General features: G+C 34.8%; 4 protein-coding genes and 2 long non-coding RNA genes across 8 annotated transcripts; 2 read left to right on the plus strand and 4 right to left on the minus strand.

The window, feature by feature from the left end:
- The first annotated feature begins 2,996 nt into the window (after nucleotides 1-2,996).
- tmx4 (thioredoxin-related transmembrane protein 4) lies at nucleotides 2,997-10,059 on the plus strand. The gene is made up of 8 exons (XM_058750470.1): nucleotides 2,997-3,363; nucleotides 3,794-3,909; nucleotides 5,140-5,185; nucleotides 5,332-5,460; nucleotides 5,603-5,648; nucleotides 6,678-6,779; nucleotides 7,236-7,299; nucleotides 8,075-10,059. The coding sequence occupies exons 1-8, from the start codon at nucleotides 3,164-3,166 to the stop codon at nucleotides 8,314-8,316; spliced, it is 945 nt and encodes a 314-aa protein (XP_058606453.1). The 5' UTR covers nucleotides 2,997-3,163; the 3' UTR covers nucleotides 8,317-10,059.
- LOC131523802 (uncharacterized) lies at nucleotides 4,229-11,670 on the minus strand. Of its 2 annotated transcripts, XR_009266852.1 has the most exons (7): nucleotides 11,423-11,670; nucleotides 8,149-8,302; nucleotides 7,076-7,144; nucleotides 6,693-6,776; nucleotides 5,374-5,480; nucleotides 5,036-5,141; nucleotides 4,229-4,955 (listed from the first exon to the last, which is right to left on the minus strand). It is a non-coding gene; the product is annotated as an uncharacterized LOC131523802 (long non-coding RNA). The 2 variants fall into 2 exon arrangements; XR_009266851.1 differs by lacking the exon at nucleotides 7,076-7,144 and having other exon boundaries at nucleotides 4,233-4,955.
- Nucleotides 11,671-13,563: 1,893 nt separating this feature from the next.
- Nucleotides 13,564-28,993, plus strand: hao1 (hydroxyacid oxidase (glycolate oxidase) 1). 2 transcript variants are annotated; one of them, XR_009266796.1, is made up of 9 exons: nucleotides 13,564-13,766; nucleotides 16,423-16,574; nucleotides 17,824-18,079; nucleotides 19,935-20,110; nucleotides 22,832-22,923; nucleotides 24,165-24,323; nucleotides 24,406-24,475; nucleotides 26,695-26,885; nucleotides 28,071-28,993. XR_009266796.1 is itself a non-coding variant. In XM_058749959.1 (8 exons), the coding sequence occupies exons 1-8, from the start codon at nucleotides 13,630-13,632 to the stop codon at nucleotides 26,760-26,762; spliced, it is 1,110 nt and encodes a 369-aa protein (XP_058605942.1). In that variant the 5' UTR covers nucleotides 13,564-13,629; the 3' UTR covers nucleotides 26,763-26,893. The 2 variants fall into 2 exon arrangements, 1 of the variants encoding a protein (XP_058605942.1); XM_058749959.1 differs by lacking the exon at nucleotides 28,071-28,993 and having other exon boundaries at nucleotides 26,695-26,893.
- Nucleotides 26,948-55,675, minus strand: LOC131523510 (uncharacterized). The gene is made up of 3 exons (XR_009266797.1): nucleotides 55,652-55,675; nucleotides 44,225-44,330; nucleotides 26,948-27,050 (listed from the first exon to the last, which is right to left on the minus strand). It is a non-coding gene; the product is annotated as an uncharacterized LOC131523510 (long non-coding RNA).
- Nucleotides 55,676-85,552: 29,877 nt separating this feature from the next.
- bmp2a (bone morphogenetic protein 2a) lies at nucleotides 85,553-88,464 on the minus strand. Its single transcript, XM_058749733.1, has 2 exons — nucleotides 87,326-88,464; nucleotides 85,553-86,524 (listed from the first exon to the last, which is right to left on the minus strand). Exons 1-2 carry the CDS (start codon nucleotides 87,654-87,656, stop codon nucleotides 85,689-85,691), a joined length of 1,167 nt encoding a protein of 388 aa, XP_058605716.1. The 5' UTR covers nucleotides 87,657-88,464; the 3' UTR covers nucleotides 85,553-85,688.
- Nucleotides 88,465-89,489: 1,025 nt separating this feature from the next.
- On the minus strand, nucleotides 89,490-91,952 carry gdf3 (growth differentiation factor 3). The gene is made up of 2 exons (XM_058749735.1): nucleotides 91,457-91,952; nucleotides 89,490-90,495 (listed from the first exon to the last, which is right to left on the minus strand). The coding sequence occupies exons 1-2, from the start codon at nucleotides 91,734-91,736 to the stop codon at nucleotides 89,657-89,659; spliced, it is 1,119 nt and encodes a 372-aa protein (XP_058605718.1). The 5' UTR covers nucleotides 91,737-91,952; the 3' UTR covers nucleotides 89,490-89,656.
- Nucleotides 91,953-107,859: the final 15,907 nt, after the last annotated feature.

The following is a 107,859-nucleotide window of genomic DNA, read 5'->3' on the forward strand; positions in this document are numbered from 1 at the left end:
AATTCATTCTGCTACTGTCATCATACATTAAGTCATCAGTAAAGTGGAGAGGGTCTGTTCCAGAAGCAGCCATGACACCACCTCCAGCATGCTTTACAGATGAGGCTGTATGCTTGGGATCATTGCAGTTCCCTTTTTTTCTCCACATTTTTGCTTTCCCATCACTTCGATAAAGGTTCATCTTTGTCTCACTCTTCTGGCTCACCTTTGTGCTTTTTTGCAAACTCTAATCTTGCCTTTCTATTTTTGAAGTTGTTGGTGATTTTACGGACACGTGTTTTAGGGTTCATTTTCACAGCTTTTATGATTTGTCTGTCATCAGCTACTGTTTTCTCATCCGATCAGGTAGTTTTGGCTGCTGGTGTCGCTGGTGGTTTCCAAACTCTTGATTTCTCCATGCCCTTTGTTTTTGCTAGAGCTCTAATTGACTTCCTCTTTTCTTTTAGCATCCAAATTGCTTGCTTTTCTCTCAAAGTCAGCTCTCTCGTCTTCATCCTGGTTTGTGTGTGTCATCATTGAATGCAAGATTCAGAATGCAGAAGTAATGGATATAACTGATACGACACATTCCCTGCTTTTAATATCTGAAGAATCAATGCAACAGGACACAGCTGATCACTTAGGAAGACCTGTGAGGCAACTGTCCCAATACTTATGCTCACATCAGATAGAGGGATGAAACTCTAAAAGTGCTGAACTTCTTAGCTAAAACATGTATGTGTTGAAAAGGCTAATAATAAAATGTGAGATTCTGTAGTTTTGTCTCATATTCATCATTTAATCATATTTGTAAATGTCTTGACTCCACAGCCAACAGAGCAATTTTGTCTTTACTGTTCCAATACTTTTGGAGGGCACTGTATAAATCAGTTTAAAAACACAATAATATTATGCTACAGGAAATGATAAGAATATACATTTTATAAATAAAGAAAAAAGGCTATTTAGAGCCTATTTTTACTAACATTATTATTATTATTTTTTTTTTTTTTTACATTATGACAATTTTTCATGACAATCAAGTGCCCTTTCTCTTTTAGTAACCTATTGTAATAAAAAAAGTGATTTCAATTGCACATGACTTAAATTACAAATTAAAGTTTAAATGCATAGTAATATTATGCTACATAAGGAAATTAAATTAAAAAAGTACTTTATGAATGCATACATAAATAATGAAAAAGGCCCAATTTAAAGCCTAATTATTACCATTCATGGTTGTTGTTGTTTTCTTGTTTTTTTTTGTTTTTTTTCATTGTGATTTTAAATAAATAAATAAAGCATTTATACATCATAGTAGTTTTTTATTTATTTATTTTATTTTTTTTTTTTCTGGAAAAAATGACTTGTGCCCTGACAATATCTTTCTCATTACTTTGAACGAAATTTAGAGCAACAACATAATTATTTGTTATTGACAACATTTATTTTTTTAATGTGATCATCACAATACAGCTCAAATCCAAAATATAATGCATGCTTGAAGCAAACAGGCATCAAAACATGAAAATCTACAGAGGGAAAGCTGAAGCTGTGTAACCGGCACAGAAGGAAGTACACTGAATGAACTGAACAAAATACACCCTGATATAATCTGCTTCCAGTATTGACCAGTTCAGGCAGAGGGTGATGATTAAAACACTCATGCACTAATATTGACTGACAAAGACAGGCACGTCTCATGTGGGGGTCTTTCTTTCCTCTTCCACATCTGGAAATCTGAATGCAGTCTTGCATCTCATATATTAACTTCTCCTCATCTTTCATACAAACTAATCTATAAGCTTATTTATCTCAAGCAAAACAATAGAGCATGCAGGATTTCAGTTTCTAGAAAATGAATTTATTTATGTTCAATTAATGAATCTTTCGATGAAGTGATGATAATTAGGCCTATACTATACTAATTTTGGCAGATACCAACATGATCAATATTTATATTAATATAAGCCACATTCATGCATCTTTTTTCAGTTCCACTTCTGGGAAAGCTATAAGAAAAAAAACAGCAATTATTAGTTTCATCTTTATTATTATTATTATTATGTGCTGCAGTCACCTTCCAAGTACATAAAGATTAATTTGTCTGTTGTATATTGATCTATAAGCATCAATTTGATCAGGTGTGATTAAACAGAACCACAGAAAAAAATATAAAACTGATCTTTGATTAGGAAAAAAACTCGTGAGCATTTTTATGTATTATTTATGAAGGAGGCATGTTTTCACGAGTTATACTGTGATGTGTTATGTAAGGCTGCCCCTGAACAGAGCTCACATATACAGGAAATAACATAACTTCATAAAATCCACCTTTAATTCACAGTGTGTGGGACAGATTAGATAATGCACCCAAAATAGGAGAAATTCTTCAGGAGGCTTTTGAAAATACTTATATGGACACATAATCAGCAATATATTACATAAAATAAAAGCATACAATTGTAATGATATGTAATATCATTATTTATTTATTATGTTTTAAAATATTTTATAAGTGTGTGTGTGTGTGTGTGTATATATTCTATATATAGATTTTATATTTATAATAAAAATAAAACAATGCAAATATATATATTATATTAATAAAATGTAATCATTTTATTATGAATTGTATTATATGTATTGTAAGATTTTTCAATTTAAATATTTAGGAATATATTAAATTTTATATATATAATATATATATATATATATATATATATATATATATATATATATATACACATAAACAAACACAATATCTCTCACACACACACACACACACACAATCTCTCACTCACACACACAAACAAATCTCTCACACACACTTTTTTGTTCTGGTTTGTATTGTGCGTTTCTTGCTAATGGACCTTGAGTCTGGAAATAAAGTTGAATGAATGAATTATACACAATAATAAATGATGATAGTAATAATAAATAAATAAAAATAAATAAAACATACACAATGTTCAGTATATTTTTTAATATATTGACAAAAAAAATGTTGTACATGATATTTAATATACAATATGTTTTAAATACATGAAACATATAGTGAAGATGAGGGTACTAGTATAGCGTGTACACCGGCTGCAGGGGTGCTTCCTGCACATCTGTCGAGTTGAGCTCAAAGCGCCGCCGCCGCCGCTGCTGCTGCTGTATTTCCTGCTTGTGTTGAATCATGTGCTCCTGCAGCAGCAGCAATATGGCGGGACTGAGACGAGCTGACATGCAGACATATGGCAGAAGCTCCCGCTTGATCAGTGCTGTGCTCCTGACGCTCGCGGCTGGACTGATCGCTCAGACGGACGCTAGTGATGTGCTGACGGTGACCGACGCCAACTGGACGCTCATCCTGCAGGGCGAGTGGATGATCAAATTGTGAGTACAGTATGTGTGATCTGATCACGAGCTGCAGGATTCATGTGTCATTGATCAGATTAATAGCGCTGCGATTCGATGACGCTTTGATCTGTAACAATTTATACTGAAACAATGTATCGAAATAATAACAATAACAGTGTCTGGTTTGCAGTGACGTGCGTGTTGTGTTATAACCGGAAGTGTTCACAAATCTCTCTTTTTTGCTGCAATAATGTATATAAATGCACGCAAATCGTTTCAGATCGTCACGTTGTGCAGTAAGCATCTTTATGCACAGGTATTGTGGATGTTATTGCGTAGATAATGGCCTACGGTGGACATGTTCACATCATCAGGGTTACACCCACCTTTACGCTCAGTATGCATAGAGTTAAATAGAATTTTTAAGCATGCATGTAATTGAATCGATCCGTTTGTGTTTTATCAGTTATGCTCCATGGTGTCCGGCCTGCCAGCATTTACAAACAGACTGGGAGAGTCTTGGAAGACAAAGTGAAAGTCTGGGTATATCAGTGGGCAGAGTCGACGTTACACAACAACCAGGTTTGACCATTGCTTCTTACTGTATATGATACAGTTCTGAAATAAAAATGCAAATCATTTCAAGTCTTTAAGGATCTATCTATATTAATTATATATATATATAAACAAATAAATAATACACACAGGAAATACAATTAATAACAGTAATAACATTTTAATAATGTAACATTTTGTATTATATCTTAATGATTTTATTATTTGTGTGTATATATATATATATTTTTTTTTTTTTTTTCCTCATATGTATAGGAAATACAATATACAGTAGTAGTACTAATAGTAATAATATCAATACACTTTAATATTAATGTAAAAAATACACTTTTTATATATCACAATAGTTACTGGTTTATATGTTGCATTTTAAATAATGATATATGGTAATACATATGTTTTGTCAAAGCAAGTGAATGAAATGCTTGTGTTTTTTTTATAATTTGTTATTTTATTTGGAACTTGATGGATACGATTGGTCTGAGATCAGTGCAAAAACATCTTCTCATTATGCAACATCCAAGTTAAAACAAGACTTCAACAGTGACGCTAATATGGTAAAACAGGATGTGGCACATTCAAAGCCGTTGCAAATAATTATGCGCGTAAGATACTATCAATAGCATGAACGTTGTGTTTGCGTCCAGTCTGATCAACAGCAGTGTGTCTGGCATTTATATCAAACACTGCTGGATTGTTTGCACACAGAGCTCTTTAAGTTTAGTCATGTGGCTCGAATGAACTACTGTGGGACTTTAAAAGGAATTAGACTTAACATCACTCATTTAAATTCCTCCTGTAGTTATTATCAGCTATATTTGATGTGTGCCATTGAGTGACATCACAAGCAGATGAAAGCCTTTATTATTAATACCATTAGATCCAGACCCGTTTAGACCATTCCCTTTGAACGCTAATTGCATTTTGAATGCAAGCAAAGATTGCATTCAAGCGGCTAATGATGCAGGTGACGCGGAGTCTGTTGTCCTGTGCTTCCACCTGCAACGGGGCTTGAATGGCGTCTCTCTCATGTGTTTCTGTGGAAATCTCAGCTGGCGGGGAGAAAACGCCCGTTACTGTCAGAAAGCTGTCAGGCTTTACTCTTATTACAGCTCTGCTATAGACCGCTCACCGCCTTCCCATGCCGAAGGGATTTCTTTGGCCGGTATAGGATGTGCTCGCTCTTCTCTCTGTGTTTCTGCATCAATATATCCGTCCTCTTCTTTTGTTCTGCAGGTCTGAGTGGGAGGTTTCTGGTTACAACATTGCCGACTATATTTCAGTAAGTCCTCAGATGGCTGAATTTATTTCCCCTCAGGTGTTATGACAAAACTGGCTTTCAAAACGTCCTTATAGGTTCCATTTTTTGATTAAAAATAGCATGCATCAATTTAAAGTATAATTTTGAACAACCCATCTCATCCACAGCGCTAAAGATGGAAATTTCCGCAAATACGTTTCATCACGTACCATTGAGGAGATCCAGGCGTATGTTGAGCAGAAAAAGTGGGCGATGGTTGAGCCGGTGCCAGGATGGAAGTCGCCATCCTCTCTTCTGTAAATACAACCTCTTCTGTCTGGAAAGAAAGTGCTGATGTGTTTGCTTCTTGAAATCGCATACTGTATAAAATTAAGTTGTTCGAATTGAATACATTTTGTAGGTTAACTCTTTGCTTAAAACCATTTTATTCTATTACAGAATGTCAGGAATGGCTAATCTGTTTCGCCTCTCAGTGTGGATTCGAGTAAGAAATATTTTGCAATTTGTTCTGTAGTATTGTCTTTAAAAAAAAAAAAAGAAATAGTTCACTCAAAAATGAATATTTGGAGAAATGTGTCGTTCCATCACTTGCTCTGCAGTGAATGGGTGCCGTCAGAATGGGAGTCCAAATGGCTGATAAAAACATCACAATAATTCACACCACTCCATTCCATCAGTTAACATCTGGAGAAGACAAAAGCTGGAACAAATCCAGCATTAAGACATTTTTAACTTCAAACTGTTGCTTTAGACTAAAATCCGAGTCCATAATCCATAATAACACTACCTCCAGTGAAAAAGTGTTCTGGTCTGAATCAGGAGAGAAATCTGCACAGATCAAGCACTGTTTAAAAGCCAAAACAGTTCAAAACAAAAATGTGGCTGGATTTTGATGTGAGAGACAACAGGAGATGCACTTTTACGGAAGGAAGCGTTATTATAGATTATGGACTCGCATTTTAGGCAGTTTGAAGTTAAAAAGGTCTTAATGAATGTTGACTTCTCAAGATGGACTGGACTGGTGTGGATTATTGTGATGTTTTTATCAGCTGTTTGGCTCTCATTCTGACGGCACCCATTCACTGCAGTGCATCCATTGGTGAGCAAGTGATGCAATGCTACATTTCTTCAAATCTGATGAAGAAACAAACTCATCCTAATCTTGGATGTCCTGAGGGTGAGCACATTTTCAGCAAATGTTCATTTTTGGGTGAACCGATCCTTTCATTTTCAAGTCTGAAGCAATACACTTGAGTCATAGAGCAATTCGTAACACTTTATAATAAGGTTTGATTTGTTAACATTAGCTGACAGGAACTAACAATGAAAAATACTTCTAAAGCATTTATTAATCTTCTATTTTCTAATGTAAAGTGTGACTGATACTCTTTTCTGGTCACTTTATGCTTTCATCTACCAAATGAAGATTAATTTTATGAAGAAACCTTGCGAAGTCTGAATTTGATCTTGTCGTTTGTATTAAATATATTCCTATTTTGTCCATTCAACGCAGCAAATCCACACGTACCTGACGAATACGCTCGGTATCCCTTCCTGGGGCTCTTATGTGATTTTTGCCATCATTACGCTCTTTATGGGACTGATACTCGGCCTGGTGAGTTTAAAAACATCATTTTCACAGTTTAGATGGGTTAATGTATTATTCATGCTCCAAGCCTAAAGTGAAATGCTTTACTTTTTGCATGAAAGTATCTCATGCATAAATATTCCTGTGGACGGAGCATCCGTGCTACAGATCTAAAAAGACCATTTACCAAAGGGAACCAACAAAGTGCACTTGACTTCATCTGATGCAAGAGCTCTATGAAGCAGATCGCACATACTGTACAGATACATGATGACTTGCAGCAGAAGGAATTATATAATACATTTTGAAAAAGAAGTTCCTACATTATACAACGGCGAGTTGTGTAACACTGGTCGATTCTGCGGCTCTTTTGAGGATCCGGTGGGTGGTTCCTGCATGTAGTGGATCAAACTTTCAAAAGTCAACTTCAGCTGCTGGGTTTGAAATAATTACTCAGTCTAATGGTAAAAATATCTCAAATAGATGCTGGTTTTGATCGCTGACTGCATTTGGCCGTCCAGACCCAAGCACAGAGAAGACAAAACAGGTGAGATTAGAAACACACTTATTTACTCTGCACTAATTATCTGAATTAGGTTTCATTTTACTTAAAATAGTAGCATAATGCTATTTGAAACCTATCATTGCACCTTATTTTTGGCATCACAATTATTTAACATTAGTTAATACATTTAATAATACATTAACAATTAGGCTATACAGTATTTATTAATGATAATGTTCATTAATAAAATACAACTGTACATTGTTGGTTCATATTACTTCAGCTGCATTAAACATTAACAGATTCAACTTTTAATTTCAATAAAGTATTAGTAACACTTTAAATAGGAACCATTTAATTGATTGAAATACTGTTGCTTATATTTTAACATGTTAGTGAAACCATTGGAAATATATTGTGAATATTTAATGCCCAGTTTGTGTTTTTTTAGTATAATAGTTTTTATTAATATTTTGCATTAGTTTTTAATGTTATATTTTTCATTTTGTTAAAGTTTTAGCCGTATTGTTTTTGTCATTTGTATTCGTCTATATAATCGATTAATTTTTTTTAATTTCAGTTTTAATTTTAGCTATTTTAGTACATTAAGTTTAAGTAAATAAAAATGAGAAGCGTTTCATTGGCAACTAGCTGAAATAAGTTGACATTTATTTTTTTTAAATAGCCGTTTACTCGAGTAGTTTAATTAATAACTCAGCCCAGTTCAACTTTACTTGGCCAGTAAACTCAAGAGGTGTTATTGAACCTTCTGTAATATAATGAATACTGAATCATTTGAGTCTTTGTGTCTGTGCAGTTGTGATCGTGAAAGAGGAAGTGTCAGAGGAAGAGGTGGAGGACATCCTGATGGAGGAGAAACACACATCTGACCTGGACAACGAGAGCGAACGAGTGTCTGGAGACGAGTCGACCGAAGAGGAAGGAGCGATGAGCGACGGAGCGGCCACTGGCAGCGATCAGTCTCCGTCAGAGGGGGCAGCAGAGAGTTCAGTGAGGAAACGCAAACCACAGGCGCAGAACACTACTGAGGGAACATAAGGGAACTGCAGTCACCACCAAAAACAAGGAGGAAACTGCCATATCTGTAGGATATGCAAAGCAGCGCCGGCTATCGGCTGATTTCTGCATCATGCAGACCCTGGTTTGCCCATTCAACGCTTTCCTCACATTTTACCTGCTTCTCGCTGTGGTTCAATTCAGTTTATTTTTATTTTTTATTTTTTTTTTTTTTTTTTTTAAAAAAGAGTAGTTGCTTAAATTTATTGCTGAAAGTTTGATGCCAAACATTGATAGACCTCCTTTAACATATAATTTAATATTTTCTATAAATGCCAAAAATATGAATGTGCATCATTTTAGAATCATTTTAATGCTGAAGTTATGAAAAAAAAAAAAAAAGTTTACAATGTATTAGGAGGAGACTCTCTCTCAAAAAAAAAGGAAAAATAAAACTGGCTTATTTCACCTCAAAAAAAAAAATGAAAAAAAGCAGCCTGTTAATAAATAATTAACGTTACATTGTTCATGCTGATTAAGCACATACAGTATCACACGATCCCTCAGAAATCATTGTAATGAAGGATCATGTGACACTGAAGACTGGAGTAATGATGCTGAAAATTCAGCTTTGCGTCAATGGAATAAATTACGTTTTAAATCAGTATTTTAAATTATAATATTTCACAATATTACTATTTTTAATCAAATAAATGCAGCCTTGGTGACTTTTTTTGAAAACATTAAAATATCTTTATTCCAAACTTTACACAGTGATGGAAGTAATGTATTTAAATATTAAAATATTTATGTATTATGGTATTATTTGTTGTACTGCCTCAATGCTGATTTGAATCATTTTTAAAATAAATTGTACGACTAATTTTTCTTTTTGACTTGTCTATATCTTTGCTGCAGTATCCTGTAATGTAGTACAAAAATAGTGTTACAGTAATGAAAACAACTGAAAATTACAGAACTTAAAAAAAAAAACATACTGATGCATTACAGTAATGAGAATTTGGGAGAAATATGCTTAACTGTCATGAAAATGTCGCAATGCAAAACTTTATTTTGGAGTGAAATATGAATGACGTGTTCTTAACAGGCTGAATGAGATTCATGCATTACTCCTTAATTGTTCTATATTTGCTGTAATGATAAACACTTCCATGTTTATGTTTCACATTCCCGTGCCACAACTAATTCCTGACTGATTTCAGAAGGAAATGTTCTTAAAGTATGATAAATATGAAGAGAATTTTTGCACTATTGCACTCATCCACACATGATGCATATAATGTTGAATAGCACAAACTGTCCATAATCATAGTTCCATAAACATGGCATATTATCAGAGGATGCTTTGTGTACCAGGTCTCAGGATAAGTATTTCTCAGTGTATGAAGATGTTGTTTTGTACAGTGTAGATTTGTAATGTATTCCCTGTAATTGCAAATTGAATTTATAATTTGCACAATAAAACTTTGACAATGTCTTTGGTATTAAAATCGGTGCAGTCTTTGCCTGGCGGCTTGACGGTCAATTGCCTTTCGTTTTTATACTACCGACTGTTTAAATCTGTGTAGCAAATAAATCTTGATAAAACTTTTGTAAGCTGTAACCAGCACAGAAACACACCAGCACATCTGTTCAATGTTTCGGTGTCATTTATCATATGCTGAACATCGATTGTCAATTCCATTGTATTGTGTGACAAGATTGTTATATTGTAAGCTGTTCATAACTGCGGAGTTTGTGTGTTCATTAAACAGTTTGACTTGATATGAAGTGTTTTGGATTTTAGTTTGTCATGTCAGCATTAAAGATGCTTCGGGTTCAAAAAAAAAAAAAGGGAGGGAGGGAGGGGGCATCTAAACATGCGTCAATTACTACAGACAATTTCAATTTGTAAAACCAAACAAACATTGCATTTCCCCCGGTGCAGTGTTTTGAAGCTACAGGCAAACATATTTTCGAAGCACTGGTCAGTTTTGAGATTTTGAACGGTTTGGCTTTCCATAATGTGTTTTTTTCAGATTAGTGGAAAGAAAACACTTTTAAGCATTCCTTTTATTGCACTTTATCTATCTGCAACTTCAATCATAATACATTTTTAAAGGGTGCGTTCTCAAAATGAGTTTTTTTCCCCTCCCTTTCAGCAGCACTTACACTAAAACTGACTATATTCTGAAGGTTTTTATAGAGCCGTTTGTTCACATATAAGTCGCTTGATTTTTTATTGAGCACACTTTAAGCTATTTGCATCTGTAGATTTCAATTATAATACGTATATTTAAAGGACATTTCTTAAAATGAGTTTATCTTTTGGGTATCTCATTTTGTCACTCCATAATTCAGAAAATACTTAGAACAGACAGAAAACACTATATTTTGACAATTTTGGGGGGATTAAAATGTTGTATATAATCAAGTAAATTATATATGAACAAATCCCTCTGTAAAAACCTTCAGGATATAGACAGGAATAAATATGTAAAGTTTGGTGTCTGTAAGTGCTACTGAAGTGGAGATTTATGGCTCAGTGTAGGAGAAAAAACTCATTTTGAGAAAACGGCCTTTAAAAATATGTATTGTAATTGAAATCTATTGACACAAATAGATAAAGTGCTATAAAAGAAACACTTAACAGTGTCTTTTGGATGTTTTCGTTCTACTAGTCTGAAAAAACACTTTATAAAAAACCAAAAAGCCCAAAATCTCAAAATTGACAGGTGCATGAAAAAACAGTGTTTTTGCCTGCAGTGTCTCCCCTTAAAGCAGACATCTATGGAGCAAGAAACTGGAATAACCATTAAAATACACAGTTTTGAAACCATCACTACAAGTTCTAAATGTTCAAAAGATACAAGAAACATGACCATTTAAATAGAAAAGAGTTCACCTAAATTAGTTACACAACATGGGTCAGTTAGTCCTAGTCTGTTTAACCTCATAACTATACCATTCATAATTCTGCTGTCGAAAACCATATTATTACTTTGATGAGCATTCAAAAATAGCCATGTACAGCTTTTAGTAATTAACTGTATTTTTAACTAATGATTAATTCATTTTAGCTTTCAAGCAACATACAAATCTGAAATTTCATAACTGCAGGAATTTTACAAATGTCAAATGGGCTTACATCGTTTCCCGTCTGCTTTTGTTGGCATCATACTGCTGAAGGTTTGAGACTGTGTTCACGTTCATCAGTTCATAACAAGATGGCAGATTTCATTTCACATACAGTAAGCCTAACTGTGCCACTGAGATGAATAGGAATGCAAACATGAACTGAAACTAACTGCAAACTTGCAAGAAAGGCTGATATGCAGTTAGTGTTTGTGTTGACAGTCTTCCTGAAGCCTGGAGCTCCCAGCATGCACTCGCTAATCAAGCACACCTGATTCAACTCATCAGGATAATTGGAGACTCCAAGACCTCAAATAGGTCAAAAAATGGAAAGAATTCGTCCAAAAACTACAAACTTCATGCAGAAACTAATTCAAACTAAAACTAGAAGCATAAAAAAATCTGGTACTTGAAATTAAATTAAATATAAGAAAACTTATTTTATTTCAGCTAGTTGCCAAGGCAACATTTCTCTTTTATTTAGTTTAACTTGATGTCCTAAAATAACTGAAACTGAAATATAATAAAACCTACATAGACATTTAGAAAAAAAAGAAGAAGGAAAAAAAAAAGCTAATAAAAAAGGACAAAATAGGATGAAATTGCAAAAAAAATTAAAATTAAAATATACATATTCCTCCTTCAATAGTGTTTAAAAGCAAAGCATGAAGTTGGTTGATGAAAGTGCAGAATGAGCAGAGCTGGAATATAAGAGCTTTTTCATTTGTGTCACGTTATCATCACTATTATTCTCATACTTACAGTTTTTATGAGTTGATTTTCATGGAAATTGGTTAACTGGAACAGAATAAATGTTTGAAAGGAACGAGCGTTTGATAGTTTGATGTGTGTGGTGTGTGAGCAGCTGTTGTGAAGCTCTGCAAAGCAGTTACATAAAGCTGCAGAGGAGGCTGAGAGGAGACGCACATCTCCACATCCTACACACGCTCAAGTTTGTGCTGGAGGAGAAAATACTGCCTCCATCTACACTCACGCAAGAGAGAATCTCACCAAATCTGGCAGAAATATGCCTGTAATATATTCCACCCCAAGAAATTGTATTTTGTCAACTGAATGAAGCCTGATTTTGGACCTTTACTACATAATCTGATGACAGTTAAGGCAAAAAAAATAGTTATTTATTAAAAGTTTAATTATTTAGGACCATAAAGACATTATATCGCATTATTTGATGACAATTAAGCAGGGAAAAAAATTAAAAACAACAACAAAAAACCTTTTTATTATTATTTTTTAAAATTATTTAAATTATTTAAATTAATACAACAAAATAAATTAACAGAATAAAATGAAATAAAATATCTAAAATATAAGTGATAATTATTATTATAATAATTGATTATAATCTAAAATGGTAATTCTCACGAAATTATCATTACTAATAATGATATATATATATATATATATATATAATTTTTCCTTTTTCTGTCATACGCAAATTTTTAATTTAATCCTAACCAAAATTAATTAAATGTATAGAATAAAAATAAATTAACAGAATAAAATTTTAAATATTTATTATTAACAATAATGATTATTAGTGATTCATTATATTATATTAATAATTATAATAAAAGATAACTATAATAATTATATATTAAGATGAATTAAATCAACATTTGCATCATGATAGTAATCGATTTTTTTTTTTTTTTTGCTGATTTAAACAAACAAACATCTGGATGCATGAGAATTACCTTTGAGAATAATTAATACAAACAATAAATACAAACAAATTCAAAAGTAAAACATCTTGATGCATTACCGTCATGAAAATTTGGGGTCAAAATGTGCTTTATTGTCAAGAAAATAATGTCACAATAATATTATAAATTAATCATTTTCTTTATGAAAAATGTAATTAATTTTTTTTCTTTTGACAAAATTGTTCTTGTCATGTTTCTGTCATATGCAATTGCTAATTCCCTGAGTAATTCCCTGAGTAATTTGAATGTAAATCTCTTTATTTGACCATTACGCACAGACAGTATTGATTTTTACTCAGTTATGTGTTGGTTGTTCACATATTTTTGAGGAGAAGCCCCTATAGCTGTGACGGGGCAAAGGGACCGATGCTGGATAAACATTAGTTGAAAGACTGCAGAAAGTTAACTCGAGAGAGTTAATAATTGATCAATGGCTCTCTGATCCCAGTGAAATCCAGCTGGCTGAAGAGCTCCGAGTCTCATCCGTGGAAACATGTCAGACTCGCTGGTGTGTGTCAGTGATTATGAGCGTCAGGCTCAGAGACTTCTACCAAAGTCAGTGTTTGATTATTATTTCTCAGGAGCAGACGAGCAGCAAACTCTGCATGATAATGTAGCAGCGTTCGCCAGGTATGTGACCGCTCTTCGTCATATGAACAGCATTTGATCTGACGAGCTTTTATGACAGAGAAGACATGCAGAAATCTCAAGATCAACCTGAATCCTATACTGAAGAGGATTAGTTCAATTACAAATCATGTGCTAACCAACTGCTAATTTATATATTAAGAACTCTATGATGTTTATAACCATCTAAAATTAGTGGTGTGACTTGTAGTTAAAGATCTGGCCTTGTAACCCAAGGGTTGAAGGTTCAAAGCCCAGATGATCTGATTCCATTGAGCCCTTGAGCAAAACATGCAAGCGCACGTTTCTCCAGGCGTAAGACAAACACATTCTCAGCTGATCGGGTTAGGAGAGTGTCTGCTAAATGAACAACATACTGACAGTTAAAAAAGCATTAGCAAAAGAACCAAGTATTATCCGTTAACAACTAAGAAATCTTATATTGGAGGCTGGGGCTAGTTGTCACATTCAAGGGACAATAATTTATGTTTTTTAAATTGTATTATTTAGAATGAAAGAATTTATCTCTGAAAATAATAAGATAAAAAGCCAAAATTATTCTTAAAAATAAACATTACATACTAAGTAATAATTATGAGATAACCGAGATCGAAATGAGATCATGGTTGAAATTATGACATAAAAAGTTAAAATGATTACAAAGTCAGAAAATATGAGATAAAAAGTCTAAATTATGACATACTAAGTCATAATTATGAGACAATACAGATAAGAGTGAGATCCAGGTTGAAACTGACATAAAATGTCAAAATTACGAAATACTATGTTATAATTATGAGATACGTGATAAAAATGACGTAAAAAGTCATTGATGACAAAAAGTAAAAAAGTTAAGTCATAATTATGAGATAAAAAGTCTAAATTATGACATACTAAGTCATAAATATGAGACAATATAGAAAAGAGTGAGATCCAGGTTGAAACTGACATAAAATGTCAAAATTACAAAATATAATTATGAGATACGTGATAAAAATGACGTAAAAAGTCATTGATGACAAAAAGTTAAAAAGTTAAGTCATAATTATGAGATAAAAAGTCAAAACATGCTAACTAAGATGACATGCTAAAACATGACATGCTAAGTCATAACTGAAATAAACAGATAAAAATTTGACAAAAAGTTTAAAGTACAACATAAAGAAAAAATTATGACAAAAAGTTGAAATTGACATACTAAGCCATAATTATGTTTATTGAAACTACTACAAAAGTTGAACCTACGACATAAAAAGTCGAAATAATTACATAAAAAGTCAAAATTATGATGAGATCAAGCTGAAATCATGAATTACTAAGTTATGAGATAAAAGAGTTAAACATGAGATAAAAGTCAAAGTTATCACATAAAAAGTCAAAATTATGACACTTTAAAAAACTAATCGAAAATATTATGACTTTTCATTATGTTGACTTTTTGTGTCATAAATTCGACTTTTTAATCACATAATTTCTATTTTTTAATCTCATAATTAGGATTTTTCCAAAGCATGACTTTGTTTTTGGCAGAAATTGGCTTCCATACTTGAACTATTATCACACACACACACACACACACACACACACACACACACACACACACACACACATACAATGGGGCATGTTGTCACGCAATATGGGGGAATGTACTCACAATGAAAATCTGCTTTTTAATCAAATTCTTTTAGTGAAAATCATGAAGTAAACAGCATGAGTCAGTCTGTAATAGTTTGAGTCAGTCTATCACAACGTTGACAAGAATTACACTTCTTCTGAATGTTTTGGCCTAATTTTAGACAGTCTCTCTGGGTTGTGTGGGGTCAGTTATAATTATGTGCGTTTATCTTGGCCTGGAGCGTTCGTGTGGGTGGGCAGACGGACCCTAGAGACCTAAACACGGCCTTACAGCAGTGTCAGCAGAGGCTCTGTCCAGATGAATAATGCCACTCTATTACTCATACATATATATTAGTCATATATGCATATTTATAAAATGTGCAAACAAAGACGTCCTTCCAGGTTACAGACACGCGTTGTGAAAGTTAGTGTTGTGAGCTGTGGTCAGACGACTCGATGAGTCACAAAATCAACGCAAATATTAACACAAAACTGAGTGACCGTCAGGGTTGAAGTCATATGTTACAGGAAAAAACAAACATAAACATTTCATCTATTTATAAACATGGTTTCTACAAACAGTAGCTAGTTGCAATTTGCATTTCTTAATTGTATTATTGAATATATTTAGCTGAAAATACCTTTACAAATGCAAAGGTTGATTTATTTAATTTATTTAACCAAACTTTGCAAATTAGTGAGCCAAGACTATGAAATATACATCATTTAATTTTTCTAGGATTTTTAGAAGAGTTTTTTAAAGAAATATAACATTTAACTTTAGACTATATTTCATGTATCAGCAGGTTTTCATACCCCCTATAATGGGACAACATGCCCCGCTGTAGTTGAGGTCTCTTTTAGTCAAGACTTTAAGGTTTGTGTCTAAAAAAAAAAGGACTATAATCAATTTATAAATAAACCCACCCATTCTCTCTCTCTCTCTCTCTCTGTGTCAACTAGCCCCGGCTGCATCTATATTCAATTATTATAAAGCTGCTAATTTCTGAAATATGAGTTGTGACTCTGCTGTGTCCTGTAGGTGGTGCATTTACCCTCGTGTGCTGAGGGACGTGTCCTCAGTGGACATGTCCACCACAGTTCTGGGCCAGAGAGTCAGTATGCCCATCTGTGTGGCAGCTACTGCTATGCAGAGAATGGCGCATCCCGACGGCGAGACGGCCACTGCGAGAGGTCAGACACCAGTAACTTACAAGCTTCACAGTGGCTGCAATTACTGTAACTGACCACATGGTGGCACCATTAGTCTTTCCTACTCCCAATCACACTCAAATTACCCTTATAAAATTGGATCATGGCTACCATAGTATGAACTAATGCTATAGTTTCAGTGTGGCTATAGTATGGAAGTCCATTTCTGCCACATAAGAAAAAAATTATTACATAAAAAGTCATTATTATAAGATTAAACGTTAAAATATCATAATTATCATAATTATAGTCATAATTATAAAATAATGTTTTTTTTTTTTGCATAAGTCATAATTAAAAGCTGAAATGATGTCAGTCAATTATGAGATAAAAATGTGAAATTATGACACTTATAAAACATTATTGTCATATTATGACATACTAAATCATAATCATGAAATAAAAAATGATAAAAGCCAAAAAGATGAAAGTCATAAATATGACAAAAAAGCAAATTCATAATTATGAGATAAAAGTTTGACACATAAAATTATGACATATAAAGTAGAAAAAGAAAAATGAGATCATAGTTGAAATTATTACATAAAAAGTCAGTGATGACACACAAAGTCATGAGATAAGAGATTAGAATTATAACACACTAAGTCATATGAAATAAAAGAGATACAAATGAGATAAAAGAGTCATAATTATGACATACTAAATCAGAATTATGAGATTAAAAAGTTGAAATAATGACATACTAAAGTAATTTAGATAAAAAGTTGAGATTATATCATTGTCATAATTATGAGATAAAAAGATAATATGAAGACAAAAAAAATCATGAATACAAAATAAAGTTGAAATTACGACATGCCAAGTCAATTATGAGATAACAAATTTAAATGATGACACAACAGTCATAATGAGATAAAATGTCTAAATTATGACATACTAAGTCATTAAATAATTTTGACTTTTTATTCTCATATTTTCAATTTATGTCATATTTCACATGATTTTTTTCTTTTGTGGCTGAAATGGACTTCAATAATGTTGTACTACTGTCAGTAGTAGTGTATGTCAAATTACCACAGTTTTATTCTAGAACCTATTTTTAGTGTTTAGGCAGAAACTTGTTATCAAGGCACTGTGTGAGGGATCCCACATACTTTAGATGACAGTTAATGGAGCAGCCCTGTTTGAAGATTCGAACCCAAGGCCACTCAGTGTCTTGTAAGCCACAGCACCCTTATGACAATCTCCTCCGCTCTCTTCCCATCCGCAGCCTGCCTGTCCTGTGACACGGGGATGATGCTGAGCTCATGGGCCACCTCCACCATAGAGGAAGTAGCGGAGGCCGCACCTGGGGCCGTGCACTGGATGCAGCTGTACATTTATAAAGACCGAGCGCTGACTCAGTCTCTGGTCAGGAGGGCCGAGGAGGCCGGGTATAAGGGTATCTTTGTCACAGTGGACACACCTTATCTTGGCAGGCGACGTGATGACGTGCGCAACCGATTTAAGCTGCCCTCTCATTTGAGGTAAACGCTGAGACAACCACACGTGACGTGTGTGCGTGCCAGCAGCGTGCTTTACAGACATCGCTGGCTGCGTTTGTAAACTCACAAACACTCTGTGAATTGTTCATCTGATCTGAAGTCAGAATATACACAGAATGATCTGATTATATGCTGATGTCAGTGCAAATTTCAGCAGCAGCATATGACGGGCAGGACGTGTTATTATGTTGTCACACTGTCGCTGTGTCTGCCGTTCTGGAAGTTTTCTATGACTTTTGCACCAAAGATTCATAATTATATGGTCAGATCTATAATTATATATTCCAATTTTACACCTTAGCAATTGCATATAACTGAAAACCACCCTGAATCCTTTAGCAACTGCTTAGCAACACCTTCCCATCCATTCAGAAGACCTTAGCATTTGCATATAAATGTTCTAACAACTACTTAGAACTCCATAGCAACTGCTGCACAGCAACATACTGACAAAACATGCTGACAACATCTGAGCATGTGGAAAAATGTACATATTTATCACGTATATATTTAACTACCAAAAAGAGGTAAATTCATTGCAATTTTTACAGAATGTTTTACAACTCATCCCCTAAACAACACCTTAGTAACCACAAAGTGCACTAATAATGATTCAGAGCACTTACAAATCACATAGCAACACCTTGGCAGCTGCACAGTAACACCTTAGCAACCACATAATGTGTTTACAGCTAATCAGAACATTTACAAACCACATAGCAACACCCTGGCAACCATTCAGAACATGCTCATAACATACTAACAGCGACTCAGAATGCTTAGAAACCACATAGCAACACCCTAGCAACCATGTAAATCTACCCTAGCAAATTAGATCTACAACTTTACTCACCTTAGCAACTGCATATCAAATCCCTGGCAACCACTAAGAGCACCCGGGTAACTGCATAGCAACAGCTTAGCAACCACATAACATTCTAACAACAACTCAGAATGCTCATAAACCACATAACAACACCCTGGCAACTGCATAGCAACACCTTAGCAACCACATAATGCGCTAACAGACTCTAGATGTTTTAATACTTAATTTTAATACTATAAAGGCATAAAAAATTGCAATGTCTACAATAAAGCAGCAACTTCATTTACATATTTCTAGTCAAACAGATGCTGCATTGTAAACATTACAGTTTAGATTTAATGCATGATGAAGAAACCTCACAAGAACTATAAAGAAAAACTGATCATATTAACTCCTTTCACAATTCTCGTGAGGTTTCTTAATAAACAGGGCCTCAGTTTTCTCACCCTCATGGACAGATTATTTTACAGATTTGTCGCGCCTTGAAAAGCGAAGCGCTCGCTGAAGAGCTTTATGTATTTATGGAAACAGAAATCTCTCTAGTAGAGTAGATCACGCTGCTCGTGGGGATTCATACTCGCCGCTTCAGCTCCGTCAACACTTGCTACATTATGCTTTTTATGTGGGGAAACGTTCAGATATCAACAGTTCCACAGATACGCCAACAGCGGCCCGCTATAAAAATGCCCTCATGAAAGTAAAGCCTTCCTGCTCCGGATCCCACGAGGTGAATTACGGCAATTAGAAATCCAAAAAAGCATCACGGCCCCACCGTATATTTCAGCACTACTGCCTCCGTTTCCATCAGCAGTGACACAACATGAACTTCATCTCAACCCTCCCGGAGACTTTCGCTCGGCCCCACAAATCAAAGCACAGCAGCGGCAACAAGGTGCCATTGAGCGCGAGCTCTGCTGTTTGGATAAAACCCCGGCTCAGTTTTCATACGCTGACCAAAAACAACACTCGCAGGACTAATTCCATTTTGCACTCTCGATTTTTTTTCCCCAGGATGGCCAATTTCGAGACCCCTGATTTAGCCTTCTCCTCAAAAGAGGGTTACGGGGAGGACAGCGGCCTGGCGGTGTATGTAACTCAGGCCATAGATGCCACGGTGAAGTGGGACGACATCGCCTGGCTGAAGAGAATGACCTCGCTGCCTGTGGTGGTCAAAGGAGTTTTGACAGGTGAGCTATCCTGCCGTGTTTGGGGACTGGAGGAGCTGTCGTGTCATGTGTGCTTGTGTCCGATCAGACAGGCTTCAAATGCGCCATAACATCAGAGATAACCAAACAAAGATTTAGTGGCAATGCAATGCAATAAAAATATTATTAAAGTATTTTAATTAAATATATATTTTTTGTAAATAAAAAACATACAATATTGCACTCACATCATCTGTGGTTATGTCTGAAAGCTGTCCAGACGTCCAATGCACCAAAAAAAAAATCACGTCTAAAGATCTAAAACAAATTAAAGTCAGCTTTAGAGACAATCAAACAAAGATTTAGTGGTTATGTTAATTATAAAATAAAATAAAATAATAAATAAAATTATTTATTTGTTTGTTTGTATTTCCAAAACCCAAGGTCACTTTATAAAGTTAGATAAAGGGGGGAAAATAGACAAATAACAAACATCCATAACAAAGTATATATAATAAAGTAAATATGATCAACTATAAAACGAATAAAATAAAATAGAAAATAAAATAAAATGAAAATAAAATAAATTGAAAATATAACAAATATATTAAAAAACAATATAAAATAACAAAAAAATATTAAAAACAACATTAATAAAATAAAAGTATAAAATAAAATAATAAAATAAAGTAAAAAGAGATTACAATTTTTAAACCACTTCTTGCCATCAAATGCCAAACTTGCACACATAGGATTGTGGGATATCAAGGACAAATCTGTTCTGCCTGCAAAAAGTGGCCAGATAAATGCATGCTATGCAAATATTATTACATATTTAAAAAGTGAAAACTTACACTAGTACACTAGCTGACCTCAAAGCCAACAGACATGAAATAAAGCCATGAAGGTCCACTTTGGATTCCATTAAGTCTGTACGTAATGTCTTCTCTCTCTCGAACCGCCTCTCTTGCCTGCACCCTTAAAAATAAAGGTTTTATGGAGATTAATAACATTCTAGATGTAGCGTTATAGGTTTTAAAATCAGATTATTCATTTATGGATTCTTAATTAATGGAACAGTACAGATTTTTCCTAAAGAACGACAGAATTAAAGTTCAGACTCTTTGGTTCCAAATGAAACCTTTATGCTTCAGAGTGTGGAATGCTCACCGTCACTGATACAGAACGACCTATTTGCATAATCTAATCAAAACAAAGCGGCCGGTCGACCCCGTCTGTCAGCGAGGGGCCGCTAATTAAAGATAATGTGTCATTTATCTCCCGGGAGGAAAAAGCAGTCAGTCTGTGAGCGCTGAGGTTATCTCAGAAACGTCTAGAAGCTTTACTGCTGTTATTGTGTCTTTAGATAAACTTTTATCTTCTCTTTGGCTCTGGAAATGGCACATTCTGTAAATAAAAGAGTCAACACACACACACAAAATCTTTTCATTTCAGCGCAGACCAAAGGATTTAAATGTGTTCCCTGACAAACTCAGAAATGTATGTTGAGGAGGGGAAAAGTAATAGGGGAACACCATTAGTTATTTTAGCTCATGTGTGGAACATAATTTTCCTTGAAAAGTGCATCCTTTCCTGTTGGCCTCGGCTGAAAGGAAAACGCCATTTAATCATTTTCGGGATTTTTCCGAACAGAACAGACTTGGAGAAATTAAATTACACTATGTAAAGCTAATATTTCACCTTTTCTGAAGTTGCTTTCCTGTGCAAAAATCGGCATCATGATGCTATTTTTGAGCAATAGTTTCCTAAATGAGTAAATGCAATAGCAACAGAAATGCTTGAATAAAAGTTTTAAAGGAATAGTTCACCCAAAAATGAAAATCTGTTTACAGTTTACTCAGCCTCAGGCCATCCAAGATGTGGATGAGTTTGTTTCTTCATCAGATTCCATCACTTGCTCAGCAATGGATCCTCTGCAGTGAATGGGTGCCGTCAGAATGAGAGTCCAAACAGCTGATAAAAACATCACAATAATCCACTCCACTCCAGTCCATCAGTTAACATCTGGAGAAGACAAAAGCTGAAACAAATCCATCATTATGGTGTATAATACTTCAAACTGCTGCTAAAATACAAGTCCATAAATCATAATAACGCTTCCTCCAGTGAAAAAAGTTGTCTCATCTAAATCAGGAGAGAAATCTGCACAGATCAAGCACCGTTTACAAGACAAAAACAGCTCTAAACAAATATGTGGCTGGATTTTGATGTGAGAGACAGGAGATGGACTTTTTCACTGGAGGAAGCTTTATTTTGGATTACCAACTCAGATTTTTGAAGTTAAAAACGTCTAAATGAAGGATTTGTTTTTTTACAAATGTGCAGCTTTTGTCTTCTCTAGATGTTAATTGATGGATTGGAGTGGTGTGGATTACTTGTGGATTATTGTGATGTTTTTATCAGCTGTTTGGACTCTCATTCTGACGGCACCCATTCACTGCAGAGGGTCCATTGTTGAGACAGTGATGCAATGCTACATTTCTCCAAATCTGATGAAGAAACAAACTCATCTACATCTTGGATGACCTGAGGGTGAGCACATTTTCAGCAAATTGTCATTTTTGCATGAACTCTTAATTTAAATCCAGATAAAGACAGCTTTGCATACCATAATTGCAATGTAACATAGTTTCCTCTGTGCAAAAGATTTTGGCTCCAAATTGTAGAATGAGAAAAGGCCAAACTGCTTCAGAAGAACCGCAGTAATTAATGTTCTGCTCATGGTGAATCTCACCGTTTTAGCTGAAGATGCCAAAGAAGCGCTGAAGTATGGGGTGGATGGAATACTTGTGTCAAACCACGGAGCAAGACAGCTTGATGGAGTTCCAGCCACCGTAAGTGTCTGTTGAAGAAATGAGGCATTATTGTTCTCCAGAGACCTCCAACCCACAAGTCCTCTTTGCAAACTATCCTCTGCGGCCTGTAAATTGCATCTTTGATAGTGTGAAATACGGTCTCTGGTTTACCGAAGTGGACGCCAAACAAAGGTTTGGATGCAACCTCAAGTTTTATGAGTGCATAGTGGTCTCCAAAACTGAAGAACATCAACTGAGCGTGAAGAGCGTTCTGAATATAGATACAGAGATGGTGTATTTGCTCCAGGTCTTCCAACACTTGCGTTTTATGTTATGATCTATAATTAGTGATGATGATGATTTATTGAAACTCTATCCTTCTAGAACTTTCTGTGATAAGCAGTTTTGGTGATACTGTAAGATAAAAAACATAAGACAAAGTTTTGATACTGAAAATACATTAGTTTGTAATAATTAAGATTTTTAATGTTTTTGAAAGAAGCCTTTTCTGCTCACCAAGGCTGCATTTATTTGATCAAAAATACAGTAAAAGCAGTAATATTGTGAAATATTTTTACCTTTTAAAATAGCTGTTTTCTATGTGAATATCTGTTGAAATGTAATTGATCGCTGAGATCAAAGCTGAATTTGCAGCATCATTGCTCCAGTCTTCAGTGTCACATGATCCTTCAGAAATCACTCTAATATGATGATTTGCTGCTCAAGAAACACTTCTGATTATAATCAGAAATATTGTGAAAACTTCACGATTCTTTGATGAATAAAAACTTCAAAAAGAACAGCATTTATTTGAAACAGAAATCTTTTGTAATATTATACGTGTATTTAATCAATTTAATACATCCTTACCCCACATTTTTGAATGGTATCATAGTTTTCATAAAAATATGAAGCAGCACAACTGTTTTTGTCATTGATAATAATCAGAAATGTTTCTTGAGCAGAAAATCAGCATATTAGAATGATTTCTGAAGGATCATGTGACACTGAAGACTGGAGTAATGATGCTGAAAATTCAGCTTTGATCATAGCAATAAATTACATTTTACTATATATTCACATAGAAAATATTTATTTTAAATTGTAATATTTCAGTGTTTTTACTGTATTTTTGATCAGATAAATGCAACCTTGGTGAGCAGAAGAGACTTCTTTCAAAAACTGAAAATCTTAAATACTCCAAACTAGTGTCTAACTGAGAATGCAGGGCAATCTTTGAGCAATAACATACAGTAATGTGATGGAGTATGTCAGTGCAGATTGACGCTCTGCCTGAGGTTGTGGAGGCTGTAGAAGGAAAGGTGGATGTCTTCATGGACGGAGGTGTTCGTAAGGGCACAGATGTGCTGAAGGCTCTGGCTCTGGGAGCAAAGGCAGTGTTTGTAGGGAGACCCGTCCTGTGGGCGCTCGCCTGTGAGGTGAGACACAGTAAATACTGAATTACTGGACATGCATGTTAGTTCTGAATGTCTAACCGGACATCAAACTTTCTGTCTTCAGGGTGACAAAGGAGTCAGCAATGTTCTCCAAATACTGCGCGAGGAACTTCACCTTGCATTGGCGCTGACAGGTAGTTTGAAAATAAAAAAATAAAAAATGAAACAAAACAAAATAAAATATTTGTTAATATTTGAATTAAATCAAAGGTATTTATTTACAATACAATTAGAAACAATGAACAACATAAAATACCATATAAAAATATTTAAAAATACTATACAGTGAGGAAAATAAGTATTTGAACACCCTGCTATTTTGCAAGTTCTCCCACTTAGAAATCATGGAGGGGTCTGAAATTGTCATCGTAGGTGCATGTCCACTGTGAGAGACATAATTTAAAAGAAAAAATCCAGAAATCACAATGTATGATTTTTTAACTATTTATTTGTATGATACAGCTGCAAATAAGTATTTGAACACCTGAGAAAATCAATGTTAATATTTGGTACAGTAGCCTTTGTTTGCAATTACAGAGGTCAAACGCTTTCCTGTAGTTTTTCACCAGGTTTGCACACACTGCAGGAGGGATTTTGGCCCACCTCCACACAGATCTTCTCTAGATCAGTCAGGTTTCTGGCCTGTCGCTGAGAAACACGGAGTTTGAGCTCCTCCAAAGATTCTCTATTGGGTTTAGGTCTGAGACTGGCTAGGCCACGCCAGAACCTTGATATGCTTCTTACAGAGCCACTCCTTGGTTATCCTGGCTGTGTGCTTCGGGTCATTGTCATGTTGGAAGACCCAGCCTCGACCCATCTTCAATGCTCTAACTGAGGGAAGGAGGTTGTTCCCCAAAATCTCACAATACATGGCCCCGGTCATCCTCTCCTTAATACAGTGCAGTCGCCCTGTCCCATGTGCAGAAAAACACCCCAAAGATGATGCTACCACCCCATGCTTCACAGTAGGGATGGTGTTCTTGGATGGTACTCATCATTCTTCTTCCTCCAAACACGTTTAGTGGAATTATGACCAAAAGTTCTATTTTGGTCTCATCTGACCACATGACTTTCTCCCATGACTCCTCTGGATCATCCAAATGGTCATTGGCAAACTTAAGTGGGGCCTGGACATGTGCTGGTTTAAGCAGGGGAACCTTCCGTGCCATGCATGATTTCAAACCATGACGCCTTAGTGTATTACCAACAGTAACCTTGGAAACGGTGGTCCCAGCTCTTTTCAGGTCATTGACCAGCTCCTCCCGTGTAGTTCTGGGCTGATTTCTCACCTTTCTTAGGATCATTGAGACCCCACGAGGTGAGATCTTGCATGGAGCCCCAGTCCGAGGGAGATTGACAGTCATGTTTAGCTTCTTCCATTTTCTAATGATTGCTCCAACAGTGGACCTTTTTCACCAAGCTGCTTGGCAATTTCCCGTAGCCCTTTCCAGCCTTGTGGAGGTGTACAATTTTGTCTCTAGTGTCTTTGGACAGCTCTTTGGTCTTGGCCATGTTAGTAGTTGGATTCTTACTGATTGTATGGGGTGGACAGGTGTCTTTATGCAGCTAACGACCTCAAACAGGTGCATCTAATTTAGGATAATAAATGGAGTGGAGGTGGACATTTTAAAGGCAGACTAACAGGTCTTTGAGGGTCAGAATTCTAGCTGATAGACAGGTGTTCAAATACTTATTTGCAGCTGTATCATACAAATAAATAGTTAAAAAATCATACATTGTGATTTCTGGATTTTTTTTTTTAGATTATGTCTCTCACAGTGGACATGCACCTACGATGACAATTTCAGACCCCTCCATGATTTCTAAGTGGGAGAACTTGCAAAATAGCAGGGTGTTCAAATACTTATTTTCCTCACTGTATATGAAAAAGTTACATAAATTCAGATCACACTGCATTACAGGTAGTTTGGTTTGAGCATTAGTATGTGCATGGGTGGTGAGAAAAATAAAATAATGGTAGTTATTTGAAGTGATTTAAAGTAAAACAAAAGTGCACTGTAAAAAGTGAAAGTTGACTTAACTTGCACTTATTATGCACTTAATCAATTAAAATGATTAAGTGCATAATAATAATAAAAAAAAAAAATATTTTTTATCATTTACTTAAAAATTTTAAGGCAACAGGTTTCCTCAATTTTTTTAAGTTAAGTCGGCTTATCACTTTTTACGGTGTATTTATTTTATAACAAAAAAAGAATTACAATAAGGAGAAACTATATTGAACTACACATTAAAAAAATAAATAAAATATTAAAAAGTTACAAAAATTCAGATAAACTAGTGGGATTGTTCTGTATTTGATATTTTTTTTCTGTATGTTGTCTTCTGGCAGGCTGTTGCTCACTGAAGGAAGTCAACAGATCCCTTCTGAGAAGATCTGAACTCATTTCAAGGATCTAATGAGCAGAACTGTTGCATGCTGGGAGATTTCATGTGTGCCAGTGACTGGACCGACTTGTGTAATTCAAATGAACCCAGAGGATTTGGGCACGACAGATTTAGCATCATGAATAAAACATTTGTGTAAGTCATTCGTGTAAAGGTTTGAATAAATGCATCAAAAGCGTGTGGTTTGTACAGACGTACCGTGCCTGACAGCAGTAATCCTTGCTGTTTACTGGAAGCAGGCAATGTTTAGTAACCCAAACCGGTTTTGTGACTCTTCCAGTTTTCTTCACTGTCCGGACACTGGGAACAAAACGAAGAGGATTTTTAAAGGCATATCACACCTAAACATGAACCAGGGTTATTATACTAAAAACTAAAATATTAACTAAAAACATTAAAAATAAATAAATAAAAAACATTTTTGTTACTTGAAATAAAATATTGAACCTTAAACGTATTTTATTATTGGAAAATATAAATATATATATATATATATATATATATATATATATATATAGAAGCCATATATTTCCAAAACTGGATTAAAATAAAACAAACAAAACAAACAAACATACATACATACATAAATAAACTTTTTAAAAAAGAAAACTAATAAAAAGGACAAAAACACACAATAAAATTACTAGAACATTAACTAAAATTAAAACGTATAATATAAAATATGGAAGCCCATTTCCGCAAAATAAATAAACAAACAAATAAATAAATATTCAGATTTGTGAGATTTAAATTCAGAATTTCAAGATATAAACTTGCAGTTCTGTGAAGAAAAGTTTGAATTGTGAAATAGAAAATTTCAATTGTGAGAAAAAGGTCAGAATTTCGAGATAAAGTCACAGATACCTTTTTTTTTTAAATTATTATTCCAGAGTGAGGAAAAAACTCAGAATTACGAGAAAAAAGTATTTACTTTTACCTCATAATAAACTTTTTTATTTTTTCTATCCTGTGGTGGAAAAAGGCTTCCGTAAAAGAAAACCTAATTATTATTAAAACTATTATTAAAGACAATAATAGTATAAAAAATGAAAATTTTGCCAGTGTTTACGCATTATCATGTCGCAGCTGTTTTCCACACAAAGATGCATACGCTAATAAAAATGAGATTTTTGAGTGAGCTAACTATTTAATTAATGCCGGAGCATTTGTCACGCAGTAATATATTTCCACTAAAAGACACAACCATAACTAATTACTTTATGATTTACGTTAATGCTCTTTTTCATGCATGCACATGAAAACCAAAAAAAGATTTCCCCATATTGTACTTGTCATTTGCGTTTCTCTCTTTGCTTACAGTACTGTGAACGAGTTCCTCATGAATATGCATTCTCCCTCCACGGGGCCCGAAAGGCAAACAGGTTTGTGAGAGGTTCAGAAAGGTCACACACAAGGCATGGGATTTCTTTACTAGCTCTTTCCATGGCTGAACCACAGGACCTGAATGAAGCCATTATATGCATTGACTCTCCACAGGAAAACAAACTTTGTCAGGGTCTGTTCATTAGGACTTAACACTTTGTTTGAGCCGCCTACTTGTGTGCAGGGGCCAGAAAGGGGAAGTGAGCTCCTGCTGAAATCAAACAAAACCTACCCTTTATGAGAAGTTTTGCATTGTTTGCGTGCAACCTAGATACTTAGATGATAAAAGTACAGTGGCTCCAAATAGTTTTGCATCAGATAAATAATTTATAATCAATTGTATATGCATGCAAATGATGCAATCTCTTGCTTTGCTGCTTTTTTATCCAATGCAATGATATTTATACATTTTTAAGTGTAAATCATACAAATGATGCCATTTTTGCATCTTGCTTTGATGCCCAACTCAATCCGAGCAGCTGAGTCCTTAGCCATCTTCAAGAAACGGCTAAAAACCATAGCACTCTCTGTTCTACAGTAATTCTATTTTATCTATCTGTCTTTTTTGTTAAAAACACACACACACTTGACCCTCTATCAATTGCATATTTATTCTCTAACTGCTAGCTTTTCTTGAAAAACTAACACTAGCTTCTTTTTTCTATTCTATCTACTTATTTCTTTTCCACTTGCATGTAGTTGCTCTTTTGTTGGTTTTGATTGTCCGTTGTCCTCATTTGTAAGTAGCTTTGGATAAAAGCGTCTGCTAAATGACTAAATGTAAATGCAATGATATTTAAACATTTTCAAATGTGGCTTAAGCATCCAAATACATTTTCATTAATTCATGCTGAAATCTGAAATAAATTAATTTCATCCTTAGTATTTTTGACTTGTTCTTAAATCATGACACATTTACTTGAGAAGTAAAACTGCTTAAGATATTAAGTCTTGTTTTATGAAAATTATATCAACATTGAGTTTTTACTTTAAACAAGAACAAATATCTTGGAGTAAGAAAACAAAACTTACTTTCTCTCTTTGAATTAAGTTTCTCTTTCTGACCCCATCGGCAGATATTTTTCTTGTTTTAGGCATAAACTCATTTTGATAGTTTTGTTTTTTTTTGGAAAAAAGACTTAATATCTTAAGTTATTTTGCATCTCACGTACTTGTATCTTGGTTTACAAATGTTTCGATCATTTATACAGCAAAAGAAGTCAAAAATACTGAGGGAAAAAATTTATCTTTTTTTTCCCAGTGTTCACTTTTGATTCACTGAAAAACGCACATGCCTGTTGATCTTCAGCTGTCATATCACTAGTGCTGACGCAGCGGGTCACCAGTTATCTCAATATAACCTCGCCTGCAGGCCACAGAAAAAGAGCTGCATTGAAGGATATCATTTTGAAACACTGTGTGGCCATGAAGAATCTGAGCGAAAAGCACCCGCATCACACAGCTGTTATTCTAATTTGTTTGAGCGTTTGCAAATAGCACCGAGACCGCATCACCCATAAAAGTTAGCAGAGGTTTTGCTTAACAAGGCGCTTTTGTCTGACCAGAGGAGGGCACTTGTTCAAACACACAAACCAAAGTGAAGAAAACAAAAGTGGCTCATCGGGAGAGAGAAGGAACGTTCTCCTCTCATGTCACCAGCCCTGCATGCAGATACTCAGAATGGCATACTACAATAGTACTATTTTTGCAACAGTACTGTGGGAATAGAATATCTAGATGAATTACTACATATGTAAAAATGTGTATTATACAGCCAAGGCACACTGTGTGTGAGATAATGCATTTTTATAATGCAATTCACTCAACCTGATCTTATATCTCCAGTGCAGTGTTGTTACTGTTAACTGAAACTATTAAAAGGTTTTGTTAAAAATTGAAAAAAAAAAAAATGAAATAAATCTGAAATAATAACATATTATATTATGCAATATTATAATATAAAACATAAAATAATATACAAATCTAAAATATCAAAATAATGTTCATTAAAACTATTCATTTTTGTTAGTTTGTTTTACAATTGAAATAAAGCTGAAATAAAATCAAATATAAATATGAAATGTAAAATATTATAAAATATTCAAATATAAAATATTTAAATAAAGTTAACTAAAATTAAAACTTGACTTTTATTAATTTGTTTCGAAATTGAAATAAAGCTGAACTAAAATAAAATACAAATATGAAATGTAAAATATTATAACATTTCAAAATAATATAAAATATTAAAATATAAAATAAAAATAAATGAAATAATAACACTATAAAATATTAAAATAAATGAGATAAACTACTATAATAATGTAAACATATAAACATATACATATAAAAGTTTAACATTGAAATTTAACTGAAAATAGGTTTGTAGTAGTAGTAACATCACTAAATGTAAACTGAAACAAACAGAAATAAAAGCTAAAATGAAATTGAAAAAAAAACAAAAAAACAAACGTGCATAACAAAATTGCAAAAAAATGTGTGATGAATAAACCAAGTAACGTCATCTCAAAAATATTTTATTTAAAATCTTTAACTTCAGAAACAAAATGAATATATTAAATAATAATGTGATATGTTTCTCTCAGATTATTCTATGATGTACTGTATAAATATAAGTATTTTCATTTCATATTTGGTGGTAAATCATCACATTTACTGGTTACGGATTTGAACAAACCCCTAATTGTAAGTATTAAACTTCACAATCATTTGAGCTTGTGAAATAAGGCCTCAGTGCCGTGTGTATCTCAGCTGTAGTGTGTTTGGATTTGCGGAGCCGTGATCTGGCAGGCAAATGCGTGTCTGTTTCTGAAATACAGTTTCTGGCCGCAGCTTTAGCTTGGGTTTGTGCGCGCTGAAGTCAATGTGGGACAGGGTGTGTCCCGCTGAAGTTGCGCTCGCTGTGACACAGCAGAGATCTGCACCTGTGTGTCTAGACAGAGACTTGCTCTCCTGGACCACAGCCTGGCGCTTCTCTGAGGACAGAATAAGAGATTGCTTATTTCTCACGAGTTTTCACATATGATTGCATTCCTCTTTGCTACAAGAGAACATAAATCATGGATAAAGTGACTAGGAAATACTGAGAGCACAACTCACTAGAGTGGTGGATGCCTGTGTAAAACTCGCTGAGTGCTGCGAGTGGTTGCCAAGGTGTTGCTATGCAGTTGCTAGGGTATTCCAGGAAGTGCTTGCCTGTGCAAAACTCACCAACATGATTCTATGGTTTTCTATAAGTTCTTAGCGTGTTGCTATGGTGTTGCTAAGCCGTGGCTAGGGTTTTCTGGGTAGTTACTAGGGAGTGTTTTTCAACGCAAAACTCATCACCATGCTAGGGTGTTACTATGTGTTTGCTATGGTGTTCTGTATGTTCATAGGTGTTTCTATGTGGTTACTATGGTGTTCCATGCATTCTTAGGGTGTTGCTATGTGGATGATAGTTTTCTGTGCATTCAGGGTGCTTCTATACGGTTGCTAGGGTGTTTTGGGTAGTCACCATGGCATATTAGTCCATTCAAAACTCACCACTATGATGCTAGGGTGTTGCTATGGTTTTCTATGCATTCTTAGGGTGTTGCCATGTAGTTGCTATAGTTTTCTATGCATTCTTAGAGTGTTGTTATGTGGTTGCTATGGTTTTCTATGCATTCTTAGGGTGTTGCTATGCAGTTGCAAGGGTGTTCTGGGTAGTTACCAGAACATGTTTGTCCATGCAAAACTCGTCACCATGTTAGGGTGTTTCTACGTGGTTGCTATGGTGTTTTATTTGTTCTTATGGTGTTGCTATGTAGATTCTATGGTTTTCTATGCATTCTTAGGGTGTTGCTATGTAGTTGCTAGGGTGTTCTGGGTTGTTACCAGGGTGTGTTTGTCCATGCAAAACTCGTCACCATGTTAAGGTGTCACTATGTGGTTGCTATGGTATTCTTTGTGTTCATGGGTGTTGCTATGTGGTTGCCTGGGATTTCTGGGTAGTAACCAGGGCGTGTTTGTCCATACAATACTCACCACTATGATGCTAGGGCGTTGCTATATGTTTGCTATGGTGTTCTGTGTGTTCTTAGGGCATTGCTGTGTGGTTGCTATGGTTTTTGTATGCATTCTTAGGGTGTTGCTATGCTGTTGCTATGGTGTTCTATGTGTTCATAAGGCGTTGCCAGGTAGTTTCTAGGGTGTTCTGGGTAGTTACTAGGGCATGTTTGTCCATGCAAAACATGTCAGCATACTAGGGTGTTAGTATGTGTTTGCTATGGTGTTCTATGTGTTCGTAGGGCATTGCTGTTTGGTTGCTGTGGTTTTCTATGCATGCTTAGTGTGTTGCTATGCAGTTGCTAGGGTGTTCTGGGTAGTTACCAGGGTGTGTTTGTCCATGCTAAACTTGCCCCATGTTAGGGTGTTGCTATGTGGTTGCTATGATGTTCTATGCATTCTTAAGGTATTGCTATATCGTTGCTATGGTGTTCTGTGCATACTTATGGCATTGCTATGCAGTTGCTAGAGTGTTCTGGTTAGTTACCAGGATGTGCTTGCCCATGCAAAACTAGCTACCATGATACTAGTGTGTTGCTGTATGGTTGCTGTATGGTGTTCTATGTATTCTTAGGGTGCTGCTATGTAGTTGGCAGGGTGTTTCGGCTAGTTACCAGGACGTAGTATTCCATGCAAAACTCGCTACCATGATGCGACGGCATTCCATGCATTCTTAGGGTTTTGCTATGTGGTTGCTAGAGTGTTGCTATGCATTCTTAGGGTGTTGCTATGCAGTTGCCAGGGTATTCTGGGTAGTTAAGAGGGTGTGCCTGCCCATGCAGAACTCGCCTCAATGATGCTAGAGTGTTCTGTGCATTCTCAGGGCATTGCTAGGTGGTTGCTAGGATGTTCTATTCAAAAAGCAAGTGAGATATTGTTTGAACACTAAAGGTGTAGGCAATACACCTCTCAAAGGTATCTCTTTTAGCCTGAGATACCAACCAAAACAATCTAATATGTATAAAAATACGCAGGACATACAAATATTGTATAAATAAAATTCACAAAATATTCCAAACTACTTTCACTGAGATCATTTCAATGCATTGTGGGATTTACTTCTCCATCTCCTGTGGCCAAATGAAGATATCTTAGAAGACAGTACAGTTATGCTGCCTACCTTTTGGAACACGCTTCACTCAAATGATGCCTTAAATGCCACCTACGTAGAGCCTAAAAATCTGCTGCCTACAGACTGGCTCATCACGCAAGAGATTCCAGTCATATATCCAGGAGAGGGCAATGTTTAGCTTCTCATCTGTGAAAAAACGTCTGTCTGATTATTGGGCTTCCACTGTAAAGACAAGCACATTATTATTTAAAACAACTGCTCTGCATCGAGACAAACATCTTTTCCTCATTGTTCAGAAAACATCTTTGCAGGATGCAATTAATGCGCTCCGAATTAATGCTGCGGTGTGGGATTAAACAAATCTGCATTAAACGCAAGAGAAACAAACCTGACGTGCAGATCGTTGAGTTATACCCTCATTAAATGTCAACAAATGCATCTGATTAACTCTTTTATTGCTCTTTCAAGCCCAACTGTTGATGGAAAATCAGCAGAGTTAAAAGATCTGGCATGGGCGATACGGCAAACAGAACAAGGCAGTTCCTTCCTGTGGCACAGAATGTAATGGCCTGGAAAACCATATCAATGTGCAAGTAATTACTCCATCATACTTCCCACAGTAGTCATCTGCCCGGGGATCAGGCATGATTGTTAACCCACCAGAACTGATCTCAAACTAACACTCAGGGTCACTGAAACAACTTTGGACTGACACTAACGCACGGCCGTCAAGATGGTCTCTACACGTAGGGCATCTATGAGGAGAAACAAGAAGGGGAATAAGAAAAACAAACCGTGCATGCTGTGATTTCATACGTTTAGGGGTGGCTCTGTTTCTGAAGCCTTCCCACGTGTTTTGCCACTCTGGCTGCATTCAGAAAGGAATACTAGCTCACTGTATACTGCATACTTTTTTTTTTTTAAATACTATGTGCAACTGTGTATTATGCAATTCTGTAGCTAAAAAAAACCAGACAAGGTCATAGGTTCGATTCCCAGGGAGTGCATGAACTGATGTACCTTGAATGCAATGCAAGTCGCTTTGGAGAAAAGCATCTGCAAAATGCATAAATGCAAATGTAATGCAAACAGTATCCCAGCTAACAAGGAACATTCTGGCAAGGTTATCTCAACATTATGAACAAATGTTCTTCCATTAATGTTAATAGAGTATTTGTTCAGAGTTATCTGGTCTTTAGCAAAAAGTTTATTTATTTATACATTATTCATGGAACGTTTTATGTCTGAAACTTTTAGTTGGATGTTCATCTAACATTTTTTTTAAATGTTACTACTTGTTTCAAAACATTCAGTGAACATTCAAAAATAACATTCACATAATATTTACATGTTCCCTTAAAGTTTGTATAACCAAGAACAAACGTTTTTAAAACATTTAAAAATGAGAACATTAAGAAACAACATTTTCATAAATTAATAAAATGTCATAACTTAATAACATTCTTAGAACATATTTGTGTTAGCTGGGGAGTTACCTGGTCTTTAATAATATTCTCAAAACACATTCATGGAACGTTTAATTTCTGAAATGTTTTAGTAGAACATTCATCTAATGTCTTTTAAATGTATTTGTTTCAGAATGTTCAGAGAACATTCAAAAACAACATTTCCATAATGTTTGCAAAATTCTAAATTAATTCTAAATTAATTCTAAATTCTAAATCTCATCCAAAATAGAGAACATCCATAAGTAACGTTTTCATAACTTAATGAAAACAGCCAAATATTCTTAGAACATATTTTTGTCAGCTGCTATCATGCCACATGATCTCATTATGTTGCATGTTACAAATTACAGTTGATATAAACGGAAGGTCAAGTCAAGTGGATACAATATTGCATTGATTGCAAACTGGACATATTAGCAAACCATGCATGCAGCTCACGTACTGCTGCTGAAATAGTACGAGTAGCACAATATTTCGAACACAGCCCACGTTTTTGGTTCATCAGACAGAAACTCTTAAATTCTTTGTTTTTGTTCTCTACGTGTAAGAATGTGCGAGTTTTTCAAATGAGCGTTTAAGTCGTACCAGGTGAAGAAATATGATTGCGGGGAAAGCAGTTTTGAAAACACTCCATGTCTCTTTAACACTCAGTGACAATTGCCCCAAATTATCCATTTATTTTTGCACAGGCCTGGTGACAGTACGTGTTTTCAGATATGGAACTCACAGCTGCGTCCAATTAATAACAACTTCATGTGCAACGCTGCAGCAGGCCACGGCCGAGGGAGGGGGTTCGGTTCGAGTAAATTTAGTTTCAGAACAAGAGGAACGTTCAAACCAGAGAGAGAGAGAGAGAGAGAGAGAGGAGGGAAGGAGGAAAAAGCGCACATCTGTTGACATCAAAATTGTGGAACCTTGAATTCTTCTTTTTTTCAGTCATTGTGGTGTTTTACTACCACGAGTCCGAGTCCAACATCTGGGCCTGTTGTTTTACGAAACATTTCCCACAGATCTTTCTGTTTTGTTTGTCAATTCACGGACGTTTAGCGCATGAATCCATAAGACATGAAAGCGAGAGCATTGTATGTGGTCTCGCGCTCTCTGCCTGACGCAGCTGCGTCTGTTCGATATCCATCTAAAATCAATATCTGTTGATGATTACGGCCAACACTATTTATTCTTCTTGGGCTGGGATGTGGCCTTTGGTCAGCAGATGTTCGGCTGTGATTTGCATTCCTGTTTTCTTCCCATTTACCAGCAGATGTGCAGATGTTCAGAAATATAAAAGTTGTGTTCGTGGGTCTGGCTGCGTTCGGAATAGCACACTACCATACTAGCCTTACTATTTGCATACTTAAGCCACACTTAACCGCAGGATGTTGTGCCAAACATTTGATGAAAAGATGTTTATGCATTCTTAAATGCTAAAACAATGGCTCTAGTTTTAAAAAAAAGAAGACAATTATTGTTGAAGAACGACACCTGGTTCCTCTGATAGGACACCTGTATGAACTTGAGGAGAACTGACTTCATGGATCCACTAAAAATCACCAAAACACCAGCTGATTCAGTGCAGAAATGATAAAGAAAAATGGATAAACTTCAACACTTGCCAAGATGTGCAGTATAAACCCACAGCATACTGCACACAATGCAATGCACTTGACTTGCTTGATCAAAACAGAAACAATATCAACCAATCTTATTCTTGCCTCATTATTTAAAGCATTAAAAAGAAAAATATACTGTATATATTCCCTTTTTTCTTGGGTTTAAATACAGTATAAGGAGGGCAAAATATATTTTTAAATGCTTTAAAAATATTCACATTTTTAAAATATATTTTCAAAAATATAAAAAAAACGATATAAAAATATATATATTTTTTTTTATACTGTGCAGTAAGTAAGCTCATATTCAATCTGGACGCGGCCAGTCTGTCTGTGAGTTTGGCAGATCTGCTCTGTCTGTCTTTTGCTGAGCATCTGCCCATAATGCAGGTGGAATGTGTTCATGCAGTCCAAAGTTCAGAAAAGAATGAATTTATTAAACAAGCATGTTGATGCACTGCTTTAATTAGCTGAAATATTTTATAGGGCTTACTCATGGCAGTCATACTTAAAAAAGAGGAGTTTTAAAGAAAGGCATTAAAGTGTCTCATAAAGAGATGCTTTACTGTGATCCCTCTGAGAGTCTGGGACTGGAACACAATGAGCACATTTAAATCATCTGAACTTCTCTGCTGGACTTGGCATGATTGGTATAAGAAACATTCTCAGCAACAACAACAACAAAAAAGTAGAATTTGAAGTCATGAATATTGTTTTGATTTATGGTCTAGACCAATTAAACACGTCATAACAAATATAACAAAACCAGAGCTACAGTCCTGCAACATATGATATCATATGAAAATATGAGTGTGTTCTGGCTGATGATGACTTCACCTTTATGATCCTTGTGTGCTGTGGGTGGTTACCAAGGTGTTGCTAAGGTATTCAGCATGTTGCTATGCAGTTACTAGGGAGTTCTGAGGGGCTAACACTGCATGCTTGTTCATGCAAAACATGACAAGGAGTTATATGTGGTTGCCATGGTGTTGCTAGGGTACTATAGTTGGTTGCCAGGGTGTTGCTATGGTATTCAGAATGTTGCTATACAGTTGCTAGGGAGTTATAAAAGTTTAACAACACATGCTTGTTCATGTAAAACTCAACCAGGTGTCAAGGTGGTTGCCATGGTGTTTCTATGCGGGTGGTTGCCAAGGTGATGCTATGGTATTCAGCAGGTTGAAATGCGGTTGCTAGGTAATTCTAAGAGGCAACCAATGCATTCTTGTTCATGCAAAACATGACAAGGTGTTATGGGTGGTTGCCATGGCGCTGATATGCAGTTGCTAAGGTACTATCTTTTTTTTTTTTTTTTTTTAGTTTTGTGTAATGGTTATTGGCTAAATTTTGCTTTACTGTGCAGCACTTTGGTCGACTCTGTCGTTTTTAAATGTGCTATATAAATAAATCAAACTGAAACTGAAACTGAAACTATCGGTGATTGCCAATGTGTTGCTATGGTATTCAGTATGTTGCTATGCGGTTGCTTGATAGTAATGCATTCTTGTTCATGCAAAACATGTGTCATAGGTGGTTGCCAAGGTGTTGTTATGTGGTTGCTAGGCCACTGTGGGTGTTTGCCAGGGTGTTTCTATACAGTTGCTTAGGTATCCAGAGTGTTTTAAATATGTTGCTAGGGAGTTCTAAGAGGCTACCAACACATGCTTGTTCATGCAAATCATGACTGAATGTTATGCGTGGTTGCCATGGTGTTGCTATGTGGTTGTTAGGATACTGTGTATGAATGCCAAGGTTATTCAGATTTTTATTTTTATTTTATTACCATGTTGCTATGTGGTTGCGATCTGCTACTGAAAACATGTTATGGATGGTTGCCATGGCATTGTTGTTAGAGTACTGTGGGTGTTTGCCAAGATGTTTCTATGTGGTTTCTCAGGTGTTTGGAGTGATTTGTAGCATGTTGCATGTTGTCAAATAAAAATAGTTGTGCAAGTCTCTTTAATATCCTCTAATCTCTTGATACGGCTCTTGTCCCTCCTTCAATAAAAGTCTATAGGATTTATAAAAACAAACCATTAAAGTCAATTGCTTAGAAAATTAATAGCACAATTCTTTGCACTAATCCTAAATATGAGTAATAGTAATTGTGATGCTTGACTTAGCAAACACTATAAATCAAAATTCGTAGACAAACACACACACAGCTCATTTATCTCTTGGTTGTTCAAAAGGCTTCTCCCACACTTAATTGATATGACACACTAATCTGGCATTTGTTTTGTGGTTTTGCCCTATGAGGAAGTATATTCACTTAACAACCTATTATATGTGATGTGATGTGACAGTGGTTTGGACGAGTGTCAACAGGAAGTGATGCGGGGCAGATAAAGCTGGTGCATATAGCGTAATGGTTTGTTATGACCTATACACTAACTTTCATACGGAGTTCATATGGAAGGCAGACTTGGCCAAAATATTTAAACAGAATGCGTGAAATTTGTCTGCGTTAACATGACAACAATTTCAATTTCAATCAATGAAATTGCTCTATTTGAGACTATATTTGCATATGTGATGCGATGGTACATATACTTATAGAAACATCAGACGTCTTGTTTATTCATGAAGGATGTCATGACACGTTCCAGTTTTGCCACCGTTGGCTTTCCATAGTCCATTACCTGAGTTGGACTTTGGCAGACGTGCTGTTGCCCTAAAGGAAAACACACACGCAACATGTATCTACAACAACAAACAAATTCGGGTGGGACCGTTTGCTAGGAAAAACTGAGACGTGTGTGGACATTGGCTCTCAGGCAATATTGCGCATAAACAAACCCAGAGGAAGAGAGCATCAGCCATAGTACACAAATAAACGTAAACTGCACAGCTGGGCGTCTTTGGCTTCACACCAGAATGAGAGGTACAAAAATATTTAGACAGGCAGGGTTTGATTTCAAGAACGAAACGAAAAGTAACCGTGACTATAAAATGTTAAACATTTGAGTTTTTTGTTTCTTGGCACTCTGAAATTGAGATTTATTTCACAGAGCCATCTCCATCATGCTATGTTCATAAATTGGAAATTATTCGAGAAATAAAACCCTAGAGAAAAATGTTATGGCTCAGAGGTGAAATAAGATATTCAATGGAGAAAAAAGTAGGGTGGGATGTGATTTTAGCCATAAGGAATTGATTGGGAGGTGAAAATGTTGATGATATCAGCTAAAACAGATTACAAAAAAAATATATATATTTTTTTTTTCTCTGGAATAAAGTGCACTGATGAGTAATTAAACTGAAACATGTACTAAGAAAGTAAACAGAGTAAATTCTAATTTTATACACTGTCTGCAATGGAAGAAATAATATTACTACTACTACCACTACTACTACTACTAATAATAATAACAACAATATCTGAATAATCATTTTATTCTATTTATATGACATTTATATGACTATATTTATATTTATGACTTTTTATATTTATTTACACACACACATCTGCATGCGCGCACACACACACATTATTAATATTATTAACAAATGTAAATACAGTTTAAATTCATGTTGATATATATATTTAAACTGTCTGCACGGAAGAAATACTATTAAAGAATAAATAATTAAAAATAGTAATAAATAATATATATATATATATATAATATTTATTACTATTTTTTAATTATTTATATACACACACACACACACACACAAAGAAAACAAGTAGATAGAACAGAAAAAGAATATCAAAAACTAGTGTCAGAGTTGTTGTTTTTTTTTTTAAGAAACACAAGCAGTTAGAAAACGAATATATACATATATTTCAAAAGAGTTCAGAATAAAGTTAATCAACAGAGATAAGGGGCAGAACACTTCATTCACCAAAATCTCCATTTAATTTCGTCCCGGATATGTCTAGGATAAACTATTTAAGGGGTCTCAAAAGAGACATTTTTCTTTACTATATGAAAAACTTGTCAATATTAGAGCCATATATATTATTATGCATCTGTCAGGCTAAATGTTCAAATTCAGCCTCATTATCACAAAGCACACTACTCAAAATAATGTCATTCAGTTCAAATAGAGTCGTATGCTGGGTTCACAAGACTCTGTCCTTCACCCTGTGCAGTGTGAGTGAGTCAGAGCGAATGTGTGTGTGTGTGTGTGTGTGTGTGTGTGGATGGAAGAAGAGCTCTTTATGCACCGGCCATTAAACCGTGTGAGAAATGACAGCAGACGTGCACCTGCAGCCCTTCAAAGTGCCACATCCTTACATCAACAGCATGACTGCTCTGTGTTACGTAAAGCTGTACATTTACAATGCAGGTGTCGAGCTCCGTCCGATTACACAGACCTGGATCTGCTGCCAAACAAACAAAATCCTCTGCCAGCCCTTCTGAGGAACCACTCGGCCCATTTTACACCATATTCCTCAATACAGCGTCGCTCTAACACTGTCTCTGAAGTCTGTAATGTGACTGTGGATGAAAAACTTAAACTAAGTCAAATATGACCCAGTTATTTTCAGCCATCATCCTTCTGATGATGTGAAGTTCATCAGTGTTGTTATCATTGATAAAAACTAATCCTATTAAAAACATTTTCATTAATGGACCCTTCTCACAGTTCCAGGGTTCTCAGAAGCAGAAGTCATCATAGATGTGTAAACTTCTATAGTGGTGAACTGAAACTACAACAAATTTAATTTTTGCATTCCCATTTGATTAACTAGTCATTTATAGGTAATCTAACACAATGTAGTGCCATAAATGTACATTGAATTCTTTAATGTATATATAATAAATAAATAAATAAATAAACTTGGCTAGATTTATGATGATAATAACTGTGGAAACAATCACTGTGTGAAAAGAATCCATTGAAATAAAAAACTAAATGAAAATTAGAAAACCTGAACTGACTGAAATAAATTAAGTTTAAATAGAAGCACTAAAATTATTTAAACTGAAATAAAAACAAAGAGCTAAATACTAAATATAAACAGATATATACACAAACACCTTCAACATATTTAAAAACATATTTTGTATCTGAACTGTGTTGAAATACTGTAAAAATTTTTAAAGGGATATTTCACTCAAAAATGAAAATAATAATAACAATAAGAAAAAGAATAATAATAATTTACTCATTTTCCACATCCCTCAAAATGAACTTTTTGTTTGTTCATTTTTTTTTAAACTAATAAAGCATGCAACAAAATTACTAAAACCTAAACTAAAATTAAAAACTATTTCAAAATATGAATAAATACTACATAGTATACTGTATTAATAATACTAAACACGCAGCCAACAAATTTAAGAAAAATAAATAAATAATTTGATTTGTACTGTGGGGAAATACTATGAAAAGGTTTTAAAGGGATAGTTTACAACAAAATTACAAATTTCATCAAACTCATTGTACACGGTCAACAAAAGGATTTTTATTTTTTTTTTCCACGAAAAGAAAGTGAATATGGAGTGCAGCGGAGCTGCAAAATAAACAAACAAAAAACTGACTTTTCAGACAATTCTGAATTAAAATTGTGTCAGTTCCACATACAATGCATCATAAGATGCATCACAAGTTATAGGAACTGTTTTTAGAGCTTAAATGCATGCAACCCCACTCATCTGCATGGAAAAGAGCAGTGCGTTCATTCTCCATTTGTGCTCCACAGAAGAAAGAATAACAAACAGGTTCACAACAACACGAGGCTAAGTGAATGCAGAAGCGAAAGCCACATCACACGCATTCAGCCTGGAGTATCGCGACGCGTTACGCCAGCAAAGGTCAGGAGAACACACATGGGAGCCAAAACACACAGAGCGGGTGATGTAAACTAGAGGAACAGCGGTGTACCCCACTGGATTCGCCTCTTCAACTGCTACCGGTTTCCATTTCCATTTAACAAATTCCTTGATAATGAATCCCACATGCGCTAATAAATGACTTTGAGAATTGCTCACTGGCTCGAGCAGCTGGATCCGCTGGAATGCTCGTGTGGTTTACTAACAGTTCACCATCTTCGGCGTAACACACATGTGACATCTATTACTGCACAGCTCAGACTCTTTTATTGTGTCTTTGGAGTGTATGGTGGTGAAAGCCAGGCAAACGACACGAGAAGCCAAACCTCCCCGGACTGTATTGTGTGCATGCAAAACTCAGTGCACAATGCAGTGCGGCGGTTCAGTGCATCTTCATGCAGTTGTTTAGGTCTCTGGGTGGTTGTTATTCTATTTCGTCTTTCATTTGGAAGCATGTACTGCATGCATTTTGGCTAATTGCACTTGAGTGTTGAGTTTGGTTGTCACTTTTATGTCCTGGTATGTCATTGGCTATTATTGATTGCAATGTTGTTCTCATTGGCTGCTTTATGTTTTAAAGTATGTTTGTACGGTGGCCGAGAGAAAACACATGCAAATAGAAAAACTTCAGAAAACACATGCAAATAGAAAAAACACCAGCAAATCAAGAAAACATCTTCATCAGTTTAACAGCAGGTGCTGAAAATGTTCACAACACAACCAAATAAAGATTTTAATTTGCAGTGCGTTTCTTTGTTTGTGTTGTGTTGTGAGTATTTGCAGCACGTGTGTTGCCAAATCGACAAAGTTGTTTTCTTAATTTGCAGGTGTTTTTTTCTATTTGCAGCACATTGAGCTCTCTCGGCCACCGTATCTTTGACTTCCTGTTTGAAAACAATGCTTGATGAAGTGCGACTGACCGAAACATTGCTTTAAAATATGATTTTGCAAGCTTAAAGGCAAGAAAACACAAAATATAGTGTTATAAATGTACATTTAAAAATAAGAAGAAGAAGAAGAAGAAGAAGAAGAAAGAAAATAAAAAAATAACATATAATCATCACAGTCTGTGCAAAAGATCCAGTGAAATAAAATAAAATAAGTTTATTTTATTTTATTTCAGTCAGCTGCCAAGGCAACATTTCTTATTTTTGTTTAGTTTAGTTTTTCCATCTATTATTTTTAAGTTGATGTAGTAAAATGACTAAAATAATACAAAACTAAATAAAAAATAAACGGAAACATTAAACACTAATAAAACATTTGAAAACATGCCTGATGAAGGTCTCATGACCAAAATTTTGCATTAAAATTTAATTTGCAAGTGGAAAGGTGAGAATTTGTTATAAAATGTACAGTATTTGTTTAAAAAACGAAAATATAAAAACTGTGCTAGATTTACTATGTTAATAATTATTTAAATGCATCATCACAGTCTGTGCACTGTAATAAAAAAATAAATAAAAATAAATAAATTCAATAAATAAAATTACCTGTCAAGGCAACATTTCAAAGTTTCATTTAGTTTAGTTTTTCATCTAATATTTTTAAAACAATGTACTAAAATGACTAAAATAATAATAAAAAATAAAATAAATAAATAGAAAAACATTAAGAAACTGTTTGAAAACAAAGCCTGGTGCTGGTTGCATGACTAAAAATACATAAAAACAGTAATATTGCAAAATATTATTACAGTTTTAATAAGTATTTTCTATGTGAATATATTGTAAAGTGTAATTTATTGCTGTGATCAAAGCTGTATTTTCAGCATCATTACTCCAGTCTTCAGTGTCACATGATCCTTCAGAAATCATTCTGATATGCTGATTTGCTGCTCAAGAAAACAGTTGTGCTGCTTCATATTTTTATGCAAAGCGTGATACATTTTAATTTTTCAGGATTCTTTGATGAATAGAAAGTTTAAAAGAATAGCATTTCTTTGAAATATTAATCTTTTGTAACATTATAAACGTCTTTACTGTCACTTTTGATCAATTTAATGTATCCTTGCTGAATAAAAATAGTAATTTATTTCAAAAACAAAATCATTTTAAGGATAGTGTAGGATGTGCATTGCATGTGTCTCTTTTCACTCACTCACAGATAAACAGGAAGTTACGCCGAGAGACGAAGCTCCAGCCAATCACGTCACGGCCGCATTGACTTCACGTCTTCGCCATCTTCAAGCAAGCTTTGTTTGCTCACAGCTGAGGATTCAGATGAAAAGAGAGATTATCGACTCTAGCATTGCCATTTTACACACAAAGACAGTTCTGTTGTCTAACAGTGGTTTTCCTGTTGGAGGAGCTTTACACGCTTCCAAAGACGCATTTCATGGAACAGTTAACAGGGTCAAAGCATCCCATCAACGAACACCGTACTAAACACAACAGCTCAGCTTCCCCATTCACACACATTCACAGAAATCAACACGAGAGCTCACAAACACTTCACTTTCTCGTGTTTCTCCTCGCCTGGAAGTACTTCCATGTGTCCAAATACAAAGCAAAAGTCATGGAAGCTGTGAGTGAATCACACTTTGCTTTCATACTGAAAAAAGTGGAACCATTAGGGAGGCAAAAAACAAGAGCTTCTCGAGTGTCTTATGGTTTGTTTGTCTAAGGTTTTAATACTATTGCATGGATATGCCGGTCTGCCTTGAAAAATAAGCAACCCTGTAATTGGTTTCGAGTTCGCATGAAGTAAAACTCTAAGAAAAATACTGCATTCAAATAAGCAGAACGAAATTAAGAGGTAACATTTTTATAGCAAAGATACTTACATAAACTAAAAAAGCATGCAAAAAATAAATTATACAGTAAAACATCATAATAGCATTTAAATCATATATATACATATATATATATATATATATATTTTTTAAATTATGTTTAATTCAGTGTTAGTTGCCATTTATTTGTAATTCTTTTGCAAATTTCACTCTGATTGAAAAAGAAATGTTTTAAAGTAAATTTTACGCAATTTTTAAAAAAAGTATTTAATCTATGCTGATTTCAACTTTATTTCAAAATAAAATATTTAATCAAATTTGAATTCAAATTCATTTAAAATTCAATAAATTCATCATTTTAATTCAGTTCATTTAATTCAAAACTGTAATGAAAATCCAAAACAAAAGTCTAAAAACAGGCTTGATGCAAAATATAACTTTTTATTTTTTAATTACTCATGCCAGAAATGTAATTTGACTAATCACTCTATAGATGTAAAAAAAATAAGTCAAGATTATATTATATTATTTATATTATATTATACTTTTAATTGAGTAAATTTAATTTAAAAATTATATTTCAACAGATTAAATACTATGTAATACTATAATACTAATACTATAAATACTATATATATATATATATATATATATATAATATGTTTTACACAACATAGCCATTTTTCACAACATAACCAACTGAAGGAAAAATATAATACAAAATATTTGTGTCATAAAATAAAAAAAATGACTAAATAACATTAAAATATGTTTGCAAAAATAGTAAGGAATTGTGCATATTATGTAATTTGTAAAAGTTATAATTTTTAAAACAAAACCAAATAAATGAAAAAAGAAAAAAAAGCAATACATAATTATATGATATACATATGATACACATATATAAAGTCTTATTAGTTCTAAAAACATTTTCTTAATGCAAAATATATCATTCATATCAAGAATAAAATGTAAAATGTTTTAACTTATTAAATAAGCATTGTAATTGTTCAGTTCATTATATTGGTGGTTATACTCTTCACTCAACCAAACTAGTATTTTAAATTATGTTATTGCCTATTTTCCTTTCTTTTCTTTTTCCCACCAAATTTGGATCACGCTGGCGGAGCGCAGGACCAGATGAACACAAAGCAGAGACGGGGACGGGGGGACAGTATCGGGGAGAAGTTCAAGTGTGAAAGGCCCCGCACCTGGACCGGCGACATAAAGAGCCACATTCATTCACTGATGCCAACACAAATGTCAGCGAACACAAAAGCCTATCGTTTCAATCAGAGCGCCGTCTCATGTACATCATACAGAGCTTTCTTCACGCATAGATGACGTCACTGAGTGGATACAGATCCCAAAGAGCTGCAATCGATTCACTCAACACTGAAGCAGATCCGACAAAAAAAAAAAAAGGTTTAATTGAGTGGACACAGACGCTGCCAGATCACGAAAACTGTCTAATTGACACAGGAGAGTCGTGCCAGAGAATTCACAGCTAACAGATTGTGGTTCATTAAAAAAAGAGGGGAAAGCATGACTTCAACACTATGAAGCTTTTCCTGATAAAAAAAAAAAAATGCTTAAACCAGTCTAAGGTGGTCTACGCTGGCTATTAAGTCTGGTTTGGTGGTTTTAGAAGGATTTGGGAAGCTTTAGTGGTAAATGTGCTTAATTGTGATGAAAATAATTTTGGGTTCTACAAGCTGGTCAGCCAGTCTAAACCACCTAAGACCAGCAAACCATGATACACTAACTAACTAAATAACTAAATTATTATATATATATATATATATATATATATATAACATATGTCATATATCTAGATAGATACACAGTTTTAACATAAACAAACTTATAAACTTCATGTGATATTTGCCAGCTATACATAAATGAAACGGGTCAGATTTCTGCACTGATAGCATTGTTTTTTTTTTTTTAAACTATTTGCATTTGATTTTATTTAATCAAATTCATTCAATTTGTTTTGAATCAGCATCTCTGATCATTGTGAAAACAATTACATTTATTAGTTTATTAGTACTATTACAGAAATCGGACCTAAAAAAAATAATGTACGCATCACATTATGTTTTTTAGTTTATGTTGAAACTTTGTAATCCAAAAGCATGGAAATGTTATATGCAATTCAAATCCATAAATCTTAAATTTAGGCCTAAATATTTCTGGAAAACATAGTAGAAGATAATTTAATCAAAGTAATATAAAAACGATCAGCATTGAATTTTTATGAATTTGTTGACACTAAGTTAGCAAGACTTCAAATCCATGTCGTGGCTCACAAGCAGCTCGGTTTAGTTAAAGGTTTACATCTGCGAGTGCTGTGTTTGTTGTCTTAAAGCATTAGAACATCATATGTCACACACGTTAGCTGGCCTCCTTCCGCTTCACGGCTGAGCGCCGGCGTTAGGTGTCTGTAACATGTCTTGATGTGGGCCGTGGCCGCGGTTTCTTGTCCAATCAAAGCAACGTGTCTGTCTTTGATGCGAGAGCGCAGTAATTAGTGCGTGTCGCAGGATTAGCCACTTCCGGAGGTCTTTGAGATTTATTAGTCATTGGGCCACTCTCAGCTTTGAGTGGACTTGTTAAATCAATTTCCTCTTAGTCTTCCATTGTGGCCCTGCTCATCAAATCACATTAGATTGTGCTACAGTTGACAGATCTGTGAATGAAGACTTTAGGAGGGATGTGTGAATTATCCACACGAGGGGAAGTTTAGACACTGAATGCGGTTTATCACGGTGTTTCCTATAGAAGTGTGTGTTTGGAGAACAGGAGCTTCCATCCCCTGTAAATAGTCTTAATCAAGGAATAGGCCTACTAACCTGAAGAGAGAACTCCGCTAGCATTCAGATTCATCTCAGTTAAAACTGCTTGACTGGCAGTTTTTTGGGTGCCAGTTGCCAAAGCCAGCAATGTCATGTGATTAATCACTCCAGAGATGTAAGAAAATGAAGTCAAGGCTTTATTATATTATATTATATTATATTATATTATATTATATTATATTATATTATATTATATTATATATTATATTATATTATATTATATTATATTGTTATGTTATATTATATTATATTATATTATATTATATTATATTATATTATATTATATTATATTATATTATATTATATTATATTATATTATATTAGACACTTTTACATTTAGAAAATTAAATTAAAAATCATGTGTTCATATGTACTATTACTACATAAAAGTTTTTTTTTTTTTTCACAAAACCAAATGAAAGAGTTAATAATTAAACATAGGAATCTCATATGAAATGTTAACTTTATATATTAATAGTATACACACACACACACACACATACTGCATACAACTTTTTTTTTTTTTTTTTTCATAAAGCCAAATTAACAAAAATGTTATTCAAAATATTCTGTTACAATATTTTTATTTAGAAAAACTGTCTTTTACAAACTTACTGACTATATATATATATATATATATATATGTGTATTTATATTTTTATATATATAATTAAATAAATATAAAATATAAAAATAAATAGAATGTAATATTATATTTTTTTATTATTATACTGTACATAATACTATTAAATAATATAAAAATAAATAATATAATGGTATTCAATCGTATTAAACAACTTGTTTTTCATGGTCAATCAAGTGATTTTTTTTTTGCAAAATGGTCACTGTAAAAAGTGATAAGTTGACTTAACTTAAAAAAAATTGAGGAAACCCGTTGCCTTAAAATTATTAAGTAAATAATAATTAAAAAAAAAGTTAAGTGAACTTGACAATTCACTTTAATTATCATTTACGTAAAAATGGTAAGGCAACAGGTTTCCTTAATTATTTTAAGTTAAGTCAACTTATCACTTTTTACAGTGATGTAGTTACAAAACCTACCAGTAGGGCTTAACTGCCAAAACTTACTAGACAAATCCTGACCAGCTGGCTCTACAGTAAACACATACTAAGCATAATAATACTTAGTGTTAATTAACATTTTCCCTAAAAAAAAAAAAAAATCAGCCAGATTCAGATTGTTTTTACATCTTTTCCAGAAAGCTTATTGTATCTGTTAAAAAAAAAACTTAGGCAATATAATTTATTTTACATTCGATGGAGGTGAATATCTGTGCATAAAATGCTGATTTATCCATATACAGTATGTTCCCAAGTCAACGCAATCTTCTTCAACAGACTCTAAAACAATAGAAAGCAGGAGAAACAGAAGCACAAAGCAGGTATCAGGCAAACACTGAGCGCTCATTCAGACTCTCCAAACAAACAGGCCTTGTCGGTCTGAATCTCCGCAGTCAGCGTGCAGCTCGCACTGCCAAAGCACAAATGAGTCCAAACGCGCACCTGCAGCCCCAAACATCCAGCAATTACAGCAACATTTCGCCTAAAAGCCCGGAGAAAAAAACACTCGGCGTGGCCTTTCAGAGCCTTTAACCTTTAGCAGTGAACATAAACTAATTACATTCCTCATGCGGCGGAAGCCTCGGCACGGCCGCGAATGGGAATCGCCATTGACGACTTAATTAGCGTTTGCCGATGTGGAGCGTGTAATTCCGCCGGACTTGTTCTCGTCAATGGCCTCTCATTATCTCAGTTCTCCGCTGAAGCGCCCCGCTGAAAACGCCACTTGCTCGGATGGAGGGACATTCATATTCCTGAAAATGTCAGCTGGGAGCCCCTTCCTCCGGCCGACACAATGAGGCCCATTGTCGAGCGGCGCTTAGCCATCATTTCATCCCGTCAAAACAGCTTCTGTTTTAGCAGCGACGTGTTAATGGGCCCATGGCTGGGTGTGAGAGCGTCCCGAGCCACACACATCAGATGGAGTTCAGAGGTTAACGCTGACTCTTGGATTCGGGTGGCTGGGATTTGCGCAACCTTTCCACCGAAACGGAAACTGGGGAGGGAAAAGCAACGGGGCTGATAATGTGATATAATTAGTCAGACAGTTTCTGGGTCAGAATCATCGCTGGCCAACACCGAGCTGGAGAATGGGCGCAGATGGGCCACCTGGACCTCGACGGGGGTCACCGGGGCCCTGCAGGTGGACCGCGTGAGATGATGCCCTGCCAAGGCCTTCATTAAGGATTGCTGGGAAAATATGTGAGATTTTGGGCTATTTTGCTTCCTCTTCAAACTAGTGGAGAGAAAATATCCAAAATACACATTTAAGTGCTTATCTGTAGATTTGAGTTATAATAGGTTTTAAAAGGCCGTTTTCTCATTAAAAAAGCAAACAAACAAACAAACCAAAAAAACCATTAGCACTTCTACAAACCAAATTTTACATATTAGATTGCTTTTTTTTTAAATTTAGAAAATAAATAAAAATATATAAATAGCCTACTTCATTATATATAAATAAGTATAAAAGTTACCATTGTTCACAATGAACAAAAAATATCATACAAAACATTCATTCACACATTTCATTCTTGAAAATAAAAATGTTATAAAGCATATATATATATGCTACATACCTTTACAGGCCGTTTTCTCAAAATGGGTTTTTCCTCAGAAAAGAACAGTAGCACTTACATATATATTAAAATATTTATTATATAATATTAATTTAATTGAATGTCTGTAGATTTCAATTAAAAACTAAAACAGTAGCACTTACATATTATATTATATTATATTACATTATAATTTAATTTAATTCATTTTTGTAGATTTCAATTACAATATATACCTTTGAAGGCTGTTTTCTCAAAATGAGTTTTTCCTCAGAAAAAAAAACAGTAGCACTTATATACACCAAACTTAAATATTTTATATTACAGTATTACATTACATTACATTGTATTGTATTCTATTATATTATGTGATGATTTTTTTCTGGCTGTCAACAGTATTTTTTGATTGACTGAGTGATAAAAAGAGATATGCTAAATCCCCTTTGTCTCTAATACATCAACAAAATGAAATACGAATTTTGAACCTGTCTTTATACAGTCTTCAGATTTACGTTCTGGAAATTTAAGCCAATTAATGCATATTTAATTAAAAAGGGATATGAATATTTGCATTTGTAATACAAATCAATTGCCTTAGTGTACTGTGATTAATCAACTGGTAAGAGTATGGTGACATCTATTAGTTCACCTGTGGCGTCTTGCCTCGAATGCACAATATAACCTCGGGATATCTTTTGAGGTCTTGTATCCATTTGTCTGGATACAAACCCTCAGAGAGAAGATTTTGTCAATAACAACACAAAACTCTACCGTGCAGCATTAAGCAGGTATGACTGAATGTTATGTGTTAACCCCCATAATTACAGAGCGATTAAACCGGGTTTGTGTTTAGACTTGTCCTGCTCTTTGAACTCTACTCATCTACGCTCTAAACCCGCCGGCTTTGATCTGAGAAATACGGTTTCGGGGAGTGGAGAAATTAATGATATAAATGTCAGCATGTGTTTGGATCTGTAACGTGCGAGAATGAAAAATTGATAGCGATTCGTCAGGCTAAAACTTAATGGCATCGAGGAAATTCCCACTTCCAAGTGATTAAAAACCCTCGAGTTTGTGAACGCGTGTGATCATCTAATCATTTTCAGAAAGCCAATGAACTTGAGGCCTAAAGCGGTTTACAATCAGTCAAAACAATTTGGACTCCCTGTTAACAAAAGGTTGTTATTTAAGCCAGCAATCTTGGAAAAGCAGTGTAAATAAATAAGAACAAATGTCATTAATCACATTAACTAATTGCGAGATAACAGACATAAAAACATGAAGGAACCTGAGGTATATTTGGAGATTTGAGGATGCAAGACTCTTTTGACAAAGCATGATGGTGAGGCAAATAACACTCGCATTTCCTTTAGATCTTGTAAAAATAGGGTTTACACTGCACTTTATGGACATTGATTTTACAAGCTGGAAATGAGTTGACAACATTAAATGCAAACACCAAAAACTTTGTGTAGTAGCTAAATGAATAAAGTAAACGCTAAGACATTTAGTCACAATAAAACTGACAGAAATTGCTGAAAGCGAACAATACATTTTAGCATTCTAACTATAGCATTTATTGTGTTATTTTAGTAGCATTGAGATATAGTTTATTAATATTTTAAAATAGTTTCTGTTTTATATATTTTCTGTTTTAATTTTCATTATATTTTGTGTTTTCATTCATTTTCATTTTAGTTAAAGTTTTATTGTGTGTTTTTGTAAAAACAACAAAAAAAATAAGTATATATATTTATAGATTTTAAAAATTAATTATTTTAATTTATTTTTATATATTTGTCATTTTAGTACATCAAGTTAAACGTTAAGTTAATCAAACTCAAAATAAGAGTTATAGAGTTATATTTTAAATTATAAAATAAATATAACCTTTTGTCTTTTATTTTCTTTCTTTCATTCATTTTTCGTTAATTATTAGATATAGAACCATTGCTTCTGGTGGTGAAAAAAATGAAAAGATTTGTTACTGCACTGGAATTTTCACAGTGTTTGCTTTTACAATAAACACCTACAGCTGCACCTTAATGAAAAACTGACCAGTCCTCCACCTAAACACAAATACCACTCTTGACCACAACAGTAACCTTAAACACTACCACAACATAAACTCTTCTAAATACCAACATAACAGAATATTAAACACAAACAAGTCTCCTTCTTTTTTATCTTATGCAACAAACACTTCACTTCAGCATTCAGTTGCAACATTTACTCTCCAGATCCATTCTCATGCAAAGCATGCTGGGAAATCAAATCAGCAATGCAATTTTGTTAGCCATGATCACGTAGTTCCAACACAAATGCATTAAGAAACTCTTAAATAAACTGCACACAATGCAATTAATTTGAGAGAAAATGTAGCATCAGCTCATTTTAATTCATTAAATTGAGTAAAACCTTTTTGTGGTGGACCTGTAGATAACCTGAAACAGGACCTGGTGTTTATGTCCAAACCTGTTGCACAGACCGCAGGTCACGACCCTGGATCAATTTGTTTATTCACTTCTTGTTATTGTTCGAGTTCAATGGACTGCTGTGGAGTGACATTAGAGTTCACTGTAACGAACATTGCATGAATATTTAACTGGCATTTATTAGCTCGACAGCACCAGGCACAATGAATTGACTGGGAAAAAAAAGAAAAAGAAAATACAATCATGGTGGACAAAAAAAAAAAAATCCATAATCCTTTCTAATACCCACAGTCATTGTCTATTACAATGGTAAATGAGTGAATATGGCGAGAACAATGGTGTCATATCTTCAGACGGTGATGGCAGAGGTCAAGTGGATATGGTTACCGTCTGTCCTCTGGGACAGGAAATGAGATCTGTCATAGACCGGATGACTTTCAAAAACGCAGTCCAGATAAAAGGCCGTGGACAGCATTAGCTTGAGGAAATTATACTGCCCTGATAAAGGACCGTTTATTACGTTCATCCAGTGAATGCGCTTTCGTTTGTATTCATGATATACGAGTCATTCGTGATCTGCAGAATCTTTTGAAGTTATAAATGAATATGCTTGTGTTGGAATGTAACTTTTTCACATGCATGCACAGGGTTTCTGCAGGCTTTATGAAGGTACATTTAAGACCAAGTAAAGACAATTTATGGAATAAATGGAAGGGAAAACAATATGTCAGTATGCTCTCTAAACTGCAAAAATGTGTTTTTCTTACTCAGTATATTTGTCATGTTTTCCAAAATGACAAAAAGATTATTTTCTGTAAAAATGTATCAAAATGAAGTGAATCAATGAATAAAATGGAATGCCAAAGCTGCCGTAATTAGAAATAAATAAATAAACGTACAAAGTATTGTAAAAAAAGCAAATATAAATAAATAAATAAATAAATATATAAATGTACAAAGAATCATTATTTATAATTTTATTTCTTTATTTATATATATATATATATATATATATATATTTAAATTTTTCCACATTTTTTTCTTTATTTATTTATACATTTACTCATTTCCACTTTTATTTATTTTCACATTTATGTATTTATTTACGTATTTCTTTCTTTCTTTCTTTATTTATTTACAAATTTATTTATACATTTCTTTGTCCGTAGGGTAATGAGGAGGGCGTGTTTTATCTCAGGAATAGCAATCGAGCCAGAGTAGGCGAGGGGAAGCTTTGAGGCCACAGTGACACCTTGTGGTGCCCAAACGAATGACTTGGATGGGCAATATAGCCCAAAACGTATATTACGGGTTATTATTTCAATTTCCAGAGAGGGGGGCGGTGCTTCGGTTGGGAAGCGTGCAACCTATGATCGTGTACATTTGCTGAAGCTAGCGCTAAATGCGCGGTTTTTTGGGGTTTCACTTTCAACACATACAAGGCATGTTTCAAACATTCGGGATAGAACGAGAAAGAGAAAAGAGAAATTATTAGACAAAATTACAAAATAAATGCTGAATGATGTTTGACAGTGAACGCATACAATTGCTGGTGTCAGTAGCAAATATTAAGCATGTTTTAGGCTACAATGCATGGCGTGTTTCTCTAGCTCCGTTCCCATGGACACCTTTTGTTTGATTTAACTCTGGATATTTCCAATTGATGACAGCCTAAGATGCGTGATTAATGTCTACAGCAAGAGAACCCATTATAATCAGTTGATGCGGTGACTGCCCACACGGGAAGTGGCGCGAGACGACAAATCTTCTACAGTAACTGATGCCACTTTCTATCCCGAATCTTTGAAACATGCGTTGTATGTGTTGAAAGTGAAACCTAAAAAAACAGGCGCATAAGAAAGCGATTGCACGCTTTAGCGCTAGCTTCAGCAGATGCACGCGATCACTGTGGCCTCAAAGCTTACCCCTCGCCTACTCTGGCTCGATTGCTATTCCTGAGATAAAACACGCCCTCCTCATTACCCTACGGACAAAGAAATGTATAAATAAATAAATGTGTAAATAAATAAATAAAGAAATACGTAAATAAATACATAAATGTGAAAATAAATAAAAGTGCAAAAGAATAAATGTATAAATAAAATAAAAAATAAATAAATAAATAAATGTGGGGAAAAAAATACATAAATAAGGAAATAAAATTATAAAAAAAAAAATATTTTTTTTTACTTTTCTTTGTACATTTATTTATATATGTATTTATTTATATTTGTTTTTTGTTTTTTTTAACTTTTCTTTGTACATTTATTTATTTCTAATTACGGCAGCTTTGGCATTCCATACAAATCTGCCAATTCGGACAGTAAAATCCATTTAAATCAGTTTTCATTCCCCACTGGCAGATATTTGTTTATGTTTTTTTTTTAAGCATAAACTCATTTAATTGTATACATTTTCTCAGAAAACAAGACTTCAACTATCTTCATTTTACATCTCAAGAAAAATGTATCTTGATTTAAGGATCTGAATTGGAAAACAAGACAAAAACACTGAGAAAGACATTTATTTTTCAGCAATGCATGCCTAATGACTTTATGAATTAATGCAATGACGTTATGATTTAAGACTATCAGCTCACCTTTAAGACCTTTTAATGCCTTAACGTGTCATTTTAATTTGTAGAAGTGCAAATTAAGGCTTTTTAAAGACCTGCAGAATCCCTGAGTATTTCCGATATTAATGGTGAAAACACTTCAACTTTATCTTGATCTTTTAAAATGTTGATTATTATTAAATTGATTTGAGTAATTCAATCAAACAGGATGAAATGCTTTGTGACACAAACCAACTACAAGCAAACCACAAAAACAAGCAAATCTAATGTAATCAATTTCTAATACTTACTGGTGTTTGTGCTGTCAATTTCCCTCCAAAATGATGTCACTTCCTGGATGATGATGGCTTCAGTTAAAGGGATATGACAAACCTATGAAATGATCATCAGTTAGAACAATATTCACAAAATAATTGCTATATAAAAAGCAATATTTCTGCATATATTCTCTTTTTATTATAGAAGTTAATGGGACATGGCAAAAATATATTACAAGATATATAAAAAGTAAACTGTAGACAGTACACACTGTAGATTTATGAAGTATTGCAGGATGTTCTGTATGTCCTGGCCAATGTCTGTCCACATTAAAATCATTCATCCTTAAAATTGTTTTTGGAATACAAACTTATGTAAATAATGGTTTATTTATCCACACTTATGACGCCAAGAAGTATGCATTTAAAATTTGCATAGGATTCATCTATGTCATTGGAAGCGGAAACTAAGGTGTGATATGTGTAAAGTTTTGCCTAAACTATTGCAGATGCAAATGACGAACGGTATCCTTTGACATTCGATGGGTGCTGCTGACGTCATGAGCAACACAAAATAGACACAGCGGCTTTCACCTCATTAAATGATATATAGTGGCCCTAAAATATTACCACAGGATTAAAAAAAGTTTTCTTGTATGTCTGATTTTATATATCTGATTTTATAACTCACAACAATTATTCTCAGAATTGCAACCTTTTTTGTCACAATTCATACTTTATTTATTGCAATTCTGCAGTCTCACAATATGAAATTTTTAAACAACTTACATTTTACAAATAAAAGCAATGTTCAAAACAATTTTTAAGGATGTCAACAGGAGCTTAAGAACAAGCTCCACTCTTCACCACAGCAGTAACCCTGAAAAACGCCAACATAACAGAAACAAAACTCAATATTATCAAACAAACGTCCTCCTATTTTCATCCTGCACAAAAAATGTACAAAATAGCATTTCATTTTAACATTGACTCTCTATGTCCAGTAAAGTTGCTCTATTGCCATTGATGGTTCCATGAAGAACTTTTAACATTCTTAGAACAATGATCTTAGAACAATGTTCTTCACACTAGAAAACATGGTTCTTTTAAAAACTGATCACTAAAAGGTTCTTTGGGGAAGCAAAAATAGTTCTTCTATTGCATCACCTTTATTTTTAAGACATGTATAAGTGTGATTTCAGTCCATTTTTGGGTACATTTGTACATAATTTATACTTCATTCTTGTCTTCACTTATAGGGAAAAACTTTTTGCATGCAGAAAAATCTGCCAGATTCCTCCCCTGCAGCACATACGTCTTAAATAAACAGTTTACATCATGGAAATGATTCTTTAGGGTCATTTTCTGCGGTGGCTCATCAAACAGGAAGGGCTTACGCCCAGCCAATAATTACCAGCTAAAAGTACTTCCTCGGAAAAGACATCAGCGGTGTTTGATATTTCCTTTTACAGGCAGCCGCGGGTGAGGCTCACAGCTCTGTTCCCGTCTCGTAGGCTGGTGGAGCGAGGCCTACACAAACAGATCTTATCGCCACCGGCGTGCAGGCTTTGATCAGGATGTTGCGGCCGCTATGGAACACATTTATACTAACCAGCGAGTTTCAGCCATTTTATTGGTCTGGATCTTAGAGTCGTCTCTACGACCCGGGCTGCTCTTCTGAAGGAAGTGTTGTAGAATGCTTGCGGTTACTCCAACCACAATAAAGACACTCAGTAAATATATGTGGAGTTAGCTAAATGTGACACATGTAACGTCTGCTCCCTAAAGCACATTAATACAAAGAGTCAAGGGTTTGTTCAAACTTCTGAGTATGAACAAAAGCATTCTTAACTTTGTCATGATATTGACATTGAGAATCATGAGACTATATATTATAATATGTCTTTCAATGCAATATAAAGTGTTTTGAATAAAAGCATTTGCCAAATGCATAAATGTGAATGCATTTAATAACTGCTAGCGCCCCTTGAGGCAATGCAAAGATTGCATCATGCATATGCATTGCATTATAAATCGCGACTATATACTCTAATGTGTTCCGGAAAACAGCAACACATGAAATCATGTTTGCATAGCAAGAATGCATTTGTATAAAGTACATTTCAAGCCTTACATATAAATCTCTTAAAAGTAAAGTAGCAAAAGCAGCCAGTGTTTTTCATGTCCATTTTTCATGCTGGAAAACTAAAATATGACTGGTTTTGATGCAAGAAACCTTGAGGAACAACATAAATTGAATTTATATTAAAAAAGCCTATGTAATACAAATTTTTGACTACCTTTTCTTCTGATTGTATATATATGTTTAAAATTTTTCTGTTGATTTTAAAAATATTTTAAAAGTCAGAAACTCTATGCAAAGACGTAGATATGAGAATGGGAGAACTGACCAAAAACATTTTCATTTCTAAAATATGACTGGTCTTGATGCAAGAAACCTTAACGAACATTATAAGTTGAATTAAAAAAAAAAAAAAAGTGTAGTATAAGCCTAAACAATCATTTCGAAGCACAATGGCTGCGCCTTCGCTGGTCATGTAGGCCCAGGCCGAGACCGCTCTCGACGGGAGAGTTCTCCCTCTATGAAACATGGCATCTCATAATCCCATTTCGCTCATGGAGAGCAGTAAATTAAACTGTGGGATCAAGATGGGCGTTCATTCATTCAGCTTGTGTGGTAGGCGCTCTCTCTATAACTTTCTTTTTATTGCCCATCTTGAACGGCCGAGTGTGACTGGCAGGTGTGATAAGTCAGCGTACCAGGGGCATGTGAAACAGAGAATATAGTGGACTAACAGGAAAGCAGCCAGCTGACAGCTTGACAATAGCGTCCAGCCCTGGAGGACACCAAACCTGCACTGAGCCCAAACAATGGGAGCCAAAACCTCTCCCTTCAACCGGTGACAAGATACCGTAATGGGAAGGTAATCATCGAAGAAAAGCGCCATCAAATATTCAAAAGCTGCCGCGGCATGGGGTTGATTAAATATCGACTCCTCTGTTCCGCTGTCATGCTCGGCTTTGACTTCTCGCGCTGGTCCTGCCGTCTCAGCCTGTTGTCAAGCTCGAAGGCATGCGAGACTTTCCCACCTCCCGCTTTGGCCCCTCGAAACTGTACTCGTCGAGAACCCGTTTTTAATGGACTTATCTAGCGGCGGTCTTTCACGGTGGCTAGCTGCCTCTGAGAATCAATGTGGGGTTTCTGTTCTTCACGTCTGAACAGCATCATATATGCAATACGCTCTATATGCAAGTAAATAGTAAGTAAACATATTAGAAAACTAATGCTAATATCCACTATATATAGCGCCCCTTGTGGCAACTTTGGCAGTGTGATTTTATTTTCATTTTCATTTTTTTTTTACTTTATTTTATTTTACATTTCAAAGGAACAAAATCTGGATGATTACATATTTTACAGAAGACCATCACTAAAAATAGAATATATATTTTTATAGTCAAGTGCAATTTTAGAAGTTACTGATATTTCCAGGTTCAATATTTCTACATTTAAATGCAATAAAAAAGTAAGTATTATGTAAACACCTAGCAACATTGCAATTTTTTGTAGAAAAACGACCATAGAAGAAGAATACTGATAGAATACCACCCCTTGTGGCAACTGTTGCAATGTGCATTTTTGAAAAATATTACATTTTTTATTTAGTTTATCAGGGAAATATACAGCTTAAAAGTTTTGTTGTTCTTCTTTTTTCCAAGTTATTTCTGTCTGAACAGTGTCCTAAATGCAGTAAGCTCTATATGCCAGTAAACAGTATACATGTAGCTCTTTTTCTTTTTCTTTTTCTCAAAAACTGACCATAGAAAAGACTAATGCTAATCTATCATAGCACCCCTCGTGACAACTCTGGAAATGCAATGCAATTTACAAAATAAATAAATAAAATATTTTACACTTAAAAATAACAATATTTTGCCAATTACATATTTTAGAGATGAGCATTACCAATAAATAAATAAATAGAATATGTTTGCTAATATTCAAATCTGGAAATGCAATGCAATTTACACATTTTGAGTGCATATGTATATATGTGTGTGTGTGTGTGTGTGTGTGTGTGTGTGTGTGTGTGTGTGTGTAAACTGAAAAAAAAATTGGACAAATGGGTTTTTTTTAATGAAAATGTAAAAGCAAATACAAATACCAATTTTCTTCACACAATTTTGGAAACTGTTGCAATGTGCATTTTCAAACATATTTTATTTTGCACATAAAAAGAACAATATTTAGCAAATTACATATTTTAGAGATAAGCATAACTAAAAAAAAAAGTACATTCTTCTTGGAAATTACAAAGCCTTTTCAAGATTAACTTCCACAAGTTTTCCAGGCCTGTCAAGTGCAATTTTAGAAGACCCTGATATTTCCACATTAATTAAGTTTCTCAGAAACAGCTAAAAGTTAATGCAATATATAAATGCAATATGCAAGTACAGTAAATAGTAAGTAAACACCTAACCTAGCAACCCACAAAAGTATAGTTCAGCTATTTTTCTGCATAGTTACACACCTTTCACACACAATCTTGGTTACTAACTATACAAACCCCATAGTAATATGCTAAACTAAATATTTTCTGAGTGTCCAGAGCTCCGTCAGAGTCGAGAGCATTTCATACGGTGAGCAGTAACACACAGACGGCCCACAGTACCTTACATCCTTGATTAAACCAAACGGTTTTAGCCGCAAAGAAAAACCACAATGCAGGTGCCTGCCACGCTTTATTAAGCTCAAATAGTTTCCAGACCTGCGGACAATTTGTTATCTGAAAATAGTCCGTTCTGTAGTAATATCACAAATGTGTTACAGGTTGAAAAAACATCAAAAAGGTTCAAACTCCAGTTCATTTAGAATGACGCATTTATGATCAGTTAGGATAAGTTTTTACATGTGTTGCATGGTATTTTTCTTACCTGCAAACTTCACTGCCACTGAGCCAAAATGAGCTGCAAATTATGAAACTTTGAAGATATCTTTATTCAGGGTTCCCACACTTCTTGACCTTTCAGGCCTTCTTATTTTATTTATAGTCTTTCTTTTTTCTTTTTTTTTTTTTTAATTCAGCTCTCTAGCCACAGACATGTAGCCGATTAAATAAAGCATAATTAAAAATATGCATATCCTTTATATCCTTTATAGAATTTTGTATAAGATGTTATTGAAGTTAGAAGACTAATGCTAATATGTAATGCAATAATAATAATAACTAATGCTAAAATCATTTATCCTAATGCTAATTAAAAAAAATATATATATATATTTTGCATTTAAAAAGTGCAATATTTAGCTGAATATGTAAAGCATAACTAAAAATATGCATATTCTTTCTAGAAAAGATTTTGTTAAAGTTAGAAGAAGATTAATGCTAATATCTAATGCTGCTAATATTCCAATGCTGCTTCTTATAATAATAATAATAATAAAAATAATATTAATAACTAATGCTAATATTCACTAAAACAAAACAATGGAAATGCAATGTATTTATTTATTTATTTTTTTTTTACATAAATAAAGCATATCCAAAAATGCATATTCTTTTTAGTACATTTTTAGAGATTTTAAGTTAGTAGAAGATTAATGCTAATAGCTCATGCTGCTATAATAATAATAATAATAATAATAATTATTATTATTATTATTATTATATCCAGTATAGCAATATTTTTTAAATATTTTATTTTGCACTTAAAAAGAGCAATATATAGCTGATTAAATATTTTAGAGATTAGCATAACTAAAACTTACTGATTTCAATGACTTTTTAAGATTTTATTTAATTTAAATTTCTACAAGTTTTTCGAGCCTGTCAAACACAATTTTAAAAGTTCCTGATATTTCCCGGTTTGTTTTTGTTTTTTTTAGTTTCTCAGACAAATGGACAGCTAAAACGTTTTTTTGGTGAAAATATAAAACCATAAGTCTATTTGTAAACACTTTGAGCATTACATTACATTGCATATTTTACAAGAGTCACATTTCTCAGGAGTGACATTTGAACAAACAAAGCTGCTCGATATGTGCATGTTCACTGTCCAGGCTGTGCTATCAGCGCAATCGGTTTGTTAACAGGATGTTTATATATCTTTAATTTGTGAGCAGAAATCCAACCCAGCTCGGAGGTTGACCTAAAAACTAATTGAGCGGCGAACATGGTTGTTCTCACAGTGCAAGACGTGTTGGGAAGTCAAGGTCAGCGGGTCACGCTCACACATTGTCCACCCCCAGTGTGAACATAAACATTTTAGAAAGCCTTTTGACCAAATTAACGGCTCTTATGAAAGCAGCGAGCGCAGACAAAGATGTGTCTGTTTGGCCGGGAGGTCTCGGGAGGAATTCGCTGGACTTTAGCATGTGAGATGTTTGCCTCTGACACAGGATGCTTGTGAAATCGTTTTTGGATTGACTCTCAACAGAAGCTGTTGCAACTGTTCGCCACGTTCGGCCAAAGCCTTCTGTCATTGTTTTACAGGCTGACTAACAGTTCACTTATCTCATGGAAAAGAGTTGGATAGCTCAGACACTTAAGTGCTTCATGAAATCTAGAATCTAGAATTGCAACAACATATAGAAGTAAAACAGGTTGTGAATGCCAATGTTACATTGACTTTAAGAGTAACAACTTTCCTTGTTGCTGTGATTAGGTAAGGTGTGTGTGTGTGTGTGTGTGTAAAGCATCAAGAAAAAAAATACATATTCTTTATAGAATTGTCAAAAGAAATGTTTAGATTTTATTAAAGTCAGAAATTCTATGCAAATATACAAAGAATGAGAAATAAGAATGGAAATACATTGTGTCACTAAAAATATGTACAATATTTTATTTTGCACTTACTGTAAAACTAACAATATATAGCTGATTAAATATTTATAAGATTTTTCAGGCCTTTCAAATTTTAAGGGCATTTCTATCATTTTTCTATAATTACATTTAATTTTGTATAAATCACCCAGGCTTTGGAATGCACTCGCTCTACAAATTAGAGATGCACAGAATTTAAGCATTTTTAAGTCTTTCTTAAAAACCAATTTTTTTAGGTTAGCTTTTTTTGACTGTTTTGATTTTAAGCCATATCTTAATTTGATTTTTAATTGGTTGTCATGTGTATGTTGGATTTTTACTTGTTTGTTTTATTATGTAAAGCGCTTTGAGAAACACACACAGACACACACACACACACACACATACACATATATATATATATTTATATAAGTTATTATTATTACTTTAGCTTCAATTTAGTTTAAAATTTTGTGTAAATCAAGATTTGCTGAATTTATAATGGATAAATAGTGCATGTTATGCTCTATTTTTACAACTGGCCATCTTATTTTACCTTAGTTTCCATTGCATAAAAACTAAGTAAATCACTTTAGTTTGGATCCACCCACATTTATGTGTCTGACAGGCGTGACTCACAGAAAACACGTGAGTGACTGTTACTATAGTAAACACACACTCACCTGTCTGATTCACTGTAATTAACAGTTTCGCCTTATTTGATTTGTGAACGTGTTTGTGTCGTATCTCATGCTGCAGTGCTCCAGTAAAGGGAAAAGCTGGTTTGGCTGGATGCTATTTGTGAAAAATTGAGTTTTGGAAAAACAAGGTGAATAGGAAATGACACACTCTTCAAACTACAGTAAAATTCGTGAAGTGACATCATAAGTCACTTAAAATGAAGTTGTTTGAGAAAACAAATTTAACAAACTAGCTCTTGACAGGGGAAAGAAGGGGAAATAATGGCATATTTTGTCTTTTACGCAATTTAAGAGGGTAAAAAAAGTGATGATTTAGCAAAAGAGATGTTACATTTAATACAAAAGTTCAACAAAATAATACCTGTTTCATAATTATAGTTAAATTAATTTATTAATAAATAAAATGTTAAAAATCTGATGTACTTTATCATGTCTGATATATTTATCATTCTTTTATTTTTTTTGGCAGTCTAGAGGCTCTTTTGACTGAAACTAGGGATGCATTGATCCGATACTCAGGATCTGTATCGGCTCCGATATGGCATTTTCTGCCAGATTGGGTATCGGTCAGATGAGACTGATCTAAATCCAATATTGTGCATATAGCCTACTATTCTGTGTTATTGTTAAGCCCCACGAAAACACAAAATCATTATAAAGCACCATAAAGTTAAAGTCCAAGTGTTCTGAAGCCGTTCCGTGTTGCTTCAAGCACATCATTCGGCGCAGAGGATGCGCATAAGTGCTTTGTGCCGCTCTGTATTGGAGCTTTTTGTATTATTATACTTTTGCGCAATGAAAGATTATTTATAGCATTTCTTGTTCTGTCCTATGATAGGACAAAACAAGAAAGGCTATTAATAATCAAATGTAGGGTAAACGTACCTATTAAGCTCACCAAAATCTACATTGAGTCATTTTTAGTGCACGAGATATTGGTTTCAGTAAGGCAAGGCAAGGCAAGTTTATTTATTTATTTATTTCATACACAGTGATAGTTCAAAGTGCTTTACATAAAAAGGAAGTGAAATAGTCATTAAAAATAATAATAATCACATGGAATTTAAAATAAATAACAATAAAAACAAAATGATATTAAAATTGATTTAAAACGAATTTAAAATGATAGTGCAATCGGTTTGGACGTAGCACAGTGCTCATTCAACAAATGAACAGCTAAACAGATGAGTTTTGAGTCTGGACTTAAATGTGGCTAATGTTTTAGCACATCTGATCTCTTCTGGAAGCTGGTTCCAACTGCGGGCGGCATAATAGCTAAAAGCGGACTCCCCTTGTTTTGTGTGAACCCTTGGTATTTCAAACTGACTCGATCCTAATGATCTGAGTGGTCTGTTAGGTTTATATTCAGTGAGCATATCTGCAATGTATTTAGGTCCTAGGCCATTGAGTGATTTATAAACGAGTACAAGTACTTTAAAATCAATCCTAAATGTTACTGGAAGCCAGTGTAAGGACCTGAGGACTGGTGTGATATACTCAGATTTTCTGGTTCTAGTCAGAATCCTGGCAGCAGCGTTCTGGATGAGCTGCAGCTGTCTAATGGTCTTCTTTGGAAGGAGACCATTACAATAATCCACCTGCTGGTGATAAAGGCATGAACTAGTTTCTCCAAGTCTTGACTGGAAACAAAACATCTAATTCTTGCAATGTTTTTGAGATGATAGTATGCTGATTTAGTTACTGCTTTGACATGACTACTAAAACTAAGGTCTGTCTCCAGAATCACACCAAGATTTTTGACTTGATTTTTAGTTGTTTGACCCCTAGAGTCAAGGTATGCATTCACCTTGATAACTTCATCTTTGTTTCCAAATGCAATGACAGGCAAAACAAGAATGGCGCAAGAATTGAGCCTTGTGGGACTCATGGACGTCCACTTAGACTTATGCTCTCCTATACTCATATAATAACCTCTCCCTTCTAAGTATGACCTGAACCATTTGAGTACCATCCCAGAAAGCCCAACCCAGTTTTCCAGTCTCTCTAGAAATACGTTGATCAACAGTGTCAAACGCAGCACTGAGATCTAGTAGCACCAGCACTGATATTTTGCCACAATCAGAATTGAAGCGAATATCATTTATTATCTTAATAAGCGCTGTCTCTGAAAATTGTCCAGGTATCCATCTGAGTTTAAGTAGTTGTTCAGCTGATTAAAAACTACCTTTTCAATAATCTTACCTATGAAAGGAATATTTGATATTGGTCTATAGTTGCCCAACATTGTGTCATCAAGATTGCGCTTTTTCAGAAGGGGCTTAACAACTGCAGTTTTCAGGGAGTTTGGAAAAGTCCCCGAAAGAAGTGAGGCTTTCACCACTTCTAAGAGATCTGCTTCTAAACAGTTAAGAATTGTGGGAAGTTAAAGATGTGGGAAGTGTGTCAAGATAGCATGTTGACGATTTAAAGTGCTGTACTATTTCTTCCAAAATTTTGTTATCAATTGCTTCAAAAACAGACATAGGCACTTCTTTTTGAAATTGCGGTCGAATCTGTGTGAATTCTGCATATCTAGAAGATGTGCCAATCTACTTTCTGATATTATTGATCTTCTCAGAAAAGAAGGAAGCAAACTCATTGCATTTGCTGTTGGAGAGCATTTCACTGGGAATCTGACTTGGGGGGGATTTGTCAGTCTCTCCACAGTAGCAAAAAGAGTGCGAGTGTTGTTTAAGTTACTGTTTATGAGGTTTGAGAAGAAGGTCTGTCTAGCTGTGGCTAGTTCCACATTGAAAGTATGAAGGCTGTCTTTATAGATGCTATAGTGAATTTCATGTTTCGTCTTCCACCACATTCACTCAGCTTTTCTGCATTGTCTTTTCATACTCTGAACTGCTGTTGATTTTCTCCAAGATGATTTTTGTCTGCCAGTCTTCTTGCTGACCTTTACCGGAGCAATATCATCAGTAACATTCTTAACTTTTGAGTTAAATGAATCCAGGAGAAGATCAACAGAGTCTGCAGAAATGTTTGGTGTTGAAGATATAGCCTTCATAAATAGCGCACTAGTGTTCTCGTTAATGCATCTCTTTCTGACAGAGACAGATCTAGATTCAGTGGTAACAGAGATCAATATATCAAAGAAAATACAGAAGTGATCAGATAGTGCTACATCCTTAATAACAATGGATGAAATGTTTAGACCTCTACTGATGAGTAAATCTAGAGTGTGTCCACGATTGTGTGTGGGTCCATGCACATGCTGGGTCAGATCAAAAGTGTTTAAAACAGTTATAATTTATTTTGCAGTTTTGATTTCTGCATTATCTATGTGAATATTAAAATCCCCTGCAATAGTAAAACAGTCAAACTCTGAGGAAATCATTGATAACAGTTCTGTGAACTCTACAACAAAGGCTGGAGAGTATTTTGGAGGCCTGTAAATAATGATAAACAGAATGTGGAGCACCTTTCAGCACAATACCTAGGTATTCAAAAGACAAATACTGACCAAATGACACTTGCTTGCATTGATAAACATCTTTAAATAGAGCAGCTACACCTCCACCTCTCCTAACAGTCCTGCAGACACTCATGAAAGTAAAGTTAGGAGGGGCTGTTTCATTGAGGACTGTTGCACTGCAGCTGTCTTCTAGCCATGTTTCATTTAGAAACATAAAATTGGCTGTTTGTGGTTATTAAATCATTGATCAGAATTTTTTTTTTTTTTTTATTGAGCGAATGTTTAAAAATGCTAACTTGATGGAATTACATTTTGTCTCTACAGCAATCTTAGATTGATGCATTACAGGCCTCAGATTAGATGGGTCAGCCGTACGGCTTGAGAAGGCCTTAGACTTTCTATCACGTGATAAAACAGAAATAGGGAGAGCTACAAGAACACTGGGTTCCCGCCAAAAATGTGTTAAAATAAAATATTAATCTGTCACACAAAAATATTTAATTTTATTTTAAATGACAAAAGCATTTCATTTAAGATATACATCATTAAATGCAAAAAGTCTGGCTGTGCTTAATGGGTACATTTCTGTACCCTTTAAGCACACCCCTGTTCCCATTAAACTCACATAAAATTAAAAAATTAAAATTAAAATTCTTGTTTATTTTAAACAAACTTTTTAAAGAATAATTGAAAAAATTTTTATTTTAAGGTACAAAGTCAATCACACAAAAACAAAACAAAAACAGAACACTAAAATCAAGCAACAAGGCATTCAATTTGATCAGTTATATATTCACAGTGAAGTGTCATTTAAGCACACTGCAACATCTAGACTAGTCCACATTCAGCAAAGTAATACAAATTAAAAAAACAAACATACAAAAAAACTATTTACAAAGTTGGTTAGTGCATGAAGTCTAGTGTTTTAAAAATCTGTTCACATTTTAAAAGTTGTGTAGTGTATTCCAGCCTTTAGTTGCTTTTTTTCTGGACAGATACAACAGGTTTCTAATGGCTCCTTCTTTGAATGGATGACATGCCTCTTTCATCTTTGGGCATAAACTATAGTTAACTTATGACTCGATTCTGTCATCTTAAAACTGTTAAAACAAGTTATTAATCATTTTATAAAGAATAACTTAAAGTGACGACCACCAGTTAATATTTACAGTCTGTTTATGAAGTATTTACACAGACGTTCAATGTGGAAGAGCTTAAAGAGAGCACACTGATCTTAATGGAAGCAGCAACAATTTTTTAATAAATTTATTGTACTAATTATTAAAATTACAAGATTTTGCTAAATAAATAATCTAGGTCATGTATTAAGTTCACACATATTTTAATATGAACAACTATTATTAACAATATCTATGAAATTATACTTTTTCTTATTGATGTCACACTGAAGCTGTGCAATTTTCATAGTAGTGCACCCTTTAAGCTCACCTTACAATAATATGAAATCTTTAAAAATTTCAGCAGTGTAAAACCACAGATCAGCAAATAAACTGTAAATTTATAATATTATGGATGTAAACATACAATCCAGTAATGCCTGTGAAGTAATATATTAGCATAGCACACAATTTTATACAGCTAGTCAGCTAACTGTGTTCTAGCATCTGCGCTATGTTGCTAAAACTATCTTTTGGATCTAATGTAATTATTTCCCACATCCAAGTTCCAGGTTATAATATGCAAAAGTCTAAACGTTAATCTCTTAAAATTACAGTAAGTAGTGAAACTTACCCAAAATAAAGGCTTAAACATCTAAAAAAAAAAAAATGCACATTTACAGGGCTCCTCTTTTGGTGAAAGTTTTCAGACAGCTTTCAAAATGGTCGTCAGACTGTGTGAACACATGGGCTGCATCCGAAAACTGAAAAATGCTGCCTTCGGAGGCAAAAATAAAGATGGCGGCTGGAAGTTGCGTTTGGTGGTTAGTTTGTGTGTAAATGTATATTTCTGGTTATCTTTTTGCACTTTTGATGTTATTTCTAACGAGAAATTAGTATTATAGTAATTAAATATTCGTTTAGTTATCACCAAAACTCGTTCTATTTTGTTGTAGATCATTAAACCGTTACGCAGCCTCAGAAGCCTGTCTGAAATCAGTTTCGTGAGGTGCCTTCGTGCATAAACGCTGCCTGCAAAGTCATTGCCTCATAAGTTTTCGGGTGCAGCCATGGAGACTCATATCTCAGTGTGAAATGATCTGACTGACTTGAAATTACAGGAGGTATGTAGTAACAAAACATCAACTGGTTAATACATCAAGTATGATAATACATTACTTTTTCTTTTTGTAATCTGAGCTCAAAAATGGAAGTGTGCTTCATGGGTATGTGAGCTTGATAGGTACGTTTACCCTATAGCACAGTAATGGAGGCAGCAACATATGATAGGACTCCTATCTATCATATGTTGCTGCCTTCATTACTGTGCAATAGGCTACATTTAAAAGAAATGTCTTTTAATTTTATAGTTTATATTTATATATAAATACATTTACTTATTTTCATTAATGTATTTTACAACAATACAAAGAGCGATGTGTAACATTTTACCAGATTTTGTCCTTGACTTGACTTTTATTTGTTCCCCACTAAATAATGTTATTTTACTAAATGTTTAGATTTTATAAAATTGTGCACTCTGCTTTTTCTAGAATAAGTTTTGCTGCTAAATTATCCACTAACCTAGTTTATAATAGTATTTTTGTCGTAGATTATGATTATATATTTTTTCAATTTGTTATTTTTCATTAAAATGAAGTTGTCTATATTTAGTAGATTGTGTTCAACACACAAAAGAGTGATGATCAGGTCAACACACAGAAGTATAGAAATTCTACATTGATATAAAAAAAAAAAAAAAACTGCGCTGGTATCGGATTGGAATTGGCAGATACTCAGAATTTTCTGGATTGGATTGGATGTGAAAAAAAGGTATCGTTGCATCCCTAACTGAAACCACCTAACAGCCACCCAAAATACCATAGCAACCACATAGCACCATGCCATACACCCCTCAGAACACCTTAGCAAACAACTATAACACCCAAGAAATTCCCTAGCAACCAGATTATATTGAATTTAAAAATACTCGTAATCAGACTACAGTTACTTTTTATTGACTACATGATTACATATCATTCACACAATAGCAATAAATTATTAATAATTTCCATATATTTCCACATCATTTCAATAACAAAAGTCCAGTTTGGGGAATACTGATGTAATGTTTAATGCACTTCATGTTGTTAATAACAATTAATTTCTCTCTCTGTTTTTTTATAACTATGTGGTACAAGATTATCCTCTTTAAATCAATGTGATAAACCAGTTAGGTCAAAAGTAATCAAAAAGTATTTTGATTATATTACCTAAAATGTATAATGTACTGTAGTAGATTTTGTCACTAACTACAATTTATTTTTCTAGTTTTAAGAATGTTTTAAGAATTTTTAGGTAAAACGAGACAAAACTATTGTGTAAGAAAATAATTTTTGGCAGTTTAGAGGCCCTTTTGACTGAAAAACCACGTAGCAACCACCCAAAATACACGAGAAACCACACAGCAACATTCTCCACAAAGTCCAGTTTAGGGAATCTTGACATAATGTAATGTATGTTGTTAATAATAACAAATGTAATATATTTTCTCTCTTTGTATTTCTATATCAAGAAAATGACCCTATTTAAATCAATGTGATAAATCAGTTAGGTCAAAAGTAATCTATAAGTATTCAAAAAGTAGTCTGATTATATTTCCTAAAGTGTGTAATGGAACGGTTTACGTTACTAACTACAATTTTGTCAAGTAATTTGTAGTCAGTAACAGATTACAATAGCTAAGTAATCTACCCAGCACAGTTTGTCTGTATGTTCTCAGTAGCGACAATTCTGCAGCGAATTCTAAAGCCCTGAAACATTGTGAAACAATCATGGTGATTTCTGTAATCGTGGCTACTAATCGGTGGTCCTGTGTCGTACAGTGAGAGAGACGGCCGTTGTCACAGTCTTGCAACCAAAGATAGCCTACGATACAGAATGATCATCGCACCGTGTGTTTACTGCTACGATCCACGTTTCGATACTCAAATAAAAAATATGGATACTAAGGTGTGTTTTATTTACCAACTTTTGTTTATTTAACAAAAAATGAATGCGTACAATATGCATTGAATTGGACAAATGACCTATGTTAGCGAATAATTGTGTAGGATTGAACTATTTTCTTGCTCATCTGAACACATGCAAATGTTGAGAGACAGATTCAATCAATCACAGAGAGCGTTCACTTACTTCTGACAGTGCATTCAAACAGGGCACGGCAGCCCAGAGGACAGAATCAGAGGACAGAAAAAACATGTATGTTTGAGTTATTCACAATAAACAAATTGAAATTGTAGCTTACATTGTTTGTGCAATTACATTTATTTGAATTGAATGTTAAAAGTTCATATTTATCATGTTCTATTCTGTAATGTTAATATAAATAATACACTGTCAGGATAAAAAGTTTGTATTTTATGCATGCAACAGCCTGTCACTGGCAGTCCCTTATGAAAATGGCTTTACTAAAGTGACCATAGTTCAACTATTTGAAGATTTCCATGGTTACCACTACAGTGAACATATTTTCAATAGATGCTATTTACACTAAGTGCAAACAGCATATTTTCTTAGCAATAGATGCTATTTACACTAAGTGCAAATAGCTATATATTATATTTACACTTTGTTAAAATACCAAGATTTTCTGCTATTTATACTACTTATTGCAAATAGTGGCAATTATCTGCACCTCAGTATTGTAGTACATTATAAAACAGTAAGCAATAATAATATATTGAGTGTAAATTATAGTTTTAATTCAAATTATTAAATGGATGCCACCTTATTGGGGCAATAAAGCCTCCTACACCTACCCAATACTTTATTTTCAACTTTTTGATTATTTCCTTCATTTTTATTGAAAATGCCTTTCCGATGCGATATGAGATTTGAAAAGGGAGAAAAAAAGTTTGGCAAAAGCATGCGCCTTACCATCTACGCCACTAAAACTGATGTTAAATGATCGTCTTTTTTCAGTGTTAACTATCCCAATCACACGTTGGTGGGCGGAGTTAGTGAGCCTCTGCCAACAAGGCGGGCTATTTGCACTTAGTGTAAATAGACACTGTTAAAGGCATCGGTATCGTATCGAAAAGAAAATAAGTGGTATCGCCCATCCCTAGCACATGCTGATGACGTTTTATTCTTTTATAGTAACGTGCGTTGTAGCGTATGAGTCAATAGGTGTTGTCACTGTACAGTCTACACACACGTCGTAGCCAAGTTTATTAAATCCATTATCTGATTGCTAAAATCGTGCAGTGTGTTTTGGGCTTTACAGCACAACAACGGTCCAGTCAGCGCAGGCCAAACGTGAGTACGGCAGGGACATGTGGGGACAGACTCGACTTCCTCGCACACGCTGACTTTATTAAAGGCGTTTCACTGCGGCACGCTGCACTTCCCTTATTGTGATGCAGCAGCCTACATTAGCTGGGCTTTCATGTGGCCACGCGTGTTTAGCATATGACCGTACGGACCCAAACGCTGCACCCACTCGGCACGGCGGCTGATCAGTCACTGCCCTATTTCTGAAACTCAGATTAAAGGTTTCTGTTTGTCTTTGGTTACTTCCAAGTTATTATAGGCCGACTATGACCTTGGTATATTCTAAATTAAAAAGGTTATGTCATGCGCTGACTGTAAAGACATATAATCTTCTCCCTCTTTGCTCTTGCTTTTTGTTTTTCTCTCTCCAGTTAATCACATCCATATAATTGACGAGGCTGCAGTCAGAGGAAAAAGTGAATCAAACGCCGAATGCCATCGACTCAGTTGCACGTATCTCACGATCTCTAGCATCTTTAGTAGTAGCTGTGACAGTAGTAAGTGCTGTTGGGTGTGGACTTCAATACAATGATCAGTTTAAAGGCCTGTTCAAAAGAACTCAATGGCACATACTTGTTCTTGTTTTACTAGAAAAAAAAGCCAAAAATGCTATGCAAGTAAATCATTTTTTGCTGTGTAGAGGCCCTTTTGACTGAAAAACCATGTAGCAATCACCCAAAATATCCTAGAAACCACATAGCAATGCCATGGCAACCACACACAACAATTTAACAAGATTTAAAATGAAACTAGACTTTTCTATCCAAAAACTCTTGATCACAGTGCTAGTGTTTTTCTGGGTAGTTGATGTTTAATCATTGTTTTCATGTTGTTAATGTTGGTGTAAATGAAGCTTTCAATTTAAATCAGTGGGAAAATTGCTCAGTGTGACCAAAGTCAATGTGAACAGGCCTTTAACTGTGCAAACAGCAATCAAAGTACAACATAAAATATATATAAAAATACTATTCACAATAGTCACATGACTCGTCCAGATGTTGTTTACGTCGCAGTATCTGGAGAGACTTTAGTCGCAGAACAACAACAAATGCCTCAAATCAGAAATAAATACACACATACACTTAAGTCCTCACTCTCAGTGTTGGTATTGTTAACTAAAACTATTAAAAATCTTTTCTTTTTTTTTTCCTTTCTTTTTTTTTGTAATTGAAATAAAGCAAAATGTAAATATTAGATGGAAAAAAAAAAGTTAAACTAAATTGTAAAGATTCCCTTGAACTAAATAATTTTCCTAATATTACTGGGAAAAAAATAAAAATAATTAATTATAAAGCTAAATATGAATATAAAATAATAATAAAATATAATAAAAATTACAAAAATCACATACAATTATTAAAACATTAACTATAACAAAAAATATAAAATAATAGTTAATTCAAATTATTAATACTATAATAGTACATTTAAAAAAAATACTGAAATAACACCACTGTGTACACAGTACACAGCTAAATTCACAGTTAACATACTGCTGTCACATCTGTCGGTTTATTAAATGTCACTCCAATTAATTATGCAAACAACAAAGTAAAACAAAAACAAAAAAGTTAAAATAATATAAAATACTATTCATTCATACTATTGTCATCACTGCTATTTATTGAGATACAATTATAGTTTTTACAAACATTTGAATTTGAATATTTATTTTATATATATTTTCTGTTTTCGTTTTACTTTTTTCAGTAAATTCTTTTATTTTTTAGAAATATATATTTTTATGATTTTTTTATTTCAGTTGTGGTTTTATTTAAATGTTTTTTTTATAGATTTTATTTTATTTCAGTTAACATTTATTTATCAACTAAATGATTTGTTTGTTTTTAGTTTTAATTAACTATATTCTTGATTGTCATCCAATGCATTGACATTCAGACATTTCCGTACAATTAAACTCAACGGTGTCCAACTTTCAAAGCATCTCAAACAGGTTTGCAACTCAATGAGTGTGAGCAAATGATGATGAATATACATATTTTGGCAAACTGTCCATTGACTGTCAAAATACTTGAGGCCACCGTATAATGAAATATTAGCCATCAACCTGTAAACCGCCTGTACGGCCATGCTCTTCCACTTCTTTAGTAAGATCAATGACTTTTCTGTTCCCCCGAGACCGTAGAGCTAATTTAGATCTACACTAATGACCAGCCGCTCCGCACAATCAGTTTAGACGTTTGGACAAGCAGAATAAATCCATTGTGTGTGTTTAAAGAAACACTTCTCAATCCAGCACAACGTTCTCAGCGTCTGGAATGAAATGACCCTCATGCCTGTTGATTGGATTTGTTCAGCTGTGATAGAAATCCTTTCAGTTGAATAAATCTGCTTATTTTAAAACCCCTAAACCATTCACTTCCTTTCAGACCGCCTCTGAAAAACGACCAAAACAATAGTTCACTTTTACCGTTGCTCTGTAAGAATGATGAAATGCTGTTTTGCTTTGCAGCAAGGAAAATAAGTGGACCGAAAAACAGAATAACGCACGACCCAAGCAGCATGCATATTATCTCTTTCAGATGCATTCTCATGCAAGCAAAGCAAATTAAAAATAACAGGATTAACTGTCTTTTTTTTTTTTTTTTTGCCCGCCGCAAGCACACAGATCCGTTTCTGAATTCCTGCCGGTCCTTGTGTTCATGCTCAGGCTTGAGGTAAACATTTGTAAACACAGCTAATCAATTTCATGGAGAGGTTATGACAATGATCTCCAGCTGTGTCTGCAGGGTGTCCAACTGTGCAGTTACAAGACCTCGCCCTCAAAGTTCCCGGTGTCGCATTAAATGCATAATCATTCATTTCACAGAGCGGCCCAAAGTTTTTTCCTCCAGTCCTGCCACTTAAACTCGCCGTCAAACTTTTTTAAGAAGTGACAAGTATCATGGTCAAGCTCAGCATTAAGGTCTGTCATCCATTATCCAATACCGTAGCAACTGTAAGAAACACTAAATACTTAACAGGCCGCTCTAATTGTGCTGCGCACTGCCTCTTGGGGCAGATGTAATTAAGTGAGCCAAGTTAGAGCTAGTAAAACAGTAGGCCCAGATGGAAGCTCCATAACTCACTCAAGTGCACCATTAAAACGTCGCAGAAACAAGAAACTTAAAGCATTTAGAATTATTACGACTTCCTTAGGAAAGGAAATGACGATTAACAGACTCTTGAAGAGCTTGAGTCAGAGCTTAAACGACAACACCCTGACATCGGGCAAAAAACAGTAATGTAAGACAGCTTGTGAAATATAATACACATTCTGACACAGGATGCATGCGAGTTTACACACCTAGAAGATGCTTTAAAAGGCATTGCATAAGTCAAGGCCGAATAATGCAATGATCACCCGTGTGTGTGCGCGCGAACCCAAACACTTCGAAACTATTTCAGGTTATTGCATTTTAGCTGCATTCACACTGTCAGGACAAATCCAATTATTTGTGAATACGGTTGGAAACTGATCTAAATCATTGACTGTCCAAATTCGACTTAAACTTCCACTAAGGTATTTAGCATGTTTTCAACAAACAATGTCTGATGTGTTTACATTTTACATGCTGTGAGAAAAGTGACACATGGCAAAAAATCCAATCAGATCAGCGACTGCACTAAAATAATTAATTGGACTGAGTAGGGCAAACTTAAATAAAACAAATTAATTCAAACAAATTACCTTGTATGAGTATTTAGAACTTTCTTTTTCATTTGAGTTCACAAAACAGACACATTTTACGTAATATAGATTGTTTCATTGTTTTGAGCTTAATTAAATTGTTTCTTTTAATTTATCTAGACAAACTGAAACTGGGCTGGGAATTTCAATTTCCCAGCATGCTTTGCCATGGCACTCGAAAGGGAGAGCAAATGCTAAAATTAAGTGTATGTTTCTTTTGTGCAAGATAATGTTAAGTGGGCGATTTAGTATGTTTTTGATATGTGTTAGCTTACTCAAATATTTCACGTTAAGAGCAATTAAAAAGTATGAGTACAAAATAAAATCTGCCAGTTCTGTTTACTTAAACTTTGAATTGCTATTTTTTACAGATTACCTCCAGTTTTTTTTAGTTTTGACAACTTATTCTGGTTTACAGTGGAAACGGATTTTGAGAAATGCGATTTGAATAGGACTTCAAGCCACATAGCTTAAAAAAGGATTTGCAAAATTGTATTTCATGTGATTTTTATTTATTTATTTGCCACGCACAAAAAAAACAAAACAAAAAAAAAAAAAACAGATTTGGACTGACCATCTGAAGAAGGCTTTTAAAATGTCTTACCACATGGGAGCAATATGGCTGCCAGAAAAACTCACGAAGTCGAATTCTGTCATGATGGATTGGAGCAACATCTTGCAGAGAATTTAGGGTGAGGATACGTCCTCTTTTTCCCTGGATATATCCTCTAAATTGTCTGAAATGTCCAGGTTTTGTCTTTGTTTTCATACTTGCTGAAGGTAATGACTGAAAAAAGTAGTTTGACCAATAGCGTGCAGGCATTGTACATCATCGACCAATCGTGGCATGAGAGAAGGCGGGATCTAAAGAGAAGGGTCAAAGCAGTGCAAATAGAGATACTTTTATTAGGAAAACAAAGCCAAATCCCAGACATTTTAGAAAATTGAAAAAAAAAATCTGATGTATGGAAACTCTATGATTAACAAAAATCTTGTTTAATGGCACAAAATTTGAAGTCAACTGGTCTTTGACTAGAACTAGCAGTGCAGCTAAATGCTAAAACAATTTCAGCTTAGCCTTTATAATGAAAGATTTTTGCTCCTTCTAAAATCAAACAAATGTCAGCAATTTCTTACTATACTCTTTTGTTTGCACAATTCTCAGCCACAAAGAACAAACAAATATAATCAAACATACATTGCAAAAATGATTTTCTTATTCAGTATTTTTGTCTTGTTTTTCAGTAAATATCTAAACATTCTTAAATCTAGATACAAGTGAAATAACATAAAATATGAAGTCTAGTTTTCGGAAAAATTTAAGTGTAAAATAAGAAAAAAAATCTGCCAATGGGGGTCAAAAAATAACCTTAATTCAAAAGGAAAGCATCTACAGACTCATCTTGAGGAGGTTAAAAGTGAATAAGATAACGTGAGTGAGTGTGCAAAACCACACAATCAAAAGCACTAATCCACAATGATTAATGACACAGAGACTAAATAGTTATTCCTTATGCAAATAACAGCACTGATTTGTCTTTTAACACTCATGTCGCTTGTAGAATAGGAAGGCTTTTGGAAAATCTGCACCACCACCACCCAGGGAAACCGATCCCGCCCCTCCCAGCTGCCTCTGGACGTGCCGTAATGAGGCACAAAGACAGGGTGTAAGATACTTGCATTCTTCCCAGGGGCAACTCCAGCTGGGAGCTTGACACTAATGCAAAACCCACAGCCGAGAGACTGACATCTCCGCCAACTCTGGCTAATATTAAAGCCCTTTGAAACCAGGCCCTGTTTTAATGGGCTGGACGACAGGGGAGTGGCCGCGAAAGGCTTTATACCTGGACGAGCGGAGGAGATAATTAGACGTTAGTCACAGCCAGGGCTGCTTTTGATAGCACTTTAATAAGCCCTGATGCTTTGGCGTTTTTGAGCGCACGATAATAATTTAAGGTGAAATCAGACTGCAGTCAATATTTTCGAGTTGATGTCATTATTAAAACATCATCGTGCAATAGTTCCTGATGACATAACAGTGCATTTACGGTAGAAATGCCTCGTGCATGAGTATAAATGCAAGGCTAGTTCATTACCCGTCGCCAGCATCTAATAATAACTAAGATTTGCATGTCAAAAAAATGAAAACACACAACTCAGACTGCACTTTTCAGCCTCTCAGTGAGAAAAAGTGCATTGATACGATTTCCAAATCAGCCAAAGTCAACACAAGTCACAGCCCATTTGACATATTTGCGAGTGAAATGAGAAAAAAAAAAAACGCGAGGCGGGGTTTGATTTTATCCAGTGAGGATTGATTGGAGGGCTGAAAACTAAGAGGGCTGACGTCAGCTCAAAAGCAAAGTCGTAGAGCAAGCTGATGAAAGATCACAATCAGGTTTTTTTTTTTATTTGGAATAACTTGTGAATCATTCGCAGGACCGTGCATGCAAATAAAGCCAATTTTGGTGTCACGCTGACCTTAAATCTTATAATTTGAAGGCACGGGCTGAAGAAATGACAGGTGCTGCATGCATTCTGGAAAAGTTTGGCATGCGCAAAATGCAGGAAAGCATGACTCAAGAAAACCTAGGAGCTAAATCCAGCGCTCGTATTCAATGCGACTAAGGTTTGATGACCTGATCGCACACGTCGAAGTGGTCGGCACAGAAGTATTTATATCGGCCTGTGTTTTGTTTAAAGTCAGATGGACTAATGGTTGCCATCTGCTGGTGAGACCCAGTGGAAGTAAAGCATGTATTTACACAAAATAAATCTCCAGGGAGACAGCCAACTGCACATGAAATTACAGGTCTGCAGAATCTACAGCACCGACAGCTGACTGTCAGAGCTGGAGGGAACCTGGGTGTGTTTGTTATGGTGGAGGGTTTCTGTTGCTAGCCGATCAGGAGGCCAATACTTCTGGAACGGTCTTTGGGGCCTTGGCAAGTGGCGGCCTTTTAAAAAGCGAGGTTTGAACTCAATAACATTATGCTTTGTGAGTTTCGCAGAGCGAGTGTGTCCAGAATTTGACAGTGACAAAAAAGCCCGGGCGTATAATTTGTTTACGTTCCCATGGTTGCTCTGTGACATCAGATGTTTATGTTGGAAAGGGAATTTGACAGCTTTACGGGAGAAACACTTGTCGGAGCGCACGAGGCATTGCAGGCTTCAAGTATGCGCCGGTGATGCGCTCTGACGCGTCACAAATGTCTTCATGTGAAATCCGACCCGTGAATCACGTACTCTGCTGTGTACTATTATCACTGCTACGGCACATCTGCATTAAATGACCGTACTTGAAGGTGCTAAACTTGACTTGGCAGGTTGCAATCATGATTTTAGCATAATAATACTGCACATATTTTAAAAGGAAAATTAAACTGTTCATTTTATGATGCATGCAACAGATTTAGATTAAAAGTGTGAGGCCTAATAAAATAAAGTCACTAATAAAATAAATACAGTGGTGACACTGACCATATGAACTTTTTCCACTCAAATGTGTTTTTGGTGATAATTATTAAAAAGAAAGAAAGAAAGAAATAGAAAAAATATATTTTTAATTCTTTAAATAATTTAATAGAATAATAATTTAAAATGATTCATTTAGAATAAAATAAATAAATAAATCTAATTAAAAACTGTAAATTTTAACATTTTAATAAAATAAATATTATGGTGAATAATACATATTTAAGATCTGCAGGTCACTAATACAGTGAATACATTGGTGATACTGACCATATGAACTCATATTTTCACTCAAACTTTTTTTGGTGACTCTGCAATTTATAATGAAAAAAATATTTGAACAGGATAATAATTTCAAATAATTATTCTAGAAAAATGTAAAATATATGGTTTTTCACTTCTGAAATATGGAATTCAAAATTGAAATAAAACCTGGATTTTTTTTTTTTTTTCAGTTTAATAAAATAATTATAATACAAAAAGAAATGTTATGGCATAAAATTATGATAAATATTTAACATTTCTAAGTAATACAATTAACAAATTTGTGCCATTGACCATATTAACTTTTTTCTCTCATATTTGTGTTGAGAATACACATTATAATTGGAAAAAATACAAAACTGTATTTTTAAGTAGTTCAACTATTTAAAAGGGTAATTATTTAATATGATTAATGTAAAAAAATGCTAAATAAATGCATTTTTACTTCTGAAATCTGGAATTTAAAACTGAATTAAAACCTCAAAATGTTAGCATTTTAATTAATTAAATAAATAAATAAAACAAATACATTTGTGACATTGACCATATGAACGTTTTTTGGTTATAATGGAACAAAATACAAGAATATATTTGAAATGATTTACATTATTTAAAAGGGCAGTTATTTGAAATGATCAATTTAGAAAAATATCAGCATTTTCTCTCGCAGTCTCACAGTAGATATCAAACGAGATCCTGTTGCACACAGAAAGCAACGATGCAGATGTTTTGAAGCACACTCTGTACACAGACACGAGATCATGGCACATCAAAGAGAAGTTACTTTGAGTAACTTCAGCTGAAGGGTGTGTTCAGTGAGTAAACAGGCATTTTTGACTCATGCACAGGGTGGTATTTGAGGATTTATGCGTAAGAATAGTCAAATGACACAGTAAGAGCTCATCACCCGGCTGTGTCACTGTGGTTAGGGAATTTCCTCTATAATTACCTGAGCGATCCCTCTGCACCTGGAGACGATGCTGAACAAACCCACGGCTTTACTGTGACCGCTGGAATGTAAACACGCTTCCTACAAGTCGCAAGGGCCAAAAACGCCAGTTACCGCTCAATCAATACAAGCCACATGGAGTCAATAATTGCCAAATAAATTTGTGGTTTTCTTTAAGGACACATACAAATTCAGTCAATATTTACTCACCCTCACATCATTCCAAACCCACATGACCTTTTACTCCAGTGCAACACAAAAAACAACATTTAAAAAAAAAAAAAAGCTCAGTTTGAATACACTATATTCCATCTGAAACTACACGATTCCTCATATCTTATTTCTGCATGCATGCAATCAAACTTGGCATGTTTGGTTAAGAGATGCACGAAAGCCAATGCCGTTTGGTGTCATCCACCAATGAGATTCAAGAGCTGTGGTGGAAGGGAAGATTTCCAGCAAAAAACAACTTAACCCTCATGTTGTCAACCCTTGTTTTCAGAGTGAATTTTGTTTGCATCGAGTCACTGTTTTATCACTCTAAAGCTGCTTTGAAACACTCCATATTGTATAAAGCCCTATATGAATAAAGGTGACTTGACTTGTGTTGGAGAGGATTTTCTTTTTCCCATAAATGCTAGTTAAAGTTATCACATTGGACTAAAACATACTGACTTTGCTTACACAAGGTATAACAATTTACAAAAAAATTCTCATTTTAGGGGTATTTTCCATCCCAAATTTCTTGTTATGCTATATCTACCAAATATTGGATTCAATCTTTTTATCAACTTGTTTTCTTTCGATTAGCACAGGTTTTTTATTTCTTCCTGGAACTGATTAAACATAGGCCTCAATGATCTGAACTTAATGCACCACCGTTTTAACTAAGTGAATATTGACGAAATTATCCACAAATAATGCTTTTTTTAAATAAAAAATTCAGATCAATGAGGCCTGTGAAAAATTTGTTCCAAAACTAAGTACAAAAACTGTGCTATATGAAAGAAAACACGTTGACAGAAAGATTAAATCCCAGATTCGTGATAATATAGCATAAATAGAGGTTTACAAGCAATTTTTAAAAATTGGTCATTTTTTCACAGCACAGAACAAGGGTTCGATTTGGGTCTGTTTCTCACTCGAAGCATCATATTTGCATTTATTCATAAGCAGACACTTTTATCCAAAGCGACTTACAAATGAGCAACATCACAAGCAACAGTGTTCATAAAATGCCAAGTTGAAATGGTGCTTTTTGAACATTTCCTTCCAAATTTCTTTTGTTTCACGCAGTTGAAAGTAAGTCACACGGGTTTGGAACGGCATGAGGGCGAGTAAAGATTTCTGGGTAAACTAATCCTTTATTGTTCCTTCCCAAGACCACAAGAAAGAAACCAGCACAAACCTCCCCCATCGCACATAGAGCGCAGAAGCTTCTAGTCAAATGCTGTTCTACTAGTTTAAGACTACGAGTATAAAAATGACAGCGCTCTCACTTTCTGGTCAAACGGCCATGGCTGCAGTGCAACCTCCTCATGAAGCCATATGGCCTGCTATTGTGTAAATATACAGTACAGACAGAATCATTCTGTAGTCTGCATGTCCAGAAATTATGGCATTGCAAGACAAGACTTCGAAAATGACGGAATATCTCCACAGCTGCGCATTATGTTTGAGTGGTGCAGTGCGAGCGCACCGTAATGCATCATGAGAGAGGAGTTTCCACACTCGCTGGCTCATGCAAAGTTTATACACTTGGGCAATGAAAACAAACAATTAAACTAGCAAGAGTCTAATACCCTCACAGGCATGAACCTATTTTCTGGTGCTGGCTTTGCGAGGACTATTCAAAGTTTAATGTTTGCACGCATATAAATTAACGTGTTGCCTCCTGAAGTAAATAAAAATACCAGCAATTGGCCACTGCCTCTGCAGCACGGCAATTCTGGGTCTATGATTTCCTTGCGCTGTGGTCAGGCCCCTACGGTGCAAATGCAGTCCAGATGAGTTCCTGGTTCACGGTTATGAGCTAAATGAAAGGCTTCAGGACAAATTCCCTCCATCAAACTCGCCTGAAATCAAGGCCTGCTGGTGTTCCAGCCAAGCCGGTTGCATGTGCACATGTGCAGCTGCGGGTCACGTGACACGATGCATGCTGAAATTCATATTGCATCAGTGACATGCACAGAGTAACTAGCAAAATAAACAGGCTTATCAGCTTTGAAACGGGAGAAAACGCTTCCCATATCTTTATGGGCTCATCTCAAAGGTCGTGTGTCCATTCAAACAGTATTTCAGCACAAATTCATCTGTCACTATTATTCAAATTAGACAGGTGCAACATGGGCAGGTTGTGCAACATGCCTTCATCCTCAAAAAACAGGGATAAAACCACATCAAATGAAATGTAATCCAAGTGACAGTATATATTAGGATAAATATGGTTTCTTCTAAACACGATGCATTTGCAAGGAGATTAATTATCGGCTGCTGGAAGCATGAAACCATCAAAAGATTTTTAAAACATAATTAACCAGATGAGAACCACTGCATTATATAATTTGCAAAATACATCCAGATAAACTAAATGGCAGAAAATTTGATATATGCATAATGCATTATATTCAGGATTTCATACATTTCGTAAATAACTGTAACCAAAGTGAAATGCATTATAATATGTGCACATTCCTTGTTGCATTGGAAATGGTTGTTTTAATGCATTGTACTTTCTAAAGCTGTAACAGTAATTAGATTAAGTATTTTTATGTATTACAACTGTGGTTACAATTATTCACAAGATCATAAGGTGCATTGCAATGCACAATTAATGCATTCAAAATGCTTTTATAATGCATTATATATAAAGGCTTCAAGTAAAGTGTTACTGAAAGGTTTGATGGCAAGCAGTAAGAATGTTTTGAAAGCCAGAAATGACAATTGTAGCCAGAAGTCATTCTTTACTTAAGGCCTTTGTGTATAATGCATTTTCATAAATAAATCTAATCAAAGCTACAATGCATTATAATATTTGACGATTCCTTGTTACATATGAAATTGGCCATGCATTATACTTTCTGAAGGTGTAACAATAAATAGATGAGTATTATAACTGTGGTAACAATTATTCATACATTGCATTACAAGACATAATTAATGCATTAAAAATGCATTTTGTATAACAGTTTTGGTAACGAAGTGTTACCAAAATGTCAATGACAAGCAGTAAGAACTTGTTTTGAAAGCCAGATATGATTATTAGCCAGAAGTACTTCTCTTTTTACGTAAGCTTCTTTATAAACCGCTATCATTTTTCCATCAGATCGAAGTCAAAATGTGGCATGGCACACGCCAACGCAATATTTCACCATGCACTCAGCTGTGAATCACATGTGAAGCAGGTGATTATCATTCCTGCCATCACAGATGACAATTCACTGCATTCTGTGCTCTTATCTCGGTCATTAAAGCAATCTCGACACTAATTATGAATCATAAAGATGATCGTGTTGGCCACCTTATCTCAGGAATGCCGCAGGAATCCAGGGCATCATAACATCTGCATGTTGTCATGAGAATCGAACTCTCTGCGAGCACGTTTCCATTGTTTTATCTGTGCAGCTGAAGCGCTGCATGCGCATATTGCTCTCAGGAACCATCTTGATAGGTAGGGTGTGTCTTCCCAACATCTGTAAACCATACATGTTCATTTGAAGCGTCCATATGCCCCATAGCCCAGCACCATACTGTTACCGACCCCTTAATGAACTCAGACTGTCCATTTTCAAATAGCTCGACATCAAGGCATTTTTACCAGCGGTGCGTAACACGTTACATTTCAGAGAAACCTGCCTGCGAGAGGAAAGCTGTACTTCCCACAGTCTTGCTTTATGATCCATAAGAAAGTCAAGTTGTGATTCCTTTGACGTATGTTTAACCTCAAGACAACCCAATAAAAGCTCGGTTTCTTAACAGACTATATTTTCAAGGGCCAACGTGGAGAATGATTCACACGGGATAAGTAGATGTTGCTAAAGGGCACGTACTCTGAATATCCTTCAATTTTAAAATTGCATATAAAAATCTAGATAAGGCTAGAGTCATAGCTAGTCACGTTTTCCGAAATGCATCTGATTTTGGCTATAACCTACAGCTGTAGAGACAAATGAAAGCATGCTTCATATTATGTTTTTTTTTTTTCATAGACATTTGGCTTTTTAAGCCAAGAAGTGCATACTATATTTGTCTCTGTCAGCATATACATTTTGCATTCTGTACTCTTTATTTTGAGCAACTTAATTACATGGCAATCCTCACGTTTTAAACAAGGTCCCTCTAATTAAACACTTCCTAGCTCTTGACTTTAGAGTGCCATATAGTGAATGGCTCTTAATTAGCAAGGCTTCAATATAAAGCTGGAGGAAGCCACCTTTACGCAACCAATGCATAAGGACCAGTGTGAAGAAACACAATAGTCATTGTCTCCAGGCAATAGGTTGATTTCAAGAGCTCATACTGTGGGATTAAACTCACACCAGCTAATTTCCTGAGAATTCAGTGTCAACTACCTGTCACATTGGTCTGAAATAAGTGCATTCACATTTACTGCCACATCTCTAAAACACTGGCTCCGTCTACACTGCAAACTCCAGCTCTGCATGCTTTTTTGTTTTGATCATTTGATGGAATTGGGTCAGATTTGGCCAATGCATTTCCAATGGTAAGTGCTTTGCGATATATTTTAATGCATTACTGCATTTCCACCAAAGAGAAGTAGCTACTGCATTTTGCACTGCAACTTTTTTGCATGAAGAAGCTATTTTCTTATTTGATTATGCATTAAAAACATGGCAACACTTTACAATAAGGTTCCATTTGTGAACATTAGTTAACATGAACTAACAATAAAAAAACTGTTGATTGATCTTTTTTTTTTTAATAATTTGTAAGTTTCAACATGTATTCATAAAATAAAAACGGTGCACGAATGTATTGCTTTGCATTGTTAGTTAATGCATTAACTAATGTTATCTAATGGGATTGTAAAGTGTCACCAACTATTACACCAAAAATGACTGCGGTAGAAATAAATACAAAATACGTATACTTCATACGCGGATCGAAACGTACATCAGAAAAAGTTTGTTTAACTCTGATTAAAATATTTATTTTCCCAATAGTGAACATAAATATATCTTTATATACTTCTCCAAAATATGTGTTTTACTTTATTATAAATAAAGTTTAGTATTGGGAAAAATAAAGTGTCTGTAGACGTCCAGGGGCGTCAGCGGCATCCGCAGCCCTCCACGACCATGTCCTGGTAGTTTTTTAAGATCACCCGCTCATATTCGTCCAGATAGAGCAGTGAAACCGGGCTCAGGTCCGTGGGAACGCAGCAGGCCCGGGGAATGTTGCTGTTCACCGAGTTCACCAGTGTCTGTACAATAGCGTGGTTGGTGGAGTTCAGGTGGTCCGCCAGTGGAAACGGACACTCGCCCTGGCAATAAAAGGCATGGTAGCCTGGCGGGGCGACTATCCAGTCGTTCCACCCCACGTCGCTGAAGTCCACATACAGGGAATGTCTCCTGCAGTTGGCTTTTTGCTTCTTCCGCTGTTTGTTTGTCCGCACTTGCCTCTTCTCGCGAGAGTGCAGCACGTTTCCCTTCCCGTCGTGGCTGTAGGTCACCAACAGCGGCCTCATTTGGGGCCACGTGTCCTCTCTGTCATGCAGGGACCTGCTGATGCGGACGTGTCTTTTGGAGTCCTGTTCTGCGCGGTCCGGGTGAACTATTTCCACCGCGAAGCCGTGGTTGGGATGCCCATCCGCGGTCCACCTCGTAACGGCAGGGCTCACGTCAAAACTCTCCCACTTGCTCAAGCTGTGCTGAACCAGCCTGGTGTCCAGGAGTCTCGTGATGGGTTCTTGAAAGGAACCAGACGGTTTGATGACCTCGTGAATGTTAATGCGGTGAAATCCCTTGCTGCCATTGCTCACGACCTGCTCTCGGAAAATCCGCAGCTCTGCTGACGTCACCAACTCCTCTCCCGGGATGGAGGTCAGGTTGAAGAGGAAACGCTGAGTCGTCTTTCCGCTCAAACTGGACAGGTCCTCCATGGATTCTGGAAGAAAACCAATCGTAACGTTTATGGGAAGCTTTGGCTGTTTGAATCAATGCCAGTTCCTTGTACTCTGTCAAACTTCTTGTTTACACTCATTGACAGGATGTGACTTTTACTGACCTCTTACTGGACACACTGGTTTAAAACGCTTAAAAAGTGATAACTTATCACGGTTAACACAACATGATTACTTAAGAGGTGGTAAACTAACACAAAGGGCATTTCTAGTTCACTGCATGTCATCCATTTATCATTTACATAATATAATATATATATATATATATATATATATTTTATTATTATTATTTTTTTTTTTAATTACTTGCAATTCAACAATGGAAAGATTAAAAATATATCTTGAAATATATTCAAAAACTCTTAACAGTAGTAGTAATACTAAAACCAAATACTTACTTAAAATTAATAATTAAATAAAAAAAATATTATTTTATTTACTCAGTAAGAATGCATACAGTAGGTAGTGAGATGAGATTTGAGGGGGGAAAACACGAAAAACTACAAATAAAATGCACCTGTAGCGAGCTATATATATACACATTGCATATATAAACATGCATACATATTATAAACTTACATATATAAACATTGCCATTTGGGAACTTTTGGGGCTACAGACTACAGAAAATGAGCTCTGAACATCAGACTTTGTATAAATAAACTGCCATTTCCTCATCAAACAGTCTGTAGATAATCTCAATTCCTGTCAGGCACGATAAGAAAGGAAAGCAGGAATTTGGAGAAGGTGGAGAGTGAGAATTCTTGAAGTAAACACTTGCTTACCATCATGGTGGAAGCTCCTGATCGTATTCGCGCGGCTGGCAGATCTTTCCGAGCCTTTCCCCAAGGAGCCCTTGGGTCTGTTGCTGTTGTTCTGCTCCGCGTTCACCGAGTGCATCGAGTACAAGTCCATCATGTATTGCGGAACCACCGCAGACCTGCTGGGACTCGGTCTGTGTTTGAGTCCAAACATGCTCAGAAGTCGAAGTTCAAACGCGTGTAGGACATCCTGAGACAGAGAGGACCGGCCGATCTGGGGAACGAGTCCACTGGAGCCTCCGAAGAACACCTGAGTGACCATTAGAACCATCAGAGCGCAGCCGGAGGAGACCATGATCGCGCTAAACCTGACAGATCAGAGACGAACGAGATCAGATGGGCTCAGGCCAGGAGATGTGACCATATTCCGTGTTTGATCGAGCCATTGTGAGAGTTTGGAGGATCCTTCGTGCATCAAAGCCACCTTAAGAGCTGCTTTACGGAGGAACGCCGACCTGCGCTAGATCCATCTGGATAGGAGAAGCTCCATGAGCCAAAGCCTGTCATAATAGTAGATTTGCGCTCTTAAAATAACACAAAGCGTAAAAGTCGTACGTAAAAACTCGCGGACACTCGACCTTAAACGCAAGTAAAGAGACTAAATCGAGTGCATTCGCGATCTTCCCCGTAGGTGTACAAGTGCTTCAGATAAAGTCCAGTTTGAACACCAAAGCGCAGCTGATCTTCTGTTCATGGCACACGAGATGATCAACACAGTCTGGTGAGGTCTTCGCATAAATCTGCTCCTCTTTTAGAATTTCCCGTTTCACTCAGCTCCATCTTACAGATCACTAAAGAAAAGCTGATTATCTGCAGAAGACAGTGGGAGACCTCTTCTTACACATATTCCACCGTCACCGCTGTACAAAGTTAAGCCGTAGGTGTTGAAACAGAGGGAAGCACGCGTATAAGATCCACTTTTGAGCGAAACAAGTCGCGGCGAGAGTTTGGGTACGTGTGTGTCCTTTACGCGCAGTGCGCAAGTGTGCAACAGAGTCTCTCTCTCACTCGTCCTCTCTCTCTCTCTCTCTCCTCGTGTGTCTTTATTAACTCTCTGATGTCATGACAAAATTCATCAGCTCTGGACGTGTATGGGTTCTTGTGGACAAACGCGCCTTTGGAGAGTTCAGAGTTCATCTAAGTAAGTAACAGGGGGGAAATATGGGACGTTTCTGCTGTATTCGATTTATTTATTAAATTTAATAAAACATACTTGGTCATTACATTTATTTTGTAATTGAAGTCAATTAATCATTACTCTATCACTAAGAATATATTTAGATGCCAAATGTTTAAGTAACTTTAAATGAAAAAAGGACGCTCACTACCAAGCGCTCATATTCAGAGCCAGTGCGCCAACTTGTGGCAACAACGATTAATGTGAAGCAGGACACCGGGGCTAGTTGTCACACTTTTTGCTCCCGCCAATATTTCGTAGGGTGGGGTAAGTTCATTTGTGAAGACAAACCTTAAAGTCTGTAACAATTACATAAACCATAAAATGGGGCAATGTTACAAAAGGAACCTGCCATTAAAAGAGCCTATTCAGTAGTTTCCAGGATAGGACAAATATGAAAAACGCAAAAATGGAAGTCAACAAGTGTACAAGTGTAAACTTGTTTTGCAAATACATCATATAGGCCAAAACATGACAACTACACACACGGACAGCGCCCATATATATATATAAATACACTGTAGTCAACATTTGACCTGGACCCAAAAAAATAAAAGTTCAGAGTTGTTCTAAGACAAGATTGCATTTTGGTTTTAGGATTCAGGACCACTTATGAAAGGTTTTGATCCACTTCAAATGTGGATCAGTGTAATTTTATGCAAGCAATATTTTTATTTACACATACCTATATTACGCCTTTTTTAATCTACTTAAATTTCAGCAACAACAGGGTTTTTCCCCTTTCACGTTACACAAGACATTTTAATTTGGAAGGACAAATTCACCCATATACTCCAAGACTAGCAATTTCATTTGTCCTTTTATGAAATACTGCAAACAGTTTCTAACTCTGGTCCAATACATCAACAAAACATTAACATTTCTCTGGTCTAAAATATTAAAAGCCACTGAAACCATGTTAGAGAAAAGCAAAAAAAAAAAAAAAAACAATATAATAAAATGAAGTTTATTTAACAAGTTACAGGTCGTGTGCATCCACATTTTCCCACAATGTCCTCAATGTCCAAGAGAACCACATTATCATTGAACAAGTAAAAAGAACCATTTTAATATTTTTGAGAAAGATATGGACTTCTGCATTTAAAATTAACTTGAGTTCATCTGCATCCACACTCATCCACCACCATGTCTTCATAATGTCTCAGAACCACATTATCGTTATTGTCGTAATAGAGCATGGAGATGGGGGACAGTTTGATAGGAACGCAGCAGGGCTGAGGAGTCCCTTTAGGATCAAACGAATGGACCAGTGTCTGCAGGATTGCGTGGTTCGTCCCGTTCAAACTTTCACTCAGAGGGAAAGGACACTCTCCGTGGCAGTAATTGGCCAAATACCCCTGAGGCGCAATGATCCAGTCCTGCCAACCCACATCTTTGAATTCAATGTAAAGCCTTCTGGGTTTGCACACGTTACTGGGCGTCACAGGAAAGTAATACGCAGCGCTTCGCTTTCTCCTGGACCTGCATTGAAGTGGATTCAACGACACCACCACCAGAGACGTGTACAACTCTGGCATCTGAGCAATCTGCACAGCCGAATGTGGGTTTTTCACATATGCATGCTCCTGAAGCATGTTTCCCAAGTGATTGAGCTGCAACTCAACTTGCATCCCATAGTTCTTACCTGGTTTTCTCCAGGATTCGGCCAGTTCGGTCAGATTGACGTGCACAGAAGCGTGTGTACTAGGCCCGAGCGACCGAGACAGTAGTAATTTACGGCTGGACTCATGAGTCACTCCCTTCAGCGTGGTCCTCAGAACCCTGTACAGGTCCACGCTGAAAACATGCAGTCCCACGTGAGCCAGATCCTGTTTGAACTTCATTTCCAGCTGCGCAAAGGAGAGTTGCTCAACATCCTCCAGCACCGACATGTTGAAAAACAGATGCCTTCTCACACAATTAAAGCAGTGGACGGCCGGAGCAGATATCAGACTACCTGTTTGGGGGGAAAACAAGCTTTGTGTTATGGTGCAAGTGGGTTATTCCTGTTCTGCAGAACCTTTTGAACTCTAACATAAAAAGGTTATAATTTAAGGCAAGACACCACAGGTGAGCAGGGTAGAATTAATAGAGATTACCATACTTTATTTTTTTAAAAAGAGGGGATTTTGGATCTCTTCATTACTGCATAAAGCAGAAAATGCTGTCAGGAAAAAAAAAAAAAAAAAAAGGAATAGAATGGTTGTATAAAAATCAGACGACTGATATAAACCCTGTAGAGATAGGAATAAAACAGTAAATGTTGGTCTGTGTAAACGTTGCAGAATTAGAGAAACTCATTTTGAGAAAACCGCCTTTAAAGATATGCATTATAATTAGGTGAATGATACATAAAGCCCTCTATAGAAACCCTCAGAATATGTATAGAAAAACTAAATCTGTCTCTGTGTGCCACTGAAGAGAGAGAGAAAAAAAAAATTAAAAACTCGAGAAAACTACTGATGTAAATGGATAAAGTTCATTAAAATAAACACCTAAATGTGCATTTTGCATGTTTTCTTCCCACTAGTCTGAAACATGTTATGAAGAGCAATAAAGGAGTTTTCAATTAAAGGGTGTAAGAGACTGCCTAAAGCTTTTTATAGCTCGATTTACAGAAAAATACCCTGCCAATACTTGGCATTTGTGCGGTTCAATTTTCCATCCATCAATAATGAGGTCACTTCCTGCAGGATGAGGTCATAAAGAAACTGGCTTTTGTTTGTTAGGGGTTTTAGAAAATACTAACATGAATAGAACTTAACTAATTACAATTACTCAAAGAAAACAGGTTTTTGAAACACTGATTAGAGGAAGGAAAAATGGTAATAAAACAAATACCATTACCAAGATTGTATTCAAATTTCTAAAAAACTATGAGGATATAATAAGACTGACCTAAACTCTCAAAGCCTCACCTTGATCCTGGACGAACCTGACAATATTCCCCCGGACTCCATACTCGGACACCACACATGGATCGATGTCAGATGTCGAGGTCTGTTTGCCGCCCTTCTTGAACATCTTCCACAGCAGAGACGGCACTGGAGCCTGGTGTGATGGTTTCGGGCGACTCAAGAGACCCATCGAACTTAAAAACAGCTTTTCTTGCATGTTAACATTTTCTGTGTCTATAAAAGTAAGAGAACACGGACTTAACATTAAAAACAAGAGCTTGAGAATCACACAGAGCATCATTAATGTGAGTAGCAGAGTCAAACAAAACACGGCACGGACAGAGCCTTTTAAACAGCCGCTGATCAGCTTCAGATGATCAGCCAGACGAGTGAGGATTGACACCTGTGAGGTGATTGGTGGAGATAACGGCTGATGGACTGTGGGGGTCAAATCATTGATATGCAAATGTATGGCAATGGGCCTTTGATGTTTATACGGGATCAGACTGATATACTGTCACAAAGTGCTACATTTTTGCCATGCATTTATTTATTTATTTTTTAAATTCTTAATGATTTTAACATTTGTTTTTATTTATTTATTTATTTTTAAATTCAAAAACCAGGATTAAGCACAAATAAGCACCAAAACATATGGTATGGGTATTTTTAAGGGGATCAGTTTGTGTTGTATTTGACATTTAAACATGGTTACAATGTCATTCTGACACAACCCAACAATTATAAAAAATACACTGAAAAATGTTGTGTAGAAATTATTTTCACTTAGACATTTCCAGTAAATTTCACAAACAATTACAAAGAAATGGCAAGTAGCATTAAATGTGAAATTTTGAATTAGAAAATCTGAGTCCTATAATCTTTGTTTAATTTACAACTTTCAAAAAAGAATTTTTACAGTACAAAATGATTTAACATTGAAAAGAACTTCTAAAAATACCTGTTTTTTTTTTTTATACCATTTTTATTTATTTATTTTTTTTTGGATGTACTATGAAAAAACATGGTATAGTACCTTGGAGTAACATGTTAATACTATGGTACTTAAATGTGATCATGTAATATATTCATGGTATACATAAAGAAAAAACTTTCCTTAATAGCAGAACAAATACATATTCTCATGAAAAAGAAAAAAGAAACATAAATATAAATAAGAGAAAGAAAGAGACTAAACATATGTAACACATTCCTTCAGTCAAGTAAAGACTCTGACGAGACACAATGGATTGATGCATCAGGCCGTTACTGATAACAGATTCCTGGCTGAACTCTGGGGCGGCATTCCATCTGCTGAACTCCACTGAGTGAAAAATTGACAGAAGAATCTGTAAACACCCTGGAGAACAAAGTTTTAGAGTTGACAGTATCCAACCAACAAACAAACAAATAAATAAATACAGATAGTGATTATTAGTAACAACAACAATAATAATAAATAAACAACATATTTACAAAAATAGAAAAAATACATCTTATAAATGTATATGGGAATGAAATGACATGTTTTGTAAGCTGACAATATATAAATTAACACATTAAATGTTTTCTGTAATATTATAAAGACTACTACTACTACTAAATTCTACTACTAATAAATAAATAACTAATATTTAAAAATATATAAATTATGTGAAATATTAAAAGATTATAATAAATAAAATACAAAAAATAAAATTGTTTCAAAAACAAAGATGATGATTATGCATAATAATAAAAAGAAACCATATATTTAAAATAAACTAAATTATATTTTATTGTTTGTATATATATATATATATATATATATATATATATATATATATATATATATATATATATATATATATATATATATATATATATATATACTGTATATATATATACCCCAAAAATAAACAAATGATTATAGAAATATATATAATAAATGAAATGCAAGTTTTGTAAACTGACAGTCCATATTTAAATAAATATTTAATATTTATATATAAAATATATTCAATATTTATATAATAATAATAATAATAATAATAATAACATAAGGGTGCTGCTTAACTTTTGCACGCCTGATCTCCAAAAAAAAAAAAAAGACAAAAAAAGCTGCAATTGTTAAAAACACATATATGCTAAATACATGACATGCAAAATGCTAATACTGGAGAAACAGTTACTAGTGCGGTGTGAGGTTACAGCCCGAGCATTGTCACTGGAAACACAATATTCTGTGTGGTCTAGTCAGGATATGAAATACGGCCGTTTGAATAACATGACATTGTGTTCACCCCGTCATTCATCACAAACACACGTTGTGCTCTGAGGTTTCCCTCCTGATCTTCAGTTTCACACACACACAGGACGCAGAGAAGCTGTGCTCCATTATTCCTCTGTAAGTGACCGTCATGATGTTTTTCAAACCTCACATTTCACTTGATATGAAAATATATTCTGTGTAATGGGGAATTTGACCGAATTAAGCCACAAAAAGCTCGTCTTTCACTGTTTACCTTCCCCTTCAAATTATGACTGTCACCCACCTCTCCCTAGAGGTCAAGTATGAGTTATATCTCATAATATCCGTAAATAATATCGTTTTGAGCCTCTGTACATATACTGTTTTGTCATTAAAATATTTTTATAGTTTTGTTGATATTTTAAATTAGATTTTATTTTAGATTTCCTGTTTTCACTTTAATTTTAGTTAAAATTTTAGTAATTTTGAGGTGTTTGTTTTTGTCATTTTTATTAGTTTCTTTTTATATGTCCATATAGTTTTTTTTTTATTAGTTTTAGTTATTTTAGGACTTCAAATTGAAGAAAATGAAAACCTTGGCAACTATCTGAAATAAAATAAGTTAATACATTTCATTAACAAAATAATCAAACATTGGTTTAATGCAGATTATTATACATTTTTACATTTTATTATTATTATTAATATTATTATTATTTCAGTTTTTATTATTTCGTTTTCAGTATTTATTTATTTTTTTTTTGGTTCAAGTAACATTTTTGTAGGTAACAATAATAACTCTGATATTTGACTATATATTAGTATATAGTATAAATATCATTCAATATATACATATACATAAATTTCATATCTTGTAATACCCAAGGATTTCAAATTAGTCTTCGAAAATTAGTTTTGGAGTTCATACTTAGAAGGATTATAATAATTGATGCTATGAATTAACTACAGGTTTACTGCTACTGTTGACTTGATATTGGTTATGTTTAAAAGGAACAATGCGTACTATACAGTATATACTGTAACCTGCCAGCTATTTTCAAAAAGTCTTTTGATAAACAATACACAATATGCAAGGATAAAACTTTCAAAACGTAGCATGTTCCATCGTCATCACATGATCTAGTTATTTTTTTTTACGTACATGTTGTGTACTTATAATCTCTGAAATAAATATTACTTTGCACTTTTGAACCAGCTGTGTGTAAAAGTTACTTCTGACCAATAAAATAATAAGGAAAAAAAGTGCATACTGCATTCACTATTTTGCCAGCATGCATTTTTTTTTCTCCCTGCACGATCCTTCCATTTTCAGTATGATGAATAAACTAGATAATATAATATCTCTTTCCTGACTTGTGACTTACTATATTGCCACAATTTTACACAAAATATGATTACTGGATTACTACTTACTTGCAAAAACAGTAGTTAGTATGGTATTCTGAACATACCCAGTGTCTTCAATGAGATATTAGTGTGTATCTCTATTACTAACCACCATATGAGAACCAGACCTGCAATGAAAGTAAATAAAGACATAAGCTCAGTAAAATTACAGTATAAATAAGTATTGGTGGTGCAAGTATATATCTGAGTGCTACAACACTGCGGTATTTGATGCAACACGACACGCAGGAGTTATCCACATAAACGCTGCTGTTGTTTAACGCTCAGGGTGGAGAACCTCGAGCTGAAGAGAACCTCCCGAATCAATACGGAGAAGCTTCACGGCGTGATCTTTGGTTTGGATGTTTCTGAATGCTTTTATGGTTTACAGAGACGACTCTTCATCAGATTTTGCCCCACATGCTTGGGGAATATTCATCTTCCCCGTGTCTGTCTCCTTCATGAGCACTTCACATAATTACAGACTGAAGCTCTTCTAGACGTTACATCAATGCCACAAACAATCATCTCGTGTCTGGCCCCTCGCTGGGTCATCTGTGAGGTGGATGAAGAAGATAACAACCTTTATCACTGCTAAACACATCAGTTACACAGACCATGATGTAGCGTTTAGCTGACCGGTGGAAGACAGCAATGGGCGGTTGCTGGAAAGACCCAAAATCATTCCTAATCATTCCCAGTGTTTTGATGTGATGAAGCTACACATTTGGCATGTGTTGCAATTATCTTGAGAAGCAAAGAGGTCGACTTACTGATTAGTTCCTGAGAGATTTTACATGATTTCTGAACGCATTATGATCTGTAAGCACGGCGTTTCCTGTGGAAACAATCATTAGGATGAAAATAAATACATTCTACCCATGTGTTTTGCAATCAATTAATGTTTGGGACTCACTTTAAAACATAAACTGTTACATTTATGGACAAACAGCAGCTGTGGTTGCCAGAAATTGAAAATATTGGTGACAATGGTTCAGGTATTATGGAAGGGCATGTTGGTACTTGGATATTTTACAACTCTAAAACAAGGCTATAAATATGAACTAAATAACTTAAGATATCTCACAAAACACAAATGTACATGACTGATAGCAAAATAAGTAACAAAACCATTTATATAAAATAAAATTATATGTAATGTGACTTTTAATAATGTTCTTTTCACTGTAAATTAGATGGTAATTCATAGTTTGTTTCTTGCAAAAACTATACATTTGGCAGTATTTTACATTAAAATCACATGCAATGCAATTTTAAAGGAATAGTTCACCCAAAAATGTAGATTTGCTGAAAATGTTCTCACCCTCAGGACATCCAAGATTAGGATGAGTTTGTTTCTTCATCAGATTTGGAGAAATGTAGCATGACTTGCTCAGCAATGGATGCTCTTCAGTGAATGGGTGCCGTCAGAATCAGAGTCCAAACAGCTGATAAAAACATCACAAAATGCACAAGTACTCCACACCACTCTAGTCCATCAGTTAACATCTTGTGAAGAGAAAAGCTGCGTGTTTGTAAGAAACAAATTTATAACTTAAAACCGTAGCTTCCGGCTAAAATACAAGTCCATAAGACAAAATAAATAAAGTGGTCTGGTCTGAATCAGGAGAGAAATCTGCACAGATCAAGCACCACAAACCAAACAAGTCCAAAACAGCCCTAAACAAATATGTGGCTGGATTTTGATGAGAGAGACAATAATAGATGGACTTTTTCACCAGAGGAAGTGTTATTATGGATTATTTTGGCTGGAAGCAACAGTTTGAGGTTAAAAAACTTCTTGATGGATTTGTTTCTTACAAACATGCAGCTTTTGTCTTCTCGGGACGTTAACTGATGGACTGCAGTGGTGTGGATTATTGTGATGTTTTTATCAGCTGTTCGGACTCTCATTCTGACGGCACCCATTCACTGCAGAGGATCTTTTGCTCAAAGGCCTCAGCTACATCGATTCAACCAAATACACAAAAGCGACAAAGATATAGTTCTGTTCATCATCTCAAACCATCTCGAGCCTCATATGGTGTATGCCTTAAAGGCAATGAACTATACGATTGTTGTGCTGAAAGCTAGTCTGACAGGATTTATACTGCATTTATCAATAATGCAGTGATTAAAAGGAAGCGTTGAAAAGCAGCAGTTATCACTTTATCTACGAGCGGCCTGCTGAACGTCATCTGCATTTCCTCTGGCTGTTTGAGCAGCATGTCTTTGGGTGACCTGGACCACCACACATGATCAACAATGTGCAGGATCCCATCAATCACACGTTTTGACAAAAACCTTCCGCTCCATCTTCCTCTCAATCTGTCACCGGGGGCCTGAAACCCTCACAAAGACTTGCTGAACATATGTCATATTATGCTGAACGCTGTCTTTGTCCTTAAACCTAAAGACAAACATCTTACTGTTAGCAATAAAAGGTGCAATGTTGTAAGGTAAAGACAACACTGTTGACCTACAGATCTTTAGTACCTACAGTATGCGGTAGTTCTGTCATAACTGCTGGTCGAATGGAAATTGAGTGAACAATGCAAAACTGGCAACAAATGATTCTGTTGAAACATACCTTTCTGTAGCTCAAACAATGCAAAGATCACGGGTTTGATTCCCAGGAAATTCTCAAAACTCTCCAAATGAGTATTATTCTGTATGCAGATGATTTTTTGTTTTGTTTTTTTAACTCGAATAATTGCAACATGAGCCAAATGTGTAGCTTTATCAAACAGCGGCAAGGTCATGGGTTTGATTCCCAGGAAATGCATTAACTGATAAAATGTACACCTTCAGTGCAATGCAAGTCACTTTGGAAAAAAGCATCTGTCAAATGCATACATGAAAATACCTGTTGTTTAATGCAAAACTGGGAACAAATTATTTATTTTTTTTAAACATACATTTTTGTAGCTCAAACAATGCCAAGGTCATGGGTTTGATTCCCAGGAAATTCTCATGAACTCTCCAAATGAGTATTCTGTAAGCAGACATCCTTTTTTTACTAGCTTCATCAAACAGTGGCAAGGTCATGGGTTCGATTCCCAAGAAATGCATGAACAGATCAAATGTACACCTACAGTATAATGTAATTCAAGTCACTTTGAATAAAAACATCTATCAAATGCAAATGTAACATCTTTATCATAATAAAAAACAGATTTTGTTTAAACACAGCTTCCTGCAGCTGTGATTGCGGTTTGATTCCCTGCAAATTCACTCATGAACTCTTCAAAAAATTTATATTACACTTAATTAATTGCAACACATGCTCGATCTGTAGCTTTATCAAACACTGGCAAGGTCATGGGTTTGATTCCCAGTGAATGCATAAACTGATAATATGTACACCTTCAATGCAAGTCACTGGATAAAAGCATCTGTCAAATGCATGCGTGCAAATGTAAAATCTTTATCATGACCTGTTGTTTCATACAAATTTGTATTTGTATTTTGTTTAAAAACACCATGTAGCTCAAGCAATGCCATGGTTATGGGTTTGAGTGCCAGCAAATTCTCATGAACTTTCCAAATGATTATTATGGTACATGCAGATCATCAGTTAACTCAAACAATTGCTACACATCAAATAGCTTCATCAAACAGCAGCAAGGTAATGGGTTCGATTCCTAGGAAACGCACAAGCTGATAAAATGTACACCTTTAATGCAATGCAAGACACTGTGTCTGCCAAATGCATGAATGCAAATGTAAAGTCTTGTTCATTGTAATCATAATTTGTTGTTTGAGCCTAGTCTTTTAGGGTTACATAAGTTTTCGGTATTTGCAACCATGAAGAAAAATTTTAATAATTAAAAAATGTAAACCTAAAATAAATGATAATCACATTCCAAAAATAAATAAACAAATAATGAATTAATGAATTAATAAATTAATAATAAGTCCTATATTTAGGCTATTTTATATTATGTCCATCAATATTTTTATTGAATATTCATGGACATATAATTTATCCTTTTATCCAATGTGAATTATATGCATTATATGATGTACCAGTTTTTGTTCCCTAGGAATTAAACCCATGACCTTGCTGTTGCGAGCGCAATGCTTTACCAACTGAACTACAGGAAACTTATTAGAGGGAAAGAAAAATATAAAAAATCAAGTAAATATAAAGACAGCTGTACAGGTGGAAAAAGGCCCCTAACACATAAATACAAGACCAATAGTGAGCAAAATGTATCCTTTTAACGTAGCAAGACATATTCTGAGTATAAGCTTGTTTTTATAAATAAAATAAAGAGATTGCCACAGGTATTCTGTATTTTCTTGGTTAACCTTTGTTGTTTGTGCCTTTAGCATCATTGTGAGCTATTGTAAATGTACAGTAAGTAGTTTTCTGCTGCTGGAGCAGCATTATTTCCCTAAACAAACTCGATGAAGATCTTTCCCGCTGTTAGTATTGTGGGTAAGGGATGGAGGGAATTGGACAGGCGGTCTTTATTTCAGCACGCTGGCACAGACGGCGGACCCCGGCCGCAGCTGTCAATGTGTGTGACATTGATCTCTGTGGCTTGAGCTCGGCCTGACCAGTGGAATTTTGTGGATTTCTGTGCAACTTCCATTTATAGTTTTCCACCAGGAGTTTAGCTTTTCTACTACGACAGTTTCAGCTTTTAAATCTGGGTTATTAGCTATAAGCCTTTTATATAAATTATTCAAATTAGGGTAAAAGGAAGTATACTGTCTGTAGTATGCTACATGGTTATTTATCTCACATCTATGTGATCTTCTGGACTCTAGATCTGGCTCAGGTCCTTTAATGTGGGGTCTCAGGGTATTACAGTTAACTAAACCAAAACTAAAGCTAAAAGCCATACATTTTTTTTTTGAAAAAAAACATTTTCGTTACTTGCAATCACGTAAATGGTGACTAATATACAATAAAAAAGAATATTGTATTTTAGCTACATTTCTCATTTTTATTTAGCTGAAGTAAAATAACTAAAACAAAATAAATAATTAATTATGTACATATATTCAAAAATTACATTTTTTTATAAATAATATTAATATAAAATTTTAAAACCATTTTGAAAAAGTAATAAAAACAACAAACATAGCTAAACTAAAAAACATCTTTAACTAAACCTAAAATAAAAAAAGAATTCAAAATATTAATAAAAATGAAATAATAGTATCTCAATGAAACTCAAATGTGTGTGTAAATCTTTAAAACAAAAAAATTCAAAATATTTATAAAACATTTAATCAAATCTCAATGACATATATAGTATACATAAATAGTGTGTGTGTGTGTGTGTGTGTGTGTATGTGTATATACATTAAAGTAATAAACAATAAATAAATAAAATAATAATAATAAGTAAATAACAAAAACAACACAATTAATAAAACTTTAACTAAAATTAAAATTAAAAAAATATTTAAAATTTTATTTAAAAAAGTATAACAGTATATGGTCCAGCAGGTAAAAATGGTATAGCACATGATTTGAGGAATCATTTATGTCTGGATCCCCAAAATCCGCAGGTCGAAACACACATCAAAGCTTAACACTTAATATTAGAGGTCTGATCCCATCACTAACATTAAGCATGAGTAACAGATATTGAGATACTTGCCTTAGCAAACACATGACTAATAATGACACAACTCTTTCTAGTAGATACAGCAGCTCAAGCTCTGTTCTTCTCATTAAACCGGACAGATGTTTTTCTGTGGTCTCTTTTGGGTAGGAAATGATCACAGATGATTGTGGCTACTGCTAAGAGTATCACAGTGTGTGAATTTGTCAAACATTTGCATCGGCAGAAACTGGAATTTCCTGCTCTTAGAGGAAAAATAAGCAAGATTTAATGGCATTCAAGCATGCATTGAGCCCATAATGCACTGCAGTGTCCTAAAATGACATACAGTTATTAAAGAGATAATCTCAGTTTTATCATTTCTCATCATAAACCACTCCCCCTTTCCTGATAAACCGCACACAGCATCTAAAAATTCAAAAACCCAGTCTAGTTTTTTTTGTGTTTTTTTTGTGCAGTAAATTATAGATCAAATATAGACCCCATACAGCACAAAATATATTTTTGATATGTTTTTGTTGTTAAATTACAGGTGAAAATACAGGTTTAAAAAAAATTTAATTAAATCCATAAAATGTTTAAATTAAATTTCCATTATTTGTATTGATAATGTTGTTTTGCATTAGAATGTGATTAGAGGTGAAATGAAGCAATATGATTAAAGATCAATGTTCAATAAAAAGTCAATTAAACCTATACAGCACAACATATGTTAAAATACAGTTAAAATACATTTTATTATTATTTATATTGAATATATATTTAAAGTCCATTGTGTGCGTGTGTGTGTTGTGTATATTTTAGAACGTTGCAATATAAATATGATTAAAGATCAATGTTCAATAAATAGTTAAACTAAACTAACACAAATATATATATATATATATATATATATATTATGTTAAAATACAGGTAAAAGTATATATTTAATTATATTTGATTATTTATATTGAAAATGTAAATTTAAAGTCCACTGTAGTTTGTAAGTTTTTTTTTTTTTTTTTTGCTTTTTTGTATATTTTAAAACATGGCAATAAATAAGATTTAAAATCAGTGTTCAATAAATAGTTAAACTATTAAACCAATACAGCAATAAATCAATCAATCAATTTTTGTATAAATACAGGTGAAATATAATAAATATATATAAAAATTATATTTTATTTGATTTTGATTTTTTTTTTTTTGCTTGCATTTTTTTAATATTTTAAATATCTATGTTCAATGAACTTTTTAAACTAAACCCATACAGAACAAAATACATTCTTTATATTTTTATGTTAAAATACAAGTGAAAATACAGGTATCAATATACTTAAATTACATTTTTTTTTAAAGTCCATTGTAGCTTTTTCTTCTGCATTTAGTTTTTTTTTACAATGTAGGAAACAAAAATACTGAAGCAAGACTATAAAACAGTTCACATTATTTATGCATACAGTATGTTGTTTCAACAAATTCTAAACTTGTATTAGATTCAAGCTGTGCATTTTATCATTATGAATCAACAAATACTTTCAGTTTTATCATGTCTCATCATAAAAGCTCCAGCACTTCCCCTTTCCTGATAAACCGCAGCGCTCAGAAGCGCCGACACTTGCAGCAAAAGTCCTGCCTGGTTCTTTCTGCAGTAAATTATAATTATTATCTGTTTCAAAGGCTTTGAAAGAGCAGGAGGTTAATGAGTCAGAGAGTGCTTTCATGTGGTCGAGGCTGAACACACGGTGTTCGGTGGACAGTATCTGCTGCATCTGGGTCCGGCGCAGCACGCAGGGGCTGCAGAAGAGCATTGCAAACATTCCCTTCTAATTGTACACTTGTTGTCTTCAAAGGACAGAAGCTGTAGTCTAGATTCATGGAATCTGGGATACAACAATAAGCCACACATCCGTCCAGCCCAAAGCCGCAGGCTATTTAAAGATAAAGTAGGCTGTAGTTTTTTGCCACTAAATGAAGCACCCACCCTTCCGCCGCGCTACATATTGGAAACAGATGCCTTCGGGTTGTGATGCTCAGCTAATTTTTGTGGATTGTGATTTTTTTTTTTTTTTGCTGGATCTAGATTAGAGTTGGTTGACTAAGCCAGCAAACTGATAAAGACAATTCATTACTGAACACACACAGCGTAGCACTGGTAGAATGTGCAACAAACAGAACTGCAAACATAATGACTGTTTTCAAACAGGTTGCCATTTGTCCCGCCTCCAAACCCACACCATTGGTCAATGTTAGAATTTCAGTACTGAAAAAAAAAAAAAAAAAATCAATTTTCCTTTAAGACACATGAATTGATTAATATATTGTGTGTATATATATATATATATATATATATATACACACACAGTGGGGCAAAAAAGTATTTAGTCAGCCACCAATTGTGCAAGTTCTCCCACTTAAAAAGATGAGAGAGGCCTGTAATTTTCATCATAGGTATACCTCAAATATGAGAGACAAAATGAGAAAAAAAATCCAGAAAATCACATTGTAGGATTTTTAAAGAGTTAATTGGTAAATTCCTCGGTAAAATAAGTATTTGGTCACCTACAAACAAGCAAGATTTCTGGCTCTCACAGACCTGTAACTTCTTCTTTAAGAGGCTCCTCTGTCCTCCACTCGTTACCTGTATTAATGGCATCTGTTTGAACTCGTTATCAGTATAAAAGACACCTGTCCACAACCTCAAACAGTCCAACTCCAAACTCCACCATGGCCAAGACCAAAGAGCTGTCAAAGGACACCAGAAACAAAATTGTAGACCTGCACCAGGCTGGGAAGACTGAATCTGCAATAGGTAAGCAGCTTGGTGTGAAGAAATCAACTGTGGGAGCAATTATTAGAAAATGGAAGACATACAAGACCACTGATAATCTCCCTCGATCTGGGGCTCCACGCAAGATCTCACCCGTGGGGTCAAAATGATCACAAGAACTGTGAGCAAAAATCCCAGAACCACACGGGGACCTAGTGAATGACCTGCAGAGAGCTGGGACCAAAGTAACAAAGGCTACCATCAGTAACACACTGCGCCGCCAGGGACTCAAATCCTGCAGTGCCAGGCGTGTCCCCTGCTTAAGCCAGTACATGTCCGGCCCATCTGAATTTTGCTAGTGAGCATTTGGATGATCCAGAAGAGGATTGGGAGAATGTCATATGGTCAGATGAAACCAAAATAGAACTTTTGGTAAAAACTCAAAGAATGCTGAGTTGCATCCAAAGAACACCATACCTACTGTGAAGCATGGGGTGGAAACATCATGCTTTGGGGCTGTTTTTCTGCAAAGGGACCAGGACGACTGATCCGTGTAAGCGAAAGAATGAATGGGGCCATGTATCGTGAGATTTTGAGTGAAAACCTCCTTCCATCAGCAAGGGCATTGAAGATGAAACGTGGCTGGGTCTTTCAGCATGACAATGATCCCAAACACACCGCCTGGCAACGAAGGAGTGGCTTCGTAAGAAGCATTTCAAGGTCCTGGAGTGGCCTAGCCAGTCTCCAGATCTCAACCCCATCGAAAATCTTTGGAGGAGTTGAAAGTCCGTGTTGCCCAGCGACAGCCCCAAAACATTACTGCTCTAGAGGAGATCTGCATGGAGGAATGGGCCAAAATACCAGCAACAGTGTGTGAAAACCTTGTGAAGACTTACAGAAAAAGTTTGACCCCTGTCATTGCCAACAAAGGGTATATAACAAAGTATTGAGATGAAATTTTGTTATTGAACAAATACTTATTTTCCACCATAATTTGCAAATAAATTCTTTAAAAATCCTACAATGTGATTTTCTGGATTTTTTCCCCCTCATTTTGTCTCTCATAGTTGAGGTATACCTATGATGAAAATTACAGGCCTCTCTCATCTTTTTAAGTGGGAGAACTTGCACAATTGGTGGCTGACTAAATACTTTTTTGCCTCACTGTATATATCAAAGAAAATATAAATGTTTTTGACATATGAGTGTTCCACCAAGTAATATAGTTAATTGGGATAATTATAATCTGTTTATTGACATTACAGCAGCTTTGAATGAAGCTCATCCAGCAGGATCTGGTGAACTCTCTCTTTAATAAACTGCTAACATGCATTAAGAACATCAGGCTGAAACGCATGAGTGATCAGTCTATCAGCAGCAGAATTTCTCTTTCATTTGAGCTGACAGTGTAAGATCGATTCGCGACGGTGTTTGATGTCTCAGCTGTGTTGTGGGGTTTGCTACTGTGAGACGCTCCCTACTTATACCATAATTACTGCATCTGCTCTGTATTTAAAGACCTCCAACTCAATGTTTTGACAACTTTATGGCCACACTTAACTGTCAGCGAAAGATCAGAAGTGTTCAGGGAGATTTTTAGGGGGGCAACAATAAGCGACTGCGTGTTTAAAGGCATCAAACATACAGTTTTATTGCGCAGTGATTAATGCAAACTTTCAGATGAGAAATAGTTGTCATCTTCAAGATAGTGGTTGATAACTTTTCAAGTTATGAATCCTCATCAGAGTTTGAATGCATGTCACTCCTGTTCTGCAGAACCATTGCTAGTGCTTACTGATGTTTTTGCTGCTGTTTTCCCACCAAAATGATGTCACTTCCTAGAGGATGACGTCACTGAGGTTTGTCCAAAAAAACATAGAAACTGAGTAAAACAATATTTTCAAGAAAGCTATCTTGACTTATTTGAAACATATTGATTGAAAATTATTATACTTGATTAAAACTACTACTAGAAATAAAAGAAAATTAAAAACAATATATTATATTTTAACATGTATTAGCATTCCTCATTTATAGCATTTCTCAATTTTTACTTGGCATACTAAAATAGTTCAAACTGAAATAAAAATTTATAGAAAAACATTTGAAAAAAAAACTAATAAAAATGACTGAAGCATATTTTGATTGTAGAAAAAAGAAAGAACTCAGGGTTATTATAGTTGACTAAAACTATTTAAAAACTTGTAACTAAAAATAAACTAAATGTTAAGTAAAATCAAATATTTTTAAAAATTACCCATAAAAGTATAATATTGTAAAATATTATAAAAATTATCTATTATAATAAAAATCTATTATATCATAAAATCTATTATCTATTATAATAAAAGATATTTTATTTCAGCCCGTTGCGAAGCCAACATTTTATTTCACTTAATTTGATGCACTATAATAACTAAAACTGAAATAAATAAAAAAATATATGTAAAAAAAATAATAATAATATATATATATATATATATATATATATAAATGCCACCTGGGCAAAAATGACAAAATGAACATCAAAGTTGTCAAATAATTAAGATTCATCAATGGGTTTACTTAACTGTCATAAAATGCTGATACACTCTCAGAAAAAAAAGCTGTCACTGGGGCGGTACCCTTTTCAAAAGGTACAGTTTTGTACCTATTAGGTTCTATTGTGTACACTTTAAGTACTAATATGTACCTTTAAGGTACCAAAATGGACCCTTTAGGTACAAACATGTACCTTTTGAAAAGGTACCGCCCCAGTGACCGCTTTTGTACCTTTATTTCTGAGAGTGTATAATATAATAATAAACTGTATGAACATAGAAAAAAGCTAAATAGGGACGTCACAGGTCATCTCATCACAGAGCAATCGGAAAAGTGTCAGGCTAATCAACTGAAGGTCTATTTTTCAGAATTGCTACATTCCTTCACATGAGGTTTCTACACTCAGCCCAGAATTATCTTGTTGCAAACGGTTGAAAGGGAAGATCTGAATGAAAGGCAAGGATATAATCATCGCTGCATGTGATGCAACCCATCCGAGGATTTACAGGCCGACATGTGAGGGCAAGCGTTTTTACACCGACAGAAGAAAAGAAAAAGCGTGAGGAGGACGTGCCGGACTCTAAAACAAAAAGACAAGCATCCATTGTGTCCAAACCCACACGTCCCAATGCATCCTGGGACACGCAATGTGGGCAAGGTGTGTAAACACATCAGAGCACGCTGTCATGGCTTTCAAGTGCTGCTGATGAATACATGATTAAAATAGTGGAGGGAAAGTACATCTCCTGAATGGGCCGCTAACATGCAGAAGCTTGAATCGCGCAGTGCCACTGTACACACACGTCCCGCTCAGGACCACAGGCAGGTGTCTGCGGCCGGAGGGCTTTGGGAGAGCTGCCAGATGATTTTGTTTAGAAAGACAATAAGAGCGCTGAGGTTTCCAGTTTCTGAGGATGCAAACTAAGACACCGCCGCGTCTGAGCTGCAGCAGTTGGGAGTTTTGCCCATTGTGTCCATAAAGAATAACTGTTAGCCAAACAATACGCTTATTATGGAGAATGTGTGTGTTTTCCTGCTGCGTTCGGTCACAGGTGGTTCGCCGAGGGAACTTTTTGTGAACGCTGATATTTGATGGTGTTGTTCAAAAGTCTGAAGTCGGTGAGATTCTTTAATGTTCTTATGCTCATCAAGTTATCTGATTAAAAATACAGTAAAAATGTGAAATGTTATTTAAATTTAAAATAGCTGTTTTCTATTTGGATACATTTTAAGATGCAATTTATTTCTGTGATCAAAGCTGAATTTTCAGCATCATTACTCCAGTCTTCAGTGTCACATGATCTTTCAAAATCATTCTAATATGCTGTTGTGCTGCTTCATATTTTCATGGAAACCATGAATTCAAATAGAAAACAGCTATTTTAAATTGTAATAATGTTTCACAATATTTCTGTTTTACTGTATTTTCGATTAAATAAATGCAGCCTGAAGAAACTTTTTTCAAAAACACTACTCTTGATATTATCATCAATGTTGAAAACAGCCGTGCTGCTTCATATTTTGGTGGAAACTGTGATATATATATTTTTTTTATTTTCAGGATTAATTCATAAATTGAAAGTTCAAAAGGACAGCATTTATTTGAAATAAATCTTTTGTAACATTACAATCGTCTTTACTGTCGCTTTTGAACAATTTAATCCATTCTGGCTGAATAAAAGTATTCCATTAAGAAAATCCTATTGAACTGTAGTGTAAATATTTCATAGCTTTCATTAAAGGAATACTTTAACCAATGCATAGACATTTTCTCACCTCATATGGTTACAAATCTCTGATTTCTTTCTTTTTTGGATTATTTTCACACTTCTCTCTTCTCCTTACCACAAAAATGAACAGTCACCAATGTTGCTGAGCTCCTAAAATGACAAAGAAGCATCAGGAAAGTTGT

Source organism: Onychostoma macrolepis, chromosome 17 (assembly GCF_012432095.1).
Source record: "Onychostoma macrolepis isolate SWU-2019 chromosome 17, ASM1243209v1, whole genome shotgun sequence".
NCBI lineage: Eukaryota > Metazoa > Chordata > Actinopteri > Cypriniformes > Cyprinidae > Onychostoma > Onychostoma macrolepis.

Excerpts from the sequence above, each read along its gene's own strand:
- bmp2a (XM_058749733.1), bottom strand. The coding sequence starts at position 87,656 with ATGGTCTCCTCCGGCTGCGCTCTGATGGTTCTAATGGTCACTCAGGTG. Across the intron at positions 86,525-87,325 it reads CAGGAGCTTCCACCATGATG|AATCCATGGAGGACCTGTCC; the intron begins GTAAGCAAGTGT and ends GTTTTCTTCCAG.
- tmx4 (XM_058750470.1), top strand. The coding sequence starts at position 3,164 with ATGTGCTCCTGCAGCAGCAGCAATATGGCGGGACTGAGACGAGCTGAC. Across the intron at positions 3,910-5,139 it reads CGACGTTACACAACAACCAG|GTCTGAGTGGGAGGTTTCTG; the intron begins GTTTGACCATTG and ends TTTGTTCTGCAG. Across the intron at positions 6,780-7,235 it reads TGGGACTGATACTCGGCCTG|ATGCTGGTTTTGATCGCTGA; the intron begins GTGAGTTTAAAA and ends TATCTCAAATAG.
- gdf3 (XM_058749735.1), bottom strand. The coding sequence starts at position 91,736 with ATGATGCTCTGTGTGATTCTCAAGCTCTTGTTTTTAATGTTAAGTCCG. Across the intron at positions 90,496-91,456 it reads CAGGTTCGTCCAGGATCAAG|GTAGTCTGATATCTGCTCCG; the intron begins GTGAGGCTTTGA and ends CCCCCCAAACAG.
- hao1 (XM_058749959.1), top strand. The coding sequence starts at position 13,630 with ATGTCAGACTCGCTGGTGTGTGTCAGTGATTATGAGCGTCAGGCTCAG. Across the intron at positions 20,111-22,831 it reads GGTCAAAGGAGTTTTGACAG|CTGAAGATGCCAAAGAAGCG; the intron begins GTGAGCTATCCT and ends TCACCGTTTTAG. Across the intron at positions 24,476-26,694 it reads CCTTGCATTGGCGCTGACAG|GCTGTTGCTCACTGAAGGAA; the intron begins GTAGTTTGAAAA and ends GTCTTCTGGCAG.